The sequence below is a fragment of the Lytechinus pictus genome, chromosome 10 (genome assembly GCF_037042905.1).
Source record: "Lytechinus pictus isolate F3 Inbred chromosome 10, Lp3.0, whole genome shotgun sequence".
Classification (NCBI taxonomy): domain Eukaryota; kingdom Metazoa; phylum Echinodermata; class Echinoidea; order Temnopleuroida; family Toxopneustidae; genus Lytechinus; species Lytechinus pictus.
Window position 1 is genome coordinate 5,287,261 of NC_087254.1, and position 144,179 is coordinate 5,431,439.

At 36.5% G+C, this 144,179-nt stretch overlaps 4 protein-coding genes across 5 annotated transcripts in view; 2 read left to right on the forward strand and 2 right to left on the reverse strand.

Annotated features, from left to right (window-relative positions):
* Window positions 1-8,065: 8,065 nt before the first annotated feature.
* LOC129269765 (transmembrane protein 114-like) lies at window positions 8,066-79,855 on the forward strand. Its single transcript, XM_054907262.2, has 4 exons — window positions 8,066-9,718; window positions 70,586-70,648; window positions 72,378-72,515; window positions 75,162-79,855. Exons 1-4 carry the CDS (start codon window positions 9,148-9,150, stop codon window positions 75,449-75,451), a joined length of 1,062 nt encoding a protein of 353 aa, XP_054763237.2. The 5' UTR covers window positions 8,066-9,147; the 3' UTR covers window positions 75,452-79,855.
* Window positions 79,856-80,859: 1,004 nt separating this feature from the next.
* On the reverse strand, window positions 80,860-92,941 carry LOC129269766 (solute carrier family 35 member E3-like). Of its 2 annotated transcripts, none has more exons than XM_064105172.1 (6): window positions 92,327-92,941; window positions 90,729-90,839; window positions 89,401-89,559; window positions 88,049-88,131; window positions 86,453-86,629; window positions 80,860-85,530 (listed from the first exon to the last, which is right to left on the reverse strand). In XM_064105172.1, exons 1-6 carry the CDS (start codon window positions 92,720-92,722, stop codon window positions 85,521-85,523), a joined length of 936 nt encoding a protein of 311 aa, XP_063961242.1. In that variant the 5' UTR covers window positions 92,723-92,941; the 3' UTR covers window positions 80,860-85,520. The 2 variants fall into 2 exon arrangements, with proteins under 2 accessions (XP_063961242.1, XP_063961241.1); XM_064105171.1 differs by having other exon boundaries at window positions 80,860-85,833; window positions 92,327-92,933.
* A 7,978-nt stretch (window positions 92,942-100,919) lies between these two features.
* Window positions 100,920-118,025, reverse strand: LOC129269646 (mucin-2-like). Its single transcript, XM_064105174.1, has 7 exons — window positions 117,865-118,025; window positions 116,525-116,740; window positions 110,041-111,732; window positions 107,404-107,634; window positions 105,246-105,408; window positions 102,728-102,852; window positions 100,920-101,649 (listed from the first exon to the last, which is right to left on the reverse strand). Exons 1-7 carry the CDS (start codon window positions 117,902-117,904, stop codon window positions 101,378-101,380), a joined length of 2,739 nt encoding a protein of 912 aa, XP_063961244.1. The 5' UTR covers window positions 117,905-118,025; the 3' UTR covers window positions 100,920-101,377.
* Window positions 118,026-140,494: 22,469 nt separating this feature from the next.
* Window positions 140,495-144,179, forward strand: part of LOC129269006 (growth factor receptor-bound protein 2-like) — a 19,126-nt gene continuing 15,441 nt past the window's right edge. The window contains exon 1 of the mRNA XM_064105175.1: window positions 140,495-140,611. Within this exon, the coding sequence (XP_063961245.1) occupies window positions 140,538-140,611 (74 nt within the window). The 5' untranslated portion in view covers window positions 140,495-140,537. The remainder of the gene's footprint in view (window positions 140,612-144,179) is intronic.

The following is a 144,179-nucleotide window of genomic DNA, read 5'->3' on the forward strand; positions in this document are numbered from 1 at the left end:
GATTATGTTTACTCACAAAAATCTAGATAAATTCTGTGCATTGACTCTTATTTGTGTCAAATGCTTTCTAACATATTACTTGATCAAAATCAATTTCTCCCATAATGCGTATTGCAGAGATTGGCCTTAAATTTGATAGAAATCATTTTGTCATTTATGTTCTGATTAGTTCTGAGCAAGGATGGTCAATTTTCTACTAAAGGATCCATGATGACTCCATCCTTGATCCAAATATTCATGTATCATGCACTTACTACTGTAACAAATCTGATATTTCTATTCCAGTTTCTGCTCCTTTCATCTATAATACTTTTCTTATGCTTTTATTTCTTTCCATTTTCCCTCTCTTTCTCTTTAATTCTTCCCTTTCTCTCTCATTCCTCTTCTCTCCCTCTCTTTCTCTTTAATTCTTCCCTTTCTCTCTCATTCCTCTTCTCTCTTTCTCATATCATTCTCCATCTCCCCATCTAATATCCCACCCTCTCTCTCTCTCCATCTTTATCCATCTCTCTCTCTTATATTTCAATCCCTTCATCAGTATTCCATTTATAATGAAGTGGAAAGGGGCATTCATGTTATCTCCACATGCATGCCAAGAAGGTATTTCCATACTTAAAGGTAACAGATAATAGTTATTTCATGAGAAAGTCTTTAATGGAAAATCGTGAAATCTTAGCTCAAAACCGATAATTCTGATGATCACCAACACAGAAAGCATATGTGGGACAATTATTGCTCCAAAAATACCCAACATTTGATGGAATTCCATGTTTTTTTGCTGATTTCTCAGCAATTACGCATTTTCTTCCAGAGCCACTTCTTCACATATTTTTTATTCATACATACAAACCCTTGGGTGGTAATTTTATTGGATTCTGTTCGAATCTCATTTTGAGATTGTTACCACAACTGGTACTGGTATTTATCTTTGATATATATATACATGTATAAATATATATATATATATATATACCATAACTCTCCAGTTTTCTTAGCAACGCATATTTCTTCTCTTTACTTCTTGAATAAAAGAGCTTTCCAGTGTAACAAAAATGCACATAAATCCCTTTTGTAGATAGTAAAAGGACACTGCCTTAGGCTTGTAATAGAATTTTCTCAAGCAATCCTCTCAGAAAATGCAGTTCAACTCAGACAAGGGATATCAAAAAGTGGGAGAAATTTGTTTAGTTTTGGCTATAAAAAAATTCCCATGACATTTACAACAAAAGAAACTTGTGCATGGTATATGTGTTATTTCCTGGTAAATTTTACCTTTATCTTTTCTCTCGCATTCCTTTCACAATAAGCTGCTATTATGCAAAGTTGATGTGGCAAACTTGATTTTTTTTCTAATTCTCTCTTTGCATTTTCAATGCAGCCAAGTTTGATGTATAGATTCATAATGTGTCTTGGAATAGTTATTGATGTTTTGATAAGATAAAAGAGATCTAGAGGTTCTATATTAATAAAGAAAACTATTGACTGGTATATCTGAATCCGATTTGTATGAGTTTCATATTCATTTGTGAAGAGTGGATGAAAGATCTCTGATTGAAAGTTTGTTTTTAAAACAAGATCTGTGCCTTTTCTGTTTGATAAAAAAAGAAGATCTGTGATTAAAAGATCTGTTAAAGATCTGCGTTTGAAAGATCCGTGCTTTTCTTGTTTGTTAAAAAAGATCTGTGATCAAAAGATCTTTTGAAAGATAAAAGATCTGTGCTTTACATGTTTGTTAAGAAAAATGTACACTGATGATATTTACAAGTACAGGGGTGTGAGAGTTCAGCTTTTTTTTTTTTGAAAGATAAAAGATCTGTGCTTTACCTGTTTGTTAAGAAAAATGTACACTGATGATATTTACAAGTACAGGGGTGTGAGAGTTCAGCTTTTTAGCTGATTTAAGATTTGTTGCTTGTTTTGATTTTCAGCTTATTTTAGTTTTCCTCTGTCCAAAAACTGTGAGAGCTCTTTCTGTTTCAGTTTTTTCCAACACTTCATCTTTTTTCAGACCTTTTTATTTGTGACCACTCAAATTCGTAATCAATCTCAAGTTTATTTTATGTCACAAAATCAACCTTACGTCTGGCAATTAACTGCAAATGTACAAATGATTATTGGTTTGATTCTTGCAAGAAGGCTGAATTGCTCTTGATATTTGAAACGGACTTATAAACAATTGGAAAATTGTAAATGATATTTGTAGTTGATTTCTAATTAATTCCAAGCACCCTCTTAGACTACACGTTCTATAGATAAATTTGAACCTTGCCTTTTTGGAATGAAATAATATCCCTATGAACAGTTTGCTAATGACTATAATAAGGTATTATGTTGTGCTTCATCTGTATATGTTGAAGCCTATGTGACACGATTTCTACAAACAAGGTAATCTTTTGCATTGTAATTACCTTTTAAAGCTTCTTTAGTAAAGGGGATCCAACAATTGTAATAAGTTGTATGTGTTAATGAGATTAATGACAACAATATTTGGATAAATACTGAGGGTGAGGGGGCGCCACATTTGTGTAATTGGAAATGCCCTTATAATCGTCCTTTGTCTGAAAGGGTAAACCACCATTATGACATCAGGGGGCCGTAACACAAAGCTTAGCAATGATCGTAGATCATTTTTTTATGATTGAATGCATTGACTACATTGTACAATCGCTCGTAAAAATCAAGCATACGATTGATCACTAACCTTTGTGTTACGGGCCCCAGGAGTGGGTCCAGGATTAAGCAATTTTTTTAAAAAGCGAAAGAAAAAAAAAGGACATAGGGTCCTTTCAAACCCCTGATACTGCGCCTGTGTGGCACACACAAGGAGTGTTCCACAAATACAAAGGAAAATAGAGAAACAAGAAATCATTTTTGCTCGGGGTATACTTCCCCCCTCGAAAAGTTGTTCAGCCGCCCACCCCCACCAACACGTCCCCGGCGTCATCGTTTATTCCAATTAGCTTCGATTGTATGCGTATACGCTCCCAAACTCACGTTATCCCAACCAAAACCTACCTTTCTACGCATCCTCACGTCCCGTCGTGCAAGTTAACATTTCACCCACTTTCCCCCTCCTCTTCCTGCTCGCATCCTGTATGACTGTCTCTATTAGAAAATAGGTAGCGATAGGTGTTCATCTCCACTGTAAATTGATGTGCAAACAACACATTATTGACTCTTATTCTCGCTTCGACGTCACGTCATGACAAAGAGGGGAAAGGCAACGTTACCATGACAACTTTAAGTCTGTTCCTTTTATCATATGACCCCCCCCCCCCTCATTTTCATATAACTTTTTTTTTTACCTTTTGTTCACTTCCTATGTATTTGCTGCCTTATTTGCCGAAAGACTTGGTCAGGCGCGGAAATGATCACCCACGTGAATAAAAGCAATGTTCCTTCGTTATTCTTCTTAACTTTTATGCTCTTGCTTCTCAAATGTGACATTTCACTTTAAAAGAAACACAATGCCTATCATGAAATCAGGGGGGGGGGCATGGAGCGATTTCCCCTATATGATTTTCGAAGTATTACAGAGAGATAGGGGGAGGGGGAAAACAAGGAAGACAGTATAAAGCGTTTTTACTTACTGTTATTGGCGAGTTTGATTTCTCGATTATCATCATAAAACAATCTTTTAAAGCTTTCAAGGACAAGTCCACCTAAAAAAAAAGTTGGTTTGAATAAAGAGAGAAAAATCAAACAATCATTACACTGAAAATATCATAAAAATCTAGTGTAAAATCAGAAACTTATGATATTTTAAAGTTTTACCTAATTTCACAAAATAGTTGCACATCCTGATCGGTATGCTAGTGAGGAGACTGATGACGTCATCCACTCACTATTTCTTTTGTATTTTATTATATGAAATAAGTAATATTCTAATTTTCTCTTCATTGTCAAGTGAAACAACATTATTGATTCCTCCCTTAACATGTGGAATTAGCATTATGTTTTAGTCAAGTTGGTCCTTATTGTTTATCTGTAAAGAATGAAATATTGTATAATTCAAACAATAAAAAAACAAAAGAAACAGTGAGTGAAGGACATCATCGACTGTCTCATTTGCATGTCACTGAATTGTGTATATCACTGTTTGGTGAAAAAAAGCTTTCCGTCATAACTTTCTTATTTTACATCCGATTTTGATGAAATTTCAGCATTATGCTAGATTGATTTTCTCTATTTATTCAAATCAAAATTTTCTGAGGCGGACTTGACCTTTAAACATGTTATAATGATTCTTACCGGTTTAAATACCTCGTTAAACAAGGTGGTGTTCCATTCCAGAGTTTACTGACCACGATATATCCTAATATAATCACAGCTTCTCTCTTTCGACAGGAAATATATATTATGTTTGACGTTTATTTCACGATTTCTTATCAAAAGTTATGTCTACATTTTGTTCATTTTCCATGAAAACGTGATATTATATTGTATCTATTACGTCTTTCCGCTATAAATCAATCCTGTATACAAAACTAATGCTGATAATATACTAAAAATAAGAGTGGAAATTCTGACCCAAAGTATAATGCCAATTTAATGGTTTTATATTTTTTAAGGATAAAAGCGACAATCATTCTCTGTTGGGCACTGAGATAGTAAATGGCGAGGTTTTGTGCTTACCCATTCAAAGCCAAGTTACCATCTGAAAATTATACAACATGGCCCTGGGAAGCGGGGATGCTGGGGGTACTGAAGCCCCCCCCCCCCCCCCATGATTTTTTTTTCTGGGGTGCTGCGTATGTTATATACCATAGGCTGCATCCCCTGGAATCTGGTTGGTGTGCTAAAATGTAAAAAATTCGATCATCATCGCATTAATTTTTGAGGGAACATTTTTTTTTCCAAACCAGCACCCCCTATTCCCAAATCGTTCCCAGGCCCCGTTTATACAATGAACATATCTGTAAAATCACTAATTTTCCACAGTGTCAAATTGGAATACACGGTATCATCTGTGGCCCCTTTGAAGGTTGTGATCAAACCCAACTCCAAAAATCCACCAAAACTTGATTCTCGAACAACGAAAGCTCTTTTAGGGACTTGCGATTTTTTTTTTAGTTGTATCTTAACGTAATTCTTACTACAAGAACCACTGATCGACGAGTCCTTCTTTGTAGCATTGTCATTTCATTTCATTTTTAAAGCTTATGCAAGGGCGTAGGCTGGTTTGAGCTTAGGGAGGTGGAACTAAAGTTTGGAAAATCAGCTGTTGAAAGCAGAAGAAGTGGTATACCAATTTCGTATTGCTTGCCAGTGTCGGAACTCCTCTGCCTCATCGGGGGGGGGGGGGGTGCATATCTCAGCCTACGCCCTTTGATGCCGCTACAATCACACCAACTAAACTGACCCCATAAACCCAAACAAATTTCACGACCAAGAAAACAATAAGGAAGAAACTGCTCTAGTTAATATTATATGGTCTGACCTTGATAAGCCGTTAAATATAGTGACTTGTTTCCAGTAGCCTAAAGACCCCCCCCCCCCACAAAAAAATGACGCTTCTTCAAGACATAGCGTATGGGGCAAAATTTTGAACTTTTTATTATTTCTTTCAAGGAAAATTCGAGTTTTGTCATGGAAAAGGGAAGACAATGAAAGGAAGAGGTGTGAAATATGATATCTTTTCTGAATCTTATGTTAAAATCTATCACAAAATTAGATTTTTGTTATTAAAAAAAAGATCAAAATTTTGCTCGCTCAATACGCTCGCTTGCAGCCTTTTGAAAATTTTGCCCCGTACGCCATGTCTGGCCCTTCAATTTTTTTTAGGGAGTTCTTTACGCTACTGACAACAAATAGTCATTTTATTTAATGGCTTATCAAGAGCAGACCATAACATATATAATACGTTCATATCTTCTTTAGATGGCGCAGTCTGACACACACACACATAGACAATGCATCAAGGCTTATGATCATCGTTGGAGGTGTTTAAAAGGGTCATTGCTGATTGGTCTACATCCACTTCGTCTAATTTCCATTTGTGTGTCTCATCCCATAATGTCTAGTCCCAGTTCGTCTACTCACCATTTGGTCTAATTGCCAGTAAGCCCATTTTCCATTTTGTCTAGGGGAGTTTGTGTAAAGCTATACCTATTTCGTCTAATATCCACTAGTATTGGTCTTAAACTACTTCTGGATTCTGTAATAGGTTAGATGAATAGATTATGAAACAAATTTAATTTGACAAGAAATGAAAATAATAATATATAATACATTTTTTTAAGTAGAAGAAGTGGAATAAGAACAACTGAGCATTAGACGAAATGAGAATTAGACTAAGTGGGTTAGGGAATTTGATGAAATTTAAAGGAAAAGGTGTTTTTCAACCATGTTTTGATAGAATAAGTGGATATAAGCATTTCCGATTCTGACAATATTTTGCGTACGTCGGCAGGATTACATGTCATGGTATAGCACCATCATCAATGGGAGTTGTGTGATTTGTTTAAGCACTGCACAGAAAGAAGGGAAAAGCGCGCCAAAAATATCATTTCGACACCTGTGACCAATCTATTCAACTCTGTGTGTTATTTGACATTCACGGACGGAGGGGCTGTATGCTGGCTGGAGTGTTAACGTGGTAGGACAGGGAATATAAATCATTCATATTTTTTTACTTGAAGAAGGTGAGGGAGAAATTACGGAGAGACGACCGACCGATGATGAATAATTCCCCAAAGAAACCCGGACTTTCCCACTACACCCGAAGTGCATTGTTTATTTACCAAAACAATGTGAATAATATAAAAGAAGATCGTCGATCGCGAATTGCTTCTTTTCTGGAAAGAAGTCTTCCAGTATGGGACTCCCCCTCAGTTTAGAATGGTAATGTGCTTTATTGATAGTGTCCTTTTAAGTACTATAGAGGGATGGGGGATGGGGGGTAGTGCGATATCATTCAGGGGCCCTTTTCATACAGAATTACGTTAACTTTGTCATTGCGGTGACTTTCGTGGAAACCTTGATGTTTATATTTATTATAATTATTATCATTATTACTATTATTATTATTGTTTACTTATTTATATTTCAATTTATTGACTAATTAATATATTTGGGGGTTATTGAGCCCTTTTACCACAGTAGATCATATAATAATGGCAGTTATCACAATCGTAAATCTTTGTATGAAATGGACACCACGTCCCGTTCACATAGTAGAGTATTGCAGTAAGAACGACTTACTATCAGCTTGGCTATATACGACATGCCAAATAATTTTTTATTTTGCATTAAATTAAGTTTTCGTATACTAGAATATTTATTTACAATATATTATTCATATAATAAGTAATGTACTGTCATAGCAATGCACCTGGCTCATTGTGTGAAACATAGTGTTTTTCTTCTGAGAACGCCCCCTCTCCCCCCCCCCCCCCGTCCGTCTTGATTTGGCATCTGACGCTAATATTGGAATCATTGTGAGGCGTGCAGACTCTTCCTTCCACTATCTTATGAACATTTGCAAACCCTGGATATGTCTATTTATAAAATGCATGATGAAGTCGACGGATTTGAAGCGATATCCTCACTACATACAGAATCTTTATCAAAGCATTTTATATAATCAAGCATAATATAGGCGTGGCGTGTCTGTTGTGGTCTTCAAAATGCATTTGAATTACGTAAGTCTTCCGCTAAGGGGATAAGTGGTGTGAGTGTAATTTTTTTGTAGTGCTTTTGATATCCTTGATGAATGCAATTACGACTACTCGGCAAACACGAGTAAGTATATGCATGGCGGGGGGTTGCCATCAGTAGTAGTGTGCTTCATCTTGAGAAATAAGTGTTTTTAAGAGAGATGAGAGGGAGAGAGAGAGAAAGGAGCAAAATGTGCGTACGGTCATCCAAGTTCGACACGCTATGTGTGTATTGTATTGTATACAAGCATCACCGGTACGAGATGGTACGGCATCGTCACTGGCAGGGGTAAGTGGAAATTAATGCGCTCCTGTCGCGCGAGTTCGCTGGCGAGCTTGCGCGGGTGCCGAGGTGCGAAAATGACGATAATTTGCCGCCAATTTGCTCAAAACTTGAATGAGTCGTCTGTCATCTCTGATAAACAGCGTGGGCAGGACAATCACCGTGTCAGTCTACTGCAGTACTCACCTGACGGCGCCGTAAGATTGGAGTTCACTCCAGACATCTATACCTCATGAATGAGCTTAGTGGGTTTTCGAGATAAAGTAAATGAGGGTTTCGTGATAGATTTGAAGAAATAAATATATGCCGATTTTTCTTTGAATTATCCTATCGATTAATGTTGTGTTGCGTTCACGTTTCTTCTTTATTGACTATCTTTCCATAGGATGAATAATTTTATTACTCGAGTGACGTGTGGTCGGCCTGTGTTTAGCAAAGTGTTAGTTTGCATTTGGATGCAACAGGTGTTTGTTTCGCACAAGGTGATCGCGTACAAACGTCTGTGTTTGTAGATTTCATGGCGACTTCATAAATCATTCTCGTGGACAAGTTTCACCGAGCCAGGTTACAAGCTAGAGAGTCCATCAAGCAAGCAAACAGTGTGTAATTGATCAAACCATCATCACATTAAGTCGAGGAGAGCGAGAAAGAGCTTGGCAGGCAGTCGGGGAAAAAGTTGCCTTGTGAAATCGACGAACAAGGTGACGTATCTGAAAGTAAAGGGAATGAAAGTGACAGTGGAATTGGAAGAAACATTGTATTGTCATTGAACATCTTTTTTTTTGTATTTACCGCGGCCAGATAAATGATAAGCTGCACGCAGTTTCGTAATGGTAATTTGTCTGATTAGATTTGTATTTCATTTTCCTTCCTTGGCGGATCAGTGGAGCGTGGATGCCTGTCATAAATTACACCAATTTTTATAATGGACATCTAATTTCGTGCATCTCTTTTCGGGGTTACAGCAGTGAGTGGATTCCGTTCAACTGTTGTGGCGTTGTTTCGTCTCGATTGAGAGTAATTAACTTCACCGCGGAATCAATAGGCTCGTGCGTGGAATCAGAGACTAAGAAGAGAGTGGATGAGAGAGGAGATCCAATCAATTGTTCCATTAGGGGATTAGTCGATCACTAACGTTTTTAGAAACAATTCCAATTTGGAATACATGCCTGACTGAACGCTGTGTGTATTGTGACGGTCGCCTCGATGTCAGCTCACGATCAGCGCCACGGTATTACCATCTCGCTCAGCAGTGTGGTAGGTTATCTGCGAAGGCTCCGCCGGAGTAGACGCTACAGGCGAGACGAAAAGGAGGCGGGAAGGCGACAAATGAACGGTCGTCTTGGCCGAACACGAGACAGCGAAGACCCCGTCCTAGAGCCGCAAGACATGCCGGAGAGCAGCGGCGGAACAGGTGGTGGTGGGACCGGCATCAATGGAAGTACCGCGGATGGATCCGGTCCAGGCACCAGCGGCAACAACAGCAACGGAAGCGGGGGCGGAGGTCGAGACAGGTGCCCGACCGCTATCAAACTCTTCGCCGCTAGATACTTCAAATTCTTGTGCGGCGCCGGCGTCCTCCTTGGAACGATTTCTTTTATTCTCAGTATAATTGCCATAGCAACGGACCAGTGGCTACAGGCTGAACTCATCTATGAAGTGCCTAATGTAAACGTGAATGATACTCGCGGAGGAAACAGTACAATCACCCGAGGTGAAAGAATATCAACGGGAATATGGAACTTATGCTTTGAGAAGTTCGAGGAAGGAGTTATAAGTAAGTACACAAATCGTGTTTTTATCTTTCCATTTGCAGATGTATTCCCTTCTTGCAATACAATTATCCGTGTAATAAAGGAGGACTCTCTCTCTATATATTTATACATGTACCATGCATACCGGGAACTCTTAATTTGAGATGGAACCACATGCACTTGTAAAGAAAAGAAATCTTGAAAGAAAACTGAATATTATTTTACTGAGACTTCCTGTACTTGAGCTATTGCCCGCTCGTGAACCAGATAGATAGATAAATGGATTTTATTAAAAAACATCACGTCTTGCAGTACAAAACTGAATTGAATATGAATTGCAAATAAAAGTAAGCATATCAGATATTGTTAAATATACAGGTAACATTTTAAGGCAAAAGGTCACTTTGGAGGCCATTCGAGTATCCAGGGACCCAAGAGGGGGGCCTGAACCTTGATATATTCATCCAAAAAGCACCGCGAAAATGGCCTAAAATAAACTTTAAATGAAATTATAATAATCCTATACTGCAAGTTATAATCAAAACTGAAGCATCCATTCAATAACTATCAAAATTCTCAATATGGTCAGTAAAGCAAACTACATTCAAATTCTAAAGCGTTGCTTCAAATAGAAGAATTTTAGGAGTACTTTTCTCCCCTCGGCACTGCTTGACAGCGCCCTCAAAAATACTAAATAGACCGGTTTACTAATGTAGTCAAATTTATGGATGTTTCTTCCCTCGGGGCCTAGTAATAAGTTATTCCATTAACCTGTACCTCACAATGGTATTTCAATACTTGGAATCCACATTGCATACATTAGTTGTTGCTATGTCGGGCAAACCTCGGGCAAGCTTTCCGGTTGTCAGGGGCAACCTTTGTTAAACTGGTATGCACAAAATTTGAATATGTTAGTAAACTGGTCTATTGACTAAGAATTATTGATTACACAATGGATTACACAATGGTCAAGAAATGTAACAGTGTTTAAGTCTTGACATACTTAGAGTAGTGGAAATCATTCTCAAGTGTTTGCATGGGGTATAATGATCCGGAATGGAGGGGGGGGGGCAGAATACGCTCTCTCAGGAGGTCAAACGACCACTTTTGAATTTAAACAACAATCAATATTATGCTTAAAAAATGTAAATCACTCGAAAAAGATTAAATGGGTAGGCCTATACATTCTTAATTTCAATGATTTGAAATAAATTCAGGTCCGCTGTGGATAGTGACCGGCTGAACATTTTGTCATATTTCTAATCGTATAAGGATTAACTTTTAAATCTAAATATATTTGAATTCAAAACATTTTAGCTTTAAATTCAAATCTGCAGGGATTGAATTTAAATCTAAGGTTCGGCTGGTAACTATTCACAGCCGACCATGATTTTTCTAAAATCCTTGAAATTAAGAATGAAATAATGTAATTATGTTGAAACTTTTTTGGGGAATGGATTTCCATTCTTAAAAAGTTGAACGAGTGAATCTACCCACTCAAAAAAGTTGAAAGAGTGATACTGCCCTGAAATATTTGTGAATATTTGTTAAAGTAAATTCCACTGTTATTTAAGGAAACTTACATTTAAATACATTGTTCAACCACTTTTTCTATATATTACACAATAATCTGCGCAATATTTTTATTCGGAGTTGATAGTTATGCTCAGTATAATGTCTTGATCCACGCACATTATCGCAGCTCCGTTTCAACTCCGCCATTGACAGGGGAAAATGAATACAGTAATAATGGCCTTCGGATGATCATTTCCAATGCCATACACGTTAATATGGCTGACTGTCCCCCACCAAGAATTTTGTAATGTAATCATCTCTTAATTTACTCGTGATGCTGGACTCAGTACTAAATCATGCAATCCACTTAACGGTGGGAATGTTGGGGAAAGGTATCAATTATAAAGTCATGATCATTTTCGACGATGAAATAAAGAGAGAGAGAGAGAGAGACGGGGGGAGAGGGAAATTGAGAAAGAGGGGGAGGGAGGGGGAGCGAGGCGGGGGTGGGGCTTGTATTTTGAAATTAAAAAAAAAACACGGCATGGAATTGAATATAAAACGAAATCCAAAGCTTGAGAGGAGAGAGGGAAGGGGAGAGAGTAGGTAGATGAAACAATGTATTATTTTTAGAAAGAAAATAAGAGGAAATAGACATACAGATGATAGATTTTGGTGATGTTAATAAAATGGACAAAGAGAAAAGGTTGATGCATGAATGTTTATGTGATAATTCATTTAAAGGTATTGCTTAACTTTGTGAGCAGCCGATTTAAAAAATTCTCAAACCAAGATGAAACATGTGTACAAGTGCATGTATTAGAACTAATAAACCCTGAAAACAACCACTATTGAGAATGAAAAGCTAAACCTACAAGGCAAACCCCGATTTTGTAAATAGGCGTCTTATAGACGCCTAAATAGTACACATAAGTGTATGGGATGAAATTAAGATGGTGTTTCCGGTCACTTTATATTTCAATTTTTGAAGCACTAAATAATTATTTTCGAACGCAATTTTTTCTGGGCTTCATTTTTGTAACATATCACAGACACAGGTGACAAGTGTGACCTTCTAGCTCAGATTTTTTAAAAGTGAAACCAATGTTATCCAATCACTTTTATTCTTGATGAAGCGCATAGCCGGAACTCGGTCCAAGATTGTTCTCCCAAAGTATCTTTTTTTTACCTGAGCAAAACATATATCCTTTTTCACTCTCGTTCTCATAATAACGCCAGAATCACGTTCTCTTCTTTGTGTGATAAAAAATTAATCCAATCGCATCGGTTTTCCCCTTTTTATGATGATTATTGATTACATTTCGGAAAGGCTTTAAATTGCAAGAGCCTTTGTGTCTGTATGTGTGGCCGTTAAGTATAAAATGTTATCATATCCAATTTCGAATAAATATATATATGCATGTTTATATATATAATATATATATATATATATATATGTGAAATCATATATGTACAACAGCTTTGGCAACTCTTTTATTTAAATATTTTGTGAAAGAAATGGATGAAGAGAACAATGGTATAGCGTAGCTTAAATCAATGTTCCCCAGAGCTATCTGCCCTTTGGAAAAATAGGTGATGCCGAAAAATGTCTCTGCTGGGAATCTAACCCGGGCCCCCAGCTTTGAACGCCGGTGCCTTAACCACTAGACCACAGAGACGGGTTAGTGGCTAGGGCGACCCCGATCCGATTGACCGTCAGATAGACAGATTTTCGACACCATACCAATTATGATTTCCTTTGTCGGGTGTAGGTGGGTTTTGAACAATGACAAGCCGACAGGCGGCTTATAATATAACACCACCAGGTTGTCAGGGGGATATGTATCAGATGTATAATTATAGCATTTTACATTCATTTCACGATGCAATACGGAAGGAGAAAAGATCGCTATGAATATTGCATTTTGGGGTGAGATGGAATTTGAATTGTATTCATTCTGTATGAAAGAATCGGCCTACTACTAGATTGTATATCAATGGAAGCGGGCTACATATTCAATTATCGCTGTTAGTTTGTTTATGTGTGGTTTTGTTGGTATAGCAGGCGTTTCAGGCTGTCAAAAACAAACTTGGGCAAGTCCTAAGCTCTGAGGTTTGCATGGTTTGGTAACACTGCAGGGAGGCGATCATCCATGCGATTTTTATTTATTTTTTATTTATTTATTTATTGGTATCTAGATTTAAAAAAATACCAGCAGTACATTGTGAAAGGATCAATTTACACAAAAAAAATCATGAAGTACAATACAATAAAGCAGTAAAGATCATGAACGAAAACGTAATTACAGTATTCTATATCAAAACTTACTTTTCACTGGTAATTTTGCTCTCACTGAGCTACGCAGGTTTAGGGATTTGAGTTTGTCAGTGAAAATCGCTGACTGTTATTTTGTTTCACGAAAGCCCCTCCCTCTTTCTTTTGATAGGTATTTCTTCATCAGTCTGTAATTTATTGTGCAATCTAAAAAATTGGAATGTTAAATCAACAATTGAAAGGTTGCTGGGTGAGTGACAACCTTTCCAAATGCTATGTCTAACCTTGCATAAAGCCGAATCCAACAATTTAAGAGTTAGGTTGAACCATTAAGTGGTAATGCAACATTTAGATCAGGTTCTATACACTTGTATAAGCAACAGACCTGCCTTACCAGGTACTTTATAAAAATACATGGATAATGGATAGTTTCTTGTTAAAACGAAAAAAAAAAGCTTTTCATTAGAAAAAAGGAATCTAATCATTTTTTAGAATTACTGAGACATTCTCTTTAATAAAAATAAATAAATATGCTTCTTTGAGTTGAACAGAATGCTTTTAGAGCAAGATTAATACGCATTCATTTATTCGACGATCTTTTCAAGAATTTTGTTCACTCCTCCGTATCAACGCCCTTTACATGACTCCCTATACATCATGATTCAGCACTATTATGCATCAGTTATGAAAGTCTTCTGTCAAAATCTTACCGATGTCTATTACTATGTTTAGGTCGCTCCATCTTCGCGGAAAATGTAAAAGCGTACGTCATTCTTTCTTACTTTTATTGAATATGATTTTGAAGTTCAAGGTGTTGAAATGTAAACAACTATCAATCATTTGCTCGATAGATTCACACTTTTTTATGATTATCTCGGATTAAAAGTCTAGACGGAGGCTTTTGACCACGCGCAGAAAGCTTACCCACTGTCATATGTGATTCTATTACGTCACCGATCACTCTTACTATGTTATGCCTGTCTGCTTGTCTGCATGTAGATTAGGTCACCTTGAGACATAGTCGGCGGTAGTATATACACAACATAAACTGTGGTGTTATACGGTGTACATAGATGACCACACCAGTTATTTTACTCTGGTGTTAATTTGACCGTGTTAGTTTAACTTCTATAGGTGTTATTACAACACCTTTGGTTGTTACATTTACACTCTTTGGTGTTATAATCAATCTCTAGAGTGTAATGTTAACACCTCATGGTGTGGTCCTCTATTAACCCCAACTGGTGTCAGTTTTAACACCACAGTTTTCACAGTGTATTGGGGCAAGACCGGACCTATGCACGTCCATGGAAATAATGCAGAGTATTTTGACGAGAAGTTTACAAAGTAGACATAAGTTGTTTCTCTTTTTGACGAAATACTATTTTGTTTTTATTTATCTGCTTATATTCCTTGAATTGTATATTTGTTTTGTAATATTTTGTACTTCTTGTTTTGAACAAAATATTGGCGAATACTAGTGACGTTCTAATAAATTCAATTCAATTCAAAAAGTAAAATCATGGATGATAGATCAAAATAAGGTGTTAGTTGATTATTGACTGCATGGTGCGTCACCGAGAGAGAGGGGGGGGGTGAAAAGAAAGTGGATTAGAAAAACAGGTATAGGCCTAACAGATATATACAGATTTAGGTAGGTAAATCGATAGATGGTTCCAAGACATTATTCTAGTCTGCCGGCAATTGCTGTGCTTTGAAATCCACACACTAATTGAATTCAAAGAATAACTTCCGTCCTGAATTTAAAACTATACCCTACCCCAAAACCAACCCTAAACCTGAAACCCTATTGCAACCCTCACCTTAAAACCTACATCTAAGCCAAAATAAAGCCCGTAGCAAGTGTGGTAGGAACAAGTGTCGTGTCACTAAATAGGTTGATAGATAAATAGTTAAATAGATAGATAGGTAGGGGTGTGAGAGATGTATAAATGCACTTTAAAAATGTAACTTGCTAAATTCAGCACTTTAGAAGCTCTGAGAGTACACCTCTGGATCCTTAATTTTACTTCTTGTGCTAAAAACAACACCTGATGTGTCGCAGTGATCCGTAATGGTGCTGTGTACCAGCAGCAAATAGGCTACTGGAAAAGTGTTTTAAGTTAATATAGCACTTTATTTTTCCGAGTGTATAATAGATGGGTGTAAAATAGGAACAAATAAATGAATACGAAGAGAGACTCAGAGGCATGATGTTACCGTGAGTTTAAACTTAAAGTCCACCCCAACAAAACTTGATTTGAGGAAAAAGAGAAAAATCCAACATAATACTGACAATTTTATCAAAATCGGATGTAAAATAAGAAAGTCATGACATTTTAAAGATTCGTTTATTTTCACAAAACAATTATATGCACAACTCAGTGACATGCAAATGAGACAGTCGATGATTTCCCTCACTCACTATTTCTTTTTTTTTTATTGTTAGAATTATGAAATATTTAATTTCTTACAGATTTGACAATAAGGACCAACTTGACTGAACCATATAGTATTGAAATAATGCTAATTCCACATGTTCAGGGAGGAATTTATCTCTGTTTCACTTTAAAATGAGGAGAAAATTAGAATATTTCATAGTTCATATAACAAAATACAAAATATAACAAAATAGTGAGTGCATGACGTCATCAGCATCCTCATTTGCATACCGACCATACCTGTTATGTGAAATTAAGCGATATTTTTAAATATCTTAACTTTCTTATTTTACATCCGATTTGGATGAAATTTTCAGTGTTATGCTCGTTGGATTGTTCTTATTTTATTCTAATCAAGTTTTTGTTGGGGTGGACCTGTCCCTTAAGAATCGGTGTATACCGGTAGATGAATTAAGAGAAAGAGAGAAAGCATGAAATCACACGAATATATACGTATATAGAGTGGAGACAGAGAGACGTGGGAGAGGAATGGAATACAGAGAGATGACATTACGAGGTTAGCACTAATGGAATTAAAAATTGTGATTCAGCAACCGCTTGTCGCACTCCAGATTATTTCATGTTATTTTTGCAAACAGTCAATGTCGGGAGGGCACTTATGATAACATACTTAAAGGGAATACTGGAACATAACTTGCGATTTTGATATTTATTCGGATACCGGATGGTCATTTAATAGTGACCTATCTCTACAAAATGTCTTGATTTGTATGTCATACTTGATCTTCTTTCTTTTATCATTGTCTATATGTTTGTTGTAGTTCATTTGTTATATTTTATTGTCAGTCATTTTTGTCATATTTCTTACTGATTGCGATTATACATTATTGTGTAATCCGATTCCTATTGGCCTTACCTCTTAAAGGTACTTAATCCATGGCTTATTTTATTCCCTGTATTGTAATTACGTGATATCAACCGTTTCATTCATACCAAGTTCGTTTCATCAGTTCGCGCCATTTCACTGCTTCCGCGTTGCTATGGTGATATCACAAACGCCTTGTTTTGCGACACTGCAGTCGAGGAAGTACTATTATCAATTATGAACGGATTCCAAACTGGGGGTAATACAGCAGCTTTACCAAGGAAGGATATATTTTCACTGTTTCTGAGGAAGAAAAAAAAATGACGACGCCCATAATCTAGTGTAAAAAGAAGATGAAGAGAACAATTAGATTTGTAAAGTAAGTTTTTTAATGTACTCTCTAAACAAGCTAGTTTAAAATGACAGGCTCCGCTGGATACAACACTTATTTCAGTCACATTTAATTATTTTCTGGTCAAATTGGACAAAAAAAAATCGTTTCTGACTAGAATAAATTAAGAAATATGACTAGAAATATCAGTTGCACCTACCTGACTACATAATCTAGTCACTTTGACTAATCTGTCATTTTAAAGAGCATGATCTAGAGTAGATGTGAACATCTGCCTGTATTTTTACCAACCTGTTTGAACTTTATATTATTTCGATTATTTAGTATTTGTAGGTAATTTATGAATATGATGCACAATATGCCGTAGGCCTACCATGCCTACTGCTACATTTTGACACGTTGCCCATGGCTGTACGCATCGGTTGGCAGGGGTAAATTGCCCCCATAAATTTTGAAAACCTACATTTTTTTTACTGAAAATTTTCACGAAATTCACCAAAAATATACACGAAATCAATAAGTTGCTTTTGAGGTTTTTTAGTTTACGCGTCCTGCCCCCCCCCCCCGCCCCCCAAAAAATCTGCGTAGGGCCATGCACACCCCCTCCCCCGATACAAACACACATACGAGGGTATTAGTAATGCATATATAAATAATTTTCATTATACAAAATTAAACAAAGAGTTCTGTTCTGCGCAGGCGCATAACGATATTGTTGCCAAATAGTTCACAGTAAATACAGATGATGATGCTCATGCGCATAATATACTACTCAAACTCCGACGACTTCGTGTACAACTAATACTGCTGCTACTTCTTTTTCTACTACTTCAACTACTACTACACTGCAAAAATTCCGATGTTAATTTAACACCACCCTGGTATTGTTTGTTTGTATTTATTTCCATATAAAAAAAATATTATATAAATATACATGCTCAATACAACATAACATACATATCATAATGGAGGATGGCCCATTTCAGCGGTATTAATAAAATACCACTGTTCTTCCATGGGGTCCTTTAAAACATAAATATCTATGATTTATATCGGTCCACACCAGAGAAGCGTTGAAACAACATCAGTTAAGAATCAAACCGATATTGGTCTAACACTAATTGGTGTTAGCCTAACGCCAAACCGGTGTTGTTTTAACACCTCTCTGGTGTGGACCGATATACACTGTAAAAACACTGTTTGAAATTTTAAGCACGTTGTTTAAGCCCGTCACTCTTACAACTATTGTTTAAACTTTTTAAACAATTACAAAAAAAATTAAACAACTTGTTGTTAGAGTGACAGGCTTAAACAATGTGCTTTTCTTTACTGTGTAGATATAGATACCAGGCTGGTGTTAAATTAACACCGGCGTTTTTGCAGTGTACTACTACTACTCTTAACATGCTTAATACTACTACTATTGGTAGAATTAGTATCATTACTACTTCTACTACTACCATGACTACTGTACTATGATAAGATCACTGAAAACACCCAACTAATATTAACGACCCGCTCTGTATTGGATAGAAATTGTGTTAATGATAGCATGTCGTGCAGTAAGAAGCCCTATAATGATTTGTCTTTGGAATTGTTTTCTTTTTTTAATGGCAGAAAGAAGCTGCTGAAAACTGCTTATGTAATACAAGAGAGCCAATGGAGTAAATTAGAGAGTCAAAAGGGGCCTAAGCTTTTTTTAATCAAATATTTAAGAACTTGAGAATATCGCCCTTTCTGGCTGTTGCGGGAGTATCTCCATGGTCACCGCTGGTCTCACTCTTCTACTTAAGTGTTAGAATTATGACGTGAGCAGGAAATAAACCTTTAAAAAATCAATCCTTATTATTTGCATGTTTGTTTATTCACTTTTGAGAGAAATAATTCCCTATAGGACAAGAGGTTAATCTATCTAGCAATCAATAAGTTTTTTCCCCTGCGGTTGAAAAAAAATGTGAATGATAGCATAAAGATATGCAACTGTGTAAAGCTATTTTTTAAGATTACAACTGATACATGACAAGCTGTTAAAATGCTAAACATAAAGTAGAGGAATATAAAAATAAACGAAAAAGATCAAATGACACTTTAATACGGGTATTAACTTTCCTGTGTTTTTGTATTCTTTTAAAGGGAGATAACATTAAAAAAAAATTCTCTTTGGTTATCCAGAATGGGGGACAGAAGAAAACAAAGAAAAAAAGGGGAAAATAAAAGTGAAAATGAGAGAGACTCGAGGGTAATTATCTAGAATTGACATTCGAAGATGAAGCGGGGAGTGGGGGGGGGGGGGTTAAAATCAATGCTACATGCACATCAAAGAAAAGGACCTCAAACCGACCGGTAATATGACATTCGATATAACTTTGATCAGTCCGGAGTCGGTTTCGTTGGTGTGACTGCATGTAGCATATCTTGAAGACAAATGAAATACATTGCCCGAGGTATACTGAATTGGAACAAAGAATATGAAGTCAGAAACACTATTGCTGCAGTCCAAACAATGACAAGGTCAGTGCGCCCCGTGCGCGGTCAGAGCAGTGCCTCACCGGCGGGCAGACGATAGCATTACTTGCTAGTGTATCGTGATATTGTGTTCCCGCCAAAATCCATGTAAGACGAGATTCTCAGCCATGTAGCACAAGAGTTTCGTGGTGTATTTTCGTTCTTGTTGTGCTTATGCTCAGTCGCACCATGAAACCGACACATGGCCGGCCAAGGCTATTACATTCTTTCCAATGACATACCATCGGTCGGTTTGGAGTCGTCACCGTTGATGTAACTGGAGCATAACTTTCTCATCAAGCGCCAAATTGATTCTCAGAAATCTCGGAACTTCAAGTTTGATAGACATCTACGACGATGTTGTGCATTGTTGTGAAATTCAGGATATTTTGGACGGTAAATTTCAAGACTTCCTCGTCTTGTCTCAACTGATTCAATGTTCACATGTGATTAGACGAAATGCCAGCTTTATTTTTATGGAAAATTAGACGATTTTCCTTTTGTTACAAACGATGACATGCGTCGTATGTATATGGTGAACTGCAGTAATAATGATAAACATCATTTTAAGGAAATCCAATAAGTATATAGCATAAAAATAATCCCACAAAATACAGTGAACTTACAGGGATCAAGAGAAAAGTGTATGACGTGTAAACGTGTGAAGTTTGTTGGAAGACTTTACATGAATTCTGAAGAAAAATATAATGAAGTTTTAATACATATCCTCAAGAATGTAAGAGCTACCTCCTCCTTAATTATGTGTAAAGAAGTCATTTAAAAATATGAATTGAGATGCACACAGGGTTTTAAATCAACAGGTTTCAAATTGTACTTTGGAGTCTTGGGTCCATTTATTTTTTTCTTCTTTCATTTCATTACAGTAAAGAACCTGTAGTTAACATTTTAGATTCATACTCAAATGGCTTAAGCCTTGGAAATAGAAGAACTTTTCGTTTTGCAACTCTTTATTTAAAAAAAGGGGAAAATTACACAATAAACGCGTAATTAACATATTCCCTGACAGACTAGGCCGACATCGAGTGGTGGACGAGGCGAATGTTGAAAGAGAAAGAGAGAGAGAAAGGTAGATAGAGAGTGTGAGTGAGTGAGTGAATGAGGGGAGTGTGCGTGTGTGTGTGTGAGAGAGAGAGAGAGTGAGAAGGAGACTGTTAAGTATTATACTATGCCCACTGGTATTTAATCTTCTGTCAATTAGCCCAGCCCTCGTGGAAAATAATTCCATCTATTAGCTGATCCCGTATTGCGAGTGCTAAGTTGGCTACATGCTCGGTGTATTTGCTAATGGTGTGTTCCTTTTCGTTATGGATGGCGTAAAAAGCTCTTTAGGGGGTGGGAACAATTTTGCCGCCTCCGAGTGCTATATTATTTGATCACATATTCCATTACCAATGTCATACCAGGGGCCCGTCTTACATAGAGTTGCGATTGATCCGATCAATCGCAACTATGGAAAGCCACCAAAGTCAACATGAGAAATGCATGTTTCTTCCAAAAAAAATCTAGATATGAATGTATATTCATAAAGTCATTGATTTCTTGACAATTTGGTGTGTTTTCCTTTGTTTACAAAGGGCATTTTGCAAATTTCCTGTAGAAGAAAATGTGACACTGATTGGATCAATCGTAACTCTTTGTAAGACGGGGCCCAAGTGGGTGTTTCATACAGCTGTTTGTAAAGTTACGAACGACTTTACGCACGACTGGAACATGTTCTTAGGTCATAACTCAATTACATAGAAATATCACATAGCATAAGAAAGGATCACCAGTCGTGCATAAAGTCATTCGTATCTTACGAACAGCTTTATGAAACACCCACTAGGTGGGTGTTTCATAAAGCTGTTCGTAAGTTAAGAACGACTGGTGATCCTTTCTTGGGGTAAATGGTATGCACCAAAATGTTCATTGGCGATGGTTCAGCGCGTAAGAAAGGTTCACCAGTCGTTCCTAAAGTCGCGCTTAACTTGCGAACGGCTTTATGAAACGGGCCCCCAGGTCAACAAAGCATTTTTACCATTATCAACATGATGAACGACTGGCATTAACTTGTACAATATATGCCCTGTTGGATATTCTCTCTTTCTCTTTCTCTCTTTCTCTTTATCTGTTTCCCGTTCTTTGTCCCCTTATTTTCTCAATTCAATTCAAATCAATTAATTTTTGTTTTCATTTTCAAATTACGAACGTACTGTATAATTATAAAGAGAGCTACTAACCAGTATGTTTCTTTGCGTAATTATTACGTTGTTGCAACCTAATTTCGGCACTACGGTTTTACTTCATAACTTACGATTTTCTCAAAATATATTAAAAAGAAATCTATTAAAAGATTGCATTAATTTAGATTAATTACCTCTTTATATTTCTATTTAAAGAATACACAGGTCGAGGCAACTGAATGAATACAGTTTCAGGTAACTTGATCAAGGTCAATGATCATTTGGGGTCAGTATTTAGTGATCCACAAAACTATTTTCATTTGGGGGATCCCAAAAACAGTTGGTAAGTCTGGTTTAAAGGTTCGTATTGACCATTCCCATTTTTCGTTGGGAATTCTTTTTTTGTTGCCATTTTAGGTTGCGTTAGGTTGGCAGCTTTTGTTCGGAAATACATTAATGATTGGTATATAAATACAAGTTTTTGAAATTATTGGCAATTTCACAAATTGCATTTTTTATAGCTCTACCGGGCACGATGGCTTATTGGTAGCGTGTCTGTCGCACTAACGGGAGGTCGTGGGTTCGAGCCCCGGCCGAGTCATGCCAAAGACGAATGACTAGATAGATTGGTGTGTATGATTAATCGCAAAATCATCCCCTTGATAATTCATTATGGCTCATTGGTAGAGTGCCCGTATCCTGAACGGGAGGTCGTGGGTTCGAGCCCCGGCCGAGTCATGCTAAAGACAAATGACTACATACATCGTTGTGTGCGATTAATCGTAAAGTCACCCCCGTGATCAATCACTAATCTTTATGCTACCTGGCCATGGAAAGCTCCACATTGATTTGAAAGGGTCTGTTCAGTGTTCACAATAGTCAACGACACCTGACATCAGCATTACCCACGTGTAATCTATCAAACACTGACATCGATTAAATATGCACTTTCCACTCTCACTTCTGCCGTCGACATGAATGCGTCAGATTAATCAATCTACACTAATTAGAAAGAGAATTCTCGCATAGTACTTGTCACTCTCTCTGGATAGGCCTATTAAATGAAGACGGCAAGCACGTCATATTGTGAACTTCGGTCTGTTCGGTGCAGCCGACGCATTCTCTACAGAATAGGTCATTTTCCCGATTCGTCCATACGTCTTTGTCAAAACAGCTACTGCTTTCACTTATTGGCAAGATATTTCGCATCAAGGTCGAACATGCTAAATTTCTTGTTCGCCCGTAGGAAATATGTATCATCAAGGATACCATTAGGCATTTGACATGTTGGCTTTATCTCTGAAAATGCTTGGAAAGATTGTGCAATGACGAACTTCATTTTTTCCCCCTCTCGACTGATGGTTATGGCGCGAGTTGGGGGAAATTAGTGCAATTTGATGATATTGTTGCATACCATAATGAATTGTCACTGCACAATGCGAATCTTCTTTCTGTTTTGGGATCTTCTATCCCACAATGCTGTCAATGACGAAAGACCTCACCATTTGTTGCGGTCGCTCCCTAATAGCAACGGAAGATGTGGGTTAGGCGTCGGTTAAGAGAAGATAAGATTTTCCAGGATAAGATCTCATTTTGTAAGAGCCACAAATGATGAGAATGAAAAGGTAGTGGTGGAGAAGGAAAAAAAAAGCAGGTCAGATAAAATAGATCACCTCTGGTCATATGACATAATAATCTTTGGCTTTCCTTCTTCCCAAGCCCGCTGAGACAGAGGCAGGAAATGATGACAGAGACTGAATAGAATGCGTGCTCCCTTCTATATCTCGTCCATTATGCTGCTGGGAAGGAGCCCCATGGAGATCTTTTCTTTCAGAATATTCCAGTTTGATCTTCTTTCCTATAATTCGTTAATAATATCCTTCAGATTTTGAAAATCAAGAATTGTGAAGACCATTCTCTTTCACCTTTCCCCCCGTTTTGAGGGAGTGAGTGTTTTCTTGTAAGTAAGAAATAGATGAAAAGGATTAATGCTGTCTTAATTTAGCTTCATGTGGATTGTGTTTTTACGCAAATTTAATTGAGGCCCACTATATCTGACCTCATTTTCTTCATCCCTTGGCTCTGAATGGATATCTCCATTTTTGTATCACTTACTTGAAGTTATTCCCCCGCACACTTTCTGGAAAATATGACTTGGTTCTGAAGTTTGATGTTTTTTCTCCATCATTTCCTGAAATGTGATGATCACAAGCATGGTCGCCAAAAAGACGTGTATTCCGTATTTCAGAACAAGAGAGAGAGAGGGAGAGATAGAGAGAGCTGCAGGGTGGAGGAGGAGGAAGGGTCATGTGGTCCAGTGGTTAGAGCATTGGACTCATAATCGCAAGGTTGTGAGTTCGAATCCCCACTCTGCCATTGTCTCCACTTTGATAAAAAGGCCCAAGAGTAATATCTGTCGTCTATAAGGTCAGCCATTATGACTGATTAACCTAGACGTAAAACTTTTCGTAGGTAATTATATACCAACCTGGCGTATACCAGCAAAATACTGTCCTGCCGAATTCCTACGGGAGTTACAAAAAAGAAAGAAGAGAGAGTGTGAGAGAGAAAGCGACGAGAAGGGGGGGGGGGGGTAGAAAGGAAGAGAAAGATAATCAAAGGGTCGGTGTTCCTTATGTGTGGCGCCACTAACATGAATAAAGCCCGTCTCACACTATGCAATCCGATACGACATTATTTTTTAATAAATCTCATCTTGCATTAAATATGAAAGAAAAATTACTTTATTTGGAGTTCGGCATAATGTTAGGAATAATGAAATCATAATTTTGCTTTGCGGCAAGCCCTGTTGCCGGAGTAAAGTCCAAATCGGCTTCAAGTCGCAGTCGATGATGACGTCATTACGATTTGGAATTGAATTTGCTTTTATTCCTACATTGAGGCTCGAACTACATTGAATTGTGATTTCAGTAGTCCTACAACTATTCTGAGTTCGGATCACTGAGATTTTATTGGTTGGAATGTTCATGTCAAATGTTATAATTTCTTTGAAAATCAAATCGCAACGAATCGCATAGTGTGATGGCTTAAGGATTGTTACATCAGTAAAGCGTTTCACCAACATTTCTTGTCTGACCGGTTATCAGATCTGACAACTTTCCTTGATTTTGATTGGCTGAGAAGCACTGTTTTCTGACTGTTACTATGGTAATTGTCGGATAAACCAGTCTTTGCCGGATAAAACGTCCGAAAAGTCATTTCATGAAACCCTCCCCGGCATTCCCTGAATATAATGATAGTCGAGGAATTAGGAAGTCTTGCGAGAGGGAAACTCGACCAGGGTGGACTATCTTCCACTCCAAGGAAACAAAAGACCCTTTCCAATAGTGTCCTCTTCCGACGCGAAACCTTGATCACACAAATCAGTTACAACATAACAAACAAGCATACTGCCTGCGGAGTTATTCTTCATTTTGGAAATGCGGTCTTATTTTGAAACCTAAAATATTACAATCAGAAGAAGACGTGTAATTGTGGTGTTGCATTTCACATTCTCTGCAGTTGTGTTGGCAGTGGTATGGGATCCCCTCCCACCCCCCCCCTTCCGCATTACTGTAATTTAGAAGTTGATGGAGTTTTTTTTTTTTTTTTTGTTAATAAGTAATTTTAGATTATAGAGTTGTGTAGGGCCTCTTAATGGATTACCCCTTAGTTTTATGTGCATTTATCTTTAGATTATTTCATTTTAAAGTGAACTGAAGTTCACTATGCATCCTTGCGATAATAACAATTCCCCATTAATTCACACTTAAAGAGATGGGACTAGAAAGGAAGTGATATGTATTGGAATCAGAGAAGTTCAAGTGTTTAAGGTTCAGAAGAAAGTGAATGCGATCAAAACGAATATGAAATGAATTGCTTGAACAAAAATGGAGAAAAAAAGAAGTGTCGACAAGAAAGAGCTAACTGAGAAGATGGGAATTCGGATTAAAGTGCTGTGAAAACAATCAGACAAAATTTATCTCTTTGCCGACTTGCTATTTTCTGTCGGTTCAATTAACAGTCTGAAGTCGGTCCTGCGACGTGATAATGAAGAAAGTGATGAATTACCCATGTCTACACATTCCGCTCCACGATGTATTTTACTTGGAGCACATTACAAGGAGGTGACGTGACCTTGAGTGACCCCTTGTCTGTCTGAGACACGATGCTTGCAGCATGTAACCACTGGATCGATTTCTTAGTGGATGATGACGATAGTGATGAAGGCGAGTCTACATATCCCAACTGATACTTGATTAATGCACAGTCACACCAACCTTACCGAACCAAGTCCGACCAAAGCTATTACGCTATTATCAATGACAGATTATCGGTCGGTTTGGAGTCGATCCAGTCAATGTGACTGCAGCACTAAGGAATCGGGTGACGGATTCATTTCTCGTTCGCCATTAGGAGGTATAACTTGAGACGGGCGGTGTGTTCACATCTTCACAAGACGGACAAAGATGTTTCTTCGGTTTATTTTCATTTCGTCCAATACAAGTTCTTCCAATTGTTAACTCGTCTACTATCATTTGGTCTGCCATCAGTTCGTCCAAAACTAGTATCCGTTTGGTCTAATTGCCATTTCGTTCACTCACCATTTCGTCTAATAAGCAGTTGGTCCAATAGCCATTTAGTCCAAACACCATCAGTTGGGCAAAATGAATGAAAATAAAACTAAACTAGACCAGCTGGTTGTGAGACGAAATGGTCAGAGACGAACTGGTGATTAGACGAAGTGATGATTGGACCAAATGGTTATTGGACCAAATGGTTGTTAGACGAAATGTTGATGGACGGAATGACATTAAACTAAATGAAGGTAGACCATGTGGTGAGTGGACGAATCGGCAAGTTATCGTCTCTTCAGTGGCCCGTTGCAGAAAGAGTGGCGTTCAAACGCTACTGGAAAAATCAAACGGTACTTGAATGTCAACCAATGAAACACGCTTATTGGGGACTTGTGCTTGTTTTTTTTTGTTTCGTTTAAACGTAACTCTTTCTGGAATGGGCCCCACGTAAAGAGTATCCCTGATAGTTCGTCATCGAAACCACTTACGAATTTCACCTCTATATTTAGAGTAGATGGCATGGGTGTCGATCACGGGGGATGGGGGGATATACCCCCCCCCCCTAATATTTCAAGTGGGGGATGGCCTGTATTATCATCCCCCCAATAATTTTATCTAGGTTGAAAATTTTTAATAATGATGATGAAAAAATGAAAAGTTCGATCATGATGATTATAGTATGCAATAAATCAGTTTGTTTCCCTCGCAATTTGTGTATATTGTTCTTGAATAAAAACATTATTTTCCAGGACTTTTAAACAGATGGGTGGAGGTTCAAGATGAAATGTTTATGTACATGATATTTTTAACACATGACATAAAAGGACCCCGACGAAAAACAACTTTTGTTGATAGGGTGTTCCATCCCATCAGTGGTGAATAAATTAATTTTAATAAATCAATTCAAAAGGGTGAAAAAATAAACGGGAGTAAAAGGGTGGCAAAATAAACGGGCAAAACCCCATGGACGTAAATCTCAGAGGGGTAGATCTTGAAAAAATACAAATAACTTTTCTCAGATTTACCCCTCCCCACATCCAAGTGCATGATGTTTGCCCCATTTAATTAATGGTTTCAGAAAGAATAATCATTCATTTCTCTCTAAAGCGTATCTCCGGATATGAACATCGGATGTTTTTTTTTCATGTTATTCTTGTTATTGTTATGGACTTGAATAACTAAACTTGATTGATTTTTTCTTATTTTGGCAAAAAGAAATCTCTTTTGAGTTTGGAAAGGGATGAAAGTTTTGCATTCTATATGAGCACACTCATGCGGTACGTAAATTTCATTTTAACACATATATTAGCTGATATTACACACTGATGGTTCAAGAAAATGTTGGAGAAATATCATAACATGACAGTTGAGTTTTGATTGTTTTTATGTTTGTTTTTGTTTCATGCACTTATAAAGCATTTTAAACATGTTAAAATCCAGGGTTGAAATCGTCTAAGGAATGACGGTAAGCCCGATGACGCAGGAGAAGCCACACAGTTTGTAATTTGTGCTAGTCTTAATTTGTTCGAATCTGCATTTTATCATCATGCATTAAGAAGAAAAAAGATATTGCCAGTCGGGTTAGATTTAAGAGAGAAGTTGTATACATCATGCTCAATAAACAGATCACTTTGTACATGGTCCAGACAATTTTTTGTCATTTTTTCTTTCGTATGAGTTTAGAATAGGCTTACTTGTAACACAAATTGAATTTTCCCCAAAAATATATAAGTACAGTACACTGCAACAATGAAGGAATTTCCAAGAACACCATGCATATCAACCACTCCCAAATGTCCTAACTTGTGATTTTAGTGGGGGTAATGTTGAAAGATCCCCATCCACAAGAACATTTGTGTCAATCATCCCCCAACCAAGAATACCGATCGACACCCATGGTGGATGGTAATACTCAAGTTACACTGTTAATTTAACTATTGAAGCTCGGATTATGCATAAGTTTGTTTTTAGCTGTAACATTTTCTGAAACAGTTTCCAGAACCACTAATGGCGTGTCAAGAAAATCATTTTGAAAAGAAGGTTGATAAAATAAGGCAGCGGCCAAAAATTTTGAGGGGTCAAAACGTGGCGTATCGGACAATATTTGTAAAAAGTTGCGATCGAGCGAAAATGGTTACCCTTTTTAAAATGAGACACTAATTTTGTGATAGATTTTTACCTTGTATTTAGAAAAGAATATGGTATTTCACACTTTCTTTCCTTTTCTTTCTATTCCCTTTTTTTTTTGGTCGTGAAACCTCAGGGATCCAGTGCCACACCCCATCTATATACGCCTGTGATAAAAAGTATAAACAAATATTTTACAAATGGGGTCCTATCTCCAAAAAATATAAAACAATAAGAATCAAATTTCCCTTGCTGAATGTAAATATATAACTCCTTTGTAGGCCTAAGTTACCAAACGTGAACTAAGTGTCGCTTACGCGTTTCGAGGAAGATGTTGAGAAGTGCGATCTAAGCATCAAGTGATAAAAAGAGGGCAGAGTAATTGTTTGGCTTACTCAATTAATGATACACTTCCATTAGAATATTTTGATAACACCATTAAAAATGACACATTACTTATGATGTACCTGACGTAATGGGTGTCATTTGAGAGTACATTGGTACATTATCGTTGCAATATTAATGTGACTGACATCGCACGGTGTCCATTATAGGGCTATTAGCGGTTACCCTTACCGATCGCCAGGGGTGGTTTCACGTCTCAAGTTCCCTCGGGATGTTCTTTACGAAAATATAAGTGGAGTAATGTAAAATATGCCACTGGGGACGGGGTGGTGTATAGCTGATGACTGTGGTATTTTGGAAGTAGTAGTTATTTCCGTAGCTCGCTACAAGAAGTAAAATTAACCTGCTTATAATATAAAGATTTTGCTGATATAGTTAGGGTACGTCTGAAACCCTTATTCAAGCTGAGGCAAAATTATTTAGTGTTATTTTCAAACTCTAAAGTGTAATTTTAACACTTTAGAATGTGGTCCTCTAATGACAACAACCGGTTTAGAGTCAGTTTGAACACATCGGTTATTACAGTGGCATTACCTGGGAATGACTTTCTTTGCTGATGAACTGTCATTCTTAAAACTACATTCATCCATAAAGCTTGGCAAGAGATTTATACACGATGTCGACGAAATGTGACACCACCGAACATTTCCTGTCCACTATTACCAACTCAATCCATCAACAAGGTACAAGTACAGATGTAATTGTAAAATGAGCCGATGGCAAACCTAACATCGCATCATCTTCTCCGGTTATCATCCGAAGATCTCCTAATAAAGTAGAATGGTGCAATGATACACCCTTGATGAACCCCCAAAGGGATGGTCCCTTGGTAGAGGACTCCACATCAAACTTTCAAATATCGTTACCCTTTAGTGGATGTATAATATACATGACTTTGATTTGACGTCATTAGATGCCACCACGTGACCCCTCTCGTGTCACGTGACCCATCTCTCGTCCTATCCCGACTCCACGAGGGACGATTCGGGGAAGTTGAGCGTGGCATTGTCTAATTAGCATAGATGCCGGGTAGCGGGCTTGTGCGATGCGCTGTGTAAATGTCACATTGGAGAAAGGGGAATTCGACTTTTAAACGGGCTCTCAATTTGTTATGAGGAAAAAAAAAAGTTTTTTGAAGTTTCCGAGTCGCGTTCATCCTACATGATCTTTTCGATGCCGAGGGGTTGGTTGAGATGTAGGTACCAGATATAAGGAATGATTAAGTCTCGTAGGATAGGGGTTTTGATGAAATAATCTTATTCCTTTTAATAGCAATGCCAAACCAAACTTTCGTATCTTACAAGGGATTAGCCGCGATGTGTTACGCAAAAGCATCTGAGTGTGGCAGCAATTTAAAGATATATATAGGTCTAACAAATCGGTAGGGGATTCTATGCTTCTCGCCCTGCCTATCAGAGTTGAAGTCCAGATAATAGACGTAATTGAGAAGTCATCTTCCGGAAAATATGCACATTTACAAGGTTTTGATACTGCTATTCTATCTTTGGCTCAAATGTTATCTTTAAAACAAGATGGGTCGTTGGCACTCGGTTTAGAATTAGGGAGTTCTTTCTTTCATCGATGAAGTAAAAACTTAGGAAGTGCCTGAATGAAAACAAAAAGTGATTATCGCAATATCGATGTATCTGACGCGCATGACTCGACATCTAATCAACCTTGTTCTCCTTCTTAGCTTTCATTACTGTCTCATTAATTTCTTTCAAAAATAAAGAAAGGTAGTGGGGGAAACTTTTTTTTTTAAGAAGTCATTCCAAGATGTCTTAAAAGATTATAAAGAAGGTGGTGACGAAGAATTCGCGAATTATCGAAAATAATGCACAAATCATAGATGCTGACGGTGTCTGATTGCTAATTTCTTCGTTTCTCGTGTGTCTGTCTCTCTTAAGTGCTCAAGGACAATTCTGGTCTGTGTAATGAAGACATGCTCTCAGTGGTACAATGTCCTCTTGACCGGGCTGCACCGAGCCGCCCGGGAACCATCTACATGAAAGTGTTTAATGTTCCCCTCGTACCGATCCCCTGGTATTGGATGCTCAAACACCAGGCGAAGGCATGTCGTAGGATTTCCATGAAAAGAGCATGCATGTGTTTAAGAAAGAGAGGGAGAGGGGTAGGGAGAAGTAGGAGTAGATAATGAAGAAAGTGATGATGATGAAGAGGAAGAGGGGAGGAGGAGAATTATGTAAGAGAAGAAGAAGAAAGTGAAGAAAATTTTTGATGCAGGTTTCTTGAAAGTATTTGGTCAGCTTGATCAAACACATGGCAAAAACAGTGACCAACCTTCGTAATAAGTATGTAGCTTTCCGGAAATGTTTGTAAGAGAGTTTCTGAGGAAAATCAAGACTTATATCGGTAAAGGGAGCTAGACTGTGTGTGCTGCTATAACTGAGTAGGGCAGCTCAGCCACAAAGCACAAACCCTTTTTTTTATTCCCCGAAACAAATCAAGGACACATTGTCAAAGAGAGAGAGTTTCTAGAGAAACGAATATTGTAAGAACAAACAACTAGACGCACTTTACTTGACATTATTGTATGATGTTGAAGAATAAATGAAACACACCCACCTATATACTAGCACTCTAAGAAAAAGTTTACCCAATGTTGGGTAAAATGGGAACATGCATTTTTGTTGGCTAAAAAGATTTTTGTAAATTTTTCGCAATGTTGCGTTGAAATTTACCCTTCAAACATGCATTTAACAAAATTATTACCCAGCAAACATGTATGTTCCCTTTCTACCCAATATTTGGTAAATTTTTACTCTATTTTCAGAGTGTGGTAGCATCATATATATATAAATATATACATATATATGTGTGTGTGTGTTTGTGTGATGGTGTGTGTATGTGTGTAAGTATATATATATATATATAAATGGCCGAAAGCTTGTACTAATAAAAGTTGAAGAAATCCAGGCTACGTCTCTAGCTTCAATGCTTTTTGAGCTTCTTCGCCAATATATACAGTATATCTATATATATATATAACGATATTACGTTCCGCGTGTTGGACATAGAATATATTAATGAGGCAAAGTGGTAATGCATTGTACTTAGTTCCAACTAAATAAACTGTTGGAACTAAGTACAATGCATTATCACTTTGCCTCATTAATATATATATATATATATATATATATATATATATATATATATATATATATATATATATATATATATATATATATATATATAATATCAGTCTTATTTCACAAGCATACCATTTGTGGCTTACACCCATATTGGACGATGCCGATTCCCTAATTTCTCTATTCCGATTCCATGCAAATAGCAAGCATTGAAGAGGTTTAGTTAAAGAAGGTTAGACTTCCTTAAAGTGTTGTTTACAAAGGATAATATTTGTTTAAAAAATCATCATAGAAAAAACGAAATTAGATTGATGAGGATGATGATATATCATTTATCTCCTGACACGGTCGTCTTCTTTGAATTACAAATTGAAATGACTACGGTTGATTGAAGTCATTGCGGACCGCATTAAACAGAACCATAACACGAAAATCGATAGTATACTTGCGTTATGGGCATGCTTGCTGGAATCATATATCTTATTTTCGATCAATAGAATTGCCCTGGGGCAGTAGATTGTTAACGAGAATCCATTACCCTAAAAAGCACAAACAATCTTGTTGTTCCAGATTCCCAGAATTCTTATGACAATGCATTTCATCGAATAGTAATCTATGTTATTCACCAGATTTATATTTCACCGTTAATCGAGAAAATATATTTTGACGATTTCCCCAAAATGGAGAATCCACACTGGTCAGTACAGTATTTTCAATTATATCGATATGCGCTAACGTAATTAAATATGAAAATAAAAGTATGATTTTAGTGGCCTATATCATCCACCACGATCATGTCATTGCAAGAAACTATGACCTTTTGACGTAAATGTATAATGGGTTTGTATAGGTCTCGGGATAATAATAATGATAATGATCACCATCATAATTGTATTTGCTTATATAATGCTTAACACTTGGTTAGCAGAAGTTTCTAAGCACTCTACAATAATTACCCTGGCTTTAACAGAACAGCTAAACTTACGCGCACTGCGTTTCAAGGAATGATATCCTACCAAGTACCCAGTCATCTCACCTGGGTTGAGTGCAGCACAAAATGAGTAAATTTCTTGCTGAAGAAAAGCGCGCCATGGCTTGGAATCGAATCCATGTCCCTCAGACTGAAAGACGAGAGTCCTAACCATTAGACCACGATGCCCCCAATAGGGCACATTTAAAAAAAAATTACCGTAAATCATATAACTGAATCTAAGATGAATATCCTGTCATTACAGTGGGTGAATGCTTAAAAAAAAATCCTTGAAAAGATTAGAAATAAAGAAAAAAAAATGTATGGAATTAAACTGCATTTTAACTCTCCAAAAATTGTTGTGTTTACCGATGTACATGGATGGCCACATCAGCTACTTTGCTCTGGTGTTAATCAAACATCCGATGGTGCTTAACACCGTTATCATTTTAGCTATCTTTGATGTTATATTCAAACTCTATAAGGTGTAATTTAATATAGGATGTATTCCCTTACATGGAAACCGAATGTGAAATTTTAACTCCAAGGTGTTTTTTTTATATCGCATTATCACATATCTGGATTAAACCAGATTACTCCCACTTTCACCCTCACTCTCAAAATAACACTCAATTTATTTACACATTCCTTATTGCCCCCAGTGAATTCGTTTGTTATACAATTTTTATTTCTACCCGGCGATTTTGTTCCTTTCGATTTTTCGCAAGATAATTTTTTGTTTCAAGAGAGCGAATGAAAAGGGCAAACGATGTGACAAGCACCTTGAATATTTGCGGATGTTCGTGTTTTCTCGTTGCCAAGGCAGCCAAGTGAATTGAATGCTATTTCAACAAAGAAACATTGAAACAAACCTTGTCCAGAGACTTGTATAATGTAAGAGCTTACAAACTTCGATATTCACTTTCAGCTCAGTGTTTCTATGTTGAAACGTTTTTCTATCCTTCTAAACTTGAAATATCATGCTCAGCACGGTCTTGGATTTGCATTATGATTTTGAATAGTTACATGTAAATGTTAAAAAGAAAACTTGGTTGCCGAACGTGGTTTTTCTTTCTGGTTTTATAACTTTTCACTTCATTACACAAGCAGAATGTTTATTTTCGGATATCTATCAAACTCAGCTCTTAATGACCTTACCAAATCATAACTAATGTAAGTGGCGACAGTCGCATATGTAATAGTATATTATAGTCATAACCCCATCATATTTATTTTCTCCCAGATAAGCAATCCATTAGAGCTTGTTTAAACGAGATGAAATTGAAAATTTTCTATTTTCATTTTCTTCCAAGATGAAGAGGAAATCACAGTAGCTGTTAAATAACAATCGGAGTTTATTTAAATTGCAATACGAGAGTCGAATACTTTCATTCCTTCATGACGATATATGTGCAAATAATATATAATCTAAAAGGTTGCAATAATTTTCCCGAAGCTTTTATACGCAAAATAAAATTAAAAAACGAGAAATTGTGTTGAATTTGAAATCACACTCTTGTAGGCAGTTCGGGAATTAATTACCTTATAAAAATATTATGCCTTGTTTAATGATCGGTATGTTCTGTATCAAATTTCTTTTTAAAAGGATTCGTGGACGGCCCTTATAGTCATGGGATTACTCCATTTCAAGACCACAACCACAATGGGCCCATGGCGATTTATAAAAACCACTTAATGTATGTAAAGTCTATTATATGCCATCTTGTTTTACCAATCAAAATATATTAATCTGCATTTATAGTCTTGTTAGGGGTACTAGCGTGCAGATGGGGGGTGAGTGGTCCAAGGACCCCTAAAAAGAGAGAAAAAAAGGAAAGAAAATAACACTGACATGAACAAAATTAACATCAATAATGATAGTTGTGATAATGGTATTGGTGATGGTGACAATAACGATGATTACAGTGATTTTGAAATAATTAAGACGAAGATAGCAGAGGTAATGAATAATCGTGATTATTATGATTATTATGATAATCAATTACATTGGGTTTACAAATTAGATTCCATATTGGTGTACACATATTTATTTGGCCTTTAACTTTTACCATTTACAACAAATAGAACTTGATTTGGCTAGTAGTGTTTGAAATTATGCATAAATCACAATTTCAATCTCAAACTGCATATTACATTATATTTAGGTATAATAATATCGAAATTATTTGATTCAGTGACACACAACATAATATATTTCACTTCCATGCATCAATTATTCATAACCATGGCATCTGTTTTGGCGACAGATCGAAACATTTTCTTTAATTAGCTATGTAATTAGGAAGAAGCGTTCACTCATGTTGTCATGTCGTTATGCAATTGTTTACACTAACAATACGTTTAATGTACCGTCTAACTCGTATGATTAGTTTGCTAATTATCAAGCAATAATGATGATGGTTCATAATGTGATGTGGCCATTGTTCTATGTATTGTTTACATTTAAATAACAGCATGTTCTCCTCTTGCATTTAGTTCTTCATTTTCAACAATATTCCCTCACAACTCCATAGTTTTTTTTTTTTTATATCAGAAGTTGAATTGATAATTTCGTTACTTTTTACATTTGAAGGCATTCAATCAAATTAATAAAAAAAAAAAATACAAACGCAGTTAAGTACATTTGATATGAAGACAAGATATAATTGTTGCAATAATTTTCTTAAAATGAGATTCGGAGAAAATTACCAGACTTGGTAGATGAATATTCTTTACTTTCCTGATTAAGGACAAAGGGATGCCGCCCATTATCTTTTGAAGTAAGCCATTTACCAATAATTCTTCATTCACCATTAGCCATTGTTCTCATCAGGAAGAACGGATGCCGCTTAATAATGTTTGATGACTGGAAAAAAATTATTGCATGATATTAAAAAATGCTTGCATCGACAATAATTAGAAGGAAGGAGAAAATGAGTTTGATCGTGAAGTATATTGGGCATTGAAGTAATGATAATTTGAAGTCTTTCTTATTTTAGATCTATTGTATTGATGAAAAATATTCATACGGTTGAGATTGTTCTGTGTGTGTTTTTTTTTTACAAACAAAAGAAATTATTTTATTGATTTATTTGTTTTATGTTGTGGAACCTATGTCAATCTGTTACCTTGACAACTCAAATTAAGGAGAAAGATATTCCGTAAAAAAACATCTTAAAGCAAACTTTGCTGCTTTTCAGTATGATGAATGTGATGGTTTCCATGGTAATTAATGTAGAAATTCAGCAATATGGCGTCCTTCGGGACCATAGTCTGGTGACAAGGTCATACCACGCTGTTCGTTGTTTATTTTATGAGTATCCGATGATATATCGCGATCGATTTGTTGCAATTGCCTCATTAACATCGCACAGCAGCAACACGCCCTATGATCTGCAAATGATCGGATCGAATAGCATCGATCCGGTGCAACAGTCGGTCACACAGACGAAACCGACCGATATGTTATTCGAAATAAACGTGATAGCTTTGATCGATATGTAGTCGGTTATGATGGTTTGACTGAAGCCTGCTAGTAGATGAAGGGACACGGTTGATTAAATCATAAAGGAATTAAAATGGCTTAGCATCATGCATAACTCCCATTACAATTTTGTTTTCGTATTTTTTTTTTTCAGTTCAGAAAGGTAACAGTCGTGTACCTGTCTCCTTTAAAATATGGCATGAACATGAGGCTACATCTTCATCTATCCACCCATTAACCTGTTTATGTAGCTTTCTGATAATGTCAATTTCATGCACTTTGAAATAATTCATATTCATAGCACCCTGGTCAAAAGCAATATCGTGGTTGAATAAGAAGTAGTAGCCCCTTTGTTTTTCAAACTTAACAAATCACTTACTTTTACTTTACTTTTATCCAACGATGCTTGTAGGATTATGCCTGTTCATCGGTCCAAGGGAATAATCTGTATGCTCCACATTTTCAGTTTCAATTAGTTGCAAGCGGCAATTAGTTGTATGTGGCAAGATATAAAATCCATTGCTCATAGTTGTACACAACAGCAATATCCTTCCAGTGACTATCAAGCCGATTCTTAAAGGAATTTACAGAAGGTCCTGAAATCGCATTTTCTGGTAAACTGTTCCAAGAACTTATAACTCGATATGAAAAGAAGAATTTCCTTGCATATTGCTTCTCAAGTTTCTGGAAATGGCCTCTAGTCCTCCCTTCCTTACTTCGTACAAGCAGATCTATGCTAGTGTCATATATTTCATGCATAAACCATGGAGCTCCATGCATAAACTTATAAACATCTATCATATCTCCCCTTCTACGTCTGTAAAGAAGAGATGGTAGTTTCAAGTGTTGCAGTCGCTCTGAATAGGACAAGATCCTCAGTCGAGGGATTAGCTTGGTAGCTCTTCGCTGCACACTCTCTAACAAGTACTAACATTTAGGTAATTAAATCGCATTATTATTGAATAATGTTGGGGTCATGTTTTCCATTATTTATATATCATATATTTGTTATTAAGATATTATGATTGATATACGTCTGTAAAAACTCAAATACATAAATTTTCATGTTTTTTATAACAAAATTTGAAATGTTCTGTAGACGCCCTTTCATTTTATTTCAATTCAGTTGACGGATAATTTTTTTGTACATTTATATATTCGTAATTTTTCTCTCGATATAATATAAGCCTATATACTTCGTTCCCATGTCTTATACTGCAAAATTTTACTTAGGTCTTCGAAGAGTCCGTCTTTGAAATATAAAGACCGTTCTCCCCAGTCGCCAACGCGACATGGGTTTGCTATCGAACGAATCTAGCAATCGATTAAAAGCAATTTCTTGGGTACATCATAATTAGGACGCATCGATGGTGTTCTACATAATTACATGATTATTTTAAAAGCGAGCTCACAGAAAATGCAACATGGTTCATTTACGCGATCGTGGCGTCATATTAACGTTTACCACAGTAATCAGTCATTTTTTTTCTACCCATCAACCATCCAAAGTGCAAAGTCATTATGATATTCAGGGGACGTGCTATAGTAATTTATGCTGTATTTGTATTCCTGTACAACACTCAAGATACATTTGGAAGTATTCTTTTACTGAAATATTCGAAAATTTGCAACTATTCAGTTTTTGAGCCAGAGTTGAATCCTTTTAATGTATTGTCATATCTTTGAGCTAAAAACAATATACAAGTAATACACAAACACATATAGTCGAAAGTATGACAGTCATGATATTCAGACGACGTGCTAGCAATTTGTGCTGTATATATTTGTATTCTTTTATCACACTCAAGTTATATTTGGAAGTATTCTTTTACTGAAAAAAAAAGTAATCTATTCAGTTTTGAGCCAGAATTGAATCATCTTAATTTATTGTCATACATTTAAGCTAAAAACAATATACAACAAGGAATACACATACACAGATAGTTGAAAGAAATACATTTGTGTTTTATGACAGTCATTACGATACCCAGGGGACGTGCTAGCAATTTATGCTGTATTTATTCTTTAAAAAAATCAATCTATATTTGGAAGTATTATTTTACTGAAATATTCGAAAATTTTCAACTATTCAGTTTTTTAGCCAGACTTGAATCTTTGTTGGTTTATTGTCATATCTTTAAGCTAAAAACAATATAAAAGTAATACACAAACACATATAGTCGAAAGTAATACATTTGTGTTTTATGACAGGCATGATATTCAGACGACGTGCTAGCAATTTGTGCTGTATATATTTGTATTCTTTTATCACACTCAAGTTATATTGGGAAGTATTCTTTCACTGAAATAAAAAAGTATCAATTCAGTTTTGATCCAGAGTTGAATTCTTTTAATTTATTGTCATGTATTTAAGCTAAAAACATTATACAAGTATACACAAACACATACAGTCGAAAGTAATACATTTTTGTTTTATGATAGTTGGAAGCACCAAACTCAAACGAGTTTGATTTTCCAGAATTTTTAAAATACAAGTTGAATGCATGGGATATCTCTGTACCCCTGTATTTTCTTCTAATGCTAGTACGTGATATTGTTAACCTCTATTAAAGCAAATATAATATAAACTATTGTAGGAATGAACAGATCATAAACCTGACATACTGACCTAACGTAAAAAAAAATAGAGAGTCATTTGTATCAACCAATGGCGTACCTGGGATTTTTCACAGGGGGGCAAAACCGACGGCCAAAGAATTTGACAAGCAAAAAAAAAAAAAAGTCTTCAATCACAAATGAAGGATTTCGTACCAGAAAAAAATTTGACAAGCAAAAAAAAAAAAAAAAAAAAAAAAAAAAAAGGGTCTTCAAGTTCGTCAGGGGGGGCAATAAAGGTCTTCAAGCTCGTCAGGGGGGGCAGACTGCCCCCTCTGCCCCCCCCCCCGTAGGTACGCTAGTGGTATCAACCAAATTACATGTCAATATAATTTAGCGTGTGTTTTGTTTCCTTTTGACTATATAGTTTTATTAATCACGCACGACTGTGTCGTAGCACGCTCTAATTTGGTTTGGAGAGCTAAGAATTATTGTTCACAAAAACGAGAATATTGGACGAACTTGTCATTTTTAAAACCAATATATCTGTCTTCGAAATGTTTAATATCGACAGTTGACATTTTCTTCTGAAAATTTAAGAGACGTAATTTGTTGAGACAAATAATGTTAAGCAGTGACTCTAAACTGACAAGAAAAGTAATTTGTTGAGACAAATGATGTTAATCAGTAGCTCCGGTTGTTATTGCGCTTATGAATTATATCGCATAAGTACTGAACAGCATTTTGTTTTATATTTTGCCCCTTCGTACATACCATGATTCTTCTTTTTCTCTGTCTATCTTTTGATTATCATAAAATTCAATTGCATTTTTATTTCATAAGTTGCTCAAGAATAAGACACAATTTACTGACAACTAAACAGGTATTTGGAAAGAAAACATGATGTTCTTGCGGCGCCATTCTGGAATTCAATGTTGTATTTTTGATACCACTTTATTATTTTCGTTACACTGTCGTTTATGCACAAAATTGTGCTTGTAACCGCTATAGCGCGTGCAGTCTCGCTGATTATGATCAGCTTTCATAAAACACATATAGTAAATTTTAAAAATGATATCAAGTTCGTTATAATTTCTTTGGCAACGGACGCCATCGTTGGTTTAGGATTTGATGTCTGTCTCGCGTCTTTTCTTTATTGACCCGTATGCATTTCTTTCTGACTCTTCAGACTCTGTTCTGTATGTCTCCTCTCCCCTCCCCCCCCCCCTTCTCGTCTCCCTTCCCTCTCTCTCTCCCTCTCTCATACATTTTCCCCATCTCTGAGATCGTATGTGTATCTGTTTGTCAAACCATGTCTATTGTGCTTGTCACCTTTCCTCCATCTCCTGTCTCAATTTACTTCCTATTAATTTAGTTTTAAATCACATCCCGTACTGTCGGAGGTCACATGGTGAGGCCAAAGGTCATTTTAAGTCACTGGCAAAACACTCTTATAACAGTAACTTTTCAACGTTTGCTCCTTTTTTTTAACTGAACCTTTGTCATAGATGCGCTTGGGGGACCTTTATAGTGACATCGGATGTCACACAGTAAGGTCAAAGGTCATTTTATTTCAAACGTTCAAGTACCATTGCAAGACTCCCTTATGACACATAATTTGGCAAGTAGTCCAGTGGCGATTAAACTTGGTCGACAGTTTCACCAGGGATAACATCATGTTGCGGTGTCGTAGGAGGTCACATAGAGAGGTCAAAGGCAATTTAGTCGTCAGATTCACTGATGAACTGGTGGTATTTTCGTTACATTATTGTGTATTGAAGTTTTCATTGGCTTTCCTTTCATATCTGACCAATATGACTTTTAGATGTCATCCCTTTTCGGACTCGCTCGCTCGTATCTGTTCCAAATGTGACGCTTTATCCTATACTCACCTCTCAAACGAATTGCATTTTTTTTGCACAGACAGATATGAGGAATGTAAATGCGTAAATCCAATTAGCTGATGTTTAGAAATGGCTTATCTCAACACCATAACAATTATTGGAATACCATAGACTAGTGTACACGCAATCATGATGCAAGCGATCCATCTATAAAACGAGATAACTGCGTCACAATTATTCTTTCGCACTTGTGCCATCATTTATCAAAAAACAAATGTATATGGGCATGACTGTAGTAGAATCAATAACAAAATTTATATATATTATTACGACCCAATACTTCTTTGCTGTAATTTTGTAATGAAGCTAAGTTATGGGCTTGCCTTTTGTACAAGCTTTGCTTTTTTCGGCAAGACCCTCCGTTTTACTTTTAAATACAAATGTCATCGGAAATAACTTTATTTCTAGAATTGTGTTCCTTAAATCTATGATTATGTTATATATATGATATCATATTATATTATATTATGCCTTGTAGTATTTTCGACCTTGTTATGTTATGTTTATCATATTATGTACAATTGTGAAACAGAAATCAATAAATCAAATCAAATCTCTCAAAGCCAAGTCTTGTACCCTCCACTGGTCAGGTCTTGTGTAGTGACCCGACAAAAAGAAGAAGAAGAAGTCACGTGAATCAGGAACAGCGTATTTTAGCGTCCACTTCGCAGGCACTTTCTGCAACGTTGAGAATCTATTGAAAATTCTCGTCAAACCACAATGGACAGATAAGAGGCCATTGTCGAAAGTTGGCTGACCGGGACAGCACTTCGTCTTAAGATTCGGACTGGACAAAAAATTGCAAGTATGCCGTTTGTCCAGAGTCCAGGAAGACACCGCTGTTTTGATTTACCGATTTTCGACAAAGGCTGTTTTGTTATGAAGGGCTTTTGACAAAAGATTATGTGTGTTATAGAAGCGTCTACGAAGTGATTGCTAAAATTCCCTATCGACTGACAAAAATCAGACGCAGTTGTTTAAAAAACAGGTACAATCTTTAAGCAACTTTCCGACGTGACAGCCTTGTATTATAAAGCGAGGAATAGTCTCAAATATATCAGTTTGTTAGGGGGCTGAAGAGTGCAGTAGTAATTACCACTGCGGGGGCGCATTTTCTATTAATAGAATTGATCTTCTGTCTCCTCGTATAAATAGCGAAGGAGGTGGGAAATATGGAATTAATGGATTGAATTCATTTATCACTCGTTAAGAAGTGGATTCGCGATCAACTCCAACGCATGAATGATGTCTTTTTAACCGATTCCGTGTTGATTTGATTAAAGGCAAGCAGTATTAGGGGATATTGCTGATTATTTGCGGGCATTGAGAGGAAAAAGGATGTTGAGGGAGTGGAGGAGCCGTGGTGTAGTGGTTCTGACTCTCGCCTTGTAAACAGAGGGTCGTGTGTTCGAATCCCACCACGGTCTGGCGTCCTTTGGCAAGGCGTTAATCCACACTTTGCCACTCTCGACCCAGGTGCTTAATGGGTACCTGGTAGGATGTGAAAGTCATTGTAGCTTGTCCAGTAGTGTTTGCGCCTCACCGGCGACTGACTGGAATACCCCCCCCCCCAGGGAGTGGAGGATGTGCACACATTGTGGCGGGGAAGACTGACTGAATCCGATGACCGGGGTAATAATATATCTGTGAAGCCCTTAGACACGTCGTTCCGATATATAAAAGCGGATTATAATTATTATTATTCAGAACAAATAGTATCATTACCCTTATTCCTTGCTTTCCGGGGGGGGGGGGGGGGGGGTCCGTGGCCCATAAGGCTTAAGGCTTATGGTCGATGGACCCCCCCCCCCCAATTGTACGCCAATACGTATTATGCACCTTCATCAGTATGCACCAATGTCTTCTCCAATGTTGTTAGGGGTCTTCCGTTTATTCATTAGTTTGTCTGGCTGTGCCTTTCAGACATGCAAGCTCCACGCCTGTTTTATGTGATAACACGAATTGTTTTGTGTTTTCTTTCTCATTAGATGGCGCCTCATTAGCATGCTTAGGGTATACTTCCATATGGCATCGCACTAACACAATCATATTGATCCCTCAAACTACATGTATGATTATAATTATTCATTACGCAGATCGACGTCATAATGGTCATTGACATTTTTATTGGCTTGAAGGAAGACACTAACCTATCAATTTTTTGTTGTTTTGTTTGTTTTTGTTTCTGTGGGGATGAGGAGCAGGGATAAGTACCTCACATCTTGGAATGCATATTCCATAAATTAGAATCAAGACTGGTAATGAGCATTTTCAGAGGATTATGAGAGGGAGGGGAGGGGTAATGTTGAGATTTAAGGGGGTCGATCATTCCGGTTCTTCACTTTTTATGGGATGTTTGGTTCTTATGTTCTGAGAATGCCCAGAACATGATGTTTACAAACTAAGTTTAAACGGAAATGAGGAATGGGAAATTCGATGGGAAATATGATGTACCCTCTCATTTACGTAGACATATTTCAAGGTAATGCAATTGATCGATATTTTACAGTACAATTTCAAAAGGAAATAAGTTCAGAAAAACTTTTTCTTAAAAAGAGCAAACATGTCTGTCACTCAAACGGATCGCTGATGCCAATGCAATGCCATATTCTCACCCGAAGGATCACAGTAAGAAAAAAAAAACAATTTTGCACCCTTTTAAATGCAAGATACCGGTTGCAAGCATGCACCCAGAGATAGTTTTTGCATCTTCAAAGGCTTAGTTACCTATACAATTTGCACCCTTTAGGGTAAATCTCTGCATCCTAAAAGATGCAAAGTTGCACTCTTTATGATGTAAACTGGCATTTCTCGGTTCAAACACAAAATTAAACTCATTTGCACCCTTTTCACTCGATAGGATGCAAGATTGCACCCAAACAGCGGCTACATGTTTTGGGGGTGCATACTTGAACCCTCTTTTTCTTAGTGTGGATAGTACGATAGGAGCGTTGTGGTCCAGTGGATTAGTCTCTGGACTTTGAAACAGAGGGTCGTAGGTTCAAATCCCAGCCATGGCTTAGTTTCTTTCAGCAAGTAATTCATCCACATTGTGCTGCACTCAACCCAGGTGAGGTGAATGGGTACCTGGCAGGAATTTATTCTTTGAAATGCGTGTGCGCTGTAGTCTTAGTAATTACGGCTGCCAAACTACAGCTGGGGTAATAATATCAAGTCCTTTGAAAGCGCATAGAGACATTATTCATATTGTTATATGCGCCATACAAGAACTGTATACTATCTGTATATTACGATATAGTGATCTGCAAAAAAAAAAACCTTGGCCAGTTATAAAAAAAAGCGTATACCTGGTGAAATATTAGATTATGATAAAATATAAACTTGCTTGGTCGATATAACACATCTATTTTGTCATCCTAGGTCAGAATGACAGCCAAGTGATATCACTCTTGTAGGTCAATGAATTTACGGTCATTGACCAACGGTGTGTTACTGTATTTGATTGATTAGAATATCAGATGAAATAGACAAAAATTATGTGAGTCGAATAAACAGATGCGCTAATGAACTAGAAATTGTCATTGTTTGAATTTTGAGGTATATCAGTATGTTAAGAGAAAGTAAAGGCAGGGCCCCGTTGCATAAATAAATACCATATTCAGTGGTAACTTTAATGGGATCCTTGATTTCGATTGGCTACTGATCATCGTAACCATAGTTACCATTGAATAGCATCTAATTCGTCACCTTTTCACAATTTTCTCTTGTTTGGTTCTTGCGAATATCGGTCGGCTTAGAGTCTGTTTCGTTGGTGTAAACTATAGCATATGAGGAGGACTGAACGATGATAGAAAATGAGATAGAAAGACAAAACAACATCATAATCGAATTCATCAGGCATGCCCAGCATGCGTTTCAACGGTCAATATTTTGCCGAAAATTCGTAGTTTAATGCGAGGAACATGTCAGGATCGAATGCCAGGGGTGCGACCCTTGCACCTCTTTCTTCTGGCTGCACCCCTGTTCATGTTCTGTCCCTTGTTTCAAATCCTGTACGCACAGATAATGACTTTTGCCCCAGTTAAACGTCGATCGATGAACATTAGGTATCGAATAATGAAACTCGATCATGATTGATATCGTAGTCACACCAAGCGAGCCGACCTCTGGCCGAACGAAGCGATTATGTTGTTAAGAATTGTACAATATCGATCATCTTGAAATCGATTTTGTCGGTGTGACCGCCAAATTAGATGGAGCGACCTTTTTTGGGAACTAAGTTTCACCTAAAGTTTCGGAAATGAACTTGCATTGTAGAGCCTTTATCACCCTAAGCGCTCTTAAGTATTACTTGAAAGATAAAATATGCTCTATATACACAAATAACATGTCGCTCCGCTAGAAAATTATTTTCAGTTCTTAAAAGAAGTTGTTTGGACTGTGTTATGAGATAACAATTTGAAAGGTGCATGGTAAAATTTATTTATAATGTGTTCTTGTTTACATCCGGAGTTATTTGTTATTATCACATCAATTGATGGAAACCGGTAATAGCCCTTTATCTTAAAATGAACAATAAGAAATAACCAATTATTAGTAGTAAAAGAGTATTGGTATCACTTCTATAATGCCTGTATAAGGTATACAGTAGTCCAAAGATGAAGTAAAAACTCAACTTGGAATTGTTTGTGTACACTTATCCTCCTGTAAATGATTTCTGAAGAATTATTCAATAAATTGATATAATAATCAATTAAGATGACGTAAAATGATACTCTTTTTAAAAAGGGCAAATCATTGAAGTGTCATCTTCTATTCAATACGTAGTTCATCATCCCTCTCTTAAGAGAGAGAGAGAGAGAGATGGATTTGAAGTGTGATAAACCTTTCACCCCATCTCTCATTAATTTATCATTGAAAAATTCCTTTATGCAACATGTCATCCATGATGTTTCATACATTCTACCCTAAATCTGTCCACAAATCCTTTATAAATCGATATTTGTTGTCCCCATAATTTTAGCAGCTGCACTCGATGTAGAATGATTAGCCTCTAAGACTATAGTAGATACCTTCAAGGGGGAAAATCGGAAGAAATTTAATTTCAGAGAGAAAACGGTAAGAACTGGTCGGCACTGCGGCAAATACATTCAGTGTATTATGTTGATTTTCTGATCAATGTGCAAAATATAAGACCGGGATCTAATTATAGAATATTAAAAGTGAGACTTTAATCTGTAATATATTCATAAACATTCTAATTAATATCCTCTTTGATTTATGTATCTATTGTCTTTTTTCCTTTAGAATTCAATTACCTGCTTTTATAATTCCTTTTTTTACTATAATTTTCGACATATCTTTTGGTTAGGATTTGGCATGTTGAAAAGTAGGGTGTACACATCAATTCCTTATGCCCCTACGCATTGAAGGCCTATTAATTCATGTTTTGAAAATACCTTCCATGCGCATCGGTTTGTAAATTACACATGGTAACTACAAACCCCCACATACACTCGTGCGCCCACACATACACGTCTACTGCGGAAATCGGGGACCTTTTTTTCAAAATCTGTAGAAATCTGCTCAACTGGGGACAACATGAAATGTCACTATTCAGCCGAGGACTCGATTGGTCTCAAAAGTAGCTCCAAATGCCAAACGATATACGAGTTTAAACCATTTCCAATGGTCCATATACCATAATATGCATACTAAGGACATCCTCAGCTTGCTGGGTATTTTCGTTTTGAAATATTGAGTTATGGTGTAAGTCCTCGGTTGCCAGTGTGGGGGGAGTACACACCTGCACTCGTCTTCTCTCTCTCTCACACCCAACAATTTTTCTTGTGCTCTACCAGTTGCCGAGCTCGTACCTCTGCGGAGCATGGTATGCCTGTCTGTTATGAAAATGTTTTTTTAAATGAAATTAATAAGGGATCTCGATTTATAACAAGAGGTGCAGTCGTTACGGATGCAACATGACTTTATTGCACACAGTATGAATAATAAATGGGATGCATTGTTGTCGAGAATTGACGAAATTTTTTTGTTCTTTAAAAAGAAATTATTGCTAATGAATTATTATTCACGCGAAAAGGTTTATAAATAAACCTAAAGTTTTAAATCCGACTGCGTTTATATTTTTGATAGACTTTGTTTTTTTTTCAGAGAGGCTTTTATGTTAAAGAATGTCAAAAGAAGCATTTGTGATCGCTTGTTTTGGAAACTATATCAAGATCTTGGTATTTATTGCCAACACTATCGGCTTAGTGGAGTTTCTCTTCGTCGCAAAGTCGAACATGATATCATGGAATTGCCCCGGAGACTATAATCTTTGCTTTACAAAGAGTTTAAGCAGGGAAAATACCATGCAGGACTTCATCGGGATGAAGTATCGCATATAGGCCTGGATGTATAGCTCTCGAATCGCACTTGTCCTCCCTGGGGCTCTGGGTCTTGAGGCGATACTGTTTTGGTGATGTCGACAACCGGTGATGTGCATCGGTTGAGCCTATTCGCTGTTTAACCCCGCGGGATTTGAAACGTCGGCAACCTGCATTTGCTCCAGTCAGAACAAAGGACACTACTCCGAATCGACCTATAGTGCGCCGTCGGTAAGAACACAATAATTTTGATCAGTCTTCCGTAGGTTTGGCTGGTCAGACTGGGGCAAGGGCGAGCTGTTTTAGTGCAGTTGCGAAGCGGGAAGGGGTATGAGAACATACCCAGCCCCCCCCCCCCCGCCAAAAAAAGGAACTAGAAATGGGAAATATATGACATGAGACTTACAAGAAGACTCACATAATATCCTCTTTAGGATCCCCACTGAGCATGGCATTAGACAAAACGCCTTGAAATTAATGCTTACAATTATTGTGTCTGGAAGAGATCCTTGGTGCCAGAATTGATTACCATTTTCGATGCCTGGTAAATGTTTGTTAAGCCCTAAGATAAATCAGGCCAATGTATCACTCTTGATTCAATTAAAAAGAATAGATGGATTGAAATCCTGATAAGTGTCTTGTCATGATTATTTTGTCTGATTTCGATCTTTAACCCATAGATATGCATTATCGCATTAAGGCGACACCTTTGAAGTGTCTTTGCATTATGAATGATGACAAAAAATATGAATTGCACAAAATATATATACTGAACATTCTGGTATCATTTCAAGAGCATTTAAATTCTTCAACCATTAAGGTTATCATTACATACACAACATTGACCTCACATTGAAAACATATCCCTTTAAAAATGCAAATTGGAAATTTTGCGTTGATTCTTGCTATCAATATGTATTTTTACTCTTGTTGTATCCTTTTTTTTCAGAATAGGAAAATGAATTGAAAACTAAAGTAAGGATCGTTGCCGATTTGAGAAGCAATTGCATATTATCATAGACCTTATGAACCTGTTTAATGAGTAAATACTTCTTTAAAATAAATTCATGTGAGAGATTCCATGATGATTTCTTCCGTCAGATATCGTTGGCCTATTTGAATTACTCACCAGTCTAGTTCAAGTCTTTGAAGAATCTTGCCCCTCAACACGGCCCCGTAACTGATCAGCAATCACGAATCTACAGCCTTAACTTCTCACAGGAGAAGGTTTCAAGGACTGCTTAAGACCTACTTTAGAATGAAATCCAAGTCTGGAAACGTAATCGCCAGCCAAGTTCATGAAACATAATAACCAGATTAGGGCGTCATTCAGAGCTTAAATCAAAATGACATTCATACCTGTTATGATTTTGCCCATTAAAAGATGTAAGCTGAGAGCAAATGATATCATAATAACTTCACCGTTTGGCAATCCGTAATTTACTATACTGAATGTAATGATATAGATATTTGTTTGTTTGTTTGTTTTATTTCCGTATATAAAATAACAGATACAAAGTACATACAAATACATATAACATGAGATGATGAGGTCAATATTAAGATACAAATAATAAAAGGTAAAAAATAAAGTAAATTATACGGCTGGTAGTCCATATTCAGCTGCAATAATGCATTGCTGCTGGTCTTCCATGGAGCCAGTTTAAACACTTTTTAGTATCAATTCTCAACTTAATTTCATTGAAAAGGGATTTGCAAATACGTTTACTGACTCATATAGGATTATGACATCACTGGCATGTGGATTCATTCATTGCAGTCATGCCTTACTTTGGCGCAAATCATAACTTACATCACTGCAAAGAATACATACAGATTATCCAAGCGTGTAGAGATAGCACATAAATATGGTATCAATTATTTCGGAGAAGATAATCTTTCCAGTCACACATAATGATTATGCGTTCATGACATATTTTATTCCTTGTATTGGGGATTTGTGAGGTGTCAAGTTTTTTTAATCACTCGGTATAGCAATAAAAAGATATAAAGGAAAGAGGTGGTATGGACAGTCACACACATGAAACAGATTCTAGATCGACAAAAAGTTATAGCGTTATTACCACTGGCAGAGCATCGGTCGGTTTGGAGGCAGTTTGTTTGATGTAACCGTAGCATAATAGGGAATTAATGTGGGGGAATGGATCATTAGAAAATATTAAATCACATTGCTAGTAGGAGAAGAGAATGCACTGTAAAAAAATTAAGTGCTAATTTGCACTTACAGTGCTTGTATAGTGACTGCACTACGAGTGCTGATTTTTTAGTTCAAATTTAAACTAGAAAATCAGCACTCGTAGTGCAGTCACTATACAAGCACTTTAAGTGCTAAAATAGCACTTTTTTTTAACAGTTTGTGAAAAAGAGAGAGGGGGAAATATAGAGAGAGAGATAGAGGGGTGGGGCAAGATAGATGGGCTTAAGTGTTGTAAATCATTTAATATAAATTTCAAATACTAATCGCAGAACATAAAAACATGGAAAGTAAATTGAAGGTGAAAGGGAGACGGTGAGAGAGAAAGAGAACAGAGACAATATTGACAGAATTGCCCCCCCCCCAAAAAAAAAAAATAATAATAAATAAATAAAAAAATAAAAAACCGTAAATGTCAATTTCAAAGTTACAAGTGATTTAGAGGAAATAGATTTACACTTTGATATGTTGTATGGAGCTAATCAAAAATCAATTGCAAATTCGCAGATAATTGCAAGACTTAGGATTGATTTTGTCATGCGATCATTTTTAAAGGCTTCTAATGGAAAGTAGAGAAAAGAGGAAAAGGGGGTGGTAATAGCAGGGATGAGAATGATGTTCATGCAGTTAGCCTAAACATTCCACCATACCATTCTTGCGGTATACGTGCATTATAACAAATCGATACGCCTACTACAAGTTTATAGGATTTATTGATAATGGCAGTAATGACGCCTAATCAAATTACTAAAGAGAGGAAGAGAGAGAGAAGGGGGTGTGTGCGTGTGTGTCTTTTGAAGAAGGAGAAGGGTGTATCGGTGTGGGTGTGTGTATATGTTTTTGGTAGAGAGAGGGAGAGAGAACATTTTTATCTCAGACATTGTAGAAGTGCCGTGGCCAAATGGACTAGGGCGCCTGACTGGCGGGACATTTGAAAATTTGGGTTCGATCCCCGGCCACGGCACATTATGCCTTTGGCAAGGCATTCAATCGACATTGCTCTTTTATCCTATCAAAATAAATGAAAATTAATAAATAAAATGCTATATGTTCTTGATGATTATGTGTGCGCTTGTTTTTGTGTTTTTTTTTTAATTGTCGATTTGGTGTCTTAATTGGTCATGCTCGTGATAATATTCTGACAACAACAAGCTCACACGACTGCATCTTGGATACAATAATACGACCCCGCCCCTGTAAATTATATCGCTATCAATTATCATGCATGGCTATAACAATTCTCCCACGGTATTTGCACAACCGGTCGGCCTATACTCACCTCTTCGAACTCACTGGCACGAATTTCATAAACATGGGTTTTCGCATTCGACATTTCACTTGATGAATAAATCATTCTTGCATCTTTTCAGGTAACTTGTGATATGGGAGTGCTATCGCAAAATAATCAAGACAGTTCCTAAGCGACGCGGTCCGTGACGTAACACCGCGATAGCATCTTGAAAATCACCCACACCCCACTCGAGATATTTGATTTGATAACTGATGTAAAGCAAAATGGAAACCTAATTTTTATCAACCCATTTATGTATTTTCACCAATATCCATCTCAGTTTCTTCGGATTTTCATAAAGCTGGGAAATGCATGCACATTAAAAGGGCTTTGAAAATTGCTCGTGCGATCGTTTGCGATCATGTTGCACACAATCGCAACGGTTGTAAGCAGTCGCACCACTAATTGTGAAAGGGCTTTACACAACTGGCAATGGATATCATAAAGTACATACATGTGCCTTTTATGAAACGATTTATATTTTGATTTCTAATGTACAACGAACATTTGAAAATGTCGATTGCAACATTATGAAACCTATTCAACGTATCAAATATCAATATTAATCAACACAATATTCAATTAACACTTAATATAAGTGTGTGTCAGGGTGTGTGCGTGCGCATGTTTGTGAAGAGAGAAAGAAAGAAAACAAACAGAGAGGCCCGTATTCTGAATTCAGGTTTAGCTTAAACTCGGGTTTAAAGTTATGGTTTAAGTATGGATAGCCAATTGTTACATAAATCACCAACAGTATATATACCATATTTCATCTCATTTGGCTCTCAAATCATTCATAATTGTCTAGGAAGTATAAAAAGATGATTGTCTTCACCATCGATGAATCAGGAAAGAGCACAGAGAACATAAAAACATACAACTTAATAAAAAAAATTGACACTTTTGGCTTCCCATAATTTTAGAATTAGACCATGGTCTAAGTTAAATCTGACTTCAGAATACGGGCCAGAGAGATTAGGGGATCATTTTGTCATGTATATTATCATCAATAAGCAATTGATACCTGATATAAAACTATGTCCATCTATAAACACTGCAAAAACACCGGTGTTGATTTAATACCGGTCCGGTGTCTATATCGGAAAACACCCGGGGAGTGTTTAACAATGATTAGTATTGTTGAAATGCCTAGTGTTAGCCTAAAGCCGAAGTGGTGTTAATTCAACACCTTCCCGGTGTTTCCCTTGTATGTAAATACCGAGCTGGTGTTAAATAAGCACCTTTATTTTTGCAGTGAACTGAAAGGATTTGATAAAACCACTGTATATGCCTATGCATGACCATCTTAAACTGATAGGGATTTGATTAATATATGTCCATCTTGAATAGGATTTGATTAAACTATACGTATATCTAAAAACGACCACAAGGCAGCCCATTAAACATAAAGACTTGTTATAACAACAAGCTATCAGCCAATCAAATCAAATTATTTCAGTAACTTTAAACCGATGTTGCCAATTTCTTCTCATTCATAACAAGTTTTATGAAACAGGCCCTTGGGTGTGACAGCCCGGAGGTTTGTCAGAGAAAACAAAAGAGTATTGGAACATTCATGGATGAGTGTGATAAACACGCGAGGGAATTATGGTTGGAAATAGATCAAGATGCAACTCAGAATGATAAAAATAACATCTTGATTGGGTATCTAATTTCATTTCAATGCTATAGTCACAGTCACACTTAACAAAACCGACTACTAACCGACCGATGGATTGTCATTGGTAATAACGTAATGACATTCGTTGGCCAGGTGTCTGTTTTGCGGATGTGACTGGGTAAGGCACAGCATTACCGCCATCTAAACAAAGTATACAGAAAACAGTTGTTTCATTGTTGCTTGGATACTTATTGCATTGTGTAATGTGTATGTATTTATTGCTCGGGTTAATTTTTAGTTTCTTTATACATGCTTTTCCTCTGGAAGAAAACTGGTTCATCTCTAACTCTCTCTCTCTCTTTCCCACTGTGTCTCTCCTCTCACTCTGTCTGAAATTTCGATTTTTATCAAAGCATAGGAGGTAAAAAAAAGGACATGATATTACTTTTGCTGCGTACAACGAGAGAGAGAGAGAGAGAGAATAATAAAACAAACGTGAAATCGTAAAAAAATGTAGATCTGAGGTGAAAAAGCGAACCCGCCCATCACGATCGCGACCCTCGCGTACAGCATTATACAAGTGCTCGTGACGATGCAGTAAGGGCGCCATTGTACATTGTGTCGTAACGGGGGGATAAGTCTCGAATCACGAATCGAAGACGGCTCTGATCTCCCACCGTTTCGCTTACATCTCCAGGTGAGGGATTAGGCGAGATAATTTGATGTGAATCCGACTTTCTTTTGTCGTCCAAGAAGAGTGGGGCTTACCTGCAGATATCCATGACGTCACCATTGCCAGGAGGAGAGGTATCGTTGTGGATACACTCGTGCTGCTGCATTATAGAGGGGGGGAGGGTGTAGAAAAAGGGGGAGGGAGGGAAAGAAAGAAAGACGGATGAATAGGTAGAGGTACAGATAGATAGATAGATAGATAAATAGGTTGATATATAACTATGTAGATAGATAGGTGGAGTGATAAAGACAGGTAAGTAGGTAGATGGTGATGAGGATGATAGCCACCCACATATACCAGGGAGAGAGAGTGAGGGAGAGAGGGGGACAAACAAAAAGAGTGATTGTTAGTAACTTTATTATCAAAGAGATGATAGAAAATTCGAAATTGAAAGAAATAAATGAAAAATAAAGATGTGGAAAGAGAGAGAGGGAGTCTAAGAGAGATGGGAAGAGACAAAACAGATGGGAAAAAGAGGGAGAGAGATATAGTGTTAATTTTATAGAGCGTAGAGCCTTTTTAACAGCTTAAGTCAGAACAGTGTTATACCAGACCCTTTCAAAATCCATTTGAGGTAAATAGTTGACACAAAAGTTCCAACACGTACCCCTTTTCTAAAGAGTGAAAAGTGGTTTGTAAATCATCGCTTCTTGTGAGTACGAAGTAGGTCCCTACCAAAGGCCTATACTCACCAAAACTACACACACAAATCGTGACACCGTATTCTCAGCTTTTTTGGGGGAAAAATGTCAAAAATAAATCACTATTGTCGCATTGTTTCATCATGGATTGAACCTTCATAAACAATCAAGCCATGATATTAATTTCTTTATGAAAAAGTGTTAGATTGATTTAAATTACCTTCGAAAAACAATTGTGAAATAAATTTATTATCGCTGATAAATAAACTAACCTGGCAATAGCCCAGAAACGAATCGGTGTAGGTATCGATTGCTATATTCGATACAAAGTGGATTTTATGGTAGAACACGTGAAACAGCGTATAATGCCATGATGCTCGTATTGTCTGAAATAAGGCTTTTATGCTTCAGCATATTCTCTTAACAAATAGTTACGAATATAAAAACTTAAAACAAATTTGAGGTTCTGTAATCATTAATCAGAAAAAATAAGCATGATTCGTTCTAAAAATACTGTTAGGAAGAAAGTGCAGTTTGCTTGTGGTTCAGCAAAGTAATTGTCTTATAATAAATATCGGTACCCAGTGCATGTAAGAAGACTAGTGAAAAGGTAGTCTGGGTCTATTTCATTACTATATTTTTTAAGTTCCAAGTGATTGATGTACATGTATGAAAGATTGGAATACCAAAATGAGAGCAAAAAGTTGTGCCTGATACTTTGTAAATTGCACTGAAAATTACAATTATTAGTGTTACGTACTCTTTATTTCAATCATTATTTTATCCAGTTCAACATTTTTTAAATATAATTAATAGGTCGATTGTTAATGTGATGAAACTTATTGTAGCAACCCAAATCGTTTGCCGTACTTTGGTCATTATAAAGTTTGTGCATCTACGAAGAGCTGATACAATACCCAATAGTCGTTTGCTATTTGTTTAGACAGAGTATATATAGACAGACAACTAACATCTGCATTATTGATCGTCGTGTTCATGCATACTTCTTACACCAGCACCATACAATCACTATCTTACAAGCGCAAAAAGGAGAAATAAAGTTGAATGTAAGAAATAAATTACTGAGATTTAGGACACGTTCAGACAAATTAAAATTTGTCGGTATTGACTTGGCAGTGCTGCTCATAATCCCTATTCGAATGATTTTAGGGGTTTGCACATAGCCTTTTTGTGAACTTATTACCTACCCTTAGTTCTTAAATATTCAAAATACACATCGGATTTGCTAATGCAAGCTTGATCCGTAAAAGTTTCACTGTACTTTAGTCACACGTCTAAACAAAACCGATTCCAAAAGTGACAAATAATATACCCTTGGAAATACCGTAGTACACTGCAAAAACTCCGGTGTTGATTCAACACCAGTACAGCCCGGAATCTATATATGTACACACCAGAGAAGTGTTAAACAACACCAGTTTCGTATTGGTCTAACACCAGAAAGGTGTTTATACAACACCAATTAGTATTATAACAGCATCGGTTTGATTCCAAACTGGTGTTGTTTCAATACTTCACTGATGTGGACATATATAGATTCCGGGCTGGTGTTAAATCAACACCCGAGTTTTTGCAGTGTAGCTTTGATCGGTCTGGTGTCGGTTTCATTGGTGTAACTGTAGTTAGCGTATTTTAGCATCCACTCTGCAAGTGCTTTCCGCAACGTTCAAAACAAAACTAGTATTGAAAATGCCTGTCAAATCACCGTGAACAGATTAGAGGTCATTGTCGAAAGTTGGTGGACCGGGAGAGCACATCGTGTCTTTTTAAGCTTCGGACCGGACGAACAATTGCAAATGTGTCGTTTGTCCAGAATCCAAGACGACACTGCTGCTCTTTTTATTCACCGATTTTCGACAAAGGCTGCTTGGTGATGAAGGGTTTGTGACAAAAGATTCTCTGTGTTATAGAAAGCGTCTGCAAAGTGATTGCTAAAATGCCACCTCCAGTGAAACTGACTCCTGAACCAATGAAGCTTTTACGTATATCACCAGTCACACACACACTTAAAATGTTGAGCAACATACTGTCCACTGTATTGGATTATGTAAAAAAATATATATATATATATTCTGGGCAATTATCATCCGATTGAGCAAGTTTATTACCCAATTGTTATTTTGTATTACCCAATTTGGATAGATTTTAACCAATAGTTGTGTGGACAGTATGTTGCCCAGGGATGGTTAAAAGTTGGGCATTTTTTGTCCAACTGTAATAAGAGTGCACCATCGGTCTAGTTGGGGTCGGTTTCGTCGGTGTGACTGTAGTATAATGGATCGACTTTTAATTATCCTGGAGGACAAGAAATATACCAATCTATAACGACAGACCCTACTGCATCAGAGCCACCTCTAAGTGAAACCTTGACTACTTCAACAACTCTGATAACGCGACCGGTAACGAGGTATTATGGAATAAGGATTTCCCGTATGATATTATCTATCATGAAGCACAATTTCCTTGTAATCATCTTTTGATATCCAACGCAGGGTAATATGATTCCTTTGAAGAAGACATTGAAGATATTCTTACGTCCTTTGGATTGCTTGGTGACCTTAAGTCTATAGGTCACCGGATAACAAAAAGGTCGTTAGCATGGTAACAGCCATGAAAAGTGCAACGAACAGTGCGATGATCTCAGATTTCGAGGACTCGCCTCCACAAAATGTCCTTTGAAAATCTTAAAGAGTACAAGAAATAGAAAATGCTGTCTGGGCAGTAAAATAGATGAAGGAAAATAAAATGAGTAGCAACTCAATTTATGAAAATAAACACTTGATACCTGGTTTCCGCAATCGGGGCAATTTGCAAGAGTATTAACCTGATACCCCCAAGACCGCCGTTGCCATGAAAAACAATAGTTGGGTCTTTTCATTTTCCCGATTTTGATTATTCAAACGGAATTTGAGGTCGCCCCTTGTTCTTCCTTGCACCTCTTCTATTAATCCGTCTTTATCGCTCCAGATTGCAGGTTTCAGCTACAGTTTGTAGGCACATGTATCGATTTGCCTATCAGTCCCATTTTATTTCCTCATATTTTGGTCACGACGGAGGTAGTGAATCGGCAAAGTAGTGGCTTTGACGAGTTTCTTGAAATTCTTTCCCTAGCGTTCTCCTCGTGTTTCTTTCCTTTATTCATTTACCATTTTCCTTATAGGTTGCTTTCAAATACCCCTCCCCCACAGAGGTGAATCCCACTGAATATGCATTATGGTCAATTAATATTAACCACGATTTCGTTTACACTATATCAATACTTGCTCTTTCTTTGTACCCCTCTCTCTTCATTCAGTACCGAAATTCCTGTTTTCAGTACATTTGAATCCCGAAAATGATTACCACCCCCTCCCCCTGAATACTGATCAGGGGGCCATTTCATAAAGCTGTTTATATTAAACGTAACCTTAAGAACGAATGATCCTCACCAATGAAAATTTAAAGTTGAATATCATTTACCACAAGAAAACATCACCAGTCACCGAAACGTCGAAAATAAGAGCTATTATATGAAACCGTCAATCTCACCATCCAGTCTTACCACCATGCAAACCTACAAAGCTCGGATCACCAGTCGTTCTTAAAGTCACTCTTAACTTACGGACAGCTTTATGAAACACAAAACCTGGGGCCCGTAACACAAAGCTTAGCAATGATCGTAGAACATTTTTCTACAATTGATTCCATTGACTACAATGTACAATCAATCGTGAAAATCAAGCGTACGACCAATCGCTAACTTTTGTGTTACGGGATCCAGATCTTAGTTACGTATGAAAAGATTACTTAGATAAAAACTCTGAAAGGTATTATGAGAGAACAAGAGGAACGGAAGGCAGAAAGGGGGATGGGGAGAATAAAAGACCAATACTTTCGCATCTCCACATAATATTACTCCATTATATTAAAAAAAATGAAAATATTTATGGAATCATATGGGTGAGAAGAAAAGAGGGAGAGAGAAGGATATAGAGACGGAAGAGAGAGAGGGGGGGGGGGGTAGAAAAAGACCAATACTTTTACATCTTCATAAGATACTATTTGTCGCGATTTGATTGATAATAGTAAAAAGATTAATAAAAAATGCACCATGGAGCAAAGAGGGGAAGAGATATGGAGAGATAGGGGCGGAGGGTAGAGAGAGAAAGAGATGCTATGCAATGCAATAATTTCACATCTTCATAAGATATCATTTGCCGCGATGTGATATTAAAAGTAAAAAGATTAATCGACACAACAAGAAGAGCAAAGAGACCTAATAGGGGAGAGGGAAAGAGAGTGAGGAAGACAAAATGGTGGAAGGTGGCGGAGAAAGAGAAGGATGAAACAAGTCAATACTTTTACATCTTCATAAGATATCACTTGTCGCGATATGATTATTACAAGTAAAAAAAATAGAATATTAATTAAAAAAAACAAAGGAGAGCAGAGAGGCTTAAAGATGAAAAAAAAAACGAGAGAGAAAGACAGTGATGGATTGTGTCGGGGAGAGGGAGAAAGTGAGAACCTGTTTATACAAGTCAATACGTTTAACATCTTCAGAAGATATAGTTTGTCGTGACATCAATATTAATCTGATATAGTGAAACACACAGGGATAGGGTAGAAGTTCCAGGGGGGAGAAGGAGGGATAACTGTTATAGAGTGTTGGAAGAAAGGAAGAAGTGGGTTATCATATTCCGGTACACTCCGGTGTGTGTTTGTAGTGAGCTACTTCTGGGGACATTTTCTTACATTTTACCCACCAATCGGGGACGTCCGACCACTGAGGACGTCCTTGGTTGAAATAACTATGCCAATAAATTTCTCATCACATTAAGTCGTTTAATATTTATAGTAAACTCACTGTTTGTAGAAAAAAATCCTGTTAAGCCCATTAAACTCGAGAGTTGTGTGTCACAGTGTGTAGGCGGTGGGGGAGATTCCCCATTTAACGGATATGTGTGATGTTTTTAATTAACCATATTATGTCAGAAAATTAGTGCGGTTTGTAGATTGAATTAAATATTTCGAGTGTATGAGATCGCAAACACACGTCCCAACTTTGGTAATTAATGTTAAATGGATCCCCGATTTTCAAATAACGATACGTTATAAAGTATGTGTGTGTTGGGGGGAAGTATACGTACCTGCAATTCCGAATCTAAATTGAATTGTATATGATTACACTGCAAAAACGGTGTCAATTAACACTGTTTCTATGGGAACACACAAGAGAAGTCTTGAAACAACACCACTTTAGAATCAAACCGATGTTGGCTTAACACTATTTAGTGTTGCTTAACATGCCGATTTGGTGTTAGCCTAACGCCAAACCGGTGTTGTTTCAACACCTCTCCGGTGAGTTCCGATATAGATACCAGACTGGTGTTAAATTAACACCGTTGTCTTGCAGTGTATAAAATCTACACAAACATGACTTTTTTTTTTAAATCCATAATTCTTGGATGTTTAAAAATGAGAAAAAGGTGATTTTAAATGATCAGATTAGTCGGAAATCGTCAATGTCATAGGATTCTTTTCCGTTGTTTCGGCAAACAAACGTGGAATGCCGCATGATTGTTAGCATTACAAAAAACGACACTTGGGTTTTGTCTTACGTCTGAGTTACCTGAGAACACCAACTGAGTAATGGAATCTGTCTAAACGGAACAGAGTTATCCTTCGGGACATTCTGATTTCGTGAAAATAATAGCAAGAGAGAGATAGAGAGAAAGAGACAGACAGATATGCAAGAAGAGGAGGGTTTGGAGTAACAATTTCAAGCCACAGGTGTCGTTTATTCAAAGAAGGTTTTGTTACGTTGACGTTGATCTATAATGATCAGGGTCAGAATTTCATATTATACAGGTACGCTTTTTCGTTCTGGAGCAATAAGCAGATACGTATTAAACTGACATTTCAAGTCTTCACTAAATTGATGGATGGGATTCAAATCAAACACCCATTTCCCCCTTTTCGTCATTTTATCTACTTAGTTATTGTAAAAGCAAGGTATGTTTTATTCTTTCTAGTTATGCTAAACGTTGATTAATATTCCGATGTCTGAATACCAAACGCTTTACTTTTATAATTTGAGAAATTTTTGGTTCAAACTTGTTATTATTTCACTTTCTGATGATATGCCAGAGAACGATTGTATACTCCTTTGTTATACTGTTGATACTTTTATTTTTATTAAGTCTTGAACATAATTTATTTAATGTCGTATTCATATCCAAAGCATGCACCGATGCAGCATGTATCTATGATATACAGAGCGTGGGTGACGTGTTGTGAAAAACAATCCATTTCCCGAAGTAGCATTTAATTGAATAATTCACACTGTCAAAGACAGATTACCTGGCAAAACGGGAAATCAGATACATCCATCTAGTTCAATTCATATTCATACAATTCACTTTTTTAGAATCCCTTCTATTTCTTGCAGGTGCTTACAAGAGAATGTACATTGGGGGGGGGGGGGTTTCATTCTCAATGTGAAGGCCTCTATGCATTCTGAAATGGAAGGGTGGAAAGGGGGTGAGTCGCCCTTCGTAATAAGGGCTAAGGATTCAGAGCATCTTAAAAAGGGTTGGGCACTCTGTTACCACCCACCCCTCTCTGCCATTTTCCACCCTTTCCGCGTTTGTATTTTAAAAGTGCATCATGTCAGCGAAATAATACATAATATGTGCTTGTCATTATTATTACTTTTAACCCGTGACCCCTCAACATAATCATCGTCATCATCGCCGCCGTCATTGTCGTCGTTATTGTGTTCTTTCTTCTCTCATTTAAAATATTTATCGCTGTTTCGTTACCCCCCCTGCAGCACTGCTTAATTCTTTGCTCAATGTAATTGGTTAATAATATACAAGTCTGAGGCATTTTCATCCACGCTATAATGCTCTGAAGCTCTGGCAAACAAAATGACAAATAACCTTTCATCGCCAAACTCTCTCGCTCTCTCCCTCCCTCCCACTTTCTCTCTCCCTGCACAGTATTGGATCAATGAAATATTAAATACATTCGCCATGGCAACTAAATGCTGCAAAAAAGTAAAAAAAGAAAAAAAAAATCGACAGCAAAGCAACGACATATAGAAACCATTTCCAGCGCAAAATACGACCGCGTGCTTAAAAAATGCTCCTTCCTCTGTGTTATCGATTTGATTGATATTTAAGGTTGAAGGAGGGGAGGGGTAAACAAAATAATAATGATATTTTAAGGCTGTAACCGCTTGTTTACCATGCTGTATATTGGTCAACCAAGAGTATGCATTATTATTGCAGAAGAACGAATTACGAGTATTGGTCTTACACCATACACTGTAAAAACTGGTGTTAAAACTGACACCAGTGGGTGTTAATAGAGGACCACATCCTCTGGTGTTAAAATTACACCCTAGAGATTGAATATAACACCAAAGAGTGTACATGTAACAACCAAAGGTGTTGCAATAACACCTATAGGTGTTAAACTAACACTGTCATTTTAACACCGGTGTAAAATAACTGGTGTGGTCCTCTATGTACACCGATTAACACCGCATTTTTTGCTGTGTAGAGATCAGGGGCCCGTCTTACGAAGAGTTACGATTTATCCAATCAATCGTAACTCTATGGAAATCCATCAGTGTCATACATTTTTTTACAGGAAATTTGCACAATGTCCTTTGTAAACGAAGAGAAGCACAGTGAATTTTTAAGAAAACAATTAATGCATGAATATACATCATAGCTAGAAAATATTTTGAACAAACATGCATAATACTTGTTGACATTGCTGGTCGTCCATAGTTGCGATAGATCCAATTAATCAAAACTATGGTAAGCCAGCAACTTCAACATCTAAAATACACGTTTCTTCAAAATATATAGATATGATGTGTATTCATGCATTCACTGTTTTCTTGACAATTTAGTATACTTCTCTTTGTTTTCAAAGGACATAATGAAAATTTCCTTTAAAAAATATGACATTGATAGATTTCCATATACTTTAGGTTGATCGGATCAAATGTAACACTTTGTAAGACGAGGCCTAGATAACAAGATCAGCGGTGTGTATGATTTCATCATTATTAACTGACTTTTTTTTGTTTCTACAGGAATAATTGCTCAGGCATGAGAAGGTCGTCTCCACTTCTTTTTTTACTCTGTTATTCAGAGAGCCCTGCATTTTCATAACGACAAAATATAGAGTACAAAAACAAAAGAAAACCAAGGAAACATATTAATCGTTCCAGTAAATGTAGTACAGTTTTACAGTTTAAAACAAGTTATGTCGATGAGATTGGGATTGATAAATATGGATTGTATCTTTTGATTTTCCTAAGCATTATTTCTCTAAAAATGGAGAGAACATGAAAACCATACATTTTGATTTTAATAGGAATAATATTACATCTTCTTATAGGACATTCTACATTGAAACCATGCATAGCCCCAAACAGATATAAAAAGGGTTTTTAGCCGATCATTAGTCACATCGATTCGTTTCTGTGCGCAGTGTGAGTGTCAGAAGACAAAGGCTAATTTCTTATTGCCTCAGTAGTTTGATTCCCCCCCCAAAAAAAAAAAAAAAAAAATATATATATATATATATATATATATAAATAAATAAATTTAAAAAATATATAAAAATAAATAAATTAAAAAAAACATCATGGCTGGACCAGGAACTGAGGTTTATATGTGATTTAGCAATTCCTACATACGACTATGTGCCGCAGATTGTTGTCAGAATATTTCTAATGATTTGGAAATGTTATGCTCCTATCCCACAAAAATCAGTTAAAAACTAACAATATCTAACGAAATAAGTCAGCGTAATACCTAAATGTAAATCAATGGATATTAGTAAACGCGCTTTGGAAGTATAGATCGGAAACTTTTAATCTTGTTGCATTGTTTGATTAAATAGAATTTAAATCACAAGAGGGGGCAGGGGCGGTAATTCCTATGAGTTTTCAAATAGTGAAAAAAAAAAGAAACGCGAGGAGACAAAAAGAAAAAAAAAAGAGAGAAAGAGTAGCATATAATACAAAAGAGGTATATTACGGCAGATTTTGGTAAGTATACACATTTTGGTGATTTACCAAAAATGTGCCTTAACAAGGTACTTATCGTGTAACTTTATATTACCACTGTGCAATAAAAAAAAAAAAAAGTTAGGTCGGTTTGCCTCCCCCATTATATTTTTTCTCGTGCCACCTCTGTGTTTCTGTTGCTTGAAAAACAAAAGACGTTGAAAATTGAAAGTTTGAAAGTTTTGCATGTTTTTGAAAGATTCGGAAATGAAACGAATTTTCACTTTCACTTCGTTTCAAGTTAAATCTGTCAAGGTGAATGCTTCACTTGCAAAAACTTATGCAATGAATCATAAAGGCCTACGATGGGGAGAGAGAGAAAGAGAAAACTGCGAAAACGAGAATGGGTGTGTGTGTGTGTGAGGGAGAGAGAGAGAGAATAAAAAAAGAGTTTGGATGGAGAACGATCATGAGAAGAAATTCATCATGACTTTGAGATTTTGTGATCAAAACATCAAATAAAGAAAATAAAGATAGAAAATAAACTATTTGCAGAGAGAAAGTGTGGGAAGCCACCTTTCAAAACATCTGTATGAATGATAATTGACTCAGGAGGCCTTCGAGGTCACTTTGATCAAACTTATTTCTCTTTCAAAACTTATTACATCCAGAACTTTCAGAGAAGAAAATGGTGTGTAAAATCAATCACATCCGGCCTTGTTAGGTGAGAGATAGAGTGTGTGTGTGGGTGCGTGTGTGTGTGTGAGAGAGAGAGAGAGAGAGATGGCGACGATGATGATGATGATGAGAAGTCGGCACGAGGAAGTATTTGTAGTGCCAGTAATGGCAAAGAGCACTCGAAATAAAAGTAGAACAAATATGCGTGACAATATTGATATTTTATTTGTTCTGATCTCCAAACCTAAAAGGCGTCGATTTTATTTTCTTTGTTTATAATGTGTGATGTTTAACATCTGCGCACGTAGCCCGTCCCTTTCTCCCAAGATAAAGCGTTTTAACCGATTTCTTTTGTTTTTGTTTTATCAGCATCTTCGTAGCAGGTGCTTATTCCGCCATTATTTTATTTAAAAATTTGCGTGGAGACGATCGAGATAATGCACACATTGACGGGAAACGGAAAAGGCGGGAAAATAAAGAGTTAAACAGGAATAAAATTTCTATGTTTACGAATTGTTTAGGTGTCATCACTTAAAGGTCACAGACAGCTTTTTTGTGAAGTACAGTTGAACGTGTCCTGACGGTATTTGATAAAAAAGAAAGAGTGAGGAAACAATAAAGATAGAGAGAGAGGGGGAGGGAGAGAGAGAGAGAGAGATTATGTTGCCTTGCAAACATGATAGATATATGAAATAATATTACGCAAACGACAGCAAAATATTTTTTTTTCTCCAGAACTTGTCAACGATCAATTTTCCCTGTCATATTATTTTTCACCATAATTTTATTTCTTTTAAGACTTCAGAAACTTTGCCGAATGAGTAGGTTAGCATTTGAAAACAGGTTGTGTTGTCGATTTTATTCTGAAAGGCCATTGCATAAAAAAAAACATTATTGTTCAGGATTACGACACCACCTTGAGATCTCATATTACTCCTTTCTCTTTTTCTAGTCCTTCATTTTGTTCTTCCTCCTACCTTTCTTCTTATTTTCCCTTTCTTCTTATTTCCTTCTTTTCCCCTTTTATTCTTCATCCTGCTGTATCACTTAAGTAATATGTTTATGTTATATTTTTTTCTCTTCCTCCTCTTTCTTCTCCTTGATTTTATTATTTATTTTTTTTACTGGAGAATTTTCCTGTAAAAGTTTTAATCCATAGTTTAATTTAAATGTAAAATCTGCTACATAAATCTAATTGCCCCAAATATTTGTTTAATCTAAAAATTTGTGTATTTTCTTATTCAATCATTTCACAATACATATAAAAAACACCGTTTCTTTATTGCTCTTTTATTTGAATGGTGTGAAACTAACGAACTTGACCATGAAATAGAATTTGCGGGGGAGTTCGGCTATAATGACGGGTTTTGACGATTAAATCCACTCAATTATGCGCTCATGACCGTGAGCCATATTCTGTGGTTCGGTGTTAAATGGGCCGTGTTAGTTAGTGAAATGTGGCCGAGCTATCTGCGATTTAGACTTGACTGTTAATAAGTCAAGAAGCCGGTTTATTCATCCATTTACCACAAGTTCAGGAAAATATGAGCCAAGCGTTGTTGTTTTTTTTGGAAAAGTTTTTCAATTTGAACTCGTCCCTCTCTGCTCTGAAGGCGATGCTATATATATATGATGGCGTTGATTAAACAATGTTAAAAATTCTATTATAATTATTTCTTCTTAATAATAATAATAATGCTTGAATTATTTACGCCTCTATATATATATATATATATATATAGTAATCACAAAAGGTTTAGTAAATGCCGTGGAAATAAGATCAAAGATTTTAAAAGGAGCATAGCTCTCAAAAATGAAAGGTAAAGTCACACACTTCGTCAGTGCCCATGATGTGACAAAAAAAGAGAAAAAAAATCTCCTTTTTTTTTGTCACATCATGGGCACTGACGAAGAGGGTGACTTTACCTTTCATTTTTTAAAGCTATGCTCCTTTTAAAATCTACGATGTTATTTCCACGGCATTTACTAATCCTTTTGTGATTACTTTATTCCATATGCCGAAGCAGACTATTTCTATATATACATGTATATATATATATATATATATACAGTATATATTAATGGGAATGGTAATTGCGGTCATCAAAAGTCATATATGGCATTTTGGTTGCATAAATGCTAATTTTGATGGCAAGAAAACTTGTTAATGACCGGCAGTTTAAACAATATTTTTTCTCTTATTCATATCATTTTGATGAAATACGTTTAATTTATTTTAATTTATTTCTTTTTATTTCTATACATCTCTATACATCTCTATTTTTAAAAGGAGCTTAATTGTAGTGTGTGTTTAGAAGCCCGAGACAAAATTTCCATTGTTTTTGTTTATATAAATATATATATTTTCATATAGTCCAATGATAACGAATGACTGCGCAGCATATACTGTATTGTTTTTATGTCATCTACTCTACAGTAAATTCTGTATTTTCTTATTTCTTTAATTCCTGAACAAAAAAAATCATATTCCCTTTAAGTTAATTTGTTTTTGAAGCATGATTATACTTTCTCTTTATAAATTTAGCCCAATCAAAAGCGTGGTTTAAGATGTGGTTTAAATATACTCTACTTAAAACTTTGAATCATGGTAGTCAATGGTTATGATACAGCTAATAGATTAAATGAATTCTAGTATATTTTTGTCTCTTCCATAATTCATCTATCCGTAATAATTTCTATTCTACCGCGAGAGTTTGTGGTTTTTATAGTGTCACTCGATTACCTGTGAAATGTAATGTAAACTTTGGAAGGAAAATCCCTTGATATGTTTTCAATTACCATAAATTTATATGACGCCATAATGCGATAAACAGTTTTCGTTACGAAATTGATTTTTGAAGAGAATGTTGGTTAGGGACTTTTTTTTTCAATTTCATGACGAATATTTGAAGTCCCTACAATAAACCCATACCCATATTATACAACCGTTTTCTGCTTCCGTTCTCGAGAGAAAGAATATGATACATTGAAGAAAAAAATCATTTAATAGAAAGAAAACACGAGTAAAACCTTTTATTAATGAATTTATATTTTTGTATTCAATTTCTGAAGGTCACCATGGATACCATGTAGGATAAAAACATGTACGGTTCGGTATTTGAAAGTAGACAAAACCTTATTTTTGCGTATATTACCCACGAACACAATGTTCATTTCTAATTCTGTGATTGTATTGACCGTATCACAATATTATTCCGAGTTCGCGTATAATTTCGCTTCTCAATTCAAATCCTTGTAATTATAGAAGGATATCCTCTTTCCTACTTAAAGATAAAGCGATTTCCTCCATGACGGATAATTGGGATGGATTTCCCGCCGGATTAAAAAAAAAAGAGATAGATGGTCAAAATGATCTCACCGGCGGCCGTTAAGAGGTAATATGATAGGCTGATGGTAATGTGTTATGTAGTCTACCACAAAAAGAAATAGACTTACAAATATAATAGCTTGATTCAAAATAATGACCTTGAATTCTGCTACATTTTAGTCATATTCGTGTCGAACACTGCAGAAATTAGGATGATGAATTTATGAACACTAAACTGTATCATTACTGATCGCCCATCATTAGAAATTGGCGTTGATTAAACAATGTTAATTCTATTATAATTATTTTTTCTTAATAATAATCCGATTTTATATTGCGCTTGATACATCGGAACGACGTGTGTAAGCGCTTTACAGATATATTATTACACCAGTCATCGGATTCAATCAGTGATTCCCGCACACAATGTGTGCACATCCTTCACTCCCTGGGGAGTATTCCAGTCAGTCGCCGGTGAGGCGCACACAGTACTGGACAAGCTACAATGACTTTCAAATCCTACCGGGTACCCATTTAGCACAGAGTGGCAAAGTGTGAATTAACGCCTTGCCAAAGGACGCCAGACCGCGGTGGGATTCGAACACACGACCCTCCGTTTACAAGGCGAGAGTCAAAACCACTGCACCACGGCTCCTCCTCCTTCTTCTACTGTTTTGGAAAAGTATATGCTAATAATTCCGACTGTTCGTTATTCAGAAGTTCAGAAGGGTTTGTTTTAATTGAAACATGAAAATTGACTATACCAAGATGTTCGCTAGTCCGGAAAAGACATTAAAAGGATTCGTAAATTCCTATAGGCCCTATTGTTGTATAGTTCCAATTGTTAATCCGAATGTAAATTTTTAATCTGAAAATAAAATCTGGTATATTATTCCAAAGGTTTTAATCCAAATTTCAGTCAAATGAGTTTCGTTATTCGAAACGTTTGTTAGATCGAAAATAAATTACTTTTCTTTAGTGAATATTAATGAACGAGATGAATGTCACTTTATTTTCGTGATACCAAACCTTGGGTCTATATCTAAGCTTTTGAATAACAAACTTTGAAATAGAAAGCAGCAACTGCAATAAGATTGTATGGTTTCTTGACTATAAAAAATTGTATTGTCTGGGTAACAATGAAATTGTCTTCACTTTCCTATTGTTTAGGAAAACAGTAATATTTAAACGAAATTAGAAAGCGATTTCAGTGTGTCTATTGACCGTTCTACTCTTACAGTAAACGGAAGAGTGATATGGTTGTAGCGCGGCTCAAATGTCATTATATACGTATATGTGTGTGGGGTGTTTTGTTTTTGTTTTTCGGGGGGGGGGGCAAACTTCTTTATGTTGAGTGTTTGAAAAGGGCATTTTGTAATTCAATATACATGACTTCTTTCTTATTTAGCCCGAGTATATATTTGTAATGGAGAGAACGCACGTTAAATCACGTTTGCTTTTATTCAGTTGACGATATACTTCATGTGCTTTTCACTATGTTTAGCATGGACGACGTGACTTGCAAACAATGATTGCAATTAACATCAGCTGGAAACCTTGACCAGGAATTACCCCCATTTAGAAGAATTAATGTACCCATGGTTTGAATTTTTATATCGAGCAAAAGTATTGCTAATACTCTGAATATGAGATATTCCTTGAAATGTCAAAACTTATAGACTCACTTTCATAAACTGCTTAACGAACACAAACAACCTATAGAAAGAGAAAACAAAAACACTTTTTTAATTCATGCATTGTACGCAAAAATCGTGGGTGTGTGTGTTTGTGTGAGAGAGAGGGGATAGAGGGAATGACAGAAAAATGCGTATAGTTTCAAAGTTTATATTCCACATTTTCATAAAAAAGCATAAAACAATTTACAATATAAGCATATAAAATCATTATTCAATATTGACTGACCTTGACTCACAAACTGTATGAACTTAAAAAAAATACGATGGGCTGTAAAAATGCAAAATACTGGATGACTGTTTAAAAAACACACCATTTTAACATTCATTTAACATAAAAAATCGCCGTGAATTTACAAATACGAACGCTATTTATACGATAGATGCACTGCATTTAACGTAAAAACACGATAGTTCGTTGGTATTTTTACAAAGATTATTATATTCTCCTTTGTTTTACATTTAACTTTTAGTTTTACGTTACATATCACTGCATAAATACGTTTGGTATGTCAAATCATTTTGTCGTGTGTTTTTAAAAGGTAAACATCCTGTAAATCTTTCTTTGTAAAATTACTAGTATTTTTAAAAGTGTAGAACGAAAGAGAGATAATGTGTGGGGGAGGGTGTGTGTGTTTGTGAGAGGGTGTGTTTTGTGTGTGTACTGGAGAGAGACTGAGAGGGAGCGAGAAAGTGATAAAGAGATACTATGTTTTGGAGGATGGTTTCTAAGAGAGGGGGGAAATTAAAGGAGAAAGAATATCGATATTGTGAATTAATAACTTTTACATCTTGCTTAGTTTTCATATAATTTATTCTTCTTTACTTTACTTATCCATTCTTCCCCTTATTGTTTTTTCTCCTTTTTTTATTTTGTATTTCTTATTCATTTTGGGAATATGAAACTTAAAAATATTGTGTATCAAAACTTGTTCACTTTTTTAAATAGAACTGTTCTGACTGTTATATTGCAGAAAATTTCCCGTTGATTTTCAGAATGATTCTGTATTTTTTTATGAAAAATCTGGGTTTTTTTTTTAAATAGAGTACTACTATACTAGTAATATGTATTACTGCTACTGCTGCTGCTGCTCCTGGTAATGCTACTACTACAATTATACTACTGCCATTATTACTACTTTAACTCGTCCTTATTTCACTTTATACATTCATCATCATATTCCCCAAATATTCAAAATATGTAAGATATCAGTAGCAGAAATCGCCATTACCAATTGTTCGTGATGTAGAACCTATACTGCAGTGTTTTACAAAGGCTTTTCTTAAATGTTATGAAATGCATTTCTTCATAAAAACTACCCACAAAAAATCAAATAAAATGTGAAAGGAAATTCGAAAACTGCCTGCATCATTGTTAGAAAAAAAAAATCGATTTTGTTCGAAGAAATAGCCAAACACCGACTGATTCCATCATTGCAAAATGCAGAGTGAAAAGACGAAGATTTTTTTTTTACTCACAACTTCTTTATTGGAGGATGATTTGTAAATAATGACATTTCTCTATGTCGGTCTGTATAGAGAGAGAGATTTGAAAATAAAATATAGAAATAAAAATCGAAGATTACAGAGGAAAGAAAGAGATATGAGAGATTAAAGAGAGGGAAAGTGTGGAGGGAGAGAGAGAGAGAGGAGAGAGGGAAAGGGGGTAAAAGAGCGAGGAGGGGTAGGGGAGGGGGAGAAAAGGGAGGGGAAAGGGGAGAGGATCGAGAAGTTTATCTTAATGGGAGTTTTGTGAAGGGAATGACGACATGGCTTGATCGTCTTGCCCTTTAAACACAGTCTTTGATCATTCGTTTTATCAGAAAAAATCTCTTCAAATGTTTTTTATTCAATATACGCAGTGTAAAAATCATTGTATTTTCAAAGATTTGCTTACTGTTTTCATAAGAATTGTATTCATGTTCATTACTTCGATTGCGTGTACGGGGTCTATAGTCATAGAAAATGTGAATATAATTTAGTACAGCCTGTGATCATTAAGTTATTCAGGATTATTTCAAGTTACAATATCTTTCTTACTCTTTTTTTTTCTTTCTACCATCCTTTCCTATATACAGCAGACGCCGGGTGTCACTCAATAAATAATATGTTACGAGCGCTACATGATGAAACTCACAGAAGTAAGTATACGATCAAAATTAATAATTACAATTTTTTTTGTTTACCCCTCTTAACTCACCTTTATAAGTCGCCCAACACTCTAAAACATAATTCTTATCTATCGAAATAGATAGTCTTTAGATAAAATAGACGTCGTTGGATGGAAACTGCAACACACATTATAGTTTAGTTTTTCTTTGAACTATAATCTCTGTATTCTCTCACCGATTGTTATATCTTCTTTCATTTACAATGGATGCAAAGTTGCCTACTTTTCATCCCCCCTCTCTCTCTTTTCTCACTCTCTCCTCCCCCCCCCCCCCACTCTCTCTCCCTCTCTCACACACACACCCACCCACACACTACTCTCTCCCTCTCTTTTGTTTAAAATTCTCTCTTTCTCCCTCCCTTGGGTCTCTGCGCCTCTCTCTATCTACATGTATATATCCATCTATCTATCCATCCATCCATCCATCTATTTATATATATCTATCTATCTATTTATCTATCTATCCATCCATCCATCCATCCATCCATCTATCTATATATCTATATATCTATCTATCTTATCTATATATCTATCTATCTGTTTGTATATCCTTTATCTATCTATCTATCTATCTATCTTATCTATCTATCTATCTCTTTCTCTCTTTATCTTTCTCGTGCTCCTTCCCTCTGCTTCCCCACCCCTCCCTACTACCCTTTCCTCTCCCAGTCTTCCTATCCTCCCCCCATCTCTGCCATTATGCCTTTTATGTCAAGACACAATCGAATGAAATATTATTCTACACGTCTGGTTTTGGTTTGACATAAACTTCATATTAAGGAAAATTACCTTCAATGGCAACTGACTTAACATATAAATTTCTTCCATTATTAATGCTGATCGCTTTCCCTCTTTATTTTCTCATTTCTCTTATCACTTACCATTGAATTATTATAGAATGGGTATCATGCATAATTATGTAATAACCGACGCATGACTAGCCATGCATCCGGTAAATTTGCTATGCGTCCGGTATTATGTATGGCAAATTTTCCGGATGTATGGCTAGCCATGCGTCGGTAATTACTTATGCATGGTTGTAAAAAAAAAATTTTAGCCAAGAATTCCACCATTCTATAAAACAAATAATACACAGGTTTGTTCGTGCATTGGTAGGACGAGTGAGCATGCGGTAACTTTGGAAACTATACTCTAACCATAGAGCTATTAATAGCTCCATGCTCTAACCGACTTGGCTGCGCCTCATGAGTTTAACCAAGGAGCTTCCTTGGTTTAACAGTTCCATAGTTCCCTTATGCTCACAAAACCTACCGATACACACAGATCTGTGCATCATTTGTATACTGTAAATAGCATCACAGTATCAAAGGTAAATTGGAGGAAATAACGTTAATATAAAATGACGAGTTGGTTGAAGAAAAAAAATAGGCAAAGAGCATAATTATTGAAAAATCGTATAAAACCGTAATAAATATAAGTTATCTAAATAATATAATTCATGTAAGTTATCAAAATAGTATTAATCAACTATGTGTAGCAAATTTCAAATATCTTTGGCCCTTTACTGGTACAAGTCGGTGTGAATTATATTGCGTTAGAATTAAAAATGGATACCTATGGATATTAAGTTCTATAACAAATAGCACAGATGCTTCCTATAGCAGTTGGGTAAAATATGTTCTCTTTTTTTTTGGTCTGATTTCATATATTCTTTGTTTTTTCTTTTTTGTATTATCTAGCCTTCTTCCAATCGCTAGGAGCATTTGAAGTTATTAGCACAGCAGCAACGTTTACTGGATGCACAGTAGCCATAATAGCCATGTTACACCAGCAACCCTTGGCTATGTTAGTCGCGGGATTTACCATGCTATTTTCAGGTTTGTATATTATGTGTTATTTACACCATGGAAGCGAGTGTGTGACGGAGGGAGAAGGGGGGGGGGGGTATACGTGTTTTCATGGCACCGTTTCCTAAAGCTTCTATTATTCTAATAGATGATGACTAACTTGTTATAGATGTTGATTCTTATTATCATAACTTTTTTTCTTTGGTCTTGCACAAAATTTTGTAAATTGGTTTACAGAATTAATTATACATCAATATCAGTTAATGAGCATTGTGAAGGTTTGTTCAGAACTTGATTATATAAGTATGTATTTATTTGCTGTTTGTTATGATGGTAGGTTTGTAACATTGATCTACGCATACCTGATCGCTGGCTCATTTTTGTCTCGCCTGCATAGCAGAGCGAGACTATAGGCGCCACTTTTCCGACGGCGACGGCAGCGGCGGCGGCGGCGGTGGCGTCAACATCAAATCTTAACCTAAGGTTAAGTTTTTGAAATGACATCCTAACTTAGAAAGTATATAGACCTAGTTCATGAAACTTGGACATAAGGTTAATCAAGTATTACTGAACATCCTGCCTGAGTTTCAGGTCACATGACTAAGGTCAAAGGTCATTTAGGGTCAATGAACTTAGACCATGTTGGGAGAATTATTTTCAAAATCTCAACCGAAGGTTAAGTTTTTGAAATGACATCATAACTTAGAAAGTATATAGACCTAACGCCGATTAGAAGGTCACGGTATCCGAACGGTTTTCCGCTCGGACACCACCTTACACAAACAGCTTGTACACCCCAAAGACCCTATCCCTGATCACAGACGTGATGGCGTAGTATACAACATTCCTTGCCAGGGATGTGACGGGTCTTACATCGGAGAAACAGCCCGACCGATAGTTGAACGCATTTCTGAACACAAGCGCGATGTTCGGTTACAGCGAACCGACACATCCGCGGTGGCAGAACATGCTTGGGAGAAGCAACACCATCCAGATTGGGAGGGTGTACAATGCATTGCCAAAGAGAGACATTGGTATACACGCAGGATTAAGGAGGCTATTAGTATACGTCTTTGTCCTAACAACTTCAACAGAGACAGCGGGATCGACATCCCCGACTTCTGGATGCGAACCATCCGACAGCACAATACCCCCTTACCTGGCAGTGCACGCCGACCCGATCGTTCCCGGCCCCGAACGAGGGACCGCTCAGCTAGTCAGCCCCCGCCCACGGGAAACTAGCAAGCCCGCCAATTTTGTCTAATTTGCATATTGCCGACCCACGGCGTATTTGCATATACCCCCGGCTTATTTGCATACACGGATTACCGGCCGTACCGCATCCGACGCAACGGATCAATGCCCACCTATTGTTCTCGCGTTCGTGCGTACGGTCCCGGAGATGAGTATAAATAGAATACGTCATCAGATAATTTTCGTCACTTGATAAAGAGTTGCAGCGGCACTCGAAAGCTCGTGAACTTGTAAGCTAGTGAACACTTTTTGCGAGAGTGATCACGATTTTCCTAGAAAGCCAGTGAACACTTTTTGCGAGAGTGATCACGAATTTCCTTGTTGACCATAGTAGATTGCGAGACAAATGAATACCCTCTAGCGATTATATAGACCTAGTTCATAAAACTTGGGCATAAGGTTAATCAAGTATTAGTGAACATCCTGCACGAGTTTCAGGTCACATGACCAAGGTCAAAGGTCATTTAGGGTCAATGAACTTTGATCAAGTTGGAGGTATTTGTTGAATTACTATCATAACTTTGAAAATTTATGGATCTAGATCATGAAACTTGGACATAAGGTTAATCAAGTATTAGTGAATATCCTTCCTGAGTTTCAGGTCACATGACCAAGGTCAAAGGTCATTTAGGGTCAATGAACTTTGGCCAAGTTGGGGGTATTTGTTGAATTAACTTCATAAATTTGAAAATTTATGGATCTAGTTCATGAAACTTGGACATTAGGTTAATCAAGTACCACTAAATATTCTGTGCGAGTTTCAGGTCACATGACCATGGTCAATGGTCATTTAAGGTCAATGAACTTTGGCCGTGTTGGGGGTCTTTGTTAAATTACCATCCTAACTCTGAAGTTTATATATTTCATAAAACTTGGGATATAAGAGTAATCAAGTATCACTGAACATCCCCTGTGAGTTTCAGGTCACAAAACCAAGGTCAGTTAAGGTCAATAAACTTAGGCCATGTTGGGGTAATTGTTGAATTGCCATCATAACTTTGAAAGTTTATGGATAGAGTCAATAAAATGTGGACATGGGTGTAGTTGACAAGTCTTAAGTCACCGTTCAAATGTCATATATGGTCAATGAACGTGGTATTATGTCATTTTATGAATGGTGTTTTTGTGAATGATTATTTTATAGTAGTTTTCAAAGTTAGCACTGCTGCTATATTAAATCGCGTAATGCAGGCGAGACTGCCAGAGCCGTTCCACTTGTTGGTATTTTATTCATTACGTATAACAAGCTAGTCATTAGACTCTATTTTATTGCATTGAATGAAATCAATAAAGAATTATTCAAAACTAAGATAAACGAAACGTAAGCTAATTTTGTATGATCTTATCTTATTAATAATTTAAGGAGTGTTTTCCTCGTCTTCATCATTTCATGTTTTCAGCATTATTTCTGATCGTTTTCAGGTCTCTTTATGCTGGTAGGCCATCTGATGATGTTGACAGCCCACCAAGAAACGGGCGACATGGACAACGTATCCCTGGTCGGCCAGCTCTTCAAGGACGCCACCTCGTCCCGCTACGGTTGGTCCTTCGTGGTCGCCTGGATATCGTTCATCCTGTGTGTGACGGCCGGCATCACCGACTTCCTTGTCTACCGCAACTTCCGGAAGATCACGGACGAGCTTCACAACACGCCCTCTCGCGTCAAGTACATGCAAAGACAAACACCCGTCAATATCGGTTCAACGATATGAAGTTTTTATGTACACCGGACTGTTCGTTGTTTAGGAATGTAAAGCTATGTGTGGTCGGTATTTTTATGAAATAGGCCGACCTTTGTATTTTTGATAAAATCAGATTGACCCAAATGATTATCATGGTAATTGAAAAACACCATGATATTGTGCATACAATCCTTTTTAACGTGCACAGTTCGTATGAGGAATGTCGTGTATATATATTTTTGAGTCTCTGAAAACATATTTTCAATGAAGATATGCCATATTAATTGAGGAAGAGCAGCATTTTTTAATTTATGAAATGAAAGGAGAAGGTTAACAAATAAATATAGCTTGAAGGATACTGAATATATGAATGGAAATATTTTTTCAAAATGTAGAAATATTTCAGCCTACTGTATAGAGTTAAGTATTAATGATTTTAGATAAGGGTTTTATTTAAAAATCAATCTAAGTTCTTACTGACTGTTAGTGGTTTATTTGGATACAGGTTGACCGGATAGTGAAACTAAAACTTAAGTGCCTTATCATAATTAGTTAGTGGGCAAATTAAAACACGATAGAATATGGATGTCAGAATGGAAATCTATTCAATAGAAATATTATCTGGGGACCTTTCGAATAACAACATAAATCATCCAGAAAAAAAATGCACTTTGCACTCTGAACTCTATACCCCCCCCCCCCCCCCGCTACATATGCTCATATCGAAACGGAATGTGTTGGTATCAGAAATCATAATTCAAATAGAAGCTGAAAATAATCCCTTAAAAATACACAGCAAAAAATGTGGTGTTAACGGGTGTACATAGAGGACCACACCAGCTATTTTACACCGGTGTTAAATTGACAGTGTTAGTTTAACACTTATAGGTGTCATTACAGCACGTTGGGTTGTTACATTTACACTCTTTGGTGTTATGTTCAATCTCTAGGGTGTAATTTTAACACCTAAGGGTGTGGTCGTCTATTAACACCAACTGGTGTCAGTTTTAACACCACAGTTTTTACAGTGTATGTAATTGTCAAAACCAGTTTCCCAAGCTTGAGGGGTATGGTTGACTATGAAGGGGCGAGGGGATCAAGGAAGGGGAGCTACACTGTTACCTCGTCACCCCTTTACTTTATTATTATGTAGTATGCCTGAGATCATCACACCAGCAACTTCTTAAGACTCCCAAGACACGTGTAGCATATGGTGCGCGAGCTTTCTCTGCCTCAGCACCTTCTCTCTGGAATGAATTGCCATTAAATTTAAGAATTATACCATCACTAGAGACCTTCAAATCTAAACTGAAGTCTTATCTTTTTTAACAGTATTATTTTTATTGGCACTTTGACACTCATCCAAACTTTCTTATTCTTTATTTTCTTGTGCGCCTCGGAATAGAATATTTCTAGATATATGGCGCTATATAAATGCCTATTATTATTATTATACCCTCCATCGTTCAATAAAACAAGTGTGTCAACTCTCAAACTGCCCAAATTGACCTGATAATGATTTTTATTTCGCTATTCTGCTAAGACATTCTTCCTCCTCCTCTCACTCAAATTAAATTAAGCCTGGGCTACACCGGAACCGAATCAACTGCGAATCCATCCGAATACCGCCGTTTCGGGAGTATTATGTTCCCCCTTAACGAATGCGAGAAAATTTGGGAGGGATCGGGAACATTCAAATCCACCGAAACCATCCGAATCAGGCCGTATTCGGGCAGAATCGGTCCAAATTTATTCGGAAGAATTCGGTATTGGTGTAACCCGGCCTTTAGTGAAATTTGACCACGTCTGATCTGCAGTGTGAATTGCGGCTCCTGCCCCGTTAATAAGAAGACAAAGAAGATGAGAAGGGAATGAAGACTTAAGACAGGGGAAAAATTGAATGGCGAAAAGTAAGAGACGAATAGGGGAGAAAGTGGGGTAGACACAGTTCTGCAAAGAAAACGAACCATTGATATATTTCCAGGGGGAATTTTAACACGTCCGAACTATCCTTTTATTGGCAATCAATAACAATGTCACGCAAGGCGACAATTACTTCCTGAAGGGGGGAAGGAAAGCATGAGGGTTGTCATGGAAACCCCTCTTTCCGCGTCTCATTAAATTAACAAGGGACTTGGCATGTATATAATCTCCGCGACGAAAATAGTGCGTGAAAGGGACAAGAGGGTATAGTAAAAGGGAATAAAGTAAAAATTGATATGATTATCACGGTGTATAATAAGGATACAGGTTAATCTGATGAGGTTAGAAAAAAATAATATACATGCCACCCTCCACATTATAGAGTTTTGATACTGCATGCCATCCCAGGAGCTGCGGCAGGATTTTATGTGGGGAGGTGGGGGCAGGACGACTTAAATATGACGTTGTATCATTTTCGCTTAAATGGGTATCGTGGCTGTTTTAAGGTTACACGGCCAGACCTCTTTTTATACCATTCTTTCGCCCCCCCCTACCCCTTTTTTTCACTACTAGAAAAAAATTAGGGACAGGGCAATCAAAAACCCCATGCACCTCTGTGGATGTGCACCGCCCAAGCCTGAATCAACAGCCCATGATATTTGAGAATAACGAGGCGTGGTAAAAATGTCAAGCGTTTGTTTGGTGAAGATAATTCGGATCTGAATAATGGTATAGAATGTAGATTGAACGAATTGAATGTCATGATCTTATTTGCTATTATTTTGTACGTAGACATATCCATATTTAAAATGGCAAATAATATTGTAAGCATGTCAGCTGTTACGTTCAGTAATGGCTTAATAACAGAAAGCATTTATCTTGGGGTCGCAGGAAATACGATCATCATCATCATTCTTATTTCAAAAACTGGCCTGATTCACTGTAACACCATGAACAACAACAGAACACCTCAGATACTACCTTATATCATTTGCCCCCCCCCCCCGCGTTTGCGCCCCCTCCTCCGTCATCTCTCTCTCCTCTTCTTCCTTTCTCTCCTTTTCTTCCTCTTTCTCTTCCTCCTTTCTTTTCCTCCCCTTCCTTCCCCCTTCTCTCTGATTATGCGTTCAATATTATAAGAACGCCATGTGCACAAACATGAATGAATAATTTAGAGCAGCACATAAAATTTGAATGACGTGATGACGGCAAATTTTTTTTGGGGGGAGGTGGTTGGTGGGGGTTGTAAATAAGAACATTATCATTCTTCAAATCATCGGCGGGGATGTGAAATCGAATTCGTCATAGTGACATCATCATTGTATTTTCTTTTCGCGCATCATTCACGAGACATGTTATGAAAATTGAATGATGAACGATACTTTAATGAGATCGTGTGTTTTATATTTCGATATTTTCCCGTTGTACAGTTTGTGGCCTTTTTTACATGAATATCTTAAAAGGCAACGAATGTAAATTTTTTGCCTTTTCCTGGTCCTTCAAAGTACTTCTTTCCTGTATATAATTATCTAAATGTTTTCATCCTTGTCTAAATTGGGATTTTCTTATATCGTAGCACCGCTGTAATTATATCACACAAATTATTATAGTATATAGCGCACAGAAATGTATTATTTATATTTTTGATACAGGTGTATATGATGAATGTCGATCGTTAATAACTCGTCTTCTGGTCGGGTCGAATTGTATTTATCCACTCGTTGGGGGCGTGTGTTCATTTCTTTCTGCAACATTGAATATTGTGTGTATAAGTCATCGATGTTACATGAATATATCAATCTCATTTTTCTGGAGTAAATAAATATTGATTATTTTCTAAAATGTGATTTATGATATAGTGTTATATCCGGTAGCTTATCGGGATACATTATGGCTCAAATATTTGACTGTTATTTTCTTTTTAAATCATTGGGACTTTTAAAGGGGAAGTTCACCCCGAGGTTTTTGTTTATCTATTTTTTTAAAGCAAAAATCTTAAGAGAAAAATAGTGAAGGTTTTATGAAAATCCGTCAAAGAATAAGAGGGTTATGAATTTTTAAGTTTTCAATTCATGACGTCATATGCAAGCAGCTTATCCATAATTATATTTCCATAAATTACTTTTTTTTCATAGAATTTTATGAACGTGAATAGTTTTGATAGAGAAGGGTTATTATGACTGTTTCTAATGATACATCAACAGTACAAATAAAACCACTCTCGATTTTTTGAGAAAATTGCATTTGGGGGAATTTATATCACATGGTATATGTAGAAACTGCTCATCTGTGACGTCTTAGAGTCAACTTTTTCTTTAAAAAAGAAAATACTAGTAAAGAAATGCAAAAAGATATTTCCCTTCTCGGTAGTTATGAACTTACTTTACAAGTAATTCCTCTTTATAATTGAGTCGTGATATTACTTTCAAAAATTGTTATTGTTGTGGAAAGTGATGACGTGTTACGAAAGATGATGAATATTTCATTAAAACCACATTATTCATGGTAAAAGGAGTTATTTTAGTCCAAATTTGAAGTTTGTGTCATAAGAATTACAACTGTAGAGAAAAGGGATGAGATATAATGGCAAAGGGGGAAATGAGTATTATTGGGCTATAGGATAAAAGAAGAAGTAATGAAAATAAATTCAAGATGAAAGGCAAGAAAAGAGAAATAGGGAAAGAGAGAGAGAGAGCGGGCGAGAGGAAGAGGAGAGAGAGAAGAGAGGGGTGTAGAGCCAGGGGAAAAAGAGAGATCAACGTCCTAGCCGGGGCAACCATGCAACCTAAAGGGTTTAGCACGACCCGGGCAAGCAGATAAACACTGGCTTGTTCCGACGCATGCATAATTATTTAGGGGCCCCAAATCATAAGAATTAAAAGGACATAATAATGTATTTTTTTTATAATAGGTATATTTAGGTGGCCCCTGGGATAGACCGATGGCAAATCCGAGGCAACTAGATAGCCTAACGGGTAGAGAGCGACTCGGGCGACCAGAAAAAAACACTAGCTTGACTATTAAAACTAAAAGGGCATATACTAGTATTATTAACTTTTTTGGAAAAACATCCTCAAGAGCCTCCATTGATGCTCCGATGGCTTAAGCGGGGAAACCAGGTAGACTGACGGGTAGAGCACGACTTGGGCAAGAAGAAAAACATTAATTGGCTTGTCCCGGTGCATCCACATTTGAGAGGGCCCAAATTATTTAAATCATAATGGCATGTAATACATTTTTTGAAAAAAAAATCGTATTTTTAAAGGGGCCACCAGGGACGAGCCGATGGCCTTGCCGGGGCAAACAGGTAGCGTAATGGGAGAAACATGATTTGGGCAATCAAAAAAACATTGGCTTGCCCTTGGGCATGTACATTTAGGGGACTTGACCTCTTAAACCTTATCTTTAGATTTGGTAACCCCCCCCCCCCCCCCCCCCCGCAGAGTGCATGAACACTTTACATGCAAATAACAAGAGATCTAATAATTAATCACACAATAACAACCTAAGACGAATACTTATGCCGTACATCACATTGTAATAATGCAAATATTTATTACAAACTTAATAGATACGGTGCCATATTGTACATAATCAATGTCATTGCATATAATACTCATTTTTTCTTCACAGTCGATAACATTTTAGATGTAAGATGATTTCGGGAGAGCCCAATACATACATTTCTAATTTGTGCTCTGTCATTTAATTCATGCATTTGAGAGGAGAACAGTATGCATTTGAAATCATCATAAGCCATGGTTACGATATGTTGCATAAAAAACATCTGATTTATACAACACACTGTCAATAAAGTGGAACCAGATGAAACCTTAAAGGGATGGTCCGGCCTGAAAATATCTTCATACATAGAGTAGAATTCACTGAGCAAAATGCCGAAAATTTCATCAAAATCGGATAACAAATAATAAAGTTACCGAAGTTTAAAGTTTAGCAATATTTTGTGAAAACAGTCGTCATGAATATACATAAGGTTGGCTGATGCATGATGTCACCTTTAAAGAAACCTTTAATGAAGAAGGAAATCGGCAATATAACATCATACAAATTAAAAACAAAGGTCCAAATCACTCTTTGATAAGTTTACCCAATATTGGATAAACAAAGGAAAATGTATGTTTGTTGGGTAAAATGATACCAAATATTGTGTAAATTTTACCAAATTTTGTGTTGAAATTTACCCATAAATCATACTTTTGCCAAATATAAGACAAAATCCTACCTATTAAACACACATGTTTCCTTTTTACCTAATATTGGGTAAATATTTTACTCATTTTTTTAAAGATATACTTGCATCAAATCTATATAGAAAAAATGTATAATTCATGATAACTTCAACTACGATTCTGTTTTCTATTTTCAGCAAAAATTATGGAAAAATATGTTTGCAAGGTGACTACTCTAAACATTGACTATATATTTATTCAATGTTATTGATAAATGGCAAACCTCTGTAACCCTATAGGCAAGAGCATTTTCTGCTACTGAAAGATATCTTGGGTGTTTTTCTAATATAATACTGCAAAAACAAAGAAACAGACACTTGATCAGTGACTATACTCTTGCACTCACACATACACACACACACCCACTCACACCATCACAACACACAGACCTTTTGTCCTGTAATTAATGCTGAGCTTCTCTTTACATATAAATACTTACTTATATACGAGTGTTCCATTTAAAATGAGTAATAAAAACATATAGAATAAATTACTTTAAAAATACAATACATTCTAATATGCCATCAACAAGAACTTTCTAGAACTTTCCAGAAAATGGCACTAACAGATCCTTTGTGGCCTTCATATCGTCTAATTACAAAATCGTTTGTACTGTACTTTGAAAAAGATAATGAAATACTCGATTCTTAATTATTATTCTATCAAAATATGGTGGGCTCATAACTCTCCATTTTAGTTTAAAAAATATTCTTGTTGGACCTTCAATGATAAATATTGTGAAAAATTTATCAGCACCAGCTCAGTAAGTACTTTACTATTTACCTTATACTTCAAAGGGCATCATACAAAAATACACCTTTAAAAAAAGAATGTATAATATTTGCCCATGCCCTTCAAAACCAATGGCATACCTATACAGACCCAAGTCAAGTCGTTTGAGACAACAGAAAATTGTTTGACAAAAAGAAATTTGATTTAGAAGAGGTATAAAGTATGTTTTGCATAATATAGTATAAAAAATGGCTTTAATTGGGTAAATATTTGACTCATGAAAGGTCCACTTATCAAAGTTTACCTGTATAAAGCAAAATATTTTGCTGGGGGGGGGGGGGCAAGTGCTAAAATTGCACCCATGCCATCAATGAACACTGAAGATTCAAAGTCACTTTTCAAACTTGTAATACCATAAGCTAATTTGGTTGTTCATTACATGATTAAATCAGTCTTTTTATTTTACTATAAATACCTTTTATGCACTTTCTCCCCCTCCCCCTCTAATCCTTGAAAGTGGAACCCAGCCAGGGGAATGTTTCATGAATGGTCTTGTCTGACAAACTTCCTCTTAGCCAATCAGATGCAAGGATTTCAGTAGCTTGTAACATACAGTCAGTGACAATCAAAGTGTGGAAAATGATCCACTAAAAAAACCTTATCAATTGCAAGATTGATTGTCTATTGCTTCACTTGCTGATGTAGCTGTTCAGCTCATACAGCAGAGAAATAAACCCATGGACATACAAAAGATATCATTATACCACCACAGGGTTCCCAAAGAAATTTGAAAACAGAATTCCATGACTTTTCCATGACTAAATTGCTGCTTTCCATGACTTCCCATGACGTTCCGGGAGTTGGGATGTCACAAAACTGGGAAAAATGGAAATCATGAACACTAATTATAATAGCAGAGTGTGATCACAGAGTATGACAGTTGCAAGACACGACAGACTGGAAAGCTGCCATAGCCTAAGAGGTGAATGCAATTCCATGACTTTTCACAAATTTTCCAAATTCCCTGACTTTCCATGACCACAAATTTTTCCAGGATTTTCCACGTCTGTGGGAACCCTGCCACCCCTCCCATCACCCTCCAACCACCACCAAAAAATATGAAAATAAGCACAACATTCTCACTTGCGTTTTTGGCTTTCTATGGATTCAACAAAAATATTCAGGAAACTCTGCCCAAGTAGAATCACTTGGGAGCATAGGAATCTGTTAGACTTAGGAGAAAGTATGACTTAATAAAGGAAACCTTTATTTTACATATTTCACAATATATCCTCCTGACCTTGACATATGTGGTGTGAATTACATTTTCCCATGACATATGTTGTGCTCAGAAGGAGGCAAAATGCAATTTGAAAGATAATGAGGAAAATCTGAAAATTTGTGTACAAAACAAATGGAGAGTTGTCCACAAAATCAGCCATTTTGAAGCACGTTTGCCGATTTGAGGATCCCCATAGAAAGTACAAGAGTTTTCAAACTCCCATAACTTGCTTATTTCGTAACCGATTTTGACGAAACTTTTTTTAATTGTTCCTCTCATTTTACTCTTTCCGATAAGATTGCTTCACCTCTTGGGTTTTGGTTTCCTTTGAGTCGCACTTAAATGCCTAGTTGCATGATCTATAAAAGGCATGACCGCATTGGTCCGATCATGCCACGAGGCCGCGCACTACTGCATATTGATCAATGAGATTGCGCGTTGCATATCCTGTAGGCGTAGGCATTTAAGTGCAACACTTAGTCATACTTAAATCTTTGTGAAACACCCCCTGGTAAAAAAAAAAGTGATTATGTAAGGTAGACTTGATTTGACTGTAAATTAAAATGTAAGTCACTCACCCAAGACAATTTGCAAACCTTGCTGACATTGAATTTAGCAAATTGAATCTAATTAGCACCTGCACTAAAAGGAATTCATAGTCCATTTTGATTTTTTTCTTAATAATTATAATCATAATATCAATTAAGACAATAACAATGACTATCTTTAACAAGGAAAAAGAGAAAAAAATGAGATGAAGAAAAGAGAAGAGGATGATGAGGAGGAAAAAGAAGAAGAGGAGAGAAAAAAGGAGAAAGAAGAAATAGAGGAAGAGGAGATAATGAGAGGCAAAAGGAAAAGAAGGAAAAGGAGAAAAATTATAATATCAATAGATAGAATTTTTAAAAACCAGCCTCTTTTGCATAAAAACAAAGACATATACATGTGCATTCAAATTAGGGTTTCAAAACCGAGGCTTAATCTTAATAATCTATGAACCTCGGCCAAAGCAGTCTTTATAATGAAACAAACCACTGAAACTTTCAAAAGTAAAGCGCAGTACTGTATGACTTCATAGAAGTCTATAATAAATTACTGCTACAAAGATGCAATATTATACAGATATTGCCTACCTAGAGTTTGAATTTAACAATTCATTTCTCCAACGGAGTTTTATTTTTCCCAAGGGATTATATATTTGCCCAAAGCTCTGAGAGAAAATATTGTCTCGAGGGAAAAATATAGCTTCGGAGGGGAGTTGATATGTTATTTATTAAAAAGATAGACCATGCAATATCTGTTATATTAAATAGTTTATGAAGATTCGCCATCAGAGTCTTCATTTGTAATTTGGCTTTATGATAAACTCGAAATGCAGCTCTGATCCGTCTACGTCAGAATACATGAAGGAAAGCTTGGAGAAAATACAGCAAGCGCGTGCTTCATGCAATCAACGCGAATAGCGCGTACAAGTTAACTACCTGATTATGCAACTTATAAGCAGCGAGTGCCGTCACCTCAGGGAATATAACGCTGCAGTTTACAATCCAACGCAATTATATTCACTGAGGTGACGTCAAAACCTAGAATATAACAAATGCGAACCTTGTAGCTATGACCATGTGATGTCGTGCTGACCTATCACTGATTCGAATCTACATAACCAATGTAATTTCATATATAATGAATTTCATAAGCAATGAATTTGGTTTCATGAATGAATTTCATATATAATGAATTTCATAAGCAATGAATTTGGTTTCATTTTGAAAATGTAATTTGAAGAAGAAGAAAAAGCAATTTTGTCAGATGTGTAAAGGTGCTATGCTATTAATGATGCTTGCGTAGTGAAGAGAAAAATTGTAAAAATGGAAATGATGTGGCGAAGGATTGGTAATAACATCTCTAGTCTTTAGGCAGACCTATATAGCATATAAAAGAAAGGCAAGAGAAGGGTGGATATGGATAAAATGATGTTACTAAAGAAAATCTTAAGACAATGATGATATTCTAAGATAAATGGGGGAAAAGAAATAAAACAAAAAATGTAAACCATGACAATCTTTGGAAGTTGGCAATGATAGTTTTCAAACTGATTTGTTCGAGAAGAAAATGTGGGCTGAATTAAAAAGTTCTACATCATCATATAAAGTGTTTAGACTTCATTAGAGACTTTATTCGGGGCCGGACATGTCACAGCATGGCTGTTCGCTGAGTTTTCCTCTCTGTGAATGAATCAATAAGTTAACAAAAATCATGCAAATATTTTAAAATTAATCATTGAATAACAATAAACAGAAATCGTATAAAATCTCAGCTATTTTATAATATGGCTACTGGTCAATCAGTGGTATCAATATACAGTGCATACGTATTAGAAAATTGTTATATAAATAACCAAGTGAGGGAGACATTTCAGAAGTTTGCCCAATGGCAATTTCATTTCAGAAATATGATCAATGGTCGTTTCACTTCAAATTTCAATTCAGCTAAGAAATTACAAGATTCCATTCTCTACATTACTCCAAAAATCATTTTAGTTCAAAACTGAAAAGTAAGAAAATCAACTTATACGAAAGAGATATTCTCCTTTATTTTGCAATTAACTCTTAGTGTACTGGGACGTGAACCCTTCTGTGCTGAATTATTTTCAGGGAGGGAAACAATGCATTGTTTGCTTGAGCGTGAAATACGAAGTTCGCGCGGCACCGAGTATGCATTGGTGCCAAGTATGGGTGGAAAAGGTTTAAAGTCACATCTTGGCTTTCCAAACTACATAAGAAACATGAACTTCATTTTGGTTGACTAATCATGGCAAACAATGGCAATGTCGTGAATACTTACAGGGATTTACCGGGAGTTGGTTTTTCTTGTTCCGTCACTTTGAAGTGCGTATAAAGGATGATACCACCGAGCGTCAGCGTGATTCCACCAAGCTGAAAAATTGATAGAGGATCTTGGAACAGGAAGTAACCCCCAAGGAGTGTAAAACAAAACTTACCATGGCCCACCATATTATATCTATGACATTACAATAATTAAGGAAGGCAAAAATAATAACAAAAATCATTATACCTGCTTATACAGTGCTTAACAATTATTTTATCAGAGCAGCTGTTACGCGCACTGTGTTTTCAAGGAATAAGTTCCTGCCAGGTATCCAACTACCTCACCTTGGTTGGCTGGTTTGACTGCAGCACGACATAATGCAAATTTCTTAGCTGAAGGAAATCATGCCATGGCTAGGATTTGAACCCAAAACCCTCTATTTCAAAGTCTGGAGACAAATCCACTGGGCCACAACGCTACAGTAAAGAATTAAATGTAATTTTTTTTGGTCTATTTTACCAAAAGTTTATTTCATCAAGGAAATGGTCTAACTTTCTTTTAATTTCTAATACACTGAATTTGATTATTTCAAAGGAAAGGGTCCAATAAAGAATAAAATCCATGATTGCACGATGCAATCGTTATCTTTTACAACTTTTACTAGGGAAATATGCTAAATAGGATTAAGTCTTTTGGGTCATATGTCATCAGGTTAAATGATTAAAAGAATTATTAATGAATGGTAAAACAAAAGAGCATTAATACATTATACTACTTAAAGGGGGAGGTGGCGAGCTGACCAAAAACTATGTGTGGTCGTATGAATAGCTTTATAGTCTTAAAACATAGCTTTTGATTTAACTATTAATAATATAGAGAATAATCCGCCTATAATTTAATTTGTCTCGAGCGACTAAAATGTTTGGAGAGGAGAATTTCTCGTTTAAAGAAGTGGTAACATAATTATCGCTACAGTATACGAATCAATTGAATGGGGAATTAGTGTGTCCTGAGTAGGCCTATATTACAAGACTACACTGATTAGAATGTTGCATTATGGGCAGGAACCAGGCCAGATATGAGTAGTTGAGGACTATAGGTGGGGCTAGTAAGGCTGCTGACTTGTATGCCCCTTTAATACACAAAACTTCTCTTCAAGGTAAACTTCCCCTTTAAAGGTAAAAGAAAGTAGTTGCAGCGTACAATCAATTCATGAGAAAGTCTTTAAAATCACGGTTGAATGCCACCATATTATCATAGATCTAGTTCTGGTACATTGAAATAAACTTTTCTTTGTGGGATCTTAGCTGAAAACAGATAATTCTGATGATCACTAACGCAAAAAAGGCGTACGTGGGACAGTGAATCAATATTGTTTGGAAAAATACCCGACATTTAATGGAATTCCGTGGTTATTTTGCTAATTTCTCAGCAATTACACGAGCCAGTTGGCACATATCGTTCTATTTATACCTACAAACACTTGGGTGGTCATTTTATTAGATTCTGTCCGAACTCATTTGAGATCGTTACCACAACTGGTATTTATCTTTAACATCAATTGCCCGAAAAGTTCTGACTACACCACAATCGATGTCATACAAAGGATACGTTATTGGAGATGTATTTCCTATAATCCAGTAGATTGATAGATTTACAGAGAAAGCCACACAGCATGATGCCAATACAAGGGCCTGCAAAGGAGAAAAAAAGATAACTTTGACTTTTAAAAATAATAAAACTTACATCAATGGAAACTACATCAGGGATAGTGAATGGAAATTAAAGCAAGTCCCTCTCTCTCTCTTTTTGGGTATCTGTGACACTCAAAAGAACGAAGACAGTTCCTCCGAGATGGAGCTTCTCATACTGACAACAACATAAACAGGGAGGGTCCAAGAGTTACGCACATGTCAACCTACATTACATCACAAGGTTTTCTGCCTAGCCTGATCTTCGATGGATAATACCAAGAAAACATTGCAGTCATTCTAACCATGCACATAAACCCAAAGCAGGGGCCGTAAGATGATGAGGCAAAGCAGAAAATCAGTTTGATCCAGACAAATGTAACCCTCTGCCTCATGGGAAGACCCCCCTGCGAGCCCCCCACAGGGCTGACGATTTCCCAGGAATATACAGGGAAAAAACTTGTAAATGCTGGGAATTATGTAAGACGTAGGCTTACAGGGAGGCACAAGGAAATGCTAGATTATGCTTGAGAAACACCTGGGCAATACCTGAAAATATCCCAGAAGTAAGGTGAGGGTTAGGGTTGCGATATGGTTTATGGTTCGGAATCGTTTGAAGATTAAGATTAAAGGAGAATGAATCACATTTATCTGTAGATCATGTGTTCTTTCTATAGGAGGGCATGTAATACAGATATTTGAAGAATACATCATGGATAAAGAGTTTGTATCACCATAAGAAAAAGCAAAAAGAGACATTTTGGGTGCATTTTATAGTCCATCAAAGGGAAAGTTGTTCACATGTGACATCACACATCCTTGTCGCATTGCCAATGGGAGGATCTCCATAGCAATAGTGATTGCAATATTCAAATGCTCATAACTTTCTCATTATTTGTCTGATTTTTCTCAAACTTTCTTTGTTCTTTTTCTTTGATTTTTCTGTTTCGACATTAGCCTACTTGTTCCAAAGGTTTCATTCCCCTTTAAGTTTAAAGTAAGAGTTGAAGTTCAGATTTGGGTTTGGCTTAATACGTGGATTTTCAGTAGGAGCAATTGTCAATTGTCAACAAATTATTGTGTCGGTGCAAGAACGCCTTTAACGAAAAACATTTTCGCACACCGCATCAGTGCAGGAACACCCTTATGCGATGCACTCACACATGCTGCTAAGGGGCGTTTTCGCGTGCATGCGGTACACAAAAATGTGTTACGAAAGTTCTTACACCAACACGACAAAATGTCATGTAACCGTGTAAGAGCACGACTTACGTATACTTGAGGAGGCCAGCTGCTAAACAAGCCCCCTTCCCCAATGACAGGTTCAAGGAATGGGATGATGAATAGGAGCAGGAAGGCTGATAGAGGGGCTTGAAAGTAAAGGAGCTGCATCGAGTTCACCTGAAATTCATGCTGCTTCCTCCCTACCCACTGGAGGAGAAAAGATAGCGATCAATGTAAATAGGGAAACAAACAAACACAAGATTAAAGAGAATGTTGGTTTGGTTTGGTTTTATTCATGATTTGAAAAATACATAAATAGAAACATAACAAACATTACATGATAAAATAATTATACACAATATAACAATGTAACAATAATCAAACTTAACAATGCATGTAATACAATATCATATATTGCAGGGATATACCCGTTTCAGATTGGCTATTAATAGCCAACTTGTTCTTCCCCGGGGTCCCTAAAGATTCCCTAAAGATAAATTAATTAAATTATGTTTAGTTCATTATCTTGAAAAAATTAGTGACCAAGGACAACAAATCATATGCATCTGTACATGTGAGACCACTGTCTTAAATGTAATGCATGAAATGAAACAAAGAAATGAAAAAGAAAATAAGAAAACTATTGAATGGGTGTTTTATATATCATGATGATTTTTCTTATTTATAATTTTAACAATAAAAACAAAAGCTTTTCATATTCCAGAGTAGCCACTTTAGTTAGGAAACTGCTACAACTAGCAGACACTTAAAATTGAGCCAAAGTTTGGTAAAAATTATTATTTTAGGCTACCAACCAATATATTTCTAAATGCTCTAATCATATTTTCACAATTCATTCTTCTTCCCTTTCATATTTCATAAGATATTTTCCCTAAAAACTGACATAGTGATTAACAAAACTCTATACCATTTTATAAGTTATTTAAGTATATTTTTAATTGAAATTCATGAAATATGAAAATTCCTAATGCCAGATCCAAAGCTATTTCCAGTTTAAACAATCATAAAACACATTTCAGCATCATTCGTGCGGAAAACTCTATTTTTACTAATTACCGGGTAATTAATTTCTTTCTTTTTTTGAGGGGGGGGGGGTTGAACAGAATTTATATATTGACCCTTAGGATTTTCAAGGCAAATTATTTGGAATGTACAGGTGGAACTAGAGCAGGTTTGGCCATCTGCATGGGAAATTTTAAATATAAATCTTTGGTTTAATCAGTATACTGTTTACCAAACTAAAAAATTAACTTCTCTGTTAGTATGCGGGTCATAGTGATTCAGTTTGCTTTTCGCCTCCCAGGCACAGGTGACGCCAAACAAATAATAATAATAAAAATATTCATGCAACTTACAACTTGGTACACCGATGTTACAAGTACTCCAGCAGTAGCAAAAAGTGTTCCTATTATGTTGAACTTTACATCATAAACTGAATTCACAATGACTCCAATAGTAATGGGAATCTGGGGAAGAAAGGACAAATAAACAATAAAAGAAATCAACTTCAAGGTTCTATGAGACAGTGTATTCATCCAGGCAATTATCACATAGGCCAATATGGAGGCATGATAGCTCAGTCTGTAAAGCAGCTGTTTGGCAAACCCAAGTGACCCAGGTTGGTACTATTCGATTACCACATGGTGTGCAAGTGCTATGGTGTTTACCCTCATTACAACTACCAGGTCATTCAGAGGATCTTAAGCCTTCGGTCCTCTGGTTGCTCGTACTCATTTAAAGTTAAAAGCACTGGTGTCGATCCGTGACGTCATACCATTCAAGCGCCCCTTGAACAACAGATTCACAACACAAATCGACACCCATGGTTAAAAGCATTCATGTTTTCTTAGCATTTAGCAATCAGGTAAAAAATAATCATCATATATATCTAAATCTCAACTAAATGAAAAAAAAAATAACTCCCATCATTATAATTGCAGTAAAGATTTTTCCCGTTACTAAAATATTTTAACGATTTTTTGTGTTGGTTGTTTTAATCTCTAATTGTTGGAAAATGGTTTTATCTAGATAATAATCTCAAAGTGCTGCAAAATGAAATAAGGGAGGGGGCAAAACAATGCATTCATGATTAATTCTTGCTATAGCTCAGAATAGAAAACAAGAAGTAATCAATGAAAGGGGGAGCTACCGAGCTAATATTATTATTCAATTTGAATTCGTAATAGATCTATTCTTAAACTTCAAAATTTTTTAGTATGATTGGTGTTGAATAGAGTTCTTAACAAATTATAAAACTACATTGTACTAGTAGTAGTATCAATTATAAAATCATAAAAATACTCTCATACTTGGGTAAACTAAAAGTCATGTTAGACCAAAATCTTCATTCTATCTGTATGGCAAGTTCCCCAAGTCTGCGCAGTCCCCCTTGTCTGCGCACACCCGTATCTGCGCGATTCTAGTAAAAGAAGATACGCAACGACCACAAACTTTACACACGCAGCACATAGACAGATATTCATTAAAAAATCTGATTCAAAATGATGGAAAAATAATTAATTTTTGGCATTTCATGTGACGGCCTCAAAATGCAGCCTTTCTCATCAAAATACCCGAATCGTGTGCAAAGTGAACGGGTGCGCAGACATGGGGTACCATTTTTTTTTTTCAATCTGAAAATGACTGCACGAGGTTTTTTTAAAGAAAATCCTTTATTTTTTCAAATTTTAATGAGATATTTGGTACACTTACTCATACTAATATACGGAACATTAATAACAGAGAGATTTTGTGAAATAAAAAGAAGTTCATGTTAAATCTTAACTCAAATCGTTAGGTGCGCAGACTTGGGGACCACCATCGTACCAAAACAAACAGATAAATAGATCCTAAAAATAAATCCCCAAACAGCACCCCGCCAAAGTCTCAATCTCAAACACAATTATCCTGTGGCTGTGTACAGTGTACCCAATAAAATATGAATCATACTCACCAATGTAAATTTTACTCTTGTTGAATATGTTTTCTGATACATTACAGTTTGAATGAGGAGAATGCAAGGTGTTGTCATTGACTTGGCCAACTGGTACGTGCCTACGGTATTATTCTGCAAAGATAAGTTCGTGAACACGACAAACCCACAGAAAGTTAAACTGAGTGGTAACACGTTCATGATGGGGATGCTCTTCCTGTTGAACAAGCCGAACCTCAGGCAGGCAGCCAGGCCGAGGCCCGTCATGAGAAAATGCAGGAAAGTTAGCGTGATATTTGGAAATCCATAGTTTCGATACAGCCACTTGTTCAGGAAAACGATGAGAATTGATGAGCAGAGGTTGATGACGAGTGAAATTATGACGAGAGTTCGACTTGGCTTGCTAGAGTCCAACATCTTGAAGATGTTAATATCGTAACGTCAGGGAGAGAGTTGTAATACGGTACTGCTGTGCTGAGGCGGACTTCTATGATTCTTCGCCGCCGGAGTTTCGGCGCAGTTTATCGCTGTGTACTCGACCCTAGATCGCGTACCGGTACCTGGTACTCCACGCGCCACGTACACATCGAAATAGATGGGCATCCAACTCTATATCCAAACAAACGCTGTGCTTATGGATGGCCAAGTGGTTTTCATATTGGAGTCTCAATATAGACGGAGGGGGGGGGGGGGGGGGGACACACTGAGCTTTAATCAGTGGGATGGGGCATCCTTTATTCATTGCTTCAAAATGGAATTTAAAAAAATCAAGGTTCTATCACAGTATCAGATAATTCGTTTTTTCTGATTGGATGACAAGATGAAAAAAATCCCAAACAAAACTGTGTTTATGGAACGCCATGTGATTTTGTGCGGGCACATCGAAATTGCGGGGGCAAGATCATTGGGGAATGTGGGATCTAGGGGTGGTCATCCCCCCCCCCCCCATCACGTAATTATGAAGTAAAAAGTTCAGTGATAAGACATTTCTTTTTTTTTTACACAAAAGTTTAGACAAATGGAAATTTTACTGTTATGATTTTATTTTTCTCAAAACGTCTTGCGGGATGCATGCATGGGCACACACACACACACCCACCCACACCACCACCACCAACCTGACTCACACACATTACACACAAAACTGACACATTTGTAGACCAGCATGTATAACCCCCCCCCCCACCCCGTCCTAATACGCCATGTGTACTTTGCACATTTTGTCCCATATTTTTATTTTATTGGGGCATGCAAGGCGGAGACGGCTGTGGTCTAGGCCCATTGATACACCCATCATAATTTTCAAAACTGGAATCTTTCTTATTCTTTCGCCTGTGTTTATAATACTCACAGGCGGTAGGTTTGCTCCCGAGATATGACACCACATGAGCTAGCATACGATCACTGATATGGCCGTACAGTCCATAGCCTCTTGTCGAGGCCCTGGCGGCTGCTTCCCGAGCGAAGCGAGGGATTTCATAATTCGCGAAGCGAATTAGGCCTGGCGAGCTTCGCTATATCCCTCGCTTCGCTCGGAAAGCAGCCGACAGGGCCTCGACAAGAGGCTATATAGTTCAAGGCTAATTTTCATTTAGTGTGATACCCAGTTGGTCAAAATATCTACTTCGTTTACTACTAATAATAACTCGGTCACATTTGCTCTACGGCGGCCGTACGGCGAGTCGAAAACAGCCGTTTTATTAATTTTTATTCAAACCATTTATCATGTCTACATTGATTAATTAAGCAGGTACAAAAATGTTTAAACGACCGTTTTCGACTCGCCGAACGGCGGCCGTAGAGCAATTTTGTGACCGTGGTATAATGATTCATGAAAAGTCATGTAATAGACTAAGTGGAGATAGACCAAGTGACTATCAAACGAAACGGGCCTATATATATATATATATATTTCTACATTATGACGCCGACGCAGAACTCTTTGATTTATACATACCCTGTATATATATATATATATATATATATATAAACTGTTGGAACTAAGTACAATGCATAACCACTTTGCCTCATTAATAATTATCTTCTATGTCCAACACGCGGAACGTACACTCTAAATTACAGGGATTTAAAACAAGTCCACATGGACTGTAGTTAGGGACCAATCGAATTCCGGATTTAGTTTGAATCCTTAAGATTCATTTTTAAATCTCGAAAGATTTAAATTTAAATCATTTGAGATTTAAATTTAAGTCGTTAGGATTAAAACTAAATTCAGAAATCGATTGGTCCCTAGCTACAGTCCATCTGGACTTATTTTAAATCCCTGTAATTTAGAGTGTAATATCGTCATATATATATATATTATATTATATATATATATATATATATATATATATATATATTATATATATATATATATATTATATATATATATATATGTATATATATGGAGATTAGACGAATCGGTAAATGGACTAACTAAATGGCAGTTTGACCAGATAATGCTTACAGTAGACGAACTGCTTATGACAGAAGTATAGAATAACACCATGTCGGATGAGACCTAACGAAAAGTATAGCGGGTATTTGCCGATCGGCAATCATTTATCAATGCAAATATGTGTTTTACACCAGTGTCATACAGATCTGATTGGGGCGGGGCTTGCAATTGGACCCATGGACCCCCACAATTTTCACGACGAAAAGAAGGGGGAAGAAAAGGAAAAGGGGGATATATTATTTTCCGATATTACATCTCAAAATTAGAAGAATTGAAAAGATCAATTTGTTTGCTCATCTCGCTTCACTCTCGCATAGCTTTATAGAAATTTTTGCCCCAGGCATACGCCATGCCTGGCTGCCACAATCTTTTGGCATATTACGCTACTGTTTTACACGAAGATTAAGAATCAAACGAAGTGAAAGGGTCAATCGCATCATATGTTTTTATTTAGCATAAGATGGTTCATACAAATAAAGAGAAAACACTGCACTTACAAGATTTGAATACGACACAATAATTAAAGCAATATATAGCCCTCCAACGTATATTAAAAAAAAAATGTTTTGCTTATTTTTTTAAGAATATATCACAAATCTGTGGTACTTTGAAATAAAAGCTTTCGTTTGAATCTAGCTGTTCTTTTTATATAATAATAATAATAATAATGATAATAATAATAATAATAATATTAATATTAATAATATTAATAGTAATAATAGTAATAATGATAACAATGATAATAATAATAATAGTTATAATTACATCTATATAACGCTTCATACGTTGGTTTATAAACGCTTAATTACATTATTATCATTACCCCGGTCATATGATCCATCACCGTTCCACACATAAAGTGCACCATCTCCACTCCCTGGGGAGTATCCTGGCCAGGCAACCGTTTATCGGTGCACACATGCCAATCTAATCACATTGACCTTCACATCCTATCGGGTACCCATTTAACACCTGGGTGGAGAGTGATAAACATGGATAAGTGCTTTGCCAAAGGACATTATTAGCGCCGGGTGGGGTCCGAACCCTCGACCCTTGGTTTATGAGTCAAGTGACTGAAACGTTACACCATGGCACCTCCACATACTACCTTGATTAAATTTTTTTTAATTTACTAATTTCACCGCCCCCAAACAAGATAGAAATATCCGACTCAATGAATATCGGATCATTTTGTAAAACAATAATTATGTTCACGGTTTTTTTTTTATCTGATGGGCTTAAAAGCTGTGCACGCCAGACAAGCTTATAACCGGGGTAATATAGGAGCGCCTTGAGCATGCACCTAACAACGTGCGCTATACAAATCCTATATTATTTATTATTTATTTAAACTCTGTCCATATTCAATACATGTAGGCAATTAAGAATAATAATACAAAACGTGACACAGATATATCCAAATACATACAGTTATATAGGCCCTATGTAGGCCTAATATTTAACAGTTTGCAGAAAAAAAAATAATGCAGTCAAGAATAAATAGGCCTATATACGCCAGAATTTTCTATAAATTCAAATGGCATATTGCTTAGCATCAATTTCCGATTATTACTAAATATAATTTCAAACTTATTTGTGACCAGGCACCATGAAACTCGCCATCAGAAATGAAATTTTATTTAAATAGCCCTTCTGAAAGAGGAGATTCTAAAATAAGCTTTATAATGATTAACGCATTAGCAATGATTTATCCTAACCCATTCAAGTAAGAGGAGAATGTTCATTACCATGGAACGCTCCTTTTGGGAAAAGGGTGGGTCAAAAATAACTAGTCTATTAAAGAGCACTTACTCTTCCACTATTGTTTATTGTAGACAAAAGGAAGATTAAAAGTCAATAGAATTTCGATAGAAGGAATTAATTAGGTACATCCTGTCCATTAGTTCGAAGAAGTGTCAATGTTAGAAATTATCCTGTTTTAAAGTCATAGTTCAAAGAGAGATGAATATTCAGGTTTTCGTGAAAACAAAACATGATTACAATTAACTTAAAAGACAAAAATATGTCAAATAAAAACACTCAAAAATTAATAATTAAGGTTTGATTTGTACATCCAAAGTTTTACAGTAAATAGGGGAGAGTATATACTCTTTCAGAAAACATCAAACTCTGAAATGACAATGTGAACATTCTGACCAAAATACTCTTAATTGGCTCCAATAGAAAATCACACAGTGCGACTTTTTTTTTTTTTGGGGGGGGGGGGGTGTGTGGGGCTTATACTAATCAGTCGGGTCGCGCGCGTGTGCAAAATCACTCGGTCCGACTGATTATTATAAGCCTTTTGTGGTGCCTGATCACATTTCGCATTTCATATAGCTCGGTCCCCTTTTGATCACATTTCTCTCAGAGAACCCTACATTAATACATGCACAAAAATATTCAATCAAAACAAACATGCAAAGTACAAACATTATTGTCATAGTCATATGCAATATAAACGAGCATGAAAATCAATGTGATTTAGAATAAAACTTTGACGTAAGTGAAAAAGAGGATTAGGGGAGGATGGGGGGCTGTTCGCCATTTTCCGTTGTCACTCTTCTAGAAATCTATATATGAGATCGTGCTTCTCCGTGATACAGCTATCGATTCGCTACAAAATGATAGAATTTCATTGGGATCGAGCACATTTTGTCACCGACTTCATAAAAACACCCCATGCCTCACCCCATATAGCGCCACTCCTGGTTATTAGGTTAAGTTAAAGCGTTTAAAGGCCAGCCTTGACATTCCTCACAAATTGAAACCTATTGACCGCGGAAAGAAAGTTACAGTGTGTAGTACCCATACTCACCTTTTTTGGTCGGAAAAAATCCATACCGAGAAAAAAGGGGAAAACAAAGAAAATAAAAGGAAAGGGTAATGTTATTTTTCCAAATATTATGTCAAAATCCATCACAAAAATTATTTTTTTAGGAAGTTTTGCCTCATTATGCCATCTCTGGGTGACGCGACATTTGCTCCGGCGACAATTGCTCCGGGCACTCTAGGGTTGAAGTTGGTCATTCCATTTGTGTGTGGAATGTAGAGCGGAGCTATTGTCGCCGGAGTAAATGTCATGGAACCCATGTCTGGCTCCCTATTTTGTAAGGGGGCTAGAGCCCCTCAAGCCCCCCCCCCCTCATTTGCACACTGATAACCTGCTTAATTGTGCGCTGTACGTCGGCATACGCTAGCTTAATTAACAAAAAATTTAGGCGTGACAGACACTGAAAACTTTCATTTTACCCTTCAGTGGAGCAACTTTATCAAGACTCACTCACTACGCTTATTGGCCGCAAGCTTTAAGACTCTCCCATAATACACATCCCTTGAACGACGTTTTTGGACACTAATCAGTCTTCCAATTACTGAAAATTGGCTCGCTCGCTTCTTTCGCTCGTACGCTGAAATATAGGGTCAGCCCAAGGGTAATTCATTCGACAACAACAATTATTGTATATATTGCACTAGATGTGGGGGTGCCCGAAGATTTAGAATTTTCAGCTCAATAGGCCTATATTGCTACCTCCTCCTCTTTTGCTTGGTTGCTTGGACCGGATTTACGCCACTGAAAATCAATTATTGGCGCCGATTAGTTTTCACCGGCGCCGGTATAGAAACATGAGGTACTGATGAGCTTTTACACGCGCCACTGCTGCAAAAAGAGAAGCCGATTGGGTTTGACCGGGGATGCATGGTGTTGGAATTAAGTAGCGCTGATTAGTGTAACATCACCAGCGCCGCGGTTAGAATCAAGAAGCTTTGAATAATTTTCATCGGCACCGGCTAAGACGCAGGCAGGGCCGATTTTTCTTTTGACCGGCGTCGAATAAGATCCAATTGGCGGTAACTGTTTTTTGATCGGCGCCGCGCTGGGTGAGATGCAAGCAGCACCGATTTTTTTTCTTGACCGGCGCCGACTTGGTGGCGCTTATTATTGGTTTACTTCAAATTCGTCTAATGCCAATTCGTCCAATTGCCAACTCGTCTACTATCATTTGGTCTACCATCAGTTCGTCCACTATCCACATGGTCTAATTGCTATTTCGTCCAATCACCATTTTGTCCAATTGCAAGTTGGTCCAATAGCCATTTAGTCCATTTTCCGTTTGGTCTAATTGGACTAAGTGTTATTTGTGCAAAATGAATGAAAATGAAATGGATACTAGACCAACTGGTTATGAGACGAAATGGTCATGGACGAAATTGTGATTAGACGAAGTGATGATTGGACTTGGACAAATGGTTATTGAACTGAATAGTTGTTACACGAAATGTTGATGGACGGAATGGCACTAGACTAAATGAAAGTAGACCATTTGGCGAGTGGATGTGTTGGCAGTATAGACGAATTGCCAATTTATCCTTATGATTCGTCAGCGTCGATTCTAAACCGGCGAAGGTTTGATTTGATTTGATTTATTTATTTCCGTTTCACAATTGTACATAATATGATAAACATAACGTAACAAGGTCGAAAATACTACAAGACAAAATATAATATATATAACATAATCATAGATTTAAGGTACACAATTCAGTAAATAAAGATATCTCAAATGACATTTGTATTTAAAAGTAAAACGGAGGGACTTGCCGAAAAAAGCAAAGCTTGTACAACAGACAAGCCCCTATCTTAGTTACATTACAAAATTACAAGAAATAAATATTGGGTCTTAGTAATAATTTTGTTTAAAAATAAATACAAAATTTTTTGTGCACTTGACAAAAACGTAATTGATGGATCGTGTGAGAAAAAAATTACGTTTTACAATATTATAAGAGAGGGGGAGGTGAGGGGGAAGACAGGAGGGACAGAGGAGTGCAGTATACACTAAGTAGAAAGAAAGAAAAAGGCGGGCAGCAGGAGCAGGTACTGTGGCTAATTGCAATTTTAAGAAGAAAATAATAAAACGAATAATATACATGACTATGTATATAATAGGAGCGCATATAATACGCATATACACAAAAGTCGAGTATAATTAAATTAGTTATTCAGCTTGACCTGTTTGCGACGAGTATTGCAGAATTAACATTTTTTTCAGTTTGCATTTAAAAATATTTACATTGGGGGATTCTTTGAAATCTTGAGGCAGAGAGTTCCAGTAGGCAGGCCCAGAGAAGACGAATGAATTCTTTGCAAATAAAGTTCTTGTTAAAGGGAGATGTTAATATTGTCGTTGCCTTGTTGGGTAGCAGTGTACGGATGCATTTTTACGGAACATAAATTGACTAAGTTCGAAAAGATATATGTCACTTACTTTAAGAATGTTATTTTCAAAAAATAAGATATCAGTAATGTGATCTAAAGTGTGTTTGAAAAATTATTCTTAGAGCTTTTTTCTGGAGAATTAATATTCTATTTAGTTGTGTTTGTATTGCACATCCCCAGGCAATAATTCCATAATAAATATATGGTAGAATAAGGGTGTAATATAATGTTAACAAAGTGCGGGAAGGGAGAAAATGTTTGAGTTTATTAATAATAACAATGTTTCTAGAAATTGTTTTACATATACTATCGATATGAGGCTTCCAGGATAATTTGTCGTCAATAAGGACACCCAAGAATCTGGTAGTGGAAACATTATTAAGAACGAAATTATCAAAGAAAATACTGTCAGGTAGAGTATTGATTTTATTACTGAAAAGCATGTAGTTTGTCTTCTGGTGATTAAGCGAAAGTTTGTTGGCCTTGATCCAATCTGTAACATTTGTTAGTTCAAAATTTACGATTCTAACGAGTTGGTTAATATCATCATGGGAAAAGAAAATATTGGAGTCGTCAGCAAAAAGTATAAATGAAAGTAAATTTGATGTATTTTTAATATCATTGATGTAAGTAATAAAAAGAAGTGGGCCTAGTAGGCTACCCTGGGGGACACCGCAAGTAATTGGAAAAGTAGTCGAATTGCTATTATTTACTGATACAAATTGGGTCCTATCAGTGAGGTAACTCCTGAACCACTCCAAGGCCTTCCCTCTAACTCCATAATGACACAGTTTATGAAGGAGAATTTCATGATTTATAGTGTCGAAGGCCTTGGAGAAGTCCAGGAAAATACCGACAGTACGACAACTATTATCGATGGAAGTGGTGACTTTATTAATAAATGACAGAATTGCATGGGAAGTACTATGGTTTTTACGGAATCCAAATTGGAAGTTTGAAAAAATGTTGTGTAATTTGAAAAAATCACTTGTTCTAATATGGACAAGTTTTTCTAGAATTTTAGATAGTGAAGTTAGTAAGGATATTGGACGATAGTTGGAAACGAGTTGGCTATCACCTTTTTTGAACAGTGGGATGACTTTGGAGATTTTAATTTTATTGGGGACCCGTCCAGTGCTAAGAGAGATATTAAAGATATGTACCAATGGATCAACGATGGCTGTAATGATTTTTTTAGAAGAAAGTTGGGTATACCGTCATACCCCGGGCTTTTCTTATTCTGTAGATTGCTAACAATATTAATGATTTCTATCGAATTAGGTTTCGAAAAGGAGAAAACAAGAAGTGAATAGATAAGGAGTGTTCGATTTTTGTTCTCATTTTTATTCTCCCTTATTGTCTTTTAAGGGCACACCCCCCTTGGGTCTGCCTATGCGATACGGGCGATATGCATTCGTTGCGGGTTTCCAAATGCATCCTGTGCCTCAACACTGAAATTCCCGCTCCTTAGATAGTCTTCCATCACAATAATACGTATATAGCCAGACTGCAGCCAGTAGAGAACTCCATTGCCGTCCATGCTGACGTCACGTAAGACCATGCTAAGCCCAGATCCTATCAGTTCGACGGGATGATCATGTGTCAACGGATCCACATACTGAGCTTCTTTCGAATTTTCATCGCAGAAGAAAAGTCGAGATCCTAAGGTGAGAGAGAAAGGAAAGATCAATGTTCAGCCTATTTATGCACGATAACGTTGGTGATTTGTTTTATTGCTAATCCCTTCCGCCCCTTCTTCGACATAACTCTTTAAACCAATGTATTTATTGTATTTTACAATCTTAAGATTTTCAACAACAAAAATCAATTTTTACATGTTGCCAAATGTAATTAGGCATTGTGAACCCGCTTCTCTGGCTTGAAAACCTTTCTGAATATTGCATTACTAAACAGTTTGCCCCATAATAGGCTGTTAAAATGAGGACGACGGCGATGATGATAGTGACGATGATGATGATGAGGGTGACGATGATGAGGATGGTTATGATGGTGAGGATGAAGATGGTTATGATGATCATGGGCGTCGGAGCAGAAGATATTTGGGGACGCAACAATATCCTCCATTAACAAAGGATAATCCTCTGCGCCAACGCCCATGATGATGATGAGGAGGAGGATGATGACGACGATAGTGATTATGAGGACGATAGCTATAATACGTTGACGATGGTTATGATGATGACGATCTTCATGTTGATGGTGGTTATGATGATGATGGCGATGTTTATGATGATGATGATAGTTGTGATGATAATCATGGTGGTGACGGCGGCGGCGACGATGATAATGACGACGATGGTGATAAATAGGTGTAATGAAGTTAAAGACAAAAAACGGAGAGAAGAGTTTGGAGGGAAAAGTAGCCCAATGTGCTTGAATAAACGGGTAACAGAAAATGTATGTACGACAAGTATGGAGCGTTGTGGCCCAGTGGATTAGTCTTCGGACTTTGAAACAGAGGGTCGTGGGTTCGAATCCCAGCCATGGCGTAATTTCCTTCAGCAAGAAACTGATCCACAATGTGCTGCACTCAACCCAGGTGAGATAAATGGGTACCGGTAGGAAGTAATTCCTTAAAAAGCTGTGTGCGCTATGAACGCCTAGCTTAGCCGGGTAATATAGGAGCGCCTTGAGCACCTAACAAGGTGGATATGTGCGCAATATAAATACCCTATATTATTATTATTAAATACAAAAACATACAAATGATTAATATTACCTTCAGTGTTGATCATTAGTCCAAATAACTTGGAGAATTCTGGCAATTCTACAACCACTTGTTTGCTATCAGAACCATCCAACCGTTTTCGATCAATTCCTTCATGTCGTGTCCAATAAAGGTACCTGTCAGTAAAACCGATTAATCAATTAATTACGGTTAATATCTTTTTAATGGATTGACTGTATATTATTATAATCTGCCAACCTGTGCGCTTTGAAACACCAGTATAAAGCGCCCTACAAATGTTATTATTATTATTAATATTGATAACAATGATGATGATAATATACTTCTACTACTGCTGCTGCTGCTGCTGCTACTACTACTACTACTACTACTACTACTACTACTACTACTACTAAATGGTGATAATAATAATAATGATAATAATAATAATAATAATAACAATAATAATATAATAATGATAATAAAAATAATTTACCAAGGGTAGCCACTTGAGTTCCGTAAATTATTCTCCCTGCGGACCGTGCTAAACATGCTAGTGTTCTTATCACCCCGATTATATACTAATACTATATACTAATACTGCTTTGGCAGCCCTTGGTCTCTTATCAATTTAGTCTAATCATAGAGCTATTACAGATAGCTCTATGGTCTAATTACCGTTTGGTCTACTTTACACGTGGTCTAAAAAATTTCCACCAAGTCTTATTTCCAATTAGTCTAATTTGTCTAATATCCATTTCGCTTACATTATCATGATTTTTTCAACCTTTTTTAATCTTGGTTCGTAACTGTTCAAATAACCATACCCTGTAAAAAGTATTGGGTAAAAATGTTCCATGAGGGTAATCATATGTCCAACCAACATTGGGCATTTCTTTTGGGAATTTTTATTCATCTAGCGTGATGAAAAATATTCCCATTATAAAGTAACTGCTGCTTATTTTTCAACCTGACTGGACAATATGCTTCCCGCATTGGGTAAAATACTGCCCCAAATTGGTTGGACACATAATTACCCTCGTGCTGGTTAAAATTGTACCCAATATTTTTTACAGTGTATATACCGAGTGGTGATAGACCAGGGGCCCGTTTCATGAAGGACTTGCAACTGTCGTAACTTTGCCATAATGGCAACTACCATGTTAACAAGGCTCAGCAGCCAATCATAATAAAGGTTTCCATGGTAGTTACCATAAGGGCAAAGTTACAACAGTTGCAAGTCCTTCATGAAACGGGCCCCAGATGGATATCAGACGAAAATGTGAATCAGAAATGAAACAAAATGGCAAATGTCTTAAATTTGAAATTAGACCAAATGGTTAGTAGACGAAGTAAGACTAGCCCACGTGGGATGAGAATGAAGGAAAAGTTGAGGAAGCGAACGAAGGCCTATCTGCAATTTACCATTAACTACTCCTTGATGGATTAACTTAAAGCAGCAGACGATCGACCGATTCAATTAATATTTTATCATTGTGTTTAAAAAAATAATTGTATGTGTACGCATAATCTAGACGGTTTTTCAAAGCTTTTAAGTGTGCGACTTGAAATTAGTTGGGAATAATTAAAATAGTTCAGATTTTCACTGAGCGCCGAGTCTTGATCCACCATACTCCGTCTTTTCTAATGCATATTGAAATAATTATGTGAATACAATTAATGACAAGGAAATAATAATATTTGTTAAATTTGCTATGATTAATTGATTACTTGATTGATTGATTGACTGATTGACCGATTGATTGATTAATATTGACTGACTGACTTATTGAATCAATGATTGATAGATAGATTGATTGATTGAATGAATGAATGAATGAATTATTAATTGATTAAATAAATGATTGATTGATTCATTGAATGAATTATTGATTGAGTAATTGATTCATTGAATGAATGATTGAATGAATTATTAAATGAATGATTGATCGATTGCCAGATTGATTGACTGATTGATTGATTGATTCATTCATTTATTTATTCATTTATTCATTCGCTCATTGAATGAATAATTGAATGATTGATTGAGTTATCAATTGGTTGATTGATTGATTGATTCATTCATTCATTTATTTATTCATTCATTCATTCACTCATTGAATGAATCATTGAATGATTGATTGAGTTATCGATTGGTTGGTTGATTGATTGCTAGATCGACTGATTGATTGATTGATTAATTGATTGATTGATTAATACAAATTTATATCTTTTCAGGTGATGATGAATATAGTTTAACATTAAAACTCAAATCGTGAAGATAAAGAGTCAGTATAAGGAAGTTAAAGAGTTGATATAATGAGGTTAAAGATTCAATATAGTGAGGTTTTGCAGTCAATACTTGTAAAACTACAACAAACCTCTTACCTTTATAATATAGATGTGAGAAGTGTGTTTAGTAATACTAATAAAAATGGAAAATAAACTTTATCGGCAATAACCATTGGATAAACTAATATTGTTTATTTGACATTATTTAATTTCGTAAAATAACCTGGTAAATACATTTTTAACGAGAATAAATAGGCCTATACAATAGCCAACATACCCGTTAACTTCGTCGATGGCCAAGGCCCTGGCTTTGTTTATATCTTGCTCAAATCGTGTCTCACTGCTCGGATCTCCAAGGGTCACACGATTAATCCATCCTTTACTCTCGTATGTGCAGTACAAATGACGGGTCGTCTCAGCGATAACAATCCCAAGAGGTTCTGTGAAAAGGGATTCATGCAGGGTGGTATATTGTACGAAACTGTCCACATGTAATGCTACGTTTATGCTTCGGTCATACGGCCACTTACGCTAGCTACGCATGCTTAATACCTAATAAGTCCGACTGTTACGATTTACCGGCGATTTACGCCATGATTTGCCTTTCGTAACTGACCTCGAAAATTTTTGAACCATTCAAATTCTTTTATACGATCAATACGATGATCTGATACGATCTGATAAGATCGCCACGATTACTCCACGATTAAGACCGCTGTTTTAATGGTGGCGCAAATGGTGACAGAGGGTACTAGGCATTAGCATCCGCAGCTACCGTAAGTGGCCGTGTGACCTAAGCATTACATTCACGACACGATCATCGATGGAGTAGCGTACGGCTTTTTGGTACCGATCGTAGGCGCATGGTTACGGTCTACGATGTTTGTGTTTTCATTATTAGAGACCATCGTATGACTATATGTGTTGGTCGGTCATCAGAGAGGGCCAAAGATAAAGATGCCGTACGATGTTCTTGCGGTGACAGTGGGATGTCCGTAAAATATTCAATTTTTGTGTGCTAATCATAATAATGCCCATACATTGAATCGTCATCATCATCATCATCATCATAAATCTTGTCAAATATGATTGATATTGAAACAGAAGGGCAGTACGAGTATAGGCCTACAAATACTGTCTGAACGTGCAGCATTGCCGTTTGTAAGCCTGTACTCTCATACAGAAATTAGCACTTGATTTTGTCGGCCCCCATTATATTATGTCGTTCAATATACGGAATTCGTATGATCGATGAAGGGGCATGAAACGATGTATACTGAATGAAAATCATACTATCAGCGCAGGGTTACCATACGATCAGCATACGGTCATCGTAAGAACTCGTAGTGCGTGCCTCTGTAGGTATTTCTCTTTGCCCTCCACGATGCCTAAAGGCCACCGCACACCTTACGACTGTTCGCGATCCGATTTTTGAACAAATCGCATTTTGCTCATTTTCTGAAAATGTGAATGGAACATATCATTTTATTTAAGGTTAAAATTAATTGAAAGAATACTAATATAACCATTTTGAAAGATTCCAAGCGTTTATTTTGGAATAAAGGCTGAATTAGTTTCAAATCGTAGCCAATCGTACGACTGCCATGACGTCATTACGACTAGATATTAAATTCGCTTTTATTCTATAAGAAGGATGATAGCATAATCACCGATTTGAACATGGGTATTCGTACGATGATTTAGAACATTACACAGTAGATATTCCAAGTCTCAATATTAACATCAAATTCTACGACATTTTATTCCGAAATCGGGTCGCAGACCAATTGTAAGGTGAGCGGTCGCCTTAACGCAAGATATCCGTACGATGACCGGAAACAATTTAAACACAAAACTTATATCCCACAGCCTCTTACTCTGCAACAACAAAAATCGTAGACTAATCCAACGTACGACGATTGTAGTAATTTAAAACGAGGAAGAGAGAGGACAAGTTTTCTCACCGCCACGAAGAACGAAGTCTAAAACACAGTAAATGTATTGAAAATGCCTGTCTAATATGAACTGTCATGGTCTTTGTCGAAAATTGGTAAACCAGAACAGCAGTTCGTCCTTAATTTTGGAGATGACAAAAAGTTGCAAATATGTCGTTTGTCTACAGTCCAGGGGAGTGTTTTCATCAACATTTTCATCCGACAAGTTGTCAGATCTGACATCTTTCTCTGATGTTGATTGGCTGAGAGGTACTGTTACTATGGTAACTGTCGGATAAAATGGGACTTGTCGGATAAAACGTCCGACAAGTCCTTTCATGAAACGCTCCCCCGGACAAAACTTCTGTTTTAATTCAGCAATTTTCGACAAAGATTTCTTGGTTGCCCATTGTCATGAAGTGAATTTGACAATACATTTTCTAAGTTCTTGAAAGCGTTTTGCGTAGCCGTGCGAAAACTCGCTAATCGCATTCTACTTACTATCTTCCGTATTTTCCATAGTAACGGCTTCCTTATCGGACTCTGGTAGAGGATCAGCACGCCAGATCATTTTATTATCGTTGTCCGACCAGTACAACTTTTGTTCTACCGTGTCAAAATTAACATCCGACGGTTTTCCCAAAAGAGTCTTGAAGACCGAAAACTGGAGTCTGTTTGTTCCGTGTAGATCGGCCCAGAGGATACGCATGTCTTGATGGTCAGTAACGAACACTTCGGAGAGAGAGAATAACAAAATGAAATGGTTGAAGGACGTATTTATAAATATATCTTTTAAATTGGGAATTTTTATATTTGGGGGAAAGCTGAAAATTAGCGTCATAGTTCGGTTATTTATAATAAATAACGGAATTTGACATGTGCATCATCGTATTCATTCAGTCATCCTCGCACACGATGTTATGCACACCATCCACTCCCCGGGGAGTAAGTATACCAACCAGTCTCGAGGCTGGGTGGAGATTGACGGATTAATGCCTTGTCAAAGGACGCTTGGCCGCGGTGGGATTCGATCACACGACCATCTGATTACAAGGCGTGAGACACAACCACGAGATAGCAGAGTAACTTGACTCGCACGTCGTGTAACTGCATGGGCCTACATTTTCTGTTTTATTTGATTTTGTTGATTTTTTTTGTTATACAAACACGTATACACATATTGGTAGAAAAATGTATATAACATTTCCATTTATTTTGTTTATACTTTAAAGTGCCACCGACCAACAGAGATTGCGAGATAAAGTATCTCGCCAAGCCATCATCTGCAAAAACTCCGGTGTTGATTTAACACCTGCCCGGAATCGATATATGTCCACACCAGAGAAGTATTGGAACAACACCAGTTTGGAATCAAACCGATGCTGTTTTGATACTAATTAGTTTTGTATAAGCACCTATCTGGTGTTAGACAAAAACGAAACTGGTGTTGTTTAACACTTCTCTGGTGTGGACATATACAGTGCGTATCAAAAAAAAGTTTACACTTAGAAAAAATCCTGTAAAATTATACATTTGTAATATCCTGAAGATTTTTCCACATTTTAACATTGGTACAGATCCATTTAAGCAAATGACGAAATAACTGTCGAAAAATATTTCCGCTTGAGTGAGCACCACTTACTTTTGAAAAGTTAGTGAAAAATTATTTGCGCAGAATTTTGCAATAGTTATGCGAATAATAGTAAACCTTAATCATGAAGAACACGTTGAATTTAGCTAGTAAAATTGATTTGAAGATATTTTTTACCTTTTTAACTTGTTTCCTTGCCCAAAACACTTTGAAGAGTGCATTGCGCCCACCCCACTCCCTCACTCACCGAGGCCATCGTGACGATATTTGCTTTACACTGAGCTGTGATTTACATGAAATGGCTTAGGCTTGATTTTCATTTTGTTATTCATTGTCAAGCTTGGAAAGGGTGTGGAGAAACAAGTATTAAATAAAAAATGAAATGTAAACCCACTTTAAATGATAAAAACTTAGTCAAAAAATGCTGGAGGTGTCTGATATAAACTTTTGTTCAGATTTAGTTATGACCTCAGATCCAGCTGGCACAAAAAGGGTAAAGGTTGTGCTTACTAAGTGTTGTAATTTCAATTTGGGTGGCAAAATTGTTACACAATGCTTGAATGTATCTGTTTTATTTCAATTGACTAAAAGTGCAAGGGAAATGTTTAAGAAATGTTTCGCAGGGTAAATTTGATTTCGCCCTTTCCCCTTGACATAGCGCGAAAACGAGCATTTCTGCGCAAACAGATTTCTGCGAGCTTTACAAAAATGGACAGTGCTCACTCAAGTGTAACATTCTGTCAAAACTTTTACTTTCATTGGATAGATGAGACCCAAACCTTTTGCAGTGATACAAATGTTGTCTGTCAACATGACGAGACAATGTATCGTTGTCGTTGACATACAACTTTTCAAAAGTCGTCTTGGCGCAATGACGTGGCTCGCCGTGTCTACAAGTCGATGGCACTTTATAGCTTCCGTAGGTTTTAAGATAACTAGTGCCATGTCTAAAATGCCTCGCTTTATCGGGCCTTCCAGTTCCGTGCCGAGAATCAAACCCGGAATTCATGGATATAGTCAGGCGAATACGACCGATTGGCCTAAAGTTTCCTACAGAAGTATCAGCACTAAAAATGTAGCAAATGTTTTGTCAACATTGAATACCTTCCTTTTTTTACCTGACATGCATAATATACTTATTTTTGCAAAAAAACAACAACAACAACCAAAGACTAGGTGATATCATTTTTGTATAAATTCTCTTAATCAGGGACTAGCTATTGAAATAAATTATCTTTGCTACAGATTTTCATTCCCCCTCCCCCCGCAAGATTGATTGTTAGCGGTTTAACGGTAGGCTATCCTTTAAGATGAAGTGCCCGTTTATCCAAGGTAGCTCAAAAGATAAGGAATATTAGAAGATGAAGTAAAGTTGACGTTTCCAGTCAATTTTTCCTATGGTCTTTCTTCTAAAAGAAAAACAAAACTCTATGAATTCGGGAATATTAAACCAGGGACATCCCTGATTAAACCATTCAACACTGTGAAGAGCGTCACCAAACTTTATGACGAAACAAGGGCGGGTGGGGATGGATAGGTGTATATACCTTTACAATTGTCGTGTACTGTTGCACATTTCATCTCATTTGAGCCCACCGTCGTTTTTTGGGTTGTTCCAGTCATTGTTAGTGGTTCAGTTGCGACTATAGTTGGCGTTGTAGGATTTGTGGCAGTTGTAGGTATTGGAGTTGTGACTAGTGTTGTAGGGGATTCAGTCGTGGTTTTTGCTATCTGTGTTGGAGTTGTGACAGTTGTAGGTGGTTTTGTTGTGGTTGTTCTTGTAGGACTTGTGACAGCTGTAGGTATTGGAGTTGTGACTGGTGTTGTATGTGGTTCAGTTGTGGTTGTTGATATCTGTGTTGGAGGTGTGACAGTTGTAGGTGGTTTTGTCGTGGTGGTTGTTGTTGTCGTTGTAGGATTTGTGACATCTATAGGTATTGGACTTGTGACTAGTGTCGTAGGGGATTCAGCTGTGGTCGTTGCTATCTGTGTTGGAGTTGTGACAGTTGTAGGTGGTTTTGTCGTGGTGGTTGTTGCTGTTGTCGTTGTAGGACTTGTGAAAGCTGTAGGTATTGGAGTTGTGACTAGTGTTGCTGGGGATTCAGTTATGGTCGTTGCTATCTGTGTTGGAATTGTGACAGTTGTAGGTGGTTTTGTTGTGGTTGTTCTTGTAGGACTTGTGACAGCTGTATGTATTGGAGTTGTGACTAGTGTTGTAGGGGATTCAGTCGTGGTTTTTGCTATCTGTGTTGGAGTTGTGACAGTTGTAGGTGGTTTTGTTGTGGTTGTTCTTGTAGGACTTGTGACAGCTGTAGGTTTAGGAGTTGTGACTGGTGTTGTAGGTAGTTTAGTTGTGGATGTTGTTATCTGTGTTGGAGTAGTGACAGTTGTAGGTGGTTTTGTCGTGCTGGTGGTTGTTGTTGTCGTTGTAGGATTTGTGACATCTATAGGTATTGGAGTTGTGACTAGTGTTGTATGGGGTTCAGTTGTGATTGTTGCTATCTGTTTTGGAACTGTGACAGTTGTAAGTGATTCACTTTTGGTAGTGGTGGTGGTTGTTTTGTGTGTTGGAGTTGTCACCACTGTAGGTATTGTAGTTGTGGCTAGTGTTGTAGATGCTTCGGTTGTGGTTGATAACGATTCTTCAGTTGTAATGACCAATGATATTTGATTTGAAACTGTTGTTGGCGTTTGTGCTGTAACGGTCATTGTCGACACATCAGTTGTAATTCCTGATGTTAGCGCTGTTGTTTGAGCTGTAACTGGTGTATCAGTGGCGGTAGTTGATGGTTTTTCGGTTGTAATTATCGGTGTTCCAGTTGTGGTAATTCCTTCAGGATTTTGCCCCGTGTCTGCTCCTGTCAACTGTGGACCTGTGGATTTTGGTATTTGTTGTTGAGAGGTTGGAGTTGGTGTGGACATTTCAGTTGCAGCAAAGTCCGCAGTTATTTTGTTTGCGGCAGATGAAGTTATCTTTGCGAGGGTTGATGATGCAGATAGTGGCCTTGGAGATGTTGCCTGCGCTGAATTGGGGAGTGGTGTTGCCGATGTAACTTCTTGCACAGAGGTGAAGTCGGTAACATCTGAACTTGTTGTCTGTGGTTCATTGGTTCCCAGAAAATCTGATGTTGCAGGGGTTGTTTCTGCTGTGGTTGATCCAACGACAGATGTCACCGATCCCAGTGCTGAAGAAGTAACGGTTGACGTCATTTGCATGGTAGTGTTTTCTGCTGACTTGCCTGAAAACATCGTAGAAGAAGACGACGAAGAAGAAGAAGAAAAAAAAAGAAAGAAAGAGAGAGAGAGAGAGAGATAGAGAGAGAAAAAAAAATCCACATCATTTTTTACCCTGAAAAGATAGTCATACTGACAACTTTCCACTTCTAAACTCATTACATCCATTTAGTCAGCTGTATATACTAGGTCCTAGATTAGTCAAAAGGGAAATCCTTTCCCAGGCTTTTAGTACATAATGTCCAGTGTGATGCCCATAGATAAGTATAAACCAGCACTCCATCTAAATCACGATATATATATATATTTCCATGCGCTTGTATGGAAATGTGTTACATCAAAACTAGACTAGGCGATTGGTGAAAAACATGTTCAGATTGTGATAAAAGCAAGAAACTTGGCACACATGATCAAAATAACATTCTAAACATTTTCAGGGGTGGTGCCAAGGTGAATTCTAATTAGTATAGCAACGGTTACTAGGGAAAAAAATATTAGCAACCAGAACATGGCTATGGACTGATGGTATAAAATGATTACGATGCAATTTGGCATTTAATGACTTAAAATCTCTTGTAAAATTATTTTTGAAACTGCATTGCCATGGTAACAGCATATTACAACAATCTGTGCGGAACTACTTCTTCATTTTATGACCTATGCTCGTATTGGAGTTTGGGTGATGAAGGGTTAAATCAATTGGTGATTATCTTGGAGAAACTCTTTGAATTTAAATATAAAAGAGTTTAAGCTTGGGGATTCTTTGATGTTGTTATTAATAGTGTTTCCAATTTCCTTCGCAACTGCGGACCTTTGGGGATGGGGATAGTTTGTACAAGGGACTATCCCATACTTCAAGTGAAATTTACTATGAGATAGAGCCTACCGATGACACTGGAGTACATATTGGGGGGGTTGGGGATGGACCACCCCCCCCCCCCCCGAAAGTTAACGACCAAGAAAACAAGGAGACAAGTGGAACGCCTCTGGCAGTCTTGTCTATATTACGTCATTCAATATAACGGTCTGGTGCTGTCTTTGATAAGATGAATACTTATTCACAAATAGCACCATTCATACGATAATGAAAAAAAAACTAACTTCATCGAACTCAAATAACATTCGACCTTGGTCATGTGACCTGAATTTCGTGCAAGACGATCCTGATTTCCCTTTTGTCCTCTATATACTTTGAGAGTAATGATTGCAATTCAAAAACCTTACCTTTAGGTTAACATTTCGATGTTGACTCCCCAAACATGTTCAAAGTTCACTGAGCCTAAATGACATTTGACCTTGATCATGTGACCTAACTCTCAGGTAGGATCTTTAGTGATTCTTGTTTAATCCTACATGTATGTCTAAATTTCATGAAATAGATCATATACTACTTAATTCATATTGACATTTCAAAAGCTTAACCATGGTTAAGATTTCAATTTTGACGACGCCCCTGCTGTCGCCACCGCCGCCGTCACCGTCGGAAAAGCGGCACGTCTGCTGTGCAGGCGAGACGTAAACGAAAGAAAAGTAAAAGGAAAAGGATGAAATATATCATTATCTGAATATTCTGTCAAAACCTATAACAATTAGATTTTTGTCTGAAAAAGGTCGACAATTTTGTTTGCTTGCTTCGCTCGCAGCATTCTTAAATGTTGCCCCATACACCATGTCTGCCCCTAAAAATGTTTGACTTTTTACGCCACTGAAGTTGACAAAGATCAAATTAATTCTGTTACTAAAACAAAAGAATAGTGTTTCCCTTATCTTTACGATTTTATAAATCTTATATGACACTTAAAATAATTTTTATTAGCAAAACAATGGACTAAGTATTTCAATTGTGAATGAACTTTTGATTACAATGTTTAATATGTTGTATAATCTCTGAATATATTTTCTAAAACTGTTCAAAATCATTCCTTTCAGCATATATTTTCCATTTCATTTGCATCATTGTGCTATTTTCCTCGGTTTGAGAAGTTTATATTGTGGTCTGGGATAGCATTTAAATTATCAATTTTTCTATAAAGGCACCCTTATTCTGATAATCAAAAACTTCTTCCATCTTTCATTCTCGTCTCACCTGTAATCAATTAATAAATGAGTTTTCATTCAATATATTTCAAACATTTACTCTCCATGTTCTCGTTTTGGTTTAAAAAGGAACAGGGTTTTGGACACCATTTAGTTTTCCAACCAATGAAATTTTGCTCGCTCGCATATCAATGTGTGGTCAACCCAACTGTAATTCGTTTATGTCACACTTAAAACCGTTACTACAGCCTTCGAAATAAATCGTGATATAGGCCTTCAATGTCACCACCAAATGTGACAAATAAAAACATTAGGCCCTTTGTACGTATTTAGTCACCACCGTATACATGGAACTTGATGTGTGGGTGCCCCCGAAATTTGTAATTTTCAGTTCTACAAATATATTGTTATTATCGCCCACTGCTCAGACCGGATTTTACCACTGACTTTTATGTTGCAATAATGTGTTTAAAACATGTAAAAGGAAATACTATCATGATTATATTTGGTGGCCATCTGGAAGCCATCTTGAGTATATGGCTTAGGTCCATTTTATATATTTTTTGTGGGGGCATTCTGGTTGTGTCTTGATGAGTCTACGAAAGTTGATAAAGTTGATTTGGTTTATTTCTGGAGTGGCAACAGATGTATAGGGTTTCCAGGATGGAAGCTGCCCTAATTTTGTTACCTAGCAACCGTTGCTAAGAAAAGTGTTAACAAGTTGGAACTGAACAAAAGTGGCTATTTTTTGCACCAATAGCCTAGATTATAAGTACACGAGCATATGACACGACAGAAACTATGTGTGTGTTCCCAGCATGACGAATCCCCTTCAAATAAATAAAGAGATATATATAATTAGTTTCATTGTTTTCACAATCAAATTGAAATTTATTTTCACAGTTAAAACACGGAGTATATACTCGTCTATCCGTGAAAATTATGAAAATGTGCAGCTCTGGACTTTGTAATTCCATTTACTCTCTTATCTAATTTATCCATCTATTTGAATTTCGTACCCGGAATTTTCGAGCATGTGTAGTAGCTTTCATTAATATCATGTTCATTATTAAATAAACTAGGTCATCATGGTCAACATGGTCATCCGAACCCGTGGAATAACGGGAGTATTAAACATTAATGTAAGATCTTTAAATGTCAATGAAATTTTTTTTAATTTTCAGAAAACATCTGAAACATTTAAGATTTTTTTTTCTATAAAGCATCACAATAAAATGAATTTCAAATTCCATCCAAATTAACACGGTAATATTTACTTCTTGATAAGGATATTTTGTTAGGGATATTTGCAGGCCAAACCTCGCTGAGATTGTGTAGTTTGGTGTGTCTTTATTAATTTTTCGTCAGTTGAAATTTACAAAAAGTGTACATAATGCAGACCTGTTGTAACTACTGACAACCACATCGCTATCCTTTCAAATCAATAAATCTTTTGATATTACCAACCTTTCCCTTTGCGTTTTAGTTTTCAATTGTCATCAATGTCAAGTGATGTATTGCTATATCACATTTTCTGCAAATGATCTTGATATAATATAGACATTTGATGACAGAAATACCTTTTAAAAAAAGGCCTCATGCAATTGATTTTTCTTATGTTTTCAGGAAGCGATAGTTTCTACTGTCGAACTATCTACGTGACATCATAATATAAAAAAACAGCAGACCGCAAAAATGTTCTGAAAATTAATTAAAAATTGATTTATCATCGTATTCATATTTTTTTTATTTGGCTAAACACAATAGTACCGATATAGCATTGGTGCATGTCAACCGCGTAGCCAGGATACAATTTTAGAAGGTGTAGGGAGGTGTAGGTGAGGAGGGGGGTGTAGAGGTTCTCCCCCAACCTCAGGGCGATGCACGAAACGCGAATCTTTCATGTTTCATCAAACTTAAATCAAAAGAAAAGCGCATCTCTAGTACCTTTATCTCGAATTCAATTGACTTGCTGTGATTATGAATCTCGTGTTTGAAGTTATAAATTCACAAACAAGGGATAAGATGTATGATGATTACTTCTTCGCACGCGAAGCGCGGAAGCTATTTTTAAAATGAACTTACAGATAATGGGAACATTTCATTTTGGTTTTATGCTTTTGAGAAAATGGGGAAACCAACAAAGCTTCCTCTCCCCTTTTTCTTCCCCCGTTTTTTTTTTTTTTTTTTTTTTTTTGGGGGGGGGGGGGCGACCGCCCCATCGCTCCTGGCTACGCGCCTGGTAGATCAGCATCTTCCTCCCTCCTTTCGTCCCCTCACTCCATCTATATATATGTCTATTTCAGTCATATGCCCCCCATCGCCCCATTTCCTCCCTAATTTTCATATAAATTCTTTCTCTATCCCTCCCTACTTCATTCATGTATTCTCTGCCTGTAAATGGGTGTGGATATCTCCCTCCTAATTCATTTATAGTGATCCAACCCCCTATCATTCCATTTCTTTTCCTATTTTCCCCTAAAAATTTCGCCTTGAACTACTTTAATACAAAATCAATTGAGTGCTTTATCTTCTCCGCCCCCATTTCTAAAAAAAAAATAATAATCTTGTCTGGAAATTTCGCAACAAATTATTCTCATAAACCTCCATTATAAATCACTATAATTCAGTTCAATCCACGTGATCCAAAAAATCATTTATTTATTTCCTTCCAATATTGATATTTTCATATAAATGGCACAAATCAATGACACATTTAGTCCAAAACATAATGAATATGAATGTAGTTATTTTACGCACCTTTAAATCGGCAAATTCTATGCCCCCATTCAACGCCAAACCTTTTCCGCCCCCCTCCGCATTTGGTAGTCATGTACGATGAGATTGGGACCAGCACCTGCACGAGTTCTCCGCGACCGTCCTTCCCATCACCGCACGGGGAAAATGTTGGTATCGTGTGCCCTTGGTTGCAACTCGTATGCGTCCCATCCGAGGGGTTGTGGAATGCTGTTCCAACTGAAAATGGTTTTAAAAAATGACAAGAGTATTATCAAAGAGAAGTTTAGCTTTAATTGTTGTGCTTTTATTTTGTTTGCATTCATTTTGTTATTGGTTGTTCTCTTTTTTTTTTAAACGTAGCTGCTTGTCTCTGTATTGCCCATAGAACAAAGAAATAATAAAAGTGCAGGCATATTCTCATTTCTATATAATTTTATGTACATTCATGTTTCCTTAATTCCCTCTCCCCCTTCTCCACCTCCTCCTCCATTGAACATTAAACAATTATGGACATATGTTTGACATATAAAAAGGTGAACCATTCAGGGGCGGATCCAGGACAAAGGGGGGGGGGGGGGCACATTTCCCCGAGGAAAATTTGACAAGCAAAAAAAAAATGTTTTCACCTAAGATTGAAGGTCATTTCGTCCACGTAAAATTTGACAAGAAAAAAGGGGTCCTCGGCTTTGTAGGAACGGCATATAAGCCGCTGTGACTTTCAAAGAAGGGGGGGGGACGCTTGTTTAAAAACGCCATATCATTCCGATTAATAGGGTGAATAGTATCGATCAAAGAACACTATAGGTCAAAGGTCAAAAATAAAACCTAGCAATGATAACATTTTATATCAATACATGAATTGTACTCAAAAGTATCATCTATATTGCCTACCACTTTGAAAAATAAATAAATAATTCTTGTGATTAATACGATTTGGCGATATTAAGTTTGAATGGCATATTTTTTCCCCAAAACCATTATTATTCTTTTTTAAAAATTTACATTGAATCAGGAGAATTTCGTCATGTGGAAATTTTCATTCATTTCCCAAAGAATATTAATTTATCAAATAAAAGAAATTCACAGAAACAAAGTACAGAATAGTTCTATATCCAGGGGCGGATCAAGGATTAAAAAAAATGTTTTAACCAAAAATTAAGGAATTTCGTCCACGAAAATAATTGACAAGCAAAAAAAGTCTTCAATTTCAAAGGGGGGGGGCACACTTCTGTTTAACGCCATTTTTACATTACAAATTTTAATTGTGCCTCTCAAAGGTAGGGGGGGGGGACACGGGCCGGCTGTGCCCCCCCCTGTTAGAATATAAACCTTTAAAAATGTAAAAATGGAGTGATACGTACCCATTATAAGGATGATGTAAGTCTCAGAAAATGTTTTCATTGTGCAAGGTTAATGGAGTTTCTATCATAAATCAGAGCTTGGGACGACGACGACGACAAACACAACAGCAATAACGACGATGACGAATCATTTACAACTCGACAACGTTATTTGTCGAAAACATCCAAAAGATAATGAAAAGGAATTTGTATTGATATTAACCGTTCGTCGGGCTTGTAATTCGTCTCCCTTCATGGAAAAAAATATTCAGTTTTAGTTAAGTTCTATAATCAGATAATAAAACATCAGGATTATATACTGTATAGGCCCATATCCCTACTCACGATGAATTTCATATAAGGATCTGAATTCTGAAAGGTGAAATCTTTGAAAATGAAAGAGTAGACGGCCAAAACACCTACAGCAGATATCTTAGAAGACGAAAAAATCCCGGACGAGGTGTCACCACCTTCGTTTGAGAATGAAAATGGGAGTAAACCTTTTTTTAAATAAGAAACGTCGAAAGAAGAGAGTGAGTACGCAAATCAATTAGATCAATGAAGTATGATTTGTATCCCTGTTTTCCCTTATGCCAACAAAGTACGATCAGATACTTATAAATGATTCATTAGCGGGCAATTAAGGAAAATTTCAGCGATTTCTATTTCTGTCAGCTCCGGTGTCAGCCATCCTTTAGAATTTACATGCTTTTATGTTTTATATAATAATGCAGGAAATGAAAATGGCAGAATTATAATAACGTATAATGGATGGCGTATGATTGACAGCGTCGTAATAGCAATCCAACTGTCTTGCAAAATCGCTGGTAATGGTCGATTCTATGACAGTCGTCATAGCAACGAAAAACCTGTTATGAATATTTCATGAAATAATATAGGTCGGGCAAAAGGAAACAAAATAACGAAATACGTCCTCATTTCTTTTTAGTTCAAAGACACGTCATAAATTGCGATTATTCTCCCTGGTGAACGTAAGTGATTTCGATTGCTGTTATAATTAAAAGAGCGGGAACTATACCTCAAATATTGATCATGTCATCATGTATCCATTTCATGTTTGATTTTTTTTATCACGAATGTTTCATTAGAGTAAATAAACCGTAAAACATTAACATGATTGACAGATGCGATATGAAACAAGAATACGTAAAAAAATCATCATGCCTCTATATTCTGCTACACGATAATATCTACACGTTTACTAAATAGCAATCTTGATTGATTGATAATTCCTCTTCCTCTATTAATACATCTGCTTCTATTTCTACTTATATTCCTACTTCTACATTGATTTCTGCTTCTCAATCTATGCATCTACTTATAATTCTATCTCCTTTTTACTTCTTCTACATCTAAGCCTATACATGTACATGCACTTCTACTTTACTTCCACGTCAACGTCTATTTTTACATTTAATTATGTATCTACATCTACTTCTAGGCCTATATTTACAACTACTTCTACATCTACTTCTACATCCACTTCTACATCTATACATCTACATTTTCTTCTATACATCTTCTTCTACAGGCAGGGGGGGGGGGCGGCGGATCGAAATTGAAATTGGGGGGAGGGCACAGGAAAAAGGGCACATTTTCTTTCGAAAAGGGAACTATCGTAAACATGGCCGTATGAAGAAGATTTTTGGCAGGGGAGGGGCAGCACGCATAAACTCTTGGAAAAAAATCGAAAGCGAGGGAACGAAGCGACCAAGCTTATCATTGAGGTGCTTTTGCATTTTGTTAAGTGAAAATGTACTTTATGCATACTTTTGGTGAATTTTGGGAAAATCTGCTTTAAAATAATATGAGTTTTCGAACTTTCGGTGCGGGTCAACCCCCCCCCCCCCCCCCCCCGCTGCGTACGGCCATGATCTTAAAACAAAAAAATGACTTATGTACCCCACTCACATGACTCATGAAACTTAAGGCAAATATGATTATTTTTACAAGCTTTTTAATTAATTATGCACTTGCAGAACGACACTAAATAAAGAAACCGGGCGCTCATCGGGCACGAAAAGAGTGGGTTTTTTTTTCAGGACAACTTATCTGATATGAAGAACAGGCACCTATGAGAAGGCAAATGGGCACTCGTTAACACATAACATATCCTTCTCAGGTGAAAAGGGCACAGAAAACGTTCTTGGGGCACTTTTCTTAGGTAAAAAGGGGCGCTGATGCGAAAAAGGGCGCCCAGTATAAGAAGGCAAAGGGGCACTTGCTAACGGCATAAAACTGATCCTTCTCATGTGAAAGGGGCACAAGACATGTTAGTGAGGGGCACTGATACGAGACGTTCGTGAGGGGATTTTGGGAGTAAAATTTGGCACTGATACGAAATATGGCACTTGCTAACCCATAAAATGGGTCCTTCTCAGGTGAAAAGGTCACAGAATACGTCCGTGAGGGGGTATTTTTTGGAGAAAAAATGCCACTTATATACGAGAAAGTGCACTTGGTAACACCTAAATAGGGTAAAAAGGGGTACAGTACACGTTCGTGAGGGGGCATTTTTCTTGCCTAAAAAGAGCACCTTTTCATTGCTAAAAAACCGTGCCCCCGGCCCCAGGATCGCCGCCCCTGACATCTACATCTACTTCTCTTCTACTTCTACATCTACTTCTACTTCTACTTCTACATCTACATTTACATCTACTTCTATACTATTTTCTTCTACATGTACATCTACTTCTATACATTCTAAACTGTCTTGTACTACTATTTTCTTCTACATCTTCTTCTAGTTATACACCTCTTATATCGAATTCTACATATACTTCTACATCTACATCTACTTCTACATAAACTTCTCCATCTACTCCTACTTCTACATTTACTTCTACATCTACTTCTACACTTCTACATCTACTTCTATACTATTTTCTTCTACATCTACATCTACTTCTATACATTCTTAACTTGTAATATTTTCTTCTACATCTACTTCTAGTTATACACCTCTTATATCGAATTCTACATTTACTTCTACATCTACTTCTACATTATATACCTACTCCTACATTTACATCTATTTTCTTCTACATCGACTTCTAGTTCTATACTTCTACATCTACTTCTGCATCTACATCTACTTCTACATCTACTTCTATATCTACTCCTACATCTACTTCTACATCTACTTCTACACCTACTTCTGCATCTACATCTACTTCTAAATCTACATCTACTTCTACATTTACTTGTATATCTACTTCTACTTTTACTTGTTCATCTTCTTCTTCTGCATGTATTTCTATTACTTATACTTTTAATTCCAATTCTACTTCTGTTATGTCTACTTCTACCTTCTCAATACTGTTGCTTGTACTTCTTTAGTTCTTCTTTTATAACTTTTATAAATTTCTTCTACTTCTACTTCTTTCTACACTTCTACTTCTAGATCTACACTTCTACTTCTATAGTTCTTCTTTTACTTCTATATATTTCTTCTACTTCTACTTCTTTCTACACTTCTACTCTACTTCTAGATCTATACTGCTATTCTTCTACTTTTACTTCTTTATATAATTCTACTTTTACATATCCATCTACTTCTACACGTGTGTCTGCCATTGTACGTCTTCTGCTTCGACTTCTCTTTGTTATCTACTTCTACTTTAAAAATACTGTGCTTTACTTCTACTTCTACACCCACTTCTATGATCTAGGCCTGTACTTCTACGCCCACTTCTACGTCTACATTTCTACTTCTGCATCGATCTGCTGCTATATACTTCAACTTTTAAATCGTATTGTAACACTCGCCTGAGTTGCATGCCAAGCATAAACATATGTAATTTGTTATAGCGCCATCTATATGCTAACTACAATTCTCTTACTACTTTGTGATTGATGAACAACAAAACCACCTGCAAAGTTGTAGCAAATCTTTTCTGTAAGCTACATACCAGGATTTATATCTCATTAACCACTGATGGAAAGGGACAGGGGAGTCGAGTGAGCCTCCGTGTATGACTCAAGACTATATAAATTCTCGGGTCTTTTAATATTATAGTCTCAAAAAACCTTTTACCTTCCGTTACCCTTTCACCTGCCAAAAAACTAACATTATGCTCTTTGTATTGGCCTAATTATTAGGCCGGTCATTGGACCCTCACCCCGACCGTTACTCGATCGATCTTCATACTACCCCTCCCCTCCCCCATCCGTCCACCTCTCTCCGTTTTCTTTTTTTACTCAAGTTCCAATAAAAAAATAAAAACAAAACAAACAACAAAACGGAGACGATGAAAAAGCAAAAATAAAGAAACAAAATAATTTTTCCTCAATGATTATTTTATTCAATTTTTTCAAATGAATACTGTTTTGTAATCAGCCAAAGATCATCAAAGATGTTATTCTGCTACTAACATTATAGGTAGGCTCAGTGGCGTAACTACGGGGGGGGCATGGGGGGCACGTGCCCCCCCCCCCAATCGGCTGGCAAAAAAAAAAAAAAAAAAAAAAAACGGGGAAAAGGAGAAGAGAGAGAGAGGGAGAGAAACGTAACGGGAAAGAAGAAATTATTGTTCATCATAATGTTATATAATAATTATGTTATGTAATATTACATTTCAAAAATGTCATAACTTTATGAAACGCAATTTGCTAAGGGCCTAAGTCTTCATTGTTCCTGGTGCTCGCATTGTCTGTTTAACGAGATATATAATCCTATTGTACTAAAACCTCCCGTTTTCAAGTCAATATACACCAAATAGATTTCCTCGCACTTCGAATTATTGTTTTATGAAGTGACATATGCTTCTTTTTCATGACTATTTAAAGTGATTGTCCCATATAAAGGTCTTAATATAAAACATTTCCTGCCCGTGCTTATGTTCGCATTAGTGGATTGATGAGATATGTATGCTCTTCATGAATTCCTAAAATCAGTCCTTAAAATGTGTCCCTTTTTTTTTATCTGAATATCAAAAATTTTCAGCTTGCGATTCGCACTTGCATCATTTTGTTGGTGAAATACGCATGGTCTTTGTTAATTCCTACAAACAAGCCTTAAAATGTCCTCTTCAGGTCTGAATTTCCTATATTTTTCAGCTCGCGCTTTGCGCTCGCATTAATTGATTAGTAAAATGCGTATGATAACTATGATTACAATGACTGCAAAAAGTGCTTCATGTGTTTAGATGTAATTCTAAAAAATCAGTATGCGCTTGGCACTCGCATTAGATGACTATGGTGAGATTTGTGTACTCTTAATGGATTCCTTAAAAAAAGGAGTCCTTAAAATATCCCTGTTTGTGGTCAATATATACAAAAATTTCAGCTCGCGCTTCGCGCTCGCATCATTTGGTTAATAAAATACGCATGGTCTTCGTGAATTCCTACAAACAAGCCTTAAAATGTCCACTTCAGATCTGAATTTCCTATATTTTTCAGCTCGCGCTTCGCGCTCGCAATATTTTATTAGTGTGATGCGTGTGATAATCATGATTACAATGACTAAAAGTGTTTCATCTGTTTAGATGTATATAATTGTAACAAAATCAGCAAGCGCTTGGCACTCGCATTAGATGACTATGGTGAGATATGTATGCTCTTAATGGATTCCTAAAATGTAGTCCTCAAAATGTCCCTGTTTGGGGTCAATGTATACAAAAATTTCAGCTCGCGCTTCGCGCTCGCATTGTTTGTTTAGCGAGATAGATATGTATCATGATTACAAAAAATTGCTTATAATATCCCTTTTTAGGTCTGAATATAAAAAAAATTCAGCTCGCGCTTCGCGCTCGCATTATGCGATCAGTGAAATACATATCCGTTTAATGGCACTGTCCTTAAAATGTCTGTATTAGGTCAGTTTATCTGGCAACTGGCTTCGCGCGCTCACTTAGTGACTAAAAAAAATTCTGGTGCCCCCCCAATGCCGTGACCCACGGTACGCCACTGGGTAGGCTTTATACGGATGTCATACAACAATACTCTGAACTTCTTTGAGACCATAATGCTATATATTCTGATCAGAATATATGTATACGTGATTCAGACTTTCTTTCAAATCCACTTTGTTCTGTTATGGTCCGATCAAAGATTTGCCTATTAACTAGAATCATTTAGGCCTATCTAATAAAGGTGATTTTAAACACCCCCGCCCCCCTCCTCAAAATGAACGCCCTAAATCCTCCACGGCATACTCAACCATTTGTAATTTGAAATACCATGAGCATTCATTTATTACGTTGCACGATTCGCATTTTTATTTCATATATTTATCTAATAAATAATGAATCAGGTATACAATAAAATAACCTGATACTGTAAGCCAAACATATTGCAAAAGGGGCTCTGATTCAAGAAGCACGTATACGCCTTTGTGAAAGACTATTAGTGACTCCATTATCGATGTTTTACAACCACCACCTCAACAAGCACCCTAACTTTGCAATTTGCTTCCAGAGATCCAGCATTGTTTCTGCTGGAAAGAGGACTTTTAAGTGGAAATATTCGTGGATATAAACCGACGGAATTGAAGTTTCGTGTTAGTGCTATTATGTACCATTCTTTTCTTCTGAGAAAGAGATTTACTAGCTGAGTATTTAGGCTGGTCTTGAATATCAAACGAATATCACAGCTGGCTGCTGCGGTTGAAATCGGGTAGAATTGCCGTGAGCTGTGGACGTCTTTATCGAGTGATTTTGTGTGCCGAAAGCGAATGATGATCACTGGCTCAGCTGCGCGCTTGTGAGAAGGCTGGCGGAGACAACAACTAAACAAGGACAGAAATTTCTGTTTCGCATTGAAGATTTCTGTAGTTTAGAACCTAACAATGGTGGAATGCAAGGCAGTTTATGCTTTCAAACCCAAAGAGCCAGATGAATTGGAATTTAATCAAGGGGACACATTATTTGTGAAGGTACAGATGAGAACAGCTAGGCCCTACTCAAAATCAAATATGAAAATGAAAATGTCATCATTGTTGTGGTACTGTAAATGTAATAGCATGTCATGATTTATACTAGTGACTTGTAACTTTTTGTGTTGTTAATTTACCCTGCTATGTGAAAAGAGAAGAAACGATTAAATTACTAAATAAAGACTAGGTCTAGGAGTGGCAGGATGGGGGAGCTATCAAATTATCGAATTTGTTATGTTATTCCTGGCATTTAACAGGGGGGGGGGGGGGGACACACTTGTAATTGCTACAAAGAGGTGATACAGTAAAAATATGCCAAAAGATAATTTTTGCTGATTAACAAGTCCTTGAGTGACACGTGTATGTTAGTAAAAAAGGCCCACATATTCTAAATGGAAAAAAAAAGAAGAAGAAATGTTTACCAGCCAAAGGAAACATGTAGAAATATGTTCATTGTATATTTGTTATAATTTATACGAAAAGGGTTTTGTTAATTTTTTAATTTTAACTCTTAGTCTACTATGGATAGCCAATTTTGAAATAAATCTCTAACATTCAAGGTTCGATGAATCAGCTCATTCGACTCTCGAATCATTCTTAGCTCTCTTGCAAGGATAAGTAGTAGTTGTCTTCTTCATCATTAAAGAATTAGGAAAAAAGCACAGCATACAATGGAAATGAAATTCAAACTCATTTGGCTTCCCATACTTATAGCTCAGAGTTAGACTACTGTACATGTAGCCTACATGGTCGAAGTTAAACCCGACTTCAGAATACAGGCCAAAGTAGTATTTACTTGTACTGTAGACCTGTAGTTATTGTTATGGATACCCATGTCACATCTGTGTACTACAGTTTTGAGTGCCCCTCCGCCCCATCTCTAGGCCATTCTAGGCCTGAAATTATTTTCAAATTTTGTAGTTTACTTGTGTTAATTGCTCTTAATTTGTTATTCTTTATTTTGACAAAAGATGTACATGTAGAATACTTGACAAATGTGCATCTTGATCAATTGTAGATGCCTTGGCATCCATTATCTACAATTAACCTACAATCAATATTGATGAAAAGATCAGTACCGGGTAATGCTGGAATGACCAAAACGATTCTTTTCCATATCCTGTTAAAAATAATGCGTACTATGATCATTCTTTAACCTGGGCTGTAGTGTAAATATTCATCAAGTTTTCAGCCAGCCTGTTGATATTTATTTCATAATTTCATTCATATACTGAAATTATAAGTCTAATATGTAGTCCCCTACAGATAACAGAATAACAGAATTTGGGGTTTTAAAGAAATTTGTGCCCCCTTTCACCTTTTAACACAATGGGATATTGTACTAAGGTAGTGTTAATCCTTACAATTCGTTGACACCAATGTTGCTACTTTGGCTGTGCATGAATTTGATTATTAAATTTTGCTGTTCCCTCTCTATATTAGCTTTCATTTTTGCCCCTACCCCCCCTTTGAATTTGGATGTGGTGCATGGGGCTGTGGAGCACATACCCAGAGCTGCCAAGTAGTACGATTTTTCCGTATTTAGTACGTTTTTGCAACCAAAATAGGGCAGTACGTTTTTTCTTTAAAAAATATGTTTTTTGTATTAAAAAAAAAAAAAAAATATTGAGAAAAATCATCTCTATATGTCTCTAATTCATAAAACGTACACAAATATGGTTATTACATCAATGTAATTTCAGGTAACTTGTTTTTTTCTCCAATCATTTTGTAAAAACCAGGGTGAGATATACACAAGTTTCAATGTTTTTTTTTTTTTCATCTGCAAGAGCAGTGCACATTTTAGCTTGCATGCAGCTTGAGCGCCGTGATGGGCGAGTGCGCCAAGCATTTTATTATGAAATACACTTTTTTGGGGGAAAATACAAAATATTTATCTCACATGGTAAAAATACTGATTTTGGGGGATAAGAATACTGAAAATGCAAAATACAACTTGGCAGCTCTGCATACCGTTATCCCCCTACCCTATCTTGCTAGGGATCAGTTTCTATTGCCGACATTACCAACTAAGTAAAAGAAACGGGACTATAAAACCATTTTAAAGTGTTCGCGTTGATGACAACAGAACAACATGGACATTCGGACACCAGGGCTGAGATTCTTCTTGCTCCATTAATAGGCGTCGTCAGCAAACACAGCTTCTGTATGGAAATGACCGAATATACACAAACCATACAAAGCAACAAAATTTAATAAGCAGGATTTATTCATTTATTTCAGTCCTATTTTGTTTTAAGTGCAGCATAATTCAAGTGGCTAATAAATGCAAAAGTACACTGTAAATCTAGTGCACACTACATAATATCTTTTAATCATTATTCTTGTAAGCACATTGTAAAGTCAGATGATAATGCATTTGACATGGTAATGGTAATGCGAAACTATCATGTCGATAAACACTTATATTATTATTATAATATTATTATCATATTATTTTCTCAAGACCACTCACCGGCCAGTACTACAGTAATTCATTATTATTCCAACATTTCATTCAGCATAAATTCATTTCAGTAATGAAATAAGTACACGGAATACCTTGTGGAGTACTATATCTTGGATTCAAAACTTCTTCTGCAAAGGCCCCTTCCTCTAAAGCTAGAAATGCCCTAGTTCAAGTGCTTCATGTAGTATTGTATGAGTCACTGGACTCTCTCCTTTAATAGCTCATATCAAAAGGAGTGCAATGATGCACATCCAATGACAAAGCAAACCCAACAATGGGATACCTGGATTAGGCAATGGTGCTACCCCTAGTAAGTGGGAAATAATTGACTCATGACTATGTAGAAGAGTTTCTAAACATTAGACCAATGACAGAGAGGGAAAAAGCACTACCAGCAAATCAAATACATGTTATGACATATTCAGTGTGAAACAGAAATATTTAAAGCTATCATATTCACTTAATAGAAATGATGATACATTGTAAATATAATGATAATAATTATAACATTTTTGTATATTTTGCAAATTTGCATGCAAGTAAAATAGCATCACTTTGACAACAGTTGAAGCTACAGAATACAAGAAAATCCAATTCTATGTACCTGTGCAATAATAAAAAGCAAAATATAACAAGCAAATCATACATGTATGTATTAAAGTATTCTCATAATCTGATCTGAGTTTTATTATACCCAGTTGTTGTGTGGCCGGACGATCAATTTTAGAAACTCATTTGGGAAAATATACAAGCGACGTTTCATCAATTTTTAGCACAAAATGTTAGGAAATATTATAGAGAACAAAATAGAAGATGATTACAACTATTGAATTCATATTTTTAGAGTAATCCAAAGACAAAAAAAGAAGGCTTCAAAAATATAAAGTGTCCGGACACCCGACCCCCCATCCTTTATTATTCATATTGATATTATTATTGTTCATTATTTAATGTTCATCTGTCTGAGCGAGAATTTCAATCTATCGTAATTTTTTTCTCTTCCTTTTTATAATGCAGGGTCCTGAGCAAGATGGTGCTGGTACAGGTTGGTTAAGAGCGAGGCTCCGCGGCCGGGAGGGGCTTGTGCCTGCTAATTATCTCACAAAACTACCGTAAGTCATTTCAAAACGTTCTAGATCATATTATCGTCTAGCTTGCAGATGGGTCTTATGAATATGTATTTTATTTTTCTCCTAGAGAGGAAATTACAAATTTATTGAGGCAATGGTAAATAGTACTTGTAGGTGAACATGTACTTTACAGAGACCACACATGACATATTAAAATTATTTTAAAAATTGCACGGGGGCTCGGTAAAATTGCCCCCAAATGCCCCAAGCCCCCAAAGCCTGGAAGACTTATAACAGAGTTCTTGAATTTCCCATCTGGTCCAGTGTAAAACTCTGATTCAATGTAGCAAATTATGGCCTGTAATTTTTCACAGTCAGTTAGGGATAAAAAGACAGGCAATAGAAAATCTTGCCATGTAGAGTACTTAAAGGAGAATGAAACTCTTGGAGCAAGTTAGCTTTTGTGAAAGCAGAAAAATCAAAGAATAAGATCAACAAAACTTTGAGAAAAATAGGACTAGCAATAAAAGAGTTATGAGCATTTGAATGTCGAGATCACTAATGCTATGGAGATCCTCCCATTGGCAATGCGACCAAGATCTGTGATGTCACACACGTACAACTCTCCCATTTGGACACTGAAAATATACCCCAAAACATCTCTTTTTGCTCATTCTAATCATATGACAAACGATTCATCAATGATATAATGTTGTGAAACCTCTGTACTTGTCATCTCATAAAGAGAACACCTCACCTTGTGATAGACTCTATAAAAGTGAGAATATAAGTGAAATAAGTACTAAAGTAATGAGGGAGTTGTACGTGTGTGATATCACAGATCTTGGTCGCATTGCCGTTGGGAGGATCTACATGGCACTAGTGATCTCAATATTCGAATGCTCATAACTTTCTTATTATTCATTCAATCTTCCTCAAACTTTCAACAATATGTTTCTTTGATTTTTCTCTTTGATATGGATTCAGCTGGTTTCAAGGGTTTCATTCTCCTTTAATTTGATGGCCAAACTAATTTACATACAGTATGCGTGTACCATTTTCGTCGGTAAATTGCCAACTCGTCCACTCACCACATGGTCTACTTTCATAGTCTAATGCCATTCCGTCCAACATTTCGTTTAACAATCATTTGGTCCAATAACCATTTGGTCCAATCTGACAATCATCACTTTGTCTAATCACCATTTTGTCTATGACCATTTCGTCTCATAACCAGTTGGTGTAATGTCCATTTAATTATCATTCATTTTGCACAATTAACACTTTATAGTCCAATTAGACCAAATGGTATATGGACTAAATGGCTATTGGACCAACTTGTTATTAGACGAAATGGTGAGTGGACGAATTGGCAATTAGACCATGTGGATATTAAATGAATTGATGGTATTAAAACTAAATGATAGAAGACGGCAATTGGACGTATGAATAGACCAATTGGAAATACAATTTAAACCATTTTATCAATCTGGGGCCCATTGCAGAAACTTTTAAGAGTTGTGATGATTGTAAAGTTTACATTCAGTCAAATGCTTGTACACACATAACTTGTTATTTGTGAAACGGGGACCAGGGGGAGGTTTCATAAAGCTGTTTGTATAAAGTTAAGAGTGAATTTAAGAACGACTGGTGATCCTTTTCTTAACGCTAAACCATCGCCAATGAACATTTTGGTGTATACCATTTTACCACTAGAAAGGATCACCAGTTGTCTTAAAGTCACTCTTAAGTTATGAACAGCTTTATGAAAGGGCCCCCAGGGCCCAGTAAAATTAAGTTCATGGTCCTGATTTTTACGATTGATTGCATTGATTACTGTGTACAGTATGATCAATTGTAAAAAAATGCACCACACAATCATTTGTGACCTGCCACCCCCAAACCAACAATAAGTCGACCAAAATGAATATTGAGATTTTCACTGAGCTTGAAAGTTCACTTCCTAGGCTTTGAAATAATATGTAATATGTTAAAATTGACCAACAATAACCATTACAAGTACATGTACTTGTTTGAATGCAGAGGAAATAAAGCAAGAGCTTTAATAAAAAATAAGGAGAAAATAAGGTTTGAAGTCTGGGGTTCACTCAAGCATGAGATGTGCATACTGTGGAATCTCAGTGAAAGTAGTGTCTAAGAAACTCTTGTATCTTTTCTTTTATTCAACTTCATGACTTCAAATTTTCACGGTATGAAGAAGAAGAATTGCTCTTTCAGATATTTTCTATTTTCATAATTTTTGGTTTTTGAAGACCAATTAACTATTTTGGCTATTTACAGACCTTACCTGGCGGCTTATTGGTGGTTTTGGGGTCACATCAGGTATTGGTATTAGCTTTGTGTACATATACATGTACATGTAGGGCTCTGTTTATTGTGGGTGTTATGCGTAGGCAGAGGACATCTGGATGTGAAGTATCTCACTCAAAGATCTGAGGGTACAAAATGCGGCAACTCCAGAGCCTCTAATAATACCAGTAAATGTTCTGAGGTTTGAATCTTTGCAGCATTTGGAATCATACATGTACGTGTAATCAGTAGGAGTTTATTTATGTTTAACTTTAAGTGCTTAAAAAATGTAATGATTTGCTGTGTACATTGTCACAGGGCCCCTTGGGAGACCACTTTGTTAAGGGGCCCCTGTCCTTTTAAGTGAATAAATAAAGAAAGAAATGAATATAAGAATGAATGAATAAATGAATGAATGAATAAAATGAATGAATGAATGAATGAATGCATGAATGAATGAAGAATGAATGAATGTATGAATGAATGAATGAATGTATGAATATATATGAATGAATGAATGAATGAATGAATGAGTGAATGAATGAACGAATAAATGTATGAATGAATGTATGAATGAATGAATGAATAAATGAATGAATAAATGAATGAATGAATGAATGAATGAATAAAATGAATGAAATGAATGAATGAATGAATGAATGTATGAATGAATGAATGAATGAATGAATGAATGAATGAATGAATGAAAAAGAATACAATTACAATATCTTTCTATATGGAAAGATATATTGTATGAAGAGACCACCTACAGTATGTACAGTACATGTACATGTAGGCTTTATAATTGATATTGATTTTTACATGGATTTCTATTTCATTGGTTATGACATTTATTTTTGACATTGCATTATTATACAAATAGCGAATAGGCATGAGTGCGATGGTGCGAGATTTCGCATGAGGTGAAAGAAAGATGCTCTATTCAACGAGGCGTTAGCCGAGTTGAATAGAGTGCTTCTTTCTTTCACCGAATGCGAAATCTTGCACCATTGCACGAATAAGAATATTCGCTATTTGTGTTGTACAACGCCTCAGAGTTTAGCGAATTTATGAAAAAACAAATGAGTTTTTTCTGCAGTAATCTATGAAAAGGGAGCAAAAATATGGAAAGCGAAAAGCAAAATCCCACAAGCGAACACCTCGCTCGGGCAGCATTGCGCATTCAGCCAGCAGGCTATACGTGTATTGCACCTGCATTTTTACCGAGCGCAATGAATTGAATCGTATTGTGACGTCACCTCCTAAAGCTGTGCAACGGTACATTTTGGACGGTACATTTTGGATGGTACGTCGTGTGTGCAACGCAGTGCAACGGTACGAATGTTTGACATTCAGCCTCCCATTTGCTCGCGTACAACAAGCTTAGTACATGTAGGCGTTGTACAATAGAGGTTGCTAGACTATTGAACATAAATCATACAATACATGTAGATCTGTATTTTGCATTGCATTGTACTACTTCTATGAACAGATGACAGGATTATGTGGAAATAACATTATTAGAATTTTATAGATGTTTTGACCAGGAGGGCCTTGTCATTTTGTGCTTTAACTCTGATTTTTAAGCATTCTCGTCAGTAGCATTTCATTGTACATGTAGGATAGAGGGCACGGGTATGTGGAGATAAAACAAGAAAATAAATAAAGAAATAACAACTAAATGCTTGTCTAAAAAAATAATCTGAAATGCATAAATTGTAAAATAGCTCGCAGTGCATCACATATACTGTTACTGCTGTACAATCAAGGAGCAATTTCATCAATATTAGCAATCTACTGAAAGGTGCCCAATGATTAAAACAAAATACATGTATTTATCATGTCAATTGTGACCCCCATGCCCTTTTGGCTGGAACTCCATATTAAAAGACACTGAAAGCAATGATGATCTACATGTAGCTCATTTGAAATCTACTGTACATGTAATGCACATTACAGCGTTGTTCGCTGGGCTCTCCGCCTTGGCATTTGCCAGTGGCGGCTGAATTTGTGTAGTATTGCATAGTGCATAGATGTATGTGCTTCTCGCAATGGTTTTGATCTGTCTGTCATGTTTGATAGTGTAGTCTTGTGTGAGCAGACTCCTACAATCATACAATGACTCCCGTAATGATATAGGGTGGGTTGAAATGGGAACAGATAGAGAAGGGTGAAATTAAATGACAATGATCAAACATACTTTAATATGTTTCACATGCATTTCTAAAAGATTTATTCCGTGGGAACATAATATACACCTGTCTGATTTTCTAATTTATATTTTGTTGGTGTCAGTTATTTGTGGATTTTTTAAACAATTATATATTTTTTTTAATTATTATATTTTATTTTATTTTATTTATTTATTTATTTATTTTTTTTTTTTTTTTGGGGGGGGGTTTCAAGATTATGAGCCTACATATTTGGGGTGCCTGCAACATACTTCTTGCCAAATACATGATGATGATTCTCTTTTTTTTTTTTTTTGGGGGGGGGGGTGACATGGTCACATGGAGTATTGTTGCTACATATATACATGTACATGTACATGTATATGTCAGTGTATGTACATTGTTTAGTGAATTAATTCATCATATTTGGCAGGTTCATAAAAACATTATTATGTAGGTCTTTATATTATTTTGTTACTTTCAAATCACTGAAAATTCTTTTACTTGCCCCCCCCTCCCTCCCCTCTACATGTATAAAGTACATATGCAATAAATGTGATTCTGTAAGCAGTGAAAACATAATATAGAGGCTCCCATAGCCCTCCCCCCCTTACTCATTATTTACATCATGTACATGTACTGTACGTTTAATTGAAAATCTAATATATTATGAAGTGCGTGAAAAAGGGTAGACCTCTGGCCCAGACAGAAAAGTCAATTGTATCATCCCTGTTGCTCTGGTGCTATGTCAGTGAATATCGATGAGTGTCTTTGAAACCCCAATGGTTTTAATATAAGCATACATGTAGATTTTTTTATGTGACTTTTACAGAATATCAATTTTGAATTTCTCCAATCTCCCTTTCCCCCATATTTTATTGCATCATTCAACTACAAGAGAGCCGACATATTCTGAGAAAAAGGTCCTGAGGGTTAAGACTAAGTTTTTGGGGACTTAATGTACTTCCTATTGAGGTTTTGAGAAGGAAGTGACAGGAGGCTAGCCATCACTACCAGTGACTCATTATTTACAACCTGTGTGCTGGCTTTTATCACAGCATCATTCTCATGAGTACATCCAAGTACATGAATGCCTACATACTCTACAGTATGTATATTTTGTGCTCAGGCAATTACATCACGTACCTTCTAGTAATAGAAGCCTGTTCACGGTTGTAAACTGCGCATGAGCAGAAAAAGGTCATTTGAGATAAACCATGAAGGTGGCTTTCAAATTCACTGACATAGGCATTTGTGATTTGATGATTATTCATGTACATGTATTCCTTTCAAAATATTTATCACGTCCAAGCTGAAGAGTAATAAATAGGGCCTTCATAATCACTGGTATTTGACAGTAGCCTAAACAATAGTCAAATGTGCCAAAGGCAGACAATAAAACAGATTTCCAAACTTTATCCCTGATGTACTATTCTAGTCACCTGGTCTATACAATGCCTTTTGTTCTTAGAATTTGAATACTCTACCGGTAAAGCTTACGCAACATCTACATTTGAAAATGATAGTGCTTATCCTAATGAAAAATCACAAAGGTCATTTGAGAAAAGTTGATCATGAGCTAACCGTGAACTGGCTTATTTAACCCTGCACAATACAATACAATACAGGCCTACAGTATACATTGTGCCAAACCAAGGGAAGGAGATGGGGAACTTCATCCCTGGGGCCCGGCGGGGGGGGGGGGGAGCACTCACATATATTGGTGGTACAGGGACGTGCCGCTTTGATGACCCCCTTTTTTCAGACCTAATTTTCAGTTCTCTAGATAGTCCGAATGACAAAATGTCAGTTCAGAAGCCGCCCAGCTCTGCGCGCAAGACCCCCGCTACGAGACATCTCAGTTCCCCAGCCCTGCCAAAAACTGTCAAGCGCGAGCACCGCATGCGAGAGATGCACGTACATGTACGGCTTCCCAACTCCCTCCATATAACTAGTAGCCGCTCCGTGCATGGCTAGCGCATGCACAGCGCTAGCGTGCACCGTACAGTGCCGCGATCCCATTCCGTAGACCCTGTTTTTCACACCGCCGGTATATATTTAGTTCCAAAGACCCTGTACTTTACCCTTGTCGTCCCCCATTTCAGAGTTTCGTGAGGCACAAAAAAATAATTTGAGTGCCCCCCCCCCCCCCATCGGTACTTCATCAATCCATCTCCATATAAAAAGGCTGCGCATGTTCCATCCATAGGATGAGGTACATTTAGAAGATGAGGGGATGGGAGGAAGACATATATGTAATATGGTGTTGCTATGTCAGTAATCTCTGTTCAGCACCCTGTAAAATATCCGAGCCGCATCTTTCCTGCAGGTAGCTTTTCATGACATACCTTTTCTCACATTTTCCCCAGAGAAAACAGATTTGGGGAATGCAGAAAAGTTTAATAAAAGGTACCATCTACATGTACATGTATGTATTTGACATACATGTAGTGCTATAATATAGCAGGATTCCTGTGTGGATACATGTACATGTACATGGCACATACTTGACATGGTTGCTTACATATCAATTTTTGCTTCCAAGTACCAACAACTATCAAGTCACTATAATAATGTATTTAATACATAAATGTCTTAAAGATACATGGAGAAGCAAGAAACAGGATTGCTTTCATAGACTCATTAAAAAAAAAAAATTGATAAACCATAAACAAATTATGTTGATTACTTGATTTTTGTGATAATTAAGGAAGTGGCCTTTGTCATTTTAAATATGTGTACATGAATTACACTTGGGTTTTTCATGTTTTCATGGCATTTAGCACAACTAAAGATACATGAAAACATACCAATATTAGGCCTGAAAGATACTACTTCAATTTCTACCCATGGGTATCTGTCCATCAGGGATATATTGACAATGATGATGATGATGGTGGTGGTAGTGGTGATGATGATGATGATGAGGCTTATGATGATGATGAGGTTTCTTATGGTGATGATGATGAATTAAAATGATGAGGGTCATGATGATTATAATGTTGATTGATGATGATGATGATGGTGATGAGGTTTTTTATGGTGAGGATGAATGATTATGATGATAATGATAAGGGTCATGATGATGTTGATGATAATTATAATGTTGTTGATTGATGATGATGATGATGATGATGATTAATGATGATGATGATGATATAATGACAATGATGAATTGATAAAGATGATAATTGTGATGATGAAGATGATTACGCTGATGCTAGAGATGATGTCATCCTTTCGAGTACACTGATCAGTAGGACCTACTTCTCAGATTTCTTTGAAAAGTTTTATCGTAATGAATCTTGGGGTAGATTTTCTTGTTTGATCATACAATATAATCAATACAATCAACTTTAGAAGTCCGCACCACGATCAACGGTAAACGTCCGATTCGTCTACTGCCAACTCGTCCACCCACCACATGATCTACTTTCATTTAGTCTAATGCCATTCTGTCTATAAACATTTCATTTAACAACCATTTGGTCCAATCATCACTTCGTCGAATCACCATTTCATCTATGACCATTTTGTCTCATAACCAGTTGGTCTAGACCGTCTAATGTCCATTTCATTTTCATTCATTTTGCACAATTAACACTTGGTCCAATTAGACCAAATGGACTAAATGGCTATTGGACCAACTGGTTATTAGATGAAATGGTGAGCGGAGGCATTGGCAGTTAGACCTTGTGGATAGTGGACAAACTGATGGTAGACCAGATGATAGTAGATGAGTTGGTAATTGGACGAATTGGCATTTAGACGAATTGGAAATAAACCAGATCAACTAAAAAAGTGCTATTAAAAAAGCGTTATAAAATGTTTCATGCTGTGTTCTGAGTGCCTTTAAATGTTGAATCTACATGTACTCACTTTCATGATCTGCTGCACTTTAAATGTCATCATTGAAGACCCGGAGGGGTTTGTCGATTTCTGATCTACATGTATCATGCCCTGCTTGATGAAGGATTCAGAGGGGATCCTAGTACAAGGCGCAAAATTTGGGAGCACAATCTTTAATCGTTTAATCTTTAATCCATCTTTGAATGGATTTAATCTTTCATACATCATGAGATATTCTAGAAGTATTGCTATAATTGTTTGTTCAAGTTATTGAAATGTAGTCTTCAGTACTGGAAATGCCTACATGTAGGCCTACAATGCATGTTCAGAAGAGTGTTAAATACTGTATACATTTTTTTCTCATATCCAATGTTTTTATTCATAATGATGTTTGGGGTAAGTTGGAACATGTTCCTTCAATTTTGTTCCAACCATGGACCTGTGATAGGTCCATGTTCCAACTAACCCCAGAGGGCAGAGGCCCATTTGACATTTATAAGCTTACAGTGCTCACAAAAAAGGGACTTCACCATGGCATAATAACCTTATTTTGTAGTTTGATACAAGTGTCCCGCCCTGTGTCCGTTATACCCCCAAACAGGCCAACTTGATCTATAAACTTCTCTGAGAGAATAAAAAATTTCTGAAAGAGAAAAAAATTACTCAGAAGGTGGAAAAAAAAAAAATTCCTTTCCAACTTCACCAGGCTTGTTGCACATGTGTTGTCTGTAATATGGTGGATGGATGTTGATAATAGCAATAAATTGAGGGCAGTATTGCATAAATTTATTTAAAGGCATTAAAGAGAATTACAATGTTTCAACTTACCCCACATTCCAACTAACCCCGATCTCCCCTACATGTACATTCAGTTTCAGTTCATTTGAAATCGGTTTAGTTCTAATGCTTTGTGGTTGAACCGTTTGTGTTAAGAATTAAGCATGGATATTTTGGTATGTATAGGTTCACTTTAGAAATGACCCCATAATTCCATGAAGTACTGTATAGGGCCCCGTGCCCCCGTTGCATAAAACGATGTTCAACAGCCAATCAAAAATGAGGATTCCATGATAGTTACCATTGGATGGCAAAGTTACCGTAATGGTAACTTTTATGCAATGGGGGCCTTGGTCAGTACAACCTTGCTTCTCAGATATTTTTGAAAAAGTTTGATTGTACCAACTACCAATTGATCGTACGCTGATTATTACGATTAATCATACCCAATCAACAACTGTGAACTTCAGTCTTTAGTACTACCCATCACTATTAAAGCTCAATGTTCCAGGGCCCTTTAAGAACCCATTCTCTTGTGTGATCTGCTGTACTTTAAATGTCATCGTTACAGACCCAGAGGGGTTTGTCGATTTCTGATCTATCATGCCCCGCTTGATGAAGGATTCTGAGGTGAAACTACTATACCACCAGGCACAAGCTTTCAATAGATTTAATCTTTCAAACATCATGCAATTGAATATTAACCCATTTGCCACTGCTATAGCTGTCAACTATCTTTCTTGGGCCTGTCTTTTATACAAAGACTTGGGAATGATCCGATCAATCACAACTATGGAAAGCCAGCAAAGTATCAAAATGCATGTTTGTTCAAAAAAATTATAGATATGAATGTATATATCCATTAATTCATTGATTTCTTGACAATTTGGTGTGTTCTCCTTTGTTTACCAAAGACATTTTGCAAATTTCCTGTCGTAAAAATTATGACCCTGATGGATTTCCATAGAGTTACGATTGATTGGATCCATCGTAACTCTTTGTAAGACGGGGGCCCTGGTATTGAGTACTTGAAATGTCTACACGCACATTCACTTTCAGTTCAGTAAAGTCAGTTCATGGAGGTCCTTTTTACCTCCATGGTCAGTTAGGTTCGAATACATGTAGTTTCTGTTTTAATCTTCAATGCTATTTAAGAATTAAAACATGAATATTTCGATATTGGCAACTCAGCAAGTAGTTTATCTTGAAATAATCCCATACAATAAAGGAGTGAAGAGCATGAATTAAAAAGGATAAGGGAATGCTTCTTCTTGATCTATTCATGTGATATGATTTATGCGTTGATCCCATTATAAAAGCAATTAATAATGGTGTATGAATCATAAATAAAAAACTATCATTGCGTCAAATACATGTAATTGTGTATTCTCTGAATTTTGTAATAAGCTGGGACGGCTCCTTCGAGAATTAATGTAAAATACAATAACAATACACTTGTTCCATATGTGGAGCAGAGCGCAGTACATGCAACATACACGTACATGTACATGTACACTATAGGATTCTACATACTTGTTTTAGGAAGGTCACAGGCAATTTGCAGATAAATAATTCACCCGCGGGATGCCCCTCCCTAATACCGTCGATCAGTAATTAAACTCCTTGCATTGTGAAAGTCCTCAAGATGGCCCCCCTCATCTTCATTACAATTTGATTATCCCATTGAGTGATTGAATGCGGCCTTTATCGATTTGTAAGCAATGGCACGATGCACAGTCTTAATGTCATTAACAACAGAGTGCATGAGATTAGTAGAATACATATGAAATTGATAAAAGTAGAGCAGTAAATGATGGGATACCACACAATCTGAAGTCATAAGGCAGTTACGTAAAAGAATGCCATGGGCATTTCTAGATCAGGAGATTACGCATGAATTAGATAATGGATACATGTACATGTACATGTAGTTGATCAGTAAAATGATGGATTACGTACTTTACTACATAATCTAATGTCATTAGGCAGAAACTAAAAAGAATACCATGGGCATTGTGGGATTGGTAGATTACACATGAAATTTCTGACTGGTCAGTAAAATTTTGACATACTATATATCTAATGTCATTAGGCAGCAACTACATTTATACATGAAGTACATGCATGCAAAAGAATGCATTATGGGGTGATAGTAAACATGGAATCGATAATGAATTGTTGACCAGTAAAAATTGTGAAAATGTGTGATCATGAACTTTCAGGTTATATTTGACAGAGATGAGCTAGGAGAAAGAAGTTATTCCTTGAAGAGATGTATTTAAAATCAAATATGTTCCGATTCCCTATTTATTGACAGCAATGTTCTCCATGTAGCTAGACCATTTTAATAATAATAATATACATGTAGGATTTGTATAGCGCACGTATCAACCTTGCTAGGTGCTCAAGGCGCTCCTATATTACCCCGGCTAAGCTAGTCTACCGATTCTGGTGTGCACAGCTTTTTGAGGAAATACTTCCTGCCGGTACCCATGTACCTCACCTGGGTCGAGTGCAGCACAGTGTGGATAAATTTCTTGCTGAAGGAAAGCACGCCATGGCTAGGATTCGAACCCACGACCCTCTGTTTGAAAGGCAAGAGTCAGAACCACTAGACCACAACGCGTTTAGTGGTGGTCAAAATTTTGAGTTACTGGTCTTGAGAGGTTAGGGAATGAACATCATGTAATGACAACTTGACGTTAGCAAAATTACATATTTATCAAATATAAGATTGTTTATTGTAAATTATGCAAATGCAAACGAGATTTAAGATGGAAACTAATGCAAGTTTGACTCTTCTTTGTAAGGAGTTGTGTTTGAAACAATTTTCATTTGAAATTAGTGGTGTGTCGGAAATCATGTTTTTCATGATGAGTGGTGGTCGGAAATCTGTGCCGGTTGGGATGACCACTGCCGTCCACTGTAGCTACATGTATAACACTGATTGACAGGGAAACACCATCGATGATGGTAGTGCCTACTCTCCCCAGTTTAATACCTGTTTTTTTTTTCTAAAATACCTCAACTTTAAGTGATTTTCGTTTTTATTTTGTAATTCAAACATTTTTAAAATCTTCCTATATCTCTTTCTCTCTCACAGGTCATGGTTCTTTCCAACGATAACAAGAAAAAATGCAGAACTTCTCTTGATGCAGGAGAGGAATGGTGCTTTCCTCGTAAGAAGAAGTGAATCGTCAGAAGGCCTATATTCATTATCAGTAAAGTAAGTTTGAAATCCTTTTTGGGAGAAAAAGAAAATGATGTATTAACTATTATTATGGCATTTGTATTTTTCAAAGGCTCAAATTATCATTTTTAAAGACAAATCTTCAGTTAAGGCCTATATTCATTATCAGTAAAGTAAGTTTGAAATCCTTTGGGGAGAAAAAAATGATGTATAAATTAATTACTATTATTATGGCATTTGTATTTTTCAAAGGCTCAAAATATCATTTTTAAAGACAAATCTTCAGAAGGCCTATATTCATTATCAGTAAAGTAAGTTTGAAATCCTTTTTGGAGAAAAAAAAATGTTTAAAGAAAATGATGTATTAATAATTACTATTATGGCATTTGTATTTTTCAAAGGCTCAAAATATCATTTTAAAGACAAATCTTCAAAAAGGCCTATATTCATTATCAGTAAAGTAAGTTTGAAATCCTTTTTGGAGAAAAAAAAATGTTTAAAGAAAATGATGTATTAATAATTACTATTATGGCATTTGTATTTTTCAAAGGCTCAAAATATCATTTTTAAAGACAAATCTTCAGAAGGCCTATATTCATTATCAGTAAAGTAAGTTTGAAATCCTTTTGGGAGAAAAAAAAATGTTTAGAGAAAATGATGTATTAATAATTACTATTATGGCATTTGTATTTTTCAAAGGCTCAAAATATCATTTTAAAGACAAATCTTCAGAAGGCCTATATTCATTATCAGTAAAGTAAGTTTGAAATCCTTTTGGGAGAAAAATAATGTTTATAGAAAATGATGTATTACTACTATGGCATTTGTATGTTTCAAAGGCTCAAATTATCAGTTTTAAAGACAAATCTTCAGAAGGCCTAAATATAAAGTAGGATAAGTTTGAATTCCTATCTAATAAAGGCTGTTTAAAAAGGGTGAAAAGGGTGAAAAACATAAACATGAACTCAAACGCAAACTGTTGCATTTTTTATTGCTGGGGGTGCAAGAAATTTTATCAGCACAATTGAAAATGAACAGAGTTTTGAATGTGAGTACTACAGACAGTACAGTGGAAGATTTTGATTACTCTGTCTTAATACTGTACATGGTGTATACTGTACATGTATGATCTATCAATTCTTTTTGTCATGTACTAGTATAATATAATTAAAGGGATGGTCTGGGCTGAAAATATTTACATCTAAATAAATAGAGTAAAATTCACAGAGCAAAATGCCAAAAATTTCATCAAAATCGGATAACAAATAACGATCTTATTGAATTTTAAAGTTTATCAATATTTTGTGAAAATAGTTGAATATGCACATCATCGTGAATATTCATTAGGTGGGCTGATGATGTCATATCCCCACTTTCCTTATTCTTTAATATGTTATTACATGAAATCATAAATGTTTCATTTTTTCATGCATGTGTAAATGATGTGTCTCCATTATGATGAAATAAGTTGCGGCAATAAATAACTAATGCACTTTAATCAGTTGTCAATCCAATTGTTTTAGTTCTTGGTATAAAATTTTTTAATAAACCTAATTTCATATAATAAAATACAAAAGAACAAGTGGAGATATGACATCATCAGCCCACCTAATGAATATTCATAAAGACATGCCTAGATCTGTTTCACCGGAATAATGCAGATCTTTAAAATTCAATAACTTTGTTATTTGTTATCCGATTTTGAAGAAATTTTCAGCATTTTACTCTATTGAGATATAAATATCTCCAGCCTTGACCATCCCTTAAAGGTCACAAATGATTTTCATTTTATTCACACTACGATGTTATTCTTTGTACAACTACAAAGAATAAAACCATTTAATTGCATGATGAGAAAGAGAATTCTGTGATATCTGTAATAATATTTACATTCTAGCCTTTCATGATAGGCTCTCAGATTTAAATGGCAGATAAGCGTAATTGTATATCGTTGTTTTCATTTCTAAGAATTTCAATATGCGTGTAAGTACCAACCCCTAGTGGAGAAGCAAAATTAAAATTTGTAATGTAAAAATGCCATTAAAACAGAAGTGTGCCCCCCTTTTGGAAAATCCTGGATCCGCCCCTGATACCAACAAATTATCTACAGTGTAATTTAACATTTCTGAAACCAGAAACAAACAGAGGGAAATCAGAATTAATGTATTCGAAAATATCACAGTGACATGTATATATTTCTCCACCTGAGTAATATACTGTCAGCGGTGTGTGCTTCTAGATTCAAATAAAATGTTAAGAATGATATAAATCCCTTCTTACATGTACATGTACATCTAAATGCAATTAAAATGAGTGAATGATTTACAAATGCAACTGCCCCCACAAACTGATGACCGATGCCCTTGATGGAAAGATCATATTGTACCTCTTGGGTGTAATAAATTCATCACCAAAAATAATTGATTGTATGTCTGCTTTGAAAACAGCAGCATGCATACAAGCATAGGCAGATCCAGATTTTTTTTTTGAGAGAGAGAGGGGGGGGGGACGGACGAAATTTTCTTAGCAGCAAACCTAGAAGGGAAATATTCAGTATCTGAGGCTAAAACTATTTTAAAGTGTTAGCTCTAGTTTGTGATAAACTCTAAATAGTAATCTGTGGCAGAGTTGTAAATTATGTAACCCAGCATTATCACGGTTTAAAGATTTGCAGGTGGTATGAAGATGTACACATATATGTACACATGTGATAGAGGTTCTTACCTTCCCAAGTTTTGTTGCTGGTTAAATTTATCTCGAATGAAGTCGTTGACCTTTTCACTATCCTCTTAATCCCTGCCAGTCCTTTCTTTTTTTTCATTTTTAACTTTCTGTGAAATTAACATGAATATTCTTTCTCTTTTTTGTTTTTTCTCAACTAATTTTCCTTTTCTTCTAAGATTAATTTTCTCTATTTATTCCTTTGTTAAAACAATTTTTACATTTTACTCCATCCCTGCAGCTACCTACATGTACATGTATACCCTCCCTGTCTTCTTTCTTTCCCCTTTCTCCCTAGCAGCATGCCCAGAAGTATTTAAGTGTCTTACCCCCACCCCCCCAAAAAAAAAAAATTCTACAATATCAGACACCAAGTGGTCTTTTAGAAAGAAAGAATGAAGAGAAGAGGAATAGAGTTATTAGTTTCTTTTGGAATTATACCGGTATTGTCAGACAGCAGTAGAAAGGCACATTTTATTAGAATATACATGTATATAATCAGTTCCATGACATTTGCTCCAACGACAATCACTCCGTTGGAAAATCTACATGTTAAGCCAAACATAAAACCTAACCCCCAAAACTAAATAAACCTGAATCCTTATCTTTACATTATTCTGAACCAAAACCTCTATTACAATCCTAACTCTAACCGTATGCCCTCTGAGATATTAAGACAGGAGCAAATGTCGTGTCACCATATGATAATCATGTACCGTGCAATTGTATGCAACTTTCGACTTGGATTTTCTCATTCATTTCATTAGAATAGAAATAAATATTCTTGCCCATATTCTGCGTTTTTAAACTTGATATTCCCGATATCAGTTTCCAAATGCTTCGGATGGCTGCCGACAATATATTGATCACATACATAATAATG

What these genes read in the sequence shown, in the direction of transcription:
- LOC129269646 (XM_064105174.1), bottom strand. Translation starts at nt 117,904, where the DNA reads ATGAAAACATTTTCTGAGACTTACATCATCCTTATAATGG. An exon ending in TTACATCATCCTTATAATGG is followed by an intron (nt 116,741 to 117,864) that starts GTACGTATCACT and finishes AACCATTTTCAG; the next exon opens with TTGGAACAGCATTCCACAAC. An exon ending in AGTACACGACAATTGTAAAG is followed by an intron (nt 107,635 to 110,040) that starts GTATATACACCT and finishes CTCTCTCCGAAG; the next exon opens with TGTTCGTTACTGACCATCAA.
- LOC129269765 (XM_054907262.2), top strand. Translation starts at nt 9,148, where the DNA reads ATGTCAGCTCACGATCAGCGCCACGGTATTACCATCTCGCTCAGCAGT. An exon ending in GTTCGAGGAAGGAGTTATAA is followed by an intron (nt 9,719 to 70,585) that starts GTAAGTACACAA and finishes TCCTATATACAG; the next exon opens with CAGACGCCGGGTGTCACTCA. An exon ending in ATTTACCATGCTATTTTCAG is followed by an intron (nt 72,516 to 75,161) that starts GTTTGTATATTA and finishes GATCGTTTTCAG; the next exon opens with GTCTCTTTATGCTGGTAGGC.
- LOC129269766 (XM_064105171.1), bottom strand. Translation starts at nt 92,722, where the DNA reads ATGTTGGACTCTAGCAAGCCAAGTCGAACTCTCGTCATAATTTCACTC. An exon ending in TAACATCGGTGTACCAAGTT is followed by an intron (nt 89,560 to 90,728) that starts GTAAGTTGCATG and finishes TTTCTCCTCCAG; the next exon opens with TGGGTAGGGAGGAAGCAGCA. An exon ending in GCTGGCCTCCTCAAGTATAC is followed by an intron (nt 88,132 to 89,400) that starts GTAAGTCGTGCT and finishes TCTCCTTTGCAG; the next exon opens with GCCCTTGTATTGGCATCATG.